Consider the following 121,896-nt stretch of genomic DNA (forward strand, 5'->3'; position numbering starts at 1 on the left):
TTGAGAAAACTTGCACTTCACATCAATCATCTTGTTTCCCACCAGTGTAGTTAAATGAACAATTGTCCTGGCAAGTACTGTAAACACCATAAACTATGCATAGAGGCTACCATGGTCAGTTTGGGAGAATTTGATACTGTTGGAGATCAACCTAAATGCACACAGTGTTTGTTTTGTTCCTTATTAACAACACAAAAAAATGGTGGGGGGTGGGGGGGGGCTCTGAGAAAAACGAAAAGTGTTGCTGTATGTAAAGGTGTTACCGGTGATACACGGTGTCAAATAAAAGACTCTAATTTGTAAAATACTAAGCCTATTATCAATACTTAGTCGGACGACGGACGCTACAATTATAAACTGAAAGTGTCTGCAGCTGTTAGTGAGTAGCTGCTCTCATGGCTCCCTGGGTCTTGGTACTTGTTTTCAGCAGAAACTCTCCTGCTCTCGCCTGCTCAGCCTACTCTCGGATGGTAGGCAGGTTACTACAGTAGCTGCAACCTCACTGCCCAACACACACACACTCTCTCTCTCTCTCTCTCTGGATTATTCTCTGGATTATTGTATTGCCAGCAAAGACAGATGACACACTGGCTACTCACTCAGATGTTTGGAACATGAATGGATGGAGTCTTGCTGACTGAGTTACTCAGTGTGAATACATGGTTATAGACTATACGGTGTGTACATATTTACTTCAGGTCAGGCCTTTTCTAATGCCCCTTAGAAAAGACCTGACCAGAAGTAAATGTATGACTAGAGAAATACATCCCTGTTAGTCATTTAACGCTGAATGCAAAAGAATCTCTGTGTAGAAGCAGTTTCCATTGAACATTTACTTTGGTTGTGAAGCTGTACCTAAATGAGTAGCTGTATATACTCAGTCTGGATGCTGAAGCGTTTGTTGTAATTTCACAGTAAGATTTCACACAGCAGCTTGCCTGCTTGATAATAGTTAGTGCTTGTTCAAACCGGCCAATAAAGCATGCTGTAACAGTAGCTGTGGTACATCACAGAATGAATATCCTCTGGTGTGTATTTATCAGTCATATCTGTATAGAAACATGACTTGTCAGATTCTGTGTTGCTTAACTTCCACATGTACTACTGCAATAACTCCTGTGAATCCTGGTTATGTGAATAAAATAAAATAAACACATGATGATTAAATCTATTGTTTTGTCACATTGTGTGCGCTTAAGTGGTGATGTTTACTTGTCCATCCAGTTTGGTCCAGAGGAAGATGTATCACCAACTAGAAGCCATGTTGACATAATATTTGCTGCTTTCATTTTCCCCATTGACCCCCAATGTTTTTGATTACCTCCTGACCCTTCTTGCCATACCACCATCAGATCTTATGTTCCATTTGAGCACAAGAAATATCAAAAACTAATGCACAGATTTGGCTTGAAATGTACTGATTATGTTCATACTCCTCAGAGAATCCTCTGTCGCTTGCATTGAAAGCGCGTAATGGATTATATCTCCTCATTTCACTATAAAAACCTAAATAAGGTAGCAGCTGGCTGGAGGGAGATCACCAGGGACCTTGATGTTTTGTCATGCGACGTAATAGTCTGACACTCGCTTGCTGTTAGGACATGGTGTAAGACTGGAGCTGTCATTAACTTAGTCTTGAAGTTGAGATGAACTGAGAAATGCCTTTAAACCTTTTTAGATTACATCCCTGTTCATATTGTGCGCCTATTAACAACATATGCCAAAAAAATCCATTTCTTTGTATTTTTGTATTAAAATCCAATCATGTTTTCATCTTGTAAAACAAAATATGACATGAGGACCATGTCATGTCATAGAACCAACCAATTTCAACCAATTATATCATGACATCCACCTATCAATTAATCTTGAACTTTTAGCAGCACAGAGCTAAGATTCATTATGACACGCTCACTTTTCAACGTTTAAATCAAATTACCCCCAACGTTACATCCTGCCTGTCTATCCTGTTTCACTTGGAGATTAGATACTCTTGAAACGCCGTTTCATCTGGAATAAGCTGGTTGAAGGCCTGCTGACAAGACTGTCCATTTAAAGCAACTCCCTTTCTCGGTTAGTTGGTGTAAGGGCCATGCAATTTCAGCGAATCCCTCCACAAAACATCTATAATAGGATACTGGCCCCACAAAACTTTTTACCTCTGTCTGGGTTTTAGGGACTAGCAATTCCTGAATACACTGTTTTTTAGTGGGGTCTACACCAACCCCTTCTGCTGAGATTACATGGCCCAGATATTGAATTTGGCTTGCAAACAGGTTGCACTTAGAGGGTTTAATTTTGAGATTTGCATGGCACACCTTGGAAAGAACCTCATCCAACCAAAGCAAATGCTCTTGAAAAGTGCACTCAAACACAATATCGTCTAAATAAAAAAAAGGCATGTGGTCGACTGTAAATTAGCAACGACAAGGTCCATCAATCTGTACTACTGAGGGAATTATATAATCCAAAACTGAGAACACTGAATAAAAACAGGGCTTGACAGGTGATAAAGGAAGTCTTATGCCAATTTTTTGGGTCACCTTCAACTTGCCAAAACCCACTGGCTTGATAAAGAGTGGAGAACCAACAAGCATTATTCAAACTGTCAAGGGCATCATCTATTCAAGGTAGAGGATATGCATCTTTCTGAGTCAGATCATTAACTTTGTGGTAATCCACACAAAACCAAAGGCTACCATCCTGTTTTCTAACAAGGACTACAGGAGCTGCCAAAGGACTACATGAGGGCTGGGTAATGTCGTTTTCCTGAATTTGCTTGATGTGGTCTGCTACCTTTTTGCAGATGGATAAGAATATGACGGGGAGGCAGTTTAACTGGCCTTGCATCACTAGTATTTATCTGATGCAAGTCAAGTGAGTCCTGCCTAAATCTGTATCACCTGTACTCAACAGGGAGATTTCGCTGCAAAAAATTCTGAGGACCCCATCCCTTTTTCCTTAAGCCCAAACTGTGCCAAAAGGGCATCTACAAACCAAGATGATACTAGTTTCCCCTCACCATCCCCCTCCAATTCAGGCCTGCCCTTTCCACTTCAATATCAGTAAATAGGGTCCCCACCCTCATCCCTTTCTTTAAAGAAACTGGCCTTTGTAACATTGATTACCTGTATGGATACTGCCTCATTTTCCACCTTGCAAACAACGTGGGCCACCAAAACATCACAGTGGCTGGATTAGGATGTAGCTGGCTCCAGAAAACCCTCAGCATGTTCACAAAACCCATTCTGAACCAGCCCTGAAATAATGGCCTCACTATGTGGGAGGAATCACTGTGTCAGACTGCATAGCAACAGTTTGGGGCAATATCAGAATCTTCAAGGGACTACCAACAGCAATACTGTCCTCAATACTCTACAGATTCTGTCCCCAAAGTTAATGACTGTGCCATATTTCAAGAGAAAATCAAAGCATAGCATATCTCAGCAAACCATATCTCTTGGGAGGGTATATCAGTGTCAAGGAACTCTGCCACTAGGGCTAATTGATCAAACTGGCATACTGTTTTCCATTGTCCAAACAAACGCTCAATGCATTCATCACTTTTCTGAGACTCCTCTAACTTTAGTGTCAGGTATAACTTTGTTCCAACATTCTAAGCAACCCTATCCCAGAGGCAAGATTTATAGAGGCCTCTAGCGTGAGGGGTTTTGCACTACGGAGGTTAATGCGAAAATCATTAGTTGTAAAATGAGCACTTATCCCTAGCCAGTAAATCTTGAGTATGACTGTCAGCAGAGGGATAGGTTCTAAAAACATTCCTACACAGGGAGTTGCCGATTTGCCAGCAATTTCTCATTATGCAGCCTTTGTCTTGATACAAAACTAGCCTGAGTCCAGTCTTTAATTAACATTTGTGTTATGATATATAAACCAACCATCCCTCAACACTATATAAGTAAAACTGAATTGAATTGAACACAGTTTAGACCTCATATGAAACATGGAAATGCCCCCCCCCCCCCAATATTTGTAATTGACTGGACATCTGATTCCCCCAGAAGCTGAAAGAAAGTTGATTTGTTCTCCTAAATATTCAGAATTAAACTGACTCCAAAAGGCACTGGATGTCTATCATTCACAGAAAACCTGTTGTGTCTTGTTTGTGTTCATGTTCAGCAACAGTGAAAAGCAGCCGTCCTGTAGGTCCTGTGGGCTGCCACTGCTTCAGCCTGAATGTTTTGAGCATAGCCCAGCATATTTCTGTTCCTCAAAACTGGTATTTTAATGTAACAGAACAGAACGTAATGTGGAGCAGTGGAGGGAGGGGGAAAAATATAACGCTGCCCATAACAACGCATACAGGCCGTGGATGTATTATAAGATCTGTAAAATTATTTTTATAGTGAGTGGAGCAACTATAAATTGAGAATGATGTGCACATTTACGCACAATGCACAACAGTGGCAACTTCATCAACACCAGATCGGTCAGGTTCTGATGGTAATTAATGTTCTGTGTTCTGCTACACATCTATACAGGTCTGTTGTTAGACACAGATTCTAGCTTTATACAGTGGAATTGTTTTTAATGAAGCAGCCTTATGGATAAATTCTGTGTTATTTGAGCTGTAAACTAAATTATATGACTGTACTGTGATGAAACATCATTGCTGGTGTTAATTAACAACAGTTACATTGACACCAAATTTATAAAAATTAGCATTTCATGGGTTTAAAATCAGCCCTGAAAAGGCACGACCAATGCTGATGTAGAGTTCACCGAGTTCTCTACGTCATTAAATTTATATGGTTGAACGATAACACCCACCTCCACCAGCACTGTGCCGTAAATCTAATGCCCTAAATGTCTAAATCCTGACTGAAAATATTCAAATATATGAAGATTTGAATATTTTCAGGCAGGATTTAGAGTGCATCATAGCACAGAGACAGCACTGGTGAAGGTCACAAACAGTGGTCGCATTAGAGTTTCTCATTGTCCGTCATTTTGACGGACAGGGTCGTAAAAATTCCGTCATCATCTATTATTACCCGTCATTTTAATTTTAATTTTTCTATGATAATAACACATAGGCCTATTTAATAGCTTTTGTTTTCACTCATTCATTTTCATTTTTAATCATTAATATATAGAACAAGCTTACACAGTATGCATTTATTTATTTATGGAGAGCAAAGATGAACAGACACTGAAGTGCGGTCACTTCTCATGTTAACACCACATTTTTTTCCCGCAGTGACAGCGGGGCCGCTAAAAACACTGTGGCCATTGAGCCTTAAAAGGCAAATATGAACAATGCAAATTTACAACGTTAGACCCTTGCTATTAAAATATGAACAAACGACTTACAAGAATTTAACTGACTTAAACTAACTCAGACTAGCCTGAGCTCAAACCTTCCACCTGGTCCACATGGACTTAAACTGGGTCCTCGCTCGTGCGTAATCAAACACATCAAGGGACATCGCTGCAGCGGCGATTGTCATTAGATTTTGCGTTTGCTGCGACCCTGGAAACTGGAATTACCAGCACCACTTCAACCAAATTTTTAATTTCTCCCAGGGAAGTGATCAGAAGTTGGCAAGACTCTATGAATATGGGACTTCCCGATCCAGCTAGCACTCGCTTCACCGGGAGGAAATCCTGCAGCATGCGTTCTTTGTGCACCAGTGGTGCAGCTGCACCTCATTGTGACCCGTAGTGGTCACAGACGCGCTCCAAAGCATCCAGTCTTTGGCTCTTCAACGCGCTGTCAGCACCCGGATAACGAGAAGCGTTGAGTATGGTGTCGGGGTCAGCGGTGATGCCAAGATGCTCTGAAGGGAATCTTTTTTTGATCGATTTAGTTACTTCCGCGATGTACTCTGTGCGAAAAATTGAAAGGGTCTGCGCGCCTGCCTGTGTGAGTGTGATGCCAATGAATCTTCCGTCTTGTAAAGCCTCATTGAATTTCGTCTCCACCTCACCTGGCCCATTCATCAAGTCCTCTAGGCTAGCTAGGGTCAAGTTCACAAGAGGTTGGATGGAGGACATATTAACATTAGTTCGTAGCAATGGCTAAAGCCAGCGAGACAACGAGGTCGTGCACGTAAGGCCAAAGACGAGACAAGACTAGATAATAGCTAATTAATATGCACACTCGCCACCAACTGGACAGGGGTGTGAATTACTTAAAGTTATGGTTTATCTCAGTGTAATCTGTCAAAATGACGGACGACATTCAGATTTTTCCGTCATTGTTAAAAAAAATTTCAGTCAATGACGGAAAATATTCGGTAAAGGCGACCTCTGGTCACAAATGACCCCCTGACTGCATCAGACAAAGGACTTGTCTCTGTACTTGTCTTGTTAGATCTTAGTGCCGCATTTGACACAATTGATCATCAAATCCTATTACAGAGACTAGAACATTTAATTAGCATTAAATGAACTGCATTAAGCTGGTTTAAGTCCTATTTATCAGATCGATTTCAGTTTGTACATGTTAATGATGAATCCTCCATGAAAGCAAAAGTTAGACACGGAGTTCCACAAGGTTCTGTTCTTGGACCAATACTATTCACCTTGTATATGCTTCCTTTAGTTAATATTATTTGGAAACACTCCATAAATTTTCATTGCTATGCAGATGATACCCAAATATATTTATCAATGAAGCCTGATGAAACCAATCAGCTAACTAGACTCCAAGCATGCCTTAAGGACATAAAGACCTGGATGACCTGCAATTTTCTGCTACTAAACTCAGACAAAACTGAAGTTATTGTGCTTGGCCCTAAACACCTTAGAAACACATTATCTAATGATTTAGCTAATCTAGATGGCATTACCCTGGCCTCCAGCACCACCGTAAGGAATCTGGGGGTTCTTTTTGATCAGGATATGTCCTTTAACTCCCACATAAAACAAGTTTCAAGGACTGCCTTTTTTCACTTACATAATATTGCAAAAATCAGGCACATCCTGTCTCAACAAGATGCAGAAAAAATAGTCCATGCATTTGTTACTTCTAGGTTGGATTATTGCAATTCCTTATTATCAGGCTGCCCTAACAAGTCTCTAAAGACTCTCCAGCTGATCCAGAATGCAGCTGCACATGTACTGATTAAAACTAGAAAAAGAGATCACATTCCCCCATCTTAGCTTTGCTGCATTGGCTTCCAGTAAAATCAAGAATTGAATTTAAAATCCTTCTCCTCACATACAAAGCCCTTAACGGTCAGGCACTATTATATCTTACAAGAGCTCATAGTACCCTATTTCCCCACTAGAGCACTGTGCTCCCAGAATGCAGGGTTACTGGTGGTTCCTACAGTCGCCAAAAGTAGAATGGGAGGCAGAGCCTTCAGCTATCAGGCTCCTCTCTTGTGGAACCATCTTCCAGATTTGGTCTGGGGGGCAGACACAGTCTCTATGTTTAAGAGTAGGCTTAAAACTTTCCTTTTTGATAAAGCTTATAGTTAGGGCCGACCAAGCTCGCCTTGGACCAGCCCTTAGTTGTGCTGCTATAAGACTAGACTGCCGGGGGACATCCATCGATGCACTGAACTCCTCTCCTCCGTCTGTATGTTTTCTTTTACCATTAATGCATGTCACTAACTTGACTTCTTCCTCTGAGTTCTTTGTGCTTTCTCATCTGCAGGAAACCCAATAGGCCATGCTGACATGTTGACGTCCTTCTTCTGTCCGTCACCAGTTGTTCCTGCTGTGGTTGCTGTTTGTTGCTGCTAGTCTTGTATCTGTTGTTGTTGTTGTTGTTGTTGTTGTTGCTGTTCTGCTTCTCTGTGCCCCCCACCCCCCCCCCCCCAGCAGCGAACAGCAGCTAACAGCAGCACTGGCCTGCTGGAGGAAATCTGTCCATCTGCAACTGTCCGCAGGAGAAAGAGCTGCTGGCAGGCACAAAAACAACAGAAATCCTCCTTGCCAGGGCTGTGCAGACACCTTTAGAGGGGAAGGTGCTCAAAATTAAAAAGGGGCACATGGAGCAAGACTTTTAAAAACCATACACCGACATCACTTACAGCATAACCTGTTGAATTATAGCAACCCTTATTCAAACAGAATATAACATGGAATCTTACAACAAATCGCATCATATTATATCATTGTTCCCCACCTCATGTAATGGGAGTGGGGACAATGACAGTGATTATGACTATGATTCTCTCTCTATTGTGTCCATGTGTGTTCTGTTGGCAGAAATATGTTCTTTAAGTAAACAAGCCAGACTTAATTTTAGAATCAATTTAAAGTCTCAGCAGTCTTATTCAGCAGCGCAAAAATCACACTCAACTGTCTCATCTCAACTATCAAATAGCATCTCAAATGTTCCTGACTGTGTAACTCCAACATGAAAATATTTGAAATTATTACCTGTCATTATAACAGCAATAATTCACATTCACAAAACATTAAAACATTTAAACATTCACTTATCCGTGTACATCTCTCACAAAAAAGTTTACATAATTTCAAGACAAAAACAAGGGCAGAAACATTCATAAACTGAATGTGACGACACATCAAACTGTACAGCAAACAGAGCTGTCAGTGTTATTTACCTCTGTCACTTCTTATAGCCATATGAACTGTAGCTGTTATGCAGATCAGCCATAGTACTAAAAACAATAGTGATACATTTCTACCTCATAATCATCACTTCATAGTATGTTGAGCATCACCAGTGTGACCTAAGGCACACATGTTCTACCTGATGGGGCACATAGTACAGTTGCTGTTGAGGAGGTTGCTGGGGAGGTCATAGGGTGCTTTTCATTACGTCAACATCACCTCGCTTCCCTCACTCCCATCTCTTCACGAGGACGGAGGAACTTAATTCACCAAACGGGACGTCCTCGCCCTACAGTCTATGGTCCTCGCTCACTCCAGCATCATTTTGAGGAGACACAACTATTCATGACGCACTTCACCCTAAATGTCAAATATGTAGAAGTCAGCTCTAAATGTGTAGAACTTATTAAGTAACAGTTTAAACTCTAAAGTTTAAACTTAAAATTCATTCATACAATTAATTAATACTTTACACTGTTACTTAATAATTTGTACATATTGATAGCTGGAAGGAAAACAGCTGATAACTGCTCCAATGTGTATCATTTGATTATAGATCTATAGCAGCGTCTGGCTGTCACAGAATAAGACCCAAATAGACAATTTAAACATGTTAATTACTGAACGAACAGAACCGACATAAAGGAACAATAAAAACAGCTGTAGCCTGCAGAATATGTCTAAATAAAATGTTGCTTATTTAGTTTGTGAAAATCTGACGTGATGATTTTATAGGAGACGCAGCTGTGCAGCGTCATATTTTCCCGAAGGAGCTGAGACGCACTGAAACACAGAAGAAAGGAGAAGCCTTTTGGCTCATGAAGAAAAAAAAACATCTTTTGATTCAAAAGGAAGTCAGCATGATGTGTCTTCTGTCTGCTGTACCATTTCCTTGCATTTCTACAGTATTAATAATGTAGAACACACAACATAAAGAAAATAGCAATAAGAGTCTTCTGAATAGAAGGGTTTTTAAGCCTGTTTTAAAGAAGTCTAGGGTATATTCTGCCCTCTGATGGTTAGAAAGGCTCTTCCAAAAGCATGGTGCAGCAGAAGAGAAGGCTCTATCCCCCATGGTGTGCAGCTTAGTACTGGGGGCCCCATGATGTACAGCTTAGTAGTGGGGGCCCGGAGGACCAAGCTGCTGGCAGATCTGAGGGTGTGGGTGGAGGTCTGGGTATCATCAATTCCTTTAGGTAGGGAGGTGCATGTCCGTTGATGGATTTTTATGTGAGTAGCGGGACTTAGTAGTCAACCCTGAAGCAGACAGGGAACCAGTGCAATGGAAACAGAATTGGTGTTATGTGTTGGTGTTTTTGCACTTTCATCAGGATCCTGGCAGCACTGTACTGAATGTACTGGAACTTCTAGATTCTCCTGCCAGGGATAAGGGCATGGGAAAGTTCCTATGCATCTGAAAGGTTTAGAGAGTTTACAGATGTTTTTGAGATGGTAGAAAGAGGTTTTACACAGATGTCTTATATAATCATCACATTGGGAACCAATGTGTAAAGTGTAAGTGTAAACCAAAGATGTTTTGTAAATAAAGGAGCTCAGAAACGTTGATTTAGAAGTTCATTTATTTCAGTGATGCTCACAGACTGACCATTCACAGTTTGACAAACCTCCACTAACTACAGCTGTGCTCGCCGACAAACATAACACACTTCTACCATCAGCACAGCCTCATCCAGACAGTGACAGAATATTATACTGCAGTTGAACATAGTTAAAGACCACATCACTGAAATATCATGTTTAGACAGATAATGCCCTAAAATACAAATGAACTAATCTTCTTTGATTCATTGTCATATCTAAAGGAATGATGCTAAAAATAAAAATCTGACATGACAAGCAACACTAGTCACCAGACTGACACTGACAAAACCTTATGACACTGTCACATTATTTACTATGTACAATTAGCACATATACAGTAGCTGTATACAGATATATAATGCAACTAAATTTGCAACATATGATATAACTGCTCAATGTCAGAGTATCAGGACCACTGCTGGGAAAAAATCTGATTTTGAGGATGAAGTTATAGTATTTTAAGAAAAAAGTTGTTGCAATAATAAATTCATATTTACGCAAAAAAGTCATGAGAATATAGTCACAGTATTTCAAGAAAAAAGTTGTTATATTGCTGAACACACCAGATGTCATGTGTTGTGATTAAATTGGGTACATTACATTTCATGTGCATGTTTGATCTTTTCCTGACTGTCAATGTATGCTGCTGCTCTCACTTTGATGAAACTAAATATTTTTTCTCATATTATGACTTTTTTGTTGAAGTAGTACATATTTGTTAGAAAATTACTTTGTTATCTTTGCTCTTTACTGTGTGAGAGCTGTGAATGTTATCTTCGCTCTTTATTATTTAGGCCTATTTATTATTTTGCCATTTTTTGGAATCTAACTACTTCTGTACGATTTGTCATACAAACTTTGTTTATACGTCAAAACGTACATCTCCATGAGGAGATGTATGCTATTACTCTTCTTATTGTAACATGTTTAAGTGATTTTATATAATTTTTTAAAGTATTAAAATTTATAATGGAAAGTCTATGGGAGCAATGTTTGAAAGTTCATATCTCAAAAACTAAAAGTGCTGAAGTGTTCGAACTTCATGGACAGGTGTGGAAATGCTTAACATATTAAAAAAAAAAAACGGGAGCAACAGCGCCACTATGTGGTCAATTATTATACGTTTTGGCCAATAACTCACGAACTGTGAGAACTATCCAAACAATATTTGTATTTTGTATTTGTTGCTTTTTTCTCAAAACATTACATTATTTTCAAGATCTCAAATTTTTTTCCTAACAGCGGCCTTAATACTCTATATTATGTCATATTTTAAGCTACAATGCTCAGAGTGCTGCAGACCTACACAAGAGGATTAAAATTGTATCAAAGAAGAATATCTGACTTGGACATTTTTCTCCAGTATTTTGAGTTTTTTCTCAACAGTGTGTGTCGTTATTCTCATAATTCGGACTTTTGGAGAATTTTGACAGTTTTACAATTCTGATTTTACTTCCAAGAGTTCTGACATCATTCTCAGAATTTTGAGATTGATCCAGATCTTATTCTTCCATGTGGCCCCAGTCCTCTTCTGTAATGACCTGCTTGTGTCAGATCATCTCTTATATTCAGTGCGTCACTAACTGATTTCATTAGTTTCTCAGAATGCAGAGGGAATTTGTATGCACGAGGAAGCTCAAGTAGCTCACAATCTTTAAACCATGTGCCATGGAAGGTCGACAGTCTGCAGGTTTTTCCATTTTTACCAAACTACACCAGGTGATGTCAGAGGAGGAATGATTCAGTGAAACCACTGGCTGTACTCCCTCCAGGTCATGTTTGGAATAGGATGTTACCACACTACATGATCCATGGTTCCATGGTTCCATGCTACATGTAGTGTGTGCAGATCCTCTTCTGGATCTTGCTCCTCTGTGACATGCAGTTGTAGAGGATTAGGAGTCTTCTATGGAGAAAGCTCGGTGTGTGTTGGGGAATCGCTGGGAGTTGTAGTCTGGATCGTCTCTCACACGCTCTTTGATGTCACTCTTTACCTGGCAGGAGAGAGAGAGAGAGAACAAACACAAGACCTAAGTAAAATACTTTCCATTATTTCAAACTTAGCACAGGAATAACATCAGTTCAGATTTACACATAACTAAATTAAAACCGGTTGAACCACAGAAAACTAGCTCTAACATAGAGATGAATTGTTACTAAATATTTAAAGCTAATAACTGCAGGTGGAACTGTTGTGTAAGCTAGTTGAATGAACCTAACAAAGCTAACCTTAGTGTGCCAATAACTGAGCCATTTAGAAGAATAAAAGAAGGTAATATGGAATATGGTCAACATATCTGACCTAACACTTTACATTTCACAGAAAAATACACCCTGGTGAAGGCAAGTGTTGCTGGAGTTCTCATCTCTACAGAAAAAATACACTAAACCTCAAATTACTAAACCAATAACATTAGACTAAACGACCAAATAACATTGTTGGCTTATTATAATCAGATATTTCCCTCTCACTGTAAACTGCACCAATACTACTAATTCTAAAACACAGATTTCTTCTGGTATGCAGATAGAAATAAAACAAAGACACAGCTATATTCACAAAGGATTGGCAGTTAAGTTAACTGGAAGTTATGTTGCAGCTCATCATGCTCATGGATGTACTATAGGAACAGGAAACTGGACTTAAAGACAGTGCCTATTCAGTCAAATGAAAATTGCTTGCCTGATGTATAAGCCAAAAAAGTTTTCTCGCTTCTAGGTTTGCTTCCGCGCTGTGCGGCCCACTAAATATGTGCAGTAGTAGAACCAGAAAAACATAACATTTGATCATTACATTTGAGGGTAGTTTGGCATTTAGGCACTAAAATGTATGAAACATAATTACATAAATAAACACTGCATAAACAGATTTATTCAGTCAATTTAAAGGTTCTTTCTGGTGATTTAGTTTTGAACTTTCATAATGTTGAGGGTGACAGATTGAAAAAAGAATGCAAGAAATAAAAGATACGCTTAAGAAAATACGCTTAATCCATAATTTCCCACAATGCAGCTGGATAAAATCTTTATTTAGACCTACCTCCCTGGTAAATGCCCACACCTTTCAAACTCCTCATACCTAGTTTGTAACACAGGTTTCCTGTTCTTAATTTGTAGTCTTCAAGCCCGAGCGACATAATGGTGACATCATCAGGGTTATTTTCCCAGATGACACTTTTCACAAGCTTAGTACCCCCCATGACTAGTAAATTAAATTTAACATGTAAAGCTGCTCCTTTCATTGTGATGAAATGATAAAAACTATATTAATCATTTGAGTGTCATGAAAATTGTTAATAAAATGTCACCTGTCTTCAGTGTCTTTATGTGTAAGTAATGTATAAAGAAGGGGAACATGCTCTACCTGGTTAGTGTATGCTTCCTGCAGCTCCGGCCTCTCCAGCTCCCCCTGCAGGCTGTTTGGAGCAGTGACTGGCAGGACACCTGCAGAGCGAGCAGCTCGACTCACTGCGTCTGACAGGGAAAGGTGTGGTCCTTCACACTGTGTCATCTAAAGATAGAAACATACTGTCACCCTTCTCATGGACAACACTGAATGAATGTCAACATCCCTAAAGGCCCTGAAAACCTCAAATCTTCTTCCTATGAATGATTCCTACATGACCACACTAGTTTCTACCAAAATGACAACAGTTGTGGTTATTTCATCAATTTCAATTTCTTTGGGCTATATTCAACTCATTGTTTGAAGTAGACAGGAAAAATGTAATGTCAGGTACTTCCATGCACCAACTGAGATTTAGCAACATTTAAATCAAAATCTGATGACAGTTGTGGGTTGTTGGTTTATGTTGCCAATCAAATCTGATCAAAATATACCCACATAATCCTGGTGAAGCTGATTAGCTGAGTTTGTGCCTTATAAACTCTTATAAACTTAAAAATGTTTTTGCTCATTTAGTCATGACTATTTCCTGTCATAGAAAAATATGAGTCTTCAAGGGCTTTAAAGGGAACATTTCAGATTGTATGCATATTTGTCTTCTTACAGAACATGCTTCAGATGGGTATTAGTTTCATCTCTGTGTGTCCAGTACAGAGATAAGACCTAGATCTGTTCAGCCTAGTTTTGCACAAAGAGTGGAAGCAGGGAAAAACTACTAGCCTTGCTCCTCCTTCTAACAACTCGGTTCCATTTTTGCTTTTAAGCTATTGTCAACAATCAATCCATTTTTTTAGAACTGCAACAATTAGTCAATTGAAAAAAAGTTAATTGGTTAGTATTTCAATAGTCAATTGTTTATGTCCCTTTTCAAGCAAAAATGCCAAAAAATTGATGGTTTTAGGTTCTTACATGTGAGAATTTGTTGCCTTTTCTTGTCTTACATTGTAGCAAATAGAATATAATTGGGTTTTGGATGGTTGGTCAGGTGATATCACCTTGGGCTCTAGGAAATTATGATACATTTTTCACTATTGTTTGGTGTTTTATAGACCGTACAATGAATCAAATATCAATCAAATAGTCTGCAGATTAACAGATAATGAAAATAATCCTTGCTTGCAGCCCTACTGAATTTTTTTCCGGATTAGGACAGAGCTCAAACCTGAAAAGCCCACTCTGAGGACAGGACTTTAGACAGAGTAAGGCAGTTAGTTTCCCCCTCTCTTGTGTTAATGAAACACTAAAATTACACTGCTCACTTTTCTCCTTTTGGCAGGCATCCCGTGCAGGTAGGCATCAGACAGCGGTGGCTGGGCTTTGATCTTCCTCTGAGACAACATGTCATGCCTGATGATAGGAACCCATTCCTGACAGAAACATTAATTCAGTCATAATCCAGCAAACTGATGGTCATTCTGATTGTTTATGCAACTGGTTAAAAACACATTGGGCCCCATGCAAGAACAACATGAATGAACAGATTTGTTCTCAAGTGGGATGTACAAGTGACTTTAAGATTAATTGTGGCATACAACAATTATCTCGCACTAAGTTATGAGGTATGAAGGAACTTCTTAAGTTTAGAGCTGTTGTACGAGTCATCAACAGTCTGCCTTCCTTCAGAAGAAAAACACCCATTTGACCTGAAATCATCTGAATGAATTTGGAGTTTAAATACCAAACTAAAATAAAATTTAAAAAAAACTTAATATTCTGTTCATATCATCATCATGGCTGCCAGTTCACTGAGAGTTTTGTCTCTGTCCAGTTGTCTGTCATGTTGTGTTGCAGCTGACAGTGTAACATCACCTACTGTAAGCTGTAATATTCTCTGCTTTAATATCTCTGTGTCTGTCATGACCACCTCTCATATTAGTAATGAGCGCTTTGCTTTATAAAGACGTTTTTTGGCATCTAACTTCATGTCAAAACATTCCCTCTTTATTTCTGTAACAGTACAGTGCTGCTCTGATGGATTCATATTTTTTAATTAATGCTTATAAATGTGTTGCGTTTATCTGCTGATTTCTGACAGCAGCACGTGAAGTTCTGTGTGAAATTCTTCTTTTTAGTCTTTGGGAACATTTTTATTAATGAAACTTGTCCACAACTGGAGTGGATCAGTTCATCTTGTATACGTATACTTGTATATGTATACTTCCTCGTGAGGTGAAAGTCATCAGGCTGAAACCAGAGATTTAAAACTTTGTGCAATTGAGACTTAAACTTGGAACACTCGTATGAGCAAACCTCAGAAAAAAATCAAGAGATTTAGGCGAAGAATATGAAAGGGAAATCTAACCCTAAAAAAACAAACAGATTCATTACAGGTGGAACAGCTGCTGCCCACGGCTCCACCTCAAGGGCCACCTCTTCCCGTCCTGACAGGGCCCCAGCAGGACGCTGAGTGTCCCCTGATGAGGGTGTGGTCTCTCCAGGAGACACTCCCCTCTCTCCACTGTCACCTGATGATGCCATGGCCTCCTCTGCTGTGGTGGCTGCAGCAGGAGACAAACCCTCATCCATCTGATAGACAGAGACAATGAGTGATCACATGAGCGTTTCAATACTATCATTCTGATTTACATTTGTACTGCAGAGGATGAACGTTGGCTTTAAGTGAGGCTTGCACATGAACTGACAGGACTATCTCAAGATCAATCAACATATAAATAGGCCATGTCCTTATGAGCAAAGGGAGCTATCACTATGGCGATTTATATATTTTTCTTATTGTCAACAAATCTCATATACAGAGCCAAACCAACAATGAACTGATCTACTTTCAAGTATTGTGTGTGTATCAAAACACATGGACTAACAGATATTATATGGATACTCGATTAACCTGCACTGCAGCAGCACTTCAATCACCATTCATGCTGAGTAGACTGCTGATAACCCACCCAAGTAGTCTTCACAGCATAGGGCCCGCTAACCTTGCTGTTAATCATTGTCAGTGGTTCCATGGGCTTTAGGGCATTGACACCTATAAGCTCAATGTTGGCATTGATGGATGTCAAGTCAACATCCTCAAGATAAGGCCATTTTCTGATGTCCTCCTCTTTAGGAATGTTTTCTTTGGTAACTGTGATGGATCTGTGCATATAAACATCAGGCAGTTGCTCAAAGCAGCAACTTCCAATCCAGAAATTTGTAGCTATACACTGGTTTCTCTTGACCCATGGTTTTCAGCAATATGTTCAGCTTCTTTCCACTAGCATTTAGTTGATGCATCAATGCCTCTGTGCAGAATGTGGCTGTGCTTCCTCCATTAAGGAATGCATATGACTGCACAGTTTTGGTTTCCTTGTCCAATTTCACCTTCACTGGGACCATTGGAAGTGTATACTCTTTTGTGCCAGCCCCAATGTGGCTATCAGCATTCAAGGAGACCAAAGCATTGTGCATGAATGCTTCTGTAAGTTATATTTAGCTATATGTTCTCTTTGATTTTCTTTTGTTTTAGAGACAAAAGAAAATCATGGCTGGATGACTTGTGGGAGATTTGACATGATGTGCTTTTTACAGGCCTTGGTCATGTGCCCCTTTTCCAGGCATCAAAAGCACAATCCATTGGCTTTCATTAATTCCACCTTTTCTTTGTTAGACTCCACACATTTCCATTGTGTGGTCCATGCCACAAAACATACAGGGCTTTTTAAATGCATTGCTTAATCTTTGTGTCTTTTGCTGTGTTTTCAGTTTGGCTTTATTGTCGACTGCCACTGGAATATTAATTTAAACAAAGATGGGATCAAGTACAGCACGAGTTTTCTTCTCAATGAAGTGAAGATCTTTAAACTTTCCTCATCTGCCCTGAGTTTCCTGAATGTCACAGATGATTGTTCTCCAGTTTTCACGCAGCTTAAATGGTAACACAACTATCCTCAAGTTTGCTGCATTTTCCAGTTCATCCACAAAGTCAGTCTCAAACATGGTGTTGTGGCAGCTTTGGAGAAAAAGTGAGTATGATCTCGATGCAGCGCCATCTTCTGCCTTTATAGCTGACCAGTTTAATGCCTTATTCAGGAAAGCTGAAGTGATTTTCATGTTGTTTCCAAAATGCCACTCAAGTTGCTCCATTGCCTCGTTATATCCTTTGCTTGGTTCCATATGAAGACAGCTGTGTACAAGTTGTCTAGGTTGCCCCATTGTGTACTGCTCCAGATAGTAAAGCCTCTGTTGCATACCATCTGTTTTGCTTTCTATGCCTTGCTCAAATGCTCTGATGGAGAAATGAAAGCAGTGCATGTGCATTTGGGTAAATCTATGTCAGTACTACGATTCAACTACTACATGGAGACATAGACCATGTGTTCGCATAGAAGGCTTGTAGATGGCCCAACTTCAATGTGTCCTCCATGCCGTGAAAGTGAATACAGAATCACAGTAATCGACTCAAAATGACCCAGAGACATTGGAGTAGTCATTACTAGTGGTTTTATGCAACCAGACACAGCTTGGTTCTGTTTTTAATGAATGCTGCTTACTCTTGCCAGATGCCTTCTAAGGATATTTGAGACTTCTTTAGTACTGATGTTTTTTGTGTTTGATTATTTATGTTTGATTTCATATCTACTGAGCGTGTTTCAGATTGTCTCAATACTTTTGCTTTGGCTTCTGCTGCAGCAAATTCAGCTGCTAATGCAAGCTTTTTCTGCTTGGCCCTTAAATGGGCCTCCTCCATGTCCAAAGCATGCTTCTGATTCCAATGTTTGAAATTTGCACTCACAACAGCACGCTCATTTTCAGCCTCTAAGCAAGCAGCTGATACTCTGGTCGATCTCAAGCTCTTACTGCTGTGTGATGCCTGCTTGGACACTTGAGATATACTAGGGCCTGGCTCTGCCATTTCTTCATCATCATCCTCACCATTATCATCCTTGACATCTTCCTCATTCTCATCATCTTCACACATCCATTATTCTTCAGTGTTCAGGAATTCTCTGAAGTCAATTAACTTTGGCTCACACCAGTAAGCATGGTCGGCTTCTTTCTCCTCTGAATCTAACAGGGATTGCACAGTCACTTGCAGCTCCACAAAGTTAGACAACGATTCATTAACCAAGTTCTTTATCTTCATTTCTTTTAATCATATGAATTAATTAATTCTTTTTTCTTGTCAATGCACTGAGCTTTCCTCAGTGCATTTTAATCGCTTGCAACAATTTCCCTTCTTCCTCGATAGCTTGATCAGAAAAGATTTCCATCTTCCAATGCAAATATTCTTCTTAACTTTTTTTTTTTTCTTTACAAATGTTCTTATAACAAAAAACCAGTGAGCAGGGCCAGTTTCAAATGAGAGGTTCAGCAAACAAAAGCCAGAGTGCGAGCATGGCAACCTGGTTTTAACCCACATCACTACTTGCAAACATGGTCCATTTCCATAAAACGAAAGTGCATTATCCTTTTGCGTTGTAGTCTTGTCCAGTCCAGTATCAAAACAATTTTGACTTAATGTCCCGGCATCTGAGGGTAGTGAGGCCTTGAACGGGTAGCAGTCTGAGTCCATAGTGCTTTTCAAGATGCACTCCAAACGAAACTTGTTGAAACTTTGAATAATTTATTGCACTAAAAAAGGAGTTGTAGACAAAACTGTTCCATAATACCTATTTAACTCAAAAGATATAAAAAAAAAACAACTAAAAGTTATACTGAGTACCTGTAAAGTGGTCAAAATTGGCATTGAACCACAGCCTCAACCTGTCCTACACTGCTAGACTGACTCCTCCACAGCCATGACTATGTGAATATATGATTGTTATTCAGTCACCTGACCAAACAATTATGTCTCTTGGCCATAGGCAATCGAAGATAATTATATCAAATTATATTCAAAATTCTACATGTAATTAATATAGCAATTCTAACTCATATATATGACAATTCATCAGCTACACAATTATATTTACTTTAAACTAAAAAATGGCTATAACAGGGTGACATGTTCCTTGGTTGCGAGAGTTACAGTTATTTGTTGACAGTAAGAAAAATATACAAAAATATTCAGCCTAATCTTTTAACCCTTCCTTGTAAGTAGTTATGTCAATCCAAGCTACATGTCCTTTAAAGTTTGGTTGTTTCCCCATTCTTTTCATTGGAGAAATAGGCTGTAAAGCGTTATTTAATTGCTCTTGGTGCTTTAGCAAATGATTAACATTCTAGGTGTCCACTCTTGACCTCTTAAGCCAAACAGCTCAGTGGCAGGTTTGACTTGAGTAAAACATGAGTAAAATGTACTCTGAGTAAATGTTAAATCCTGGTATTGCTGTTAGTTTCACCACAAACAAACCAGATTTCAGTCATCAGTTGTGTTACTGTTATTCTTAACAATAATAACCAGACCCATATATGAAGCTAATTAAAGACAAAACACAGTTTTTGGTCTGGTACTGAAATGGTTACAATGATTCAGTATGCTTGCCAAAATTTTGACAATTTCCAACTACACTTGTTTTTTTAAGTGAAATAATTAAATGATTACAGATTCTAAAACCTCAAATCATCAATCACTGATATGCACCATAAATTAAAGATCTCTAATGCTGAAAATGAGGAATGCATCTCATGTTGAGAATATTGAGATACTAAAGCAGTTTTCTGTTCCAACTCTGAGCTTTATCTCTCATAATCTGTATGACAGACAGCTACTAATGTGAGCATAAACACAAAACATAGGAGTATTCATGTAAAGCTAGACACAAGTGCTACATCAGTCAATTTATCAATAACACTCGACTGAACTAATCAACCTGAATAATGAATTGGTTCATTGAAATGATCCATAAATTGATCACATATGAAACTTTACAAATTGTAGCCTTCCTTTAACACATTCATGCTCATTCTAAGATGTACTCGGGTTTTACCATTATGTTGGCATGACATGAAAAAACTCACCTCCACATGCTGACTCTCTGATGGCTGTTCAATGTCAGCCTCCGTCCTCTGGTTCAACTCAGCCTGAAATAGCATCACTGCAACATTAATGTGGAGGTTTTCACTAAAAAACAACCTAAATATTCAAAGCTTGTTGTTAAAAGATACTGTATTTATGGTGCCTATTCACCACTCTTTGTAAGTTTTCATGTTTTTCTTTTATATTTGTGATTAATTTTGATCGCTTTGATCTGTTTTCACTTTGACATACAGTAAAGGGATCTTTTTCTGTTGATCACTGTCAAAAAAATCCACATTAAATCTATGGAAACATGGAAACTTCCAAGGCAGCTGAATACTTTTTTATAAGCAATTGAATTATCTACATCACTTTTGATACATTTTATCATAACTTGGTCATGTTAATCAAAATTAGATCCTCAGTTTCAAACAATATTTATGGTCATACCTCTTTCTGCTTCATATTGCAATAACTTGTGCACTCTTTTATATTTGTGCATAATATATTCTGTTGTAAATTAACAAGCTAACCTTCTTGTTGCCATCTTATAGAGAATCAATGACTAGTTTTGTACCAAGACTGGACTTACTTATTTATAAATAAAGTTTTATTTCCTGTCTCTAGTTCCAGCAGGTGTTGCCAGGCCCGCTTAGTAACAGCAGAGGTTCTTACCTGTGCATAGATGACATAGTGCTGGATTTGGTCCTCAGTGACTGGGTTGTGTTCCAGTATAACACGTAGTCTCATAAACATCATACTGGTCAACCAGTTCACCAGACTAGGATTGACTTCTGCAGACATCCTCCTCTGCACACAGACACACACAAACATACACACACACAAATTATATACTGTCTGGATATTTCTAATGATCAAATGTTTATAATGGTTCAAAAACTTTTGTCCATGACACCACAGTTACCACATGCGTACAACATGACTGTATGGTTATAAAAGATACTAAGTAAAGTATACTAACAATGCGGTGGTTGATGACTGAAGTCAGAGCTCTCTGCTCTCCTCTGAGACAGTACAGGTTGAGAGCCAGACACTCAAAAAGGCCCTGAGTGCACAGCAACAGCAAGCGGGGGCCAAATGTGTGATCTGCAGTAAGAAAAACACAAGACACAAAACTACTGACTTACACCTTGTCTTCTTATCAGTGTGGTCTCAAAAACACAGCAGCAATATGGCTCCAAATGTGTACATGCTTATAGAATTCTCTTCGCCAGAGGTTACTAACCTTTTTGCAGTGCGGACTGTTTTGTATTGACTATTTTGTCTCAGACCAGCCAAGCACGGAAACTAAACACTGAACTAAACAATTTGGTCTGTGTTTAATTACTACATTTAAACTATAGACCTCTGTATTTCTCAGTGTCCTCACACAGTCATCATGTACTGTTGGTTGCTGAAAGGTAATGATGGACTGGGTACCTTCTCCATTCATGACCTACTTTAATTAGAAATCAGTATGTTGTTGGAGGCATGATAAGGAGTGACGAGGAAAAGGTAATTACTGCAAAAATTGCTGATAGTCTAGAATTATTGGGGCAGCTGTGGCTCAGGAGGTAGAGCAGGTTGTCCACTAATTGGAAGATTGGCAGTTCAATCCCTAGCTCCTCCAGTCCACATGTCGAAGTGTCCTTGGCCAAGATACTGAACCCCAAGTTGCTCCCGATGGCTGTGCCATCTGTGTGTGAGTCTGTGTGAAAGATTAGATATCCTGATGAGCAGGTTGGCACCTTGCATGGCAGACTCTGCCATCAGTGTATGAATGTATGTGTGAATAGGTGAATGTTGACATGCAGTGTAAAGTGCTTTGACTGGTTGGAAGACTAGAAAGGCACAATATAAATGCAGTGCATTTACCATTTATTAAGTTGTATTATTGTTATTCAGCTTTTTTAGTAAATGTTCTGAGGCCAGTAGTGGTTGGGTATGAGTAAGACAATACTCTGACCATGAAAAATACAGCCCCTTTCAGAAATGGAATACTTCATCTATTTGTTAAAGTGATGGCTTTCTGTCATTCAGACCCAGGTGACTTTTACATTAATGTTCCTTACACCTTTATTCAGACATTCATGGAAATATGTATGTGATATTTGGCATAGAGAGAGCAGCGATAAGTTAAAAATGTTTTGTTCTTTCACTAACTTTAAAAACTTGATTTTGAAAAACTGCTGTTGAAGTCTTAATTAATGACATTGTGAGTGTGGTCATCAATTAAAAGACTTCAACAACAGTGAGGAACTCTCCCTCACTCCTCACAGTGATTCCACTGATACATTTTCATATCACTTTCATAATTTAAGGTTATTAGAGATTCAATTCTGCTGTCTGTTTTATAAAGTCATTGAATGACAAGATGCTATGTGTGACTCCAGTGTAATTCAGTTTAGCTAACATGCTGTTACAAGCATTTTGCTAGACATTTATTTATTTATACACGCAATTGGCAGGAATGAAAATGTAGGGAGAGAGTGCCACTCAGATTATTATCGTGGTTCTAAGGTTTTGATAGACTGATCTGATACAAGAAGAATGACCTCAACAACTTAGAATTGTTTTTTTCACATTGTTTCATAGTTTATTAAAAAAAAAAGAAAAAAGATAAAGACCAAAATAATCTTTATAACAGTAATGTTAGAAGGCGGAACAAGATGTGCATTTCTCTCTCAGTCCATACCTCAACTTCAAAAAGGTCAGAGCATGACACAAAAGCAGTTTTTTATATTCCTCTTTGTGTATGGATTAAACAAACCAGATACAACTAGGGATGCCAAAGGTGAGGAAATTTTCCCACCAATTAATAAACAACACCGGTGTTACCAGTTACACCGGACATTTTACGCAAAAAGATATTCGTCAATGACACTCATCCATAGAGTGCTTACTTTGATCTTTAACATTAGATATTTAGTTTAGATCCTCCCCTTATTTAAGAGTTAGTGACGGCGGTCTTTAGGCTGCTGCCAGCGGGTACAGCTGGGCTGCACCGCACACAGACAGGGATGAGCCAGACGACCACTGCTTAGAACCAGAACCAGAGCAACTCCCCTGCCATCCAGAGAGAGACACACCGAGGGCAGGCTGAGCAGGCAGAGGGTGGGAGAGTTGCTGCCGAAAGCAAGCACCGAGACCCGGGGAGACATGAGAGCAGTCGCTCGCAAACAGCTAGTGTTACATTTGTTTATAGCAGCAGAACGGAGAACAGACATCTCACTCTGCTACTTTTTGCTGCGACTCTGCTGCTGCTGGAGACACTCCTGGAGCAGACACTGTCAGTTTATAATTGTAGCGTCCATCGTCCAACTAAGTATTAATAACACACTTGATACTTTACAAATTGGAGTTTTTTTATTTGATGAACGTGGGCGTGATACGCGAAAATGAAATAAATAGGTTTGTTTCTAAAGAAAAAAGCAAACTATGGTATGGGTGGTGGGCAAGTAATTTAATTGGTGTATATCCCAACACCGTGTAACACCGGTAACATCGACCGCCACGGCAAGCCTAGATACAACATGTTCATTAGTGAGCTTTAGAGGTGTTGGTAGTCTGACTCAAACTCTGTATTAACACACAGACATGAGGTAAGTGTGTTCCCCTAAATGTTGCACTATTCCTTTAAGTCAAAACTCACCAACTTGTGCAACAGTTCCTCACATCATGAGAGAAACTGTTGCATAAACTGTAACAACACATCCGATTGTTAACAATTTAATTGAAACATAATTCAGCCCTGCATATGAATACTGTTTCCTTCAGGCTCACCATGATTATTGAGCAGTTTATTTTGGCACTGGACATGAACTGTAACTGAACTTACCACTGCAGCGCAGGATATGTGAGGCCATCTGTGTGAACTGCTGTCTGAGGAAAGAAAGGTTGGTCTGAATGATGTCCACTCCCTCTCGCACCGTCACTGTGGCCTAGACACAACACACAACTCAGTTATGTCTATCACTGCCTATCTAAAACACTGTAGTACTCTGGGCAAGGGTTGTATGTGAGAGGGGCTGTTCTTACAAAGCTCTCAGCTATGTACTCCTCCAGACCATTGATGAGGTCCTCAGCTGCTGTCTGCACACACAACAAATCAAATCAAATCAAATCAAATCAACACATACCGTGAACAAGAGCATCAGACCTGAGACACTCATTTGTTAACACTCAACAACCATGTGATAATAGACAAGAAAATGTGCCCAGGACTAAACTGATACTTGTGCTTTGCTTTCTTGTGTCCTTACCATTGACATTGTAATTCTCAAAGATCCCTGAGAGAGCAGTTGTTAATCAGTTATGTGACTTTCTACATAACAATACTTTATTTGAGGATTTTTAGTCAGGATTTAGAGTGCATCATAGCACAATGACAGCACTGGTGAAAGTTACAAATGATCTCCTAACTGCATCAGTCAAAGGACTTGTCTCGTTAGACCTTAGTGCCGCATTTGACACAATTGACCATCACATCTTATTATAGAGGCCGGAACATTTAATTGGCATTAAAGGAACTGCATTAAGTTGGTTTACATCCTATTTATCAGATTGATTTCAGTTTGTACATGTTAATGATGAATCCTCCATGCACGCAAGTTAGACACGGAGTTCCACAAGGTTCTGTGCTTGGACCAATACTATTCACCTTATATATGCTTCCTTTAGGTAATATTATTCACAAACACTCCATAAATTTTCATTGCTATGCAGATGATACTCATTATCAATGAAGCCAGATGAAACAAATCAGTTAAAGAAACTCCAAGCATGCCTTAAGGACATAAAGACCTGGATGACCTGCAATTTTCTGCTACTAAACTCAGACAAAACTGAAGTTATTGTGTTTGGCCCTAAGCACCTTAGAAACACATTATCTAATGATATAGCTACTCTAGATGGCATTACCCTGGCCTCCAGCTCCACTGTAAGGAATCTGGGAGTTATCTTTGATCAAGATATGTCCTTTAACTCCCACATAAAACATGAAAATTATAATATAACATAAAATTTTAAGGACTGCCTTTTTTCACTTACATAATATTGCAAAAATCAGGCACATCCTGTCCCAACAAGATGCAGAAAAAATAGTCCATGCATTTGTTACTTCTAGGCTGGATTATTGCAATTCCTTATTATCAGGCTGCCCTAACAAATTTCTAAAGACTATAGTATTTCTGGGCCCAGAATACTGCTGCACATGTACTGACAAAAACTAGAAAAAGACATCATCTTTCTCCCATTTTAGCTTTGCTGCATTGGCTTCTTATAAAATCCAGAATAGAATTTAAAATCCTTCTCCTCACCTACAGAGCTCATAGTACCCTATTATCCCACTAGAACACTGTGCTCCCAGAATGCAGGCTTACTTGTGGTTCCTACAGTCTCCAAAAGTATTTTTTGAGCTTTGCAACCATTTCAAGGTAGTTGCGCTAAAATAAATTCTATGGATTCCTTGAAATTTTAGCTTCAGATAAACAAACTGATCAGTACAGGTTTTAAAGGGCAGAGTGTCAAGATAGCTTGAGCTGAAGTCATCTTTAAGGGGCATCAAAAGACTTTTGCACCAATTAAAAGAGAAACCTGATAGTTTGCCTTTTTTGATCATATGTAAGTGAGAGGGGAGAGATCCGCCCTAATAGAAATAGCCAAAGGCTCATGCGCTAAGTTGAAGAGCATTGGTGAAAGACAGCATCGCTATCAGCGATCAGCGAGTGGATTTACCATAATTAGTTCAGAGAGCAGATTTTGGACATGCATTAAGAATTTTCAGCAGACCTATGAATTTCTCACCAATTCCAAAGTGTTTAAGAACATCATAAGAGACGACAGCAGAGTTAGGTGTTTTAGCTGAGTACATTATATTTAACAGTCACCTAACATTTGAAAATGAATTGGTTGCCGACTGTGTTTACTGATAGCATTTTTGCTCCTCTTAACTCAGTTAATTAAGCTATATTCCTCATTACCGTGGATAAATATCCACTGTATGTTTAAACTTGCTCTAGTTCTGTTCAAGCACTCTTAGCTCTCTCCTTCTTTTGCGACTTTTGCGCTAATCCCACAGTTGTTAGCCATTTTAGCTACTACTGAGAGCTATAGGAATACATGGATCAATAGAGTTATGACTCTTTGTCAGCCTGGCTAAAGTGCTGAAAAGGAACCTAGGGCTGTTTTTATGCTCCTCTATTAATGATGAGTAATAGGCAGCTCTGGCATTACATTACATTACTAAGAGAGATTCTTCTAGTTTGGTGGAATGCCATATCCTTTCAAATTTTCGTGGTTTGCTTTAATTTGCAGATTTTAGAGTTATACCATGGAGCTAACCTCTTATGATTTACTATCTTCCTTTTTAAAGGGGCAATGAATCAAGTGTTATTCGCAATGATCCTGCGCCACTATCAACAAGATGATCGATTTGGGAGGGACTAACATTAGCATAAGAGTCCTCTGTAGTATTGAAACATGGCACTGAATTCAATACTGATGGAATTGCTTCCTTATATTTAGCTACAGAGCTATCAGATAGACATCTAGTGAAGACATTTTTGTCTAACGGCGTGTAGTCTAGTAATAGGAATTAAAAAATTATGAAGTAATTGTCTGATAAAATAGGATTTTGTGGAAAAACTATTAAATGTTCAATTTCGATGCCATAAGTCAGAACAAGGTGGGGGGTGTGGTTAAGACAGTGAGTGGGTTTATTTACACTCGCACAGAAGCCAATTGAGTCTAATAATGAGATAAACGCAGTGCTAAGGCCACCAATATCAACGTCCACATGAATATTAGAGTCACCTACTATAATTACTTAATCTGTACTAAGAACTAATTTTGATAAAAACTCTGGCTCTTGAGGACGGTACACTATAACAAATAGAATTGGCTGTAAAGTTTTCCAGGTTGGGTCAGAGAGACTAATAACAAGGTTTTCAAATGAGTTATAATTAAATTTAGGTCTAGGGTTGATAATTAGGCTTGAGTTGAAGATGGCTGCAACTCCACCTCCTCGGCCTGTGTCTCAAGGAATGTGAGTATTAATATGACTGGGGGGAGTGGATTCATTATTTAGGCTAACATATTCTTCATGACAAAGCCAGGTTTCAGAAGACAAAATAAATCATAATCTGAGATTAGATCGTTTACTAATATGGCTTTAGATGATAGTGATCTAATGTTTAAGAGTCCACATTTAATTCTCCTACTATGTGGTACTATTGCAGTGTTGAGGTAAATTTTTATTACATTTTTATGAATGAATCCTCTTCTGTTTACTTTAGATTTAATTGATTTAAGTGGTCGGGGGACAGACACAGTCTCTATGTGGTTTTGGGTGGGTAACTGCTCTAATGGAATCGCAGAGAAGTGCGTAGGACTGCAGCTCTGCCTCCTGGTCTCAACTCTGGGTTGTCATGGCTTTGGTCTACTAATAAACTCAACCATATTTCTAGATATGAGAGCAGTTCCATCCAAAGTGGGATGTATGCCGTCTCTCCTAATCAGACCAAGTTTTCCCCAGAAAGTCTGCCAATTGTCTATGAAGCCCACATTGTTTGCTGGACGCCACTTCAACAGCCAGCGGTTGAATGATGACATGCAGCTATACATGTCATCACTGGTCAGATTTGGCAGGGGCCCAGAGAAAACTACAGAGTCCAACACTGTCTTTGCATATGTACACACCGACTCAACATTAATTTTTGTGACCTCTGATTGGCATAATTGGGAGTCATCCCTGCCAACATGAATAACAATTGTACCATATTTATGCTTATCCTTAGCTAGCAGTTTTAAATTTGATTCAATGTCACCTACTCTGGCCCCAGGAATGCATTTGACTATGGCTGACTGGTGTCATTAACTTCACATTTCTCACTATGGAGCTGCCAATAATCAGAGTTGGTTGCTCAGCGGGTGTGTCACTGAGTGGGGAGAACCTGTTAGACACGTGAACTGGTTGGTGGTGAAACGTGGGCTTCTGCTTAGGGCTATGTTTCCTTCGGACAGTCACCTAGCCACCCTGGCTTCCTGGCCACTCAGGAACTACAAGGGGTGTAGGAGCTATGCTACATTGGCCACTGGCTATTAAGGACTGGCTAACTACATTAGCTAATGATTGGGGTGGCTGTGGCTCAGGAGGTAGAGCAGGTCGTCCACTCGATTCCCTGCTCCTCCAGATGTAGAAGTTTCCTTGGTCAAGATACTGAACCCCAAATTGCTCCTGATGGCTGTGCCATCAATGTATGAATGTGTGTGAATGGTCAGTTCCCTCTGATGGGCAGGTTGGGACCTTGTATGGTAGCCCCTGTACCCATTCAGCGTATGAATATGTGTGAATGGATGAATGTGACTCGTAATGCAAAAGCCCTTTGAGTGGTCGGAAGACTAGAAAGGCGCTATACAAATACAGTCCATTTACCAATTACCTTAAATCCATTAAAATGTTGTTATCCTGTTCAATGCCGTATTCTGTAATTTGTGTTCTATTCTGTACACACAACATCTATTGCATGTCTGTCCATCCTGGGAGAGAGATCACTCCTCTGTTGCTTTTCCTGAGGTTTCTTCCATTTTTTCCCATTAAAGGGGCTTTTTAGGGAGTTTTTCCTTATTCGAATCGAGGGTCTAAGGACAGAGGATGTTGTATTGCTGTACAGACTGTAAAGTCCGCTGAGACAAATTTGTGATTTGTGATATTGGGCTGTACAAATAAAATTGACTTGATTTGACTGAATTTAAATGAGTTTTGTTTATTATCAATTAAAATAGAACTTCACCTTCAAAAGCAACTTGACTGCCAACATTTGGGTGGGAGATTTAGGTGTGTTATGCTAGTAGTGACTAATGTAGCCTGGAGCTGCTAGCCTCCAGCAGAGATGAAGAGCGGGTTACAGAGGTCTGGTAACCTCACTTCTTTCTAACTCCATACCCCAGATTTTCTTGTAATCAACTTGTAATCTTCAGCCCCAATAGATGCTGACTTGAGTGACATCCCTTGAGGCAGAGCATCAGATTTCACGCAGCTCCCTCTGGAGACAGAAAAGGCTTTACATGTGTAACTTTTTAAAACTTTTTTTTGTGTTCCCCAACACCTGATGTGGAAAATCTGCTACCTAGTTAGGTGGTTATCTTAATTCAGCAAAACTACTGCATGTTTTTGCTCCACTATCCTCTCTGTGCTCCACACCACTACAACACATTACCCTTCACTTTCCAGGTATTGAGTACACAAGGCTGATGGAACATTAGGAAAGGAAATACCAAAGCAACAGAAAGTGTAAATACAGAATATATAGACACATGTATACTGGTCTCTGTTAACCAATGCATCAAGCAGCTCACAGTGTGAACAAATTCTCCACAGTACTTACAGCTATGTTAGCATCAGTGGGCTGTCTTCCCTGGAGGTAGTGTTCAGTGAAGAAGTCAGTGAGCCGGGGCTGGATGCGATTTAGAGGCTGGGCATTCCCATGAAGCAACAGCACCATGTCCACCATGGAGAAGCTCTGACACACCAGGGACAGCAGGTCACCAAAGAACCCTGCCATGATGAGAGCCAGTTTACTAGTACATCAATAAAAATGATGGTAAACTAGAAAAGAACATCTAGAATGAATTCAAAGAAAGCGTTTGGACAGTGATTTTTCTTTGTTGTTTTGGCTTGGTGGAACATTACAATGAGGCTAATGTAAGCAGCAACTTTGATTCTTCAGTTTTCAGACTTACCCACAGCATCTCCAGAGCCGGGAGTGAACAGGTTGCTAGTCTGAGAAAGCCTCTGGATGAACTGGGCAATGCTCTCTTCATTGCCCTGTTGTGCCCCCAGAGAGCTCATCATTGTGGACAGCACTCCCTGCACGATGCCGGTGAACAGCTCCGGGCTCAGAGAGTCTCCAGCTGCCCCGCTGCTGGCCTGAGGCGGGGCAGGGCCAGTGGGCTGAGGGGGCGCTGGGGTGCCAGGGCCGCTGGGAGGTGGCTGCACAGGAAAAACACACATTTAAAAAAAAAAAAAACACATTTAATCAACAAATTCAAACATGTTCATGGTTCTGTTCAGCTAACACTTTTCACTGAGAAAAAGGATAATGTGCCTACTTCATCTAAATCATTTTGTCAGTTTTTCTCAGTTTGATTAGCTACTGTAAATCTTAAGCCTAGAAATTGCAGTAGTTGTAACCCTGTATTTTTGATCCTCAACTCAAGTCTGTTCTATTAAGGTAGTTCTATTAGATAGTTCTTCATTTTCACATTCATTTCAGTGGCAACACATATTTAATCAATTAATCAATCAATTTTTATTTATATAGCGCCAAATCACAACAAAAGTCATCTCAGGGCACTTTTCACATATTATATATTTCATTCTAATTGGCGTCAGAAATGTGTGGCCCTAAAGACAGGGGAGCCACCAAGAAATTTTCTATGAACCTACTGGTGTGAAGTCAGACACGCCCTGGAAGAGGCCGGGCACCCCTGGCAGAGTCACAGTGATGGAGGGTGCTGGTCCAGAGCCAGGACCTCCTGGCCCAGCTGCTCCTCCCAACAGAGAGCCCAGGAGCTGGGCCAGATTTCTCTCAGGACTGCCCTCTCCTGGCTGGCCCATAGAGGTAGTGCTGGTGGTGTGGGTAGATGTCTGTCCAGAGGTGTTGGCAGAGGGGGGAGGAGGAGATGTGGTGGAGGAATCAGATGAATAAGAGGTAGAGAAGGAGGTCTGAGAACTGGTTGAAGAGGACATGGACATGGAATCACCTGGAAGAAAAACACAACTTTTAAAAGCTGTTTAACACTTGATACCTATCATACCATTCATAAAGATAAACCAGTGTTTTTGTAGGTCCCAAGTAGTATTTGGCTCAGAAAATGTAATAGAGAGTAAACAAAATAATGGAGACAAAATGCAAATGAGCTGTTGATTATGTGCAAATGTCCTTCTAATTAAGTGAAGGAAGTTAAACTAGAGTGTTTGCACTGTTAATGGCATTTTTAAATCCAGTTTTATAATTGATAAGCCAAGTAAACACCGATCAAATCCCAGAAAAATTGGAAATAAAACTAACTGCTAACCCATACAAACTGGTAGTTCCAACAATCCTGTATATATATATACATATATATATATATATATATATATATATATATATACATATATATATCAGCTGATTGGCTGGAAAATGTACAACATCAACAGGACACTAAGAGCCTTCATCAAGAACTCAATGGGGCTGTGGAAAACACCTCTAGGGGCCAACTAAAAGCCAATTGCACAAGTTACCATCAAGTGCGGCATATACCAAGGCGATGCACTATCCCCGCTGCTGTTCTGCATAGGCCTAAACCCCCTCAGCCAGCTCATCTCAAAGAGTGGCTACGGGTACCGGTTCCGAAGTGGAACAACCGTCAGTCACCTCCTCTACATGGATGACATCAGGCTGTATGCCAGGAACGAGCAAGACATCAACTCACTGATCCACCTCACCAGGATCCACAGCAACAACATCGGAATGTCATTCGGACTAGATAAGTGTGGTCGGATGCTATCGAAGAGAGGGAAGATGATCAGAACTGAGGGGGTTGAACTGCCAGAAGGCAGCATTGCAGATGTTCAGGACAGCTACAAATACTTTGGGATCCCGGAGGCAAATGGGAACCTTTGGGAGGCTGCAGGGAAGTCAGCCACAGCCAAATACCTACACAGAGTAAGGCAGGTCCTGAAAAGTCGGCTGCATGGGAAGAACAAGATACGGGCCATCAACACGTATGCCCTGCCAGTCATCAGATACCCCACTGGTATAATAAACTGGCCAAAGGAGGAGATAGAGGCCACTGATATCAAGACAAGAAAGCTCCTCACAATGCATGGAGGGTGAGGGTGAGACTGTACACTAAGGGGAACGAGGGAGGCCGAGGACTGGTGAGCATCAGAGCAATTGTCCAGGACGAAACAACCAACATCCAGGAATACATCAGGAAGATGGCCCCCAAAGATGAACTGCTAAGTGTATACCTCAGGCAGCAGAAACTCGATGATGTAGAGGAGGAGGTGGTACCATCATGGAGTGACAAGTCCCTACATGGTATGTACCACCGACAGATAGAAGAAGTGGCTGATATCAAGAAATCCTACCAGTGGCTGGAAAAGGCTGGACTGAAGGACAGCACAGAAGCACTGATCATGGCAGCACAAGAACAGGCACACAGTACAAGATCAATAGAGGCGGGGATCTACCACACCAGACAGGACCCCGGTGCAGGCTGTGCAAAGATGCTCCTGAGACAGTTCAGCACATAATAGCAGGGTGTAAGATGTAGGCAGGAACAGCGTACATGGAACGCCATAACCAAGTGGCTGGCATAGTGTACAGGAACATCTGCACTGAGCATGGGCTGGAAGTCCCAAGGTCACAATGGAAGACACCTCCTAAGGTGGTGGAGAATGACCAAGCCAAGATCCTGTGGGACTTCCAGATCCAGACTGACAAACTGGTGATGGCTAACCAACCGGACGGGGCTAAGGACCCCATAAGATATGTTTATTTATTGTGCATTTCAATAATATTTTAACACAATAAAGAAACCCAAAACATATAAAAATGAAGCATAACAAAATGATTAAAAAATATATACACAATAAAATATACAAATCAAGTTAAAAATGTTAAATTTGTAATTAAGCTGCAGCTAATGACATGACAGCTCAAGGTTTGGGTGGTTGTTATTGTAGCGCAGCACACTTTGCTGCTTGTGAGTTTTCCAGGTGTAGTCACAAATAGCAAACTACATACCCACAGCAACAACACACTGTTGTCTGTATCTACTCAGTCTTTCAATATGTGCTCCTTTCAAACTGTCAGGAGTAAAAGAAATTAGTGCATGTTGATGGAAGTCATTATGTCTGAGATGTCTTTAAAGTTTTAAAGTGTATCCCCTGCTTTTGTTTCAAATCTCTGCAAGTTGACTATTTCACCAGATGGAAATAAAGAGAAACCATAGGCTACTTGAAAAGTAGAAAAACACATTCAAATATTTTTGAAACTCACTTCACTATTATTAAAGAAGGAGACAAGAAGAAGAGCTGCTTCACAAACATGCACTATAAGTACTTTACATCTGTCTGCAAGTTAGTTCATATTTTATAGCAGTACTGACTAACCTGAACATTTGTTTTGTTAGCTGCTGTGACAGGAATACAGGGTAAATGGGTTCATACTGACCGGTCTGCCCAGGCATCAGGAGCTGACCGACCAGACCACTGATCATCTGGGTGAGGGAGGATGGAGCCAGAGGTGTGCCCTGCTAACGGAGAGGTAAAAGGAGGGTGAGTTAAACAAGCACTTACATATTTATGGCAGAACAGTTCATTAATGTGTGAAGTCTACTTCACCTGTCGTGGCTGCTGGCCTGCTGTTGGTACTGTAGCCCTCAGGTTGATGGTGGTTCCTCTGGTTCCTACAGGCTGAGGGATACGGGGGGAGAAGGATGGTCTGGTGATGACCACTCTGGCCTGAGCAGGGTGGGGGGGTTGTGGGGAAGCAGTTCCCTCAGCAATAGGTATGGAGCTAGGGCCGGACACTGTCTGTGCTGGGTGGCCTGCTGAGGCTGCAGCAGCCATGGCAGCAGCTTGGTGGGAGATCTGGTGCACGATGGCCTGCATGAACTCAGGGGGCAGTCCGGGGAAGTGGACAGGTGTCACTCCTGCATACAGTGAGAGGTTTCTCATGATAAACACATTTTTGACTGTGTCCACTCTAACTTATTCTGCACCCAAGTGGCCAAAAAAATACTTAATGCAGGAAGAAGCATCTATTACCATAGCAACAAACTATCCAATCACAGAGCATCACTCACCAGGCTGACCTTGACCTGGAGCATTTGCCTGTCCTGGAACCTGAGAGCCAGCAGCTGAATCACCTATTCAACGAAAACAAACATGAGATGCATTACATATATTATAATATATCACATATCTCCTTTTATAATGCAGTGACCCACTTTCCCTACAGGGTTCAGATCAAGTTCAGTTGTAGCTCATTAAATCATGTGTGCCTTGTATAAATCATCAATCATGTTGTGTCATCTCAACTTGTCAGATGAAGTGATATGTTGGTGGGTTTGATTAGTGAATCCTGTATCTGACAGCAGTGAGAGTGACAGAGACAGAGAAACAACATGTGACCTGGACCAGATATGTATCTTATGTGGCATTTACATATTTACATGGGACATTTGGCTTTTAGCATCCAATGAATTCACAGACCAGAATACACTAATATCACTTCACTCTTACAATGATTGTAATTGTGTGGATAATCTCCAGAGCTAAGCAGTCCAACTGTAGCTCATATTTTAACCAAATTTAAAGAAAATCAGCAAAGAAAATGTGAATGAATGCTCACTATCACTATTATGTGCCAATTTTCCAGTTGGCGTCATAAAACCATTGCAGAAGAGGACACAACGTGATAATGTCATTAAAAGAGCAGCAGTCGAAGCTAAAACAATGGAAAACCATGTTGAAAACATGACAGAAATATGACATTTGTTTGTTTCATGTGTTAATTTGTGGAATGTCTCATTATTGCTCCACACAGATCTGATGTTTTCAGCTCTTCAGTGGAAGCTTCAACAATGGTTCCCTGCACATCACTTATTTTTCTGTTGCCTGTGCAAATAAACTGAATCTTAATAAATAAGTGCAGAATAAACAAAAAATAAACTGATGAATAAGGATGAAGTGGGCAATAAAAATGGAAAGAATATTATATTTTTCTGTTTTTATTTGTTTCTTTATCTCTGTATTTATTTCCTTAGTTTTTACTTCCCTATTTTCTTATTATTTTTTATTTCCACATGAATCTATTTCTCTATTTATTCACCCCTACATATTAAATACCAATATATTGTTTTCTCTATGTTTTAATTTCTGTATTAACTTCCACATCAATCTATCGCTGCAATTGCAGATGATCTGAGCTCAGTAAGAAGTTCACTTTGTTTTATCTGTCTCACTAACTGACATACAGTGCTTTCACACTGTGCTCCATCAATCCATGTAACCCAGAGTTCCCATTGAAATACATTAGATATTGTGGTTTTTCAGACACATTACACTCATGCGTCCATAGCATTACTAACATGTATAATCAAATTCTATGATGACCTAGCAGCACATATACAGTACCATCAATGTTCATCTGCATCATGACTACAGGCTCCATGGTCTGGTGGGTGATCCGGATAACTCGAGGTCCTCCCTGTCCTTGATGATGAGTGGTCCCATTGGACTGAAGAGGTGGAGCCTGGCCTGGAGCCTGCTGATCTGGTTGTCCAGTGGCCTGAGAGGGCTGGCGATGTCCTTCAGCTGTAGGTCTCCCATTGGATGTCATGGTCACTGTTGTCCCCAGATTTATCTGAGGGAAAAAAATCACATTTACTTCAACTAGATCCCATATTAACACAACACTGTGATATCAAGCTGGAAAATATAACTATCAGTGAAGTAGAAAATTGTTTAAGGCCTTCTGAGAAGCTCCCTCTGCTTTACAAATGAATGTTGACATGTCAGGTATAAGTCCCTCATTTCCAACACCATACCTTTCACCTTGAGGTTGGTTCGCTCTAGAGCCCGACCAATATATCAGTCAGCCGATATTATCGGCCGGTATGGGACTATCACAGATATATCAATATCGTATATGTAGTCCAATGCACCGATATTTAGAGCACGAAAGTGCCAGGGGCCCAATGGTCCCCGGCACTGAAAGTGCGAGGAACCTACTGTTTTTGAAGGGATTATTATTATTATTATATTATTATTATTATTATTATTATTATTATTATTAGGGCTCCAGCACAAAAGTACAAGGAGCCCTACGGTCCCTGGCACTGAAAGTGCGAGGAATCTATTTTCTTGAAAGGATTGTTATTAGGGTCCGAGCACAAAAGTGCCAGGGGCCCAACGTTCCCTGATGCCAGGAACCTATTGTTTTTGTATAAATTATTATTATTATTATTATTATTATTATTATTATTATTATTATCATTATTATTATTATTCCCCAATTCCATTGCATTTTTGAGGGGCTTAGGATGCTGAAAAACTCAGGAAAATTGGCACACATGTCAGAATTGCCAAAAATTGCAAAGTTCTGTAGTGATTGGGCTCAGGCATGGCCGGCAAGCTCTATAGCGCCCCCAAACGCAGGGCCATTTTGGAACAAAGTTTCTTTGATGTTCATGAAATTCGGTTCATTGCTCTCATCTAGCTCAACATGATACATATGTATTCAAATTTATTAGCCCAACAGGAAGTCAGCCATTTTGGATTTCATGTGTCAATTTTCATTTTACAAACATGTTTGATGCCTTTAGGATGCGCGAAAACTCATGAAAGTTTGCACCTATGTTTGAACTAATAAGTCTTGCGATTAGTATCACAATAGGGCTTGGGTGTGGGACATCGGCTCTATAGCGACCCTACTTACTTTTAACATTTTTGAGGTGCTGGGGTGCTCGAAAACTCACAAAACTTTGCACATGCATCAAATACCTTGATATCTGATGTGGGTCTTGGGCATAAAAGTGGTAAAATGGCTCAAAGGTGCCTCCTAGAAAATTAAAAGCCAAAGCCCCCACCTTTAAATTTGAAGAATATTTACCAAATTTGGTAGGCAGATGTACTGTCCCAAGACTTAAAAAAAAGCCTCTTGGAGCCATAGCCTAAGTCCAACAGGAAGTCAGCCATTTTTAATCTACTTTGCAGTTTTTTCACAAAGTGAAGCCATTGACAGGCATTGTATTTTTCCTCCTAGAAATTTCACCCGACTTCAAATTTGGTACAAATTTGATTACATCTAAACGCCTTTGTGATGCTTTGTGATGCATGTTTGGGGCATTAAACAGGAAGTTGTTGTAACTCAGCTTTACATTGTCCAATCTGCCCCAAATTTCTCATGCTTGATAAGAGTCCAAGCCTGAACACATCCACATGTCAATAATGAGTCATAGTCATAATAGCACCTACTGACAATAATATCAACACATCACCTCCACCTGCTTTCTTTCCCTATCTCCATCCCTTCACCAGTTGTGTGAAGGGATGGAGAAGGCCTTGTGTATATTTGTGCACATGTGATTATATTATCTAATTTCATTCCCATGAATGTGTTTATTGCTTTCAACTGTATTAATAATTAGTTACACGGTAGATATAATAATATTATTTATACGTGGATCATTACAATATTATAATATGTAGAGTATATTGACTCTACATATTATAATATAGTAACAGTTTTCTCAGGCAGAGCTGAACAGAAGCCAAAGTAAATGCTTTGTGAGCCAAATCACTTTGCAATTTAAGAGAAGGTTGTTTTCTAAGTAAATCTGGACCTCTGACTTGTTTCGTATTTCCACACAGCTCACAGAAATGAGATAATTGCATGAAAATCACTGCTGTGGACTTAATGAAATGGACATGTGTGGTAGTTCACTTATTGCATGAAACTCACTGCTGAGGACTTACTGGAATGGGCATGTGTGGTAGACCAGCCTGGAGCAGGACCGGATGGGTGTAGTGGGCCATGGGGCGGACCACATAAAGGTGACGTGGAGGAGAGGTGGCCAGGTTGCAGCGCAGGTCACCGAGGACAACCAAGGTGTTGCCAAGGAGACGCAGAGCATCTCCGACCAGGTTGAGAACGCGCTGGTCCTCTTCTCGTTCCTGCGTCTGTGAATGAAGACGCATTCATTTATGAAACAGCTTTAGACAATAGTGACAATAAAATTCATGGCTTTGTTAGTACCTGTCAACATGAAACAGAACAGAGGACATAACAAAGAACATACTTTTAACATACCTTTTCTTTGAGCCTCATCATCACTGGCTCTAAAAATGTAAAGTTTGTCCAGAGGGTGATATTAGAGGAATGGTCATGGAGTCATTTTAGACATTTAGCCTAATAGATTACAGTGTGTCATGCGTACAAGTGGGCTTTGGTATAATAATAATATTAGAGAAAAGATCAAGAGTTCTTCAAAATAATTAGGCCTCATCTTCTAAGGACCATGAATTTCCAAAGTAAATTCCATGGCAATCTGGCCAGTAGCTGCAGAAATATCTGATACCTCCACCCTACTCCCAATCCTAGTGGTACAAAAATTACTTTGTCGAATGGGATATGGCTTACATTAAATGTTAGTAGAAAGAATGATATATACAGCCTGTTCAATAGTTTACTTTTAATTGATAATAAAAAGCGTATCTTGCACTGCATTTATACACTACATGTTTAAAGTAGGGTGGTGTTAAATAGGGTGTGTTTAGATTTTACACTTACCTTACTTACGGATATCAAAAGTTAGTGTAATACAGTCATATGTTTATGACAATGGGTCTCATGCAAGAACATTTTTGTAAACTTCTCCTAAATTTCTCTGACTTTTTTCTGTGAGTATGAAGTCAGATTCACCAAACTCTATTAACTGCACAAACTTGAATTGCTTTTTTCAGCCTCATGAATATCAGGTGTTCATGATGAAGAGTAATCAACTAATCAATGCCCCTAAAATGTCCTAAATCTGGGAAAACCATGATTTAACACCATAGATTGGTCAGGTCTAGAGCTGCAACGATTAAGTGATTAATCGATTACTTGCCAACTATTAAATTAATCACCAACTATTTTGATAATCTATTAATATTTTATTTACAGTGGGGTCCAAAAGTCTGAGACCACATTGAAAATCTCTAATATTCTCACATGAGCCTGGAAATAATCACAAAGTTTTAGGATTCAGAAACATTTAAAAACACAAGAAGTTATGACATGTAAACTGAAGAAGAAATATTTAAGATTCTTCACTATTTCTAGGTCAGCAATCAAATTTAAGCAAATTTGTGGCATTGACCAACGTACTTCCTTTGTACAAAAGGTCAGATTTCCTTGAGTTGTAATCTCTCCTGTGAAGGAATTTTTTATATATATATGTGTCATATATAAAAATGCTCCTATTTTCATATATGTGCCATCTATGAAATGCTCCTTATATAAGCAGACAGTGAGGGACAGACAGCTGTCTTCTTCCCAGTTGAGCCAACCTGGCGTTATGATTGTTGCCATAGAGACAGCGCTTAAAGGGGACATATTATGCTTTCCCTTATTTTCAGACATGTTTATAATGTCACAATGTTGGATATTCATGTTAAAAGTGGCTAACGTGTCAAATAACAAGGTAAACGTATGTAGCAGTAATCCCTGTGAGCAGAGAGCCCTGGCTTCAGACTGTTCTGAACGCTCGGTGTCCAATGGTTTTTCTACTTTCAGCCCGAGCTGGCGTCAGTTTGTGACGGATTTCTTTATATGGACATCTGCACGTGCACAGCGCGCAAGTTCACTGCTCCGCTCCAGGAGTAGTTACACAGCACAGCACACCATTTTCTGACATTTTACAGACAAAATAAATAACCGATTAATTGAGAAAATAATATAAAGATTAATCAATAATGAAAATATTTGTTAGTTGCAGCCCAAGTAACCAAGTATGGTCTTTTTTAGGGCAATGCATTTCAGTATACAGATAAAGTGCGATAAAAGTTATTCCTGTTGAATTGCATAAATGTTTGCAAGCATCAGTAAACAAGGTACAGTTTTGGATGTACTACCTCACTTTTTTGAGAAGTCATATTGTGATATGATTTTTTTGTTATTCATGCAGCGACACTCCTTACGTTGTTGTTGTAGTCTGCTGAGGTTGCTGCCCCGAGGATTGAGTGGGTCCTCTCTATGAAGGGTCGTAACCTCTCCTCCACCCTCCTGACCTCAGAGAGCACCTCCACAAACTCTGCTGGACTTGGGTGGCTGATGACAAACACAGAGGACAGAATGGGTAAGAGTTACAGAGGCTCTGCTGGAGAATGCTGTGTTGTAAACGTTCACACTGTTTATGCTGCCACTGTTTTGAGACATATTCTAGATCTGCTTGGATGTCCTTGCTACTTCTTATGTTTGCTGTAATATTATAAAAACTTCATCGTCTTAAGAATTCTCAAAAGACATCTAAAGTGGTCTTAATGGATCTACTATGGCACTAAATGCAATAGCCTGGAACTTGCCTGGTAATCAGTTAATGTTAACTTTGCTTTTAAAAAGTCAGTTTTCTCATGTCCCTTGAAATGTATGGAAAAGAAAGTAATGAATCAATTTAACAAATAAACAAAGAGCTCCCAGGTAAAACTGAGAGTAAGAATAGTCACCCTTCTGGTGTAAATTGACTGTTTGAAGTGACTGACTTACTTGGGTCCAGTGTTGGGTGGTCTCTCAGTCTGTGTGGAGGTGGAGGATGATGGAGCAGGAGGAGGGGTGGTGTCCATGGGCTGTGATCCTGTAGCCCCTCTTGCAGAGGAGGAAGGCAGGGAAGAAGAGGACTGAGGTATATCTGACTCTGAGTGGGAGCTGCTGTCACTGGACACATCCTACGACACAAGAACACATGACTTGACAAACACATATACCTGCACACCTGTTGGTTCAACATGGACACTGAGCGCATCCATTTGATGGGACTATGAACTTCTGCGGAAACATTCACAGCTATGGGGTCTGAGTAATTTCTTTATGGGGAAAAACTTGGTGTATTCATATAACCCTTAGCATGCAGTTTGCGTCTAAAACCACTCATCTTTTTCTCAAAGTCATAACTTACACATACTGCTAGAATCAGCATGAAATATCGGTTTATCAGTGATATTTCTCCCATATTCATACAGTAGACAATAAACATCCAAAAATCTAATTAGAAATCATGTTAAAAAGGTGCCTTTTAAAATTTCTGATCTTTCCTCAATCATCAAGTTTAGATGTTTTCTTGAGTATCAATAGTAACAGATACATAAATGGGACATACCAAATGAAGAAAAAAAAAAAATACACAGGAGAAACAAAATCCATGAAAATTAATTTGATGCTGATGGCATTTCTGAATAGCCTTACTTCTCCTGAAAATTATTAATGACTTGCCTTGCTGAGATATGTAGTGACAATGCTGAAGGGGGTGAGAAGCAAACAGAAAGTGTACCTCCAGCCTGTGGATCAGAGAGCAAGCATCTCTGAGCAGGTTGTCAGCCAGCTGCAGCCTCATCCTGGGCTCACTCTGCACCGGATGGTCCAAATTAATCTGCACATCCACTGAGCTATTGCTCTATGCATACAAACATCTGTCAGCTTTACAGAAAGACTGATTAACACAGAAGCTATGAAATGATGAGTACTGATGATGATGAGCCTTTACCCCAGAGCTGGTGCTGACCCTGGCATTCCTTCCGGCTTCACCAACTCCAGCCATCATCTGTTGGATGGACATCTACAAAACAAATCCTAGCTGTCACAAAACATAACACAGAAAAACACAGTGAAGTGTAGGTTTGCAAGAGGCAGGTCACCCCCACCTGTATCTGCTGAGGATCCATGATGTTGACAGGGAGGTTGAAGGTTCCCAGCATGACGTAACTGTTGCCATTGCGGTCATGTGGTGCACCCTGGGAGGAGGTGGAGGCATGGCTGGTGCTGCTTCCACCCTCTGCCCCTTCAGTGGACACTCCTGCACCCCCAGAGCAGGACGTGGTGGTTTGAGGGGGGGCACGCTCCACCAGGTGGATCACCTTCCCATCTACATCTAAAATAAAGGGTTGGACTTTATTAAATAACTAGAAATACCACCTTGCCATTGAATGCCTCCACCAACCAGTTTACATCCATGTCCAGACCCATATAATATTTATAGTGAAGACTTTGAAAGAATTTAATACAAGGTATTAATAAAAGGTATTAAGTGTATTTTGTGGTGAAATGGAAGTTATCACTATATTGACATGAATAATTCCAGTGAATAATTCAGCTCTGGCCCATCACCCATTCATTACAAGATTGTTTTCACAGCTACAGTGATAAGCAAACCTTTCCTAGTCAAGTGTATTTGGAAAACTATTCCTTTTGTTGTTGTATAGCTTGTTATTCATCATCTTTTCCCTTGCTTCAGCATTGTTGTTCTTGTTCTGCTATATGTCTATTAGTGTATAAGTTCATTGAGAGAAACAAAAAAAAAAGTCAAATTCCTTGTATGTGTTCACATGTTTGGCCAATAAAGCTGATTCTGATAGAACATTGCCATGACAGTAGACAATGCTTCAGATATGGATCTTGCTGCAAAGAAGCTACAAATTCTAAAACATTGATGCTTCACACACATCTTCAATCAGGCAGCACAGAGGATCTACACAATCACCACAGTTTCAAGGTGGGCACCCATGATTAGTCATCAATTCAGTATCTGACCAAAAGTGAAATATGGTCACAATCTCCCCCTCCAGAGTTATGGCACTTAATAATGGCAAGGAAAGTAGGAGAACATTATGATGTCAAAGGGACTTTGATCTTTGACCCTTTGAATATAAAATGTCATCACTTCATCATTTTATCTTATTAGACATTTGTGGGAAACTTTGTCATAATTAGGGTATGAATTCTTGAGTCATGGCCAAAAACATTTTTGTGAGGTCACAGTGACCTTGACTTTTGACCACAAAATTCTAATCAATTCATCTTTAAAGCCAAGTGGATGTTTGTGCCAGATGTAGTAAAATTCCCTCCAGGCATTCCTGAGATATTGCGTTCACGAGTGACCCTGACCTTTGATCACCAAAATCTAATCGGTTCATCCTTGAGTCCAAGTAGACGTTTGTGCCAAATTTGAAGAAATTCCCTCAAGGTGTTCCTGAGATATCACGTTCACGAGAATGGGACGGAAGGCAGACAGATACCCCGAAAACATAATGCCTCTAGCCACGGCTGTCGCTGGCGTGGAGGCATAAAATCACCATAATTCAACTCAATTAAATTCAAATTTATTTGTATAGCACCATCTCATACAAAAGCAGTTCAAAGTGCTTTGCATAAAAACGACAAACAATAAATAAACAGAAAAAATGTGCAGATAAACAGAAAGATCCATGTGCATGTATATGGGTTTAAAAACACATGTACATAGACACATACAAACAAACATACTGTACAGATATGGTGTGTTCATTTAAGAAAATGCTCAAGTGATGAGGGATTTCTTAAGTCTTTAGTTTAGTTGAGTTTGAAAAAGGCAACCCTGTTGATTCCATTGATATGGTCCTTAAACCTAGGTTTTTAATCTGGTCACTTGTCTTTAGTGATCTGGACTCCAGGTACTTGCAGATCCGCTGTCTCTAAGCTTTAGCACCTACAACCAAAATCTGTTTTCTATCTGTTCAGCTGAAGGAAGTTTGCTGCCACCCAGTGGTTGATTTCTTCCTAGCAGCTGACTATCTGGATAGTGATATGAGAAGCTGCGTGTCATCGGCGTGATTATAGTAGCTGATGTTATGTTTGCTGATAATATGACCAAGGGTTGGACAGAGGAGGACCCAGGATGGAGCCTTGTGGGACCCCCCACACTATTTGTGTCTGTTGGAGTGGAAGTTCCCAAGTGTGACGATGAAATTTCTATTATGCAGGTAGGATTCAAACCACCCGAGAACCTTACCAGACAGACCCACCCAGTTTCTTAGCCTTTCCAGTAGAATCCCGTGATCCACTGTTTCCAGTGCAGAGCTTAGGTCTAGGAGTATTAGGAGTATTAGTATGAGGTTTTTTATGTCAATGTTGATCCTCATGTCATTAACAATTTTTAAAAGAGCAGATTCTGCACTATGAGACGTGCAGAAGCCAGATTGGAATTTATCATAAATATCATTATCTGTAAGACAGCAGTTTAATTGCTTATATACAACCTTCTCAATGATCTTACTCAGGAAGGTGAGGTTGGAGATTGTCCTATAGTTGCTAAGTGCTTTTGGGTCCAGGTTCTTCTTTTTTAGACTGGGTTCAATAGCAGCAGTTTTCATGCAACGGGAAAGACACCAGTCTGGAGGACATATTAAAAATGGCAAGATGTAATGGAAAAAATCCATTGTAATTGAAATTCTGATTAAAATGCTTCAACAGTGACACCTGCAGGGTAGGAGGAGAAAGGGCTGCCTGTGTGAAGTGGTGGTGGGGGGCAGTGGGGGGGAGTGTGGGGCAGAGGAGGACGGCTACCTGCTGTCCTCCTCAGGGCAGGCTCTCTTACATCAATTTAATGTACTTCATTTTTTTTTTTTTTCATGCTAATCTATGATTGGCCAAGACACATAAAATGACGCAACAAGGGAGGATGTCCTCCCTAACCAATCAACAACCTGAATGCAATATTGACATTGCGTTGGTCCAATGACACTTTCCAGATTTCATCGTCAATTCTCTACCACTGTAATGTACGTGAGTGTGACGAACTGGTAAGAGAAGAGGACCAGTAAAATATAGATAAATTACGTTTCACTTCTTTTATCGAGCAGTAGACAGCTGCTTGCGTTAGCCAACGCAACAGTTGGTTTGTTGTAGCAACCCTGAAGGACTGTTAAGGACTGTTGTTAAGCTGACAGGAAAATGGATCTGGACTGGGCAGCGCAGCAACGGCAGGACGCCACTGGAGAGTGGCTGGAGAGAAAAGCAACCGAGAAATAACCAGGAGGGTTAGCTTTTTGTCATTGTTGCTAATGGTATCAGACTGGTTAACCAGCAGCCACAAAGTTCTGTTAACTAACAAACAAGATGACCAACAGCCACAAATGGACGTTATGACATGGATGCTTCATTTCCATGATAGAAAGAAGAGGACATCAGATAATGTGAGTCAGATACAGCTTCTCTCTTTCTGTCTCCTTGGTCGCTAATTTCATCTCTGATGCTTAAATGTCTCTGTGGCTATTGTGTGAATTTATCTCCTTAACAAGAATGCAGCAGAGATCATATTGTGTGTTGTGGGTAGTTTGCTTGTTGAAGTTACGGTGAGCTGTCTTTAATTGAGTGGCTGTTCAGTCACCTGTTGATGTTTGTGATTAGTGAATGAGTGTGCAGAAGGTCTGGCTGCTTGTTGTGGCATTTTCTTCAGTTTGTTTTTAAGCTGAGCCATATACTGAGTAATAAGCTTAAAGTAACTAGAATAACAAGTGTTAACATGTCAGCTTTGGAGACTATATTTTGTATGTCATGCATATAGATTATGTGTCAGTCATGTATTTGATACATGCATTAATACTTTCTGATATGAACCTACACTTTTAGATCTGTGAATGTTTTTAGTGTTCAGTCTTTCTAGTGTTCAGCACTGATCTGACGCTTTGTGGTACTTTATATATTTCTGTATACTAAGAAAATACAGAGGAAACATATGTAAATCATGTGATATGATGTCTGTTGTGGATGAGAACATAAATCTGTTGTCACAATAGAATACTATAAATTTAAATTTCACTTTGTTGGTAAAAGAACACATTCTGAACCACTCCACGGCTAAAATGAGCTCTTCTTTGTTTAGAAACAATATGTATAAATATCTTTAAAGAAGCAGCCTTTTCACCACTCAGGATTTTTTGTTTTTGAAAGCAAATTGTTTTATTGGCATATAAAATCGCCCCCACCCCTCCAATTTCATCGGGTGGGGGACAATGACATAGGATGATGTGGTTTGTTGTAAGATTCCATGTTGGTTTCTGTTCATAAGACTTTACTTCATAGTAATACTTTAGGTTAGCAAGTTTATTTTACTCACTGTACTCAGTCAGTGTTCTGTCATCCTGCAGCACTCTGCCCTGGTAGATGAGCCTCTGCTTGTCCACTGGGATCTCCACTGATGATGCTATGTGCTCCTTAAACTGCTTCACTGTCAGCTGGAGGACAACACACAGAACACAGACCACTACCAATCAAACTACTGGCGTATTAAGAGAGGAGGTAGGGGCAGTATTTAAATCAGGGGTATTACCTCGCCTCTGACTTTGAAGCTCCTGCTCTGAGAGTCCAGAGTCTTCACCGTGACTTCAGTTATGTCACTTGACTCCGCCATGTTCATGAATGTCTAAAATATGAAGTCAGAGCTGTAAATGAAGCGTTACATAGCTAATGTTTACTATTGTTCATTAGGGAGTATTGAAATCGGGAGTGGGGGGAAGAGGAATTAAACAGCAGCTACTTCATAAAGCTAGTAACCTTTATCTGCCATCAAATGAATACATTCAGTAAAATAATTAGGTAGCACCTGGTTGCAGACAGCTCCAGAGCCGTGTTGTTGTTGTTATTAGCTTGTCAGCCAGCTAGCTAACGTTAGCTAATTACAGTTACCGGGAAGCTAACAGTGCCAACCAGCTTATTTCCCCTGGGGAGAGCGTTGTCCACGTTCAACGGAAAACGGTGTAGAGGTCCTGCTTTTTATGTACACTCTGATAAACTGTGTCACCGCCCGCGCACTTTTATTTAGAGGAAACTCTTGTTTAGATTGTCACCGCATTCAGGTTGATCCGCTAGCTAACTAGCTTCATTTTCCCAAATAGAAACCACTGACTGTAAAACACGAATACTGAGTGCAACGTCAAAGGACCCCAATGACGTAAGAGAAGCGTCTGTTAAATGCCTGAGCGCTTTTGTGTTTTGATAGATGTCACTTTGTTCGTTAAAAAAGCTATTCGAAGTGTTGAACATTTTACCACAATATCTGATGATATATCTAAAAACGGTAACAAATAAACGAACTATTCATCATTATCATTATTAGCCTATTATTATTATTATTAGGTGAAGTACTAGGAGTAGCAGTAATAGTAGTAGTCTAATAGCGATACAAGTTGCAGTAATATTGGTTGTTGTGGTACTTTGGTAGCATACAAGGTATTTTCTATTCTTTTCTATTCTTCAGACTTTTGTGTTTACTGTGAGCATTCCCGTGTCCTGATAAATGTAGTCTCCTTTAGTGTGTTGTATGTCCTCCAGGACACACCTCAAATTACGCTAGTGAAGGAGCGCGCGCGCGTGTGTGCATGCATGCGTGTGTGTGTGTGTGTGTGTGTGCACGCGTCTGTGTGGCCGCTCTTCTCAAGAAGTCTCTGACGGACAAGTTCAGACAGAAGTGAAGGTGTGGCGGCAGTCATGAAGGATAGGCACATATGAGTGTCACGGAGGAAACTTTGTGGAACTTTTCCTGGTGTCTTTCTCCATTTCACGAGACTTTTCAATTAACGTCCGTTGGCATATGATAGTGTTTTAGGAGGAGGGAGGTTGACTGAGCCGAAAACAAATCTGTAGACAGCAGCAGCAGGAGCGTCACAGGTTGGATTTCGCTTTCTTTGGCGACAAGAAATCGGCATTGCTGGATCCTAAACCTTGAATTCATGCACATGTTGCTCATGAGATCTGAAGAAACCCGAAGATCTACCATGGGGAAAGCTTAATAACTCCTAGACGAAGAGGTAAACATATATTGGCGTTAATTAAGCATAGCAGAGCATTGGCACTCTAAATATGATCCAGTGTTTTTCTCATTGTAATGGTGAGCAAAGATCTATAAGGGCTTGGTGTCATAAAATAAACTGAAAACTACCATCAAGCATTATAAAAAAAGGTACAGTGGCATTCAGGACCACTTCCCTATAAGCTGACAGTGATAACAATCACCATGTTTATTTTCTCATCTTCAGTCAGTATTTATGGAAGCCCACTTCTGTCAAGAGGAGAAAAAATGAAGTTAAAACTGCTAAATATTGAAACTCTCATTGTACCTCAAAGGCATAAGAGATAAGATACTAAATCAAAAAAAAAAGACATACACAGAGTTCTCATAATTTTTTACTAATTATTTTGATTTGTTTATGGAAGCCTGGTTCCACCACAAAAAAGGAAAAAAAAATTGATGAAAAGTTGAAATGATGAAAATAAAAATACTCATGTTAAGGCAAATTTGGACTTACCGTTTCAAAATTTTGACTTACCATGAGTATTCTGTCACAATTCTTAATTCCTACATTAAAATTAGGAGATACTAAAGCCCAAAATAAGTGATTATGTCTCCAGATCAGTGTTCCTTTATTTTTGGTAGAGAAAGTCTCTCAGTATATTAACTGCCCATTTTTTCCCCTTTTTGTATTAATTTCATCCTTCTCTTCCTCTATCATTTTAAGCTCTTCAGGTGTCATTTCCTTGTTTTTTGGTTTCTTTCTTTTCTTCTCCATCTCTTTTTGCTCTACTGCGTCCCATTCTTCAAAACTTCATAACGAGTAAGCTGCACTCTTTAATGTTGCTATGGTTACATGTTGGGTAGGGAATGAATTTCGAATGGTGATTAAACTCGAGCTGAACTATGTGTGCATTAAACGGTTTTAACGCACACCTGCTGACCAATCAGAAAAGAATATTCACCCAGACCATGGTATAAAGCCCAAAATAAGTGATTGAACTCAAATTTAGCTACTTCACTAAACCAAAATTACAATTATTAGTAAGACAAACTTTTTACTTACTATCTTACAATTTTGACTTATTTGAGACATATATGTGCCATTTCATAATTTTTTGATTTGAAAAGTAAGAAATCTGACCTAGTATCTCATAATTTTGACTTAATTTAATTATTTCATTTCTGTCATTTCTAAAATCTCATCTATTTTTTCTTTATTTGGCGGAAATGGGCTCCACAATTACTGGATACAAACAGGTTGGAAAGTTTATGATTGTAATTTACATCAGATGGCTTAATTATTGAAAATGATTCTCGCGTAAAATATAATTCAATTCTTAGGAATACATTTATTTTGTAGTGTGGTGTCACAAGGAAAAAGTGCAATCTTGTCTCTCATTTGCTGCGGTTTATGTGTATATAGAGAGAACTACTACTAATGGGGATCCATTGGGAGAAAATTAAGAGTTAAGGTGCTACTTGTGCTGAATTGAGAGTAGAAACACTGAAACTGGGTGTTGCATGTATTGATAAATGTTTGAAGAACTCGTAAGCACAGTAACTTTCTGGTGCAAGACAAATACATTTGATCCAAAACAGTTGAGTCTCACATTAATGATACATGAATGGTTAATGAATCATTGCATTAAATAAAATGAAACCTTTTTTAAAATAACTTCCCCCGGTGGGTTGCTGTTCAGTGAATAGAAACAGTAACGTGGAGCAATTTACTGTTTTTGTGACTCATTTTTACAATTGTCCAATTTTGTCACCTCCCCAACCCCATCTTCTCTGCCTTATTCATCAGGCGGTGCTTCACTGCACCTCTGTTCTGTACTCACCTCTTGCCTTTACTCATCTTTTTCACTTCTTTGCAGTACTTCCTTTTCCTACTCTTCTCCATCACTTGTCATACAGCCACCATGCGTAGATTCAGCTCCGAGGGATCCCTCCTGGATCTGGACTTCCTCCCGTGGAGGCGTGTGGCGCTGAAGAACCCACAAAATGAGAAGAATCGAGAGTCTGGTACCTACACACCTTATATGGATCAAGATGAACTGGACGGGAGGTCAGCTGGCCTGCCCCCCACCATCCAGGAGCCCAAAGCCAGTCCCAGTGAAGCGGGGAAGAAAGAGCTGACTAAGGAGCACAGCGTCAGTGTGGAGAACCTGAGAGAGCTGGGGAAACTGGACAAGAGCCACCTTGGAGTGTCTGCCATCAGTGAAGGCTGCAGGGCCTATAGTGACAGCCAGCTGTCCCCGGGCCCCCAGGGCAGCACTGAGAGCATGGAGAGAGACAACCTGCCTTCTCCGTCTCCTTCATCCTCCTCAAACCCCTTCTCCTTTAAATCCCAGCATAGGCACCAGCATAAACCCAAGCTGTCAGCCGCTAAACTGCACCTCAAGAGTCTGTTTGGGCAGGTGGGATACCAATTAAGATTTCAGTCTACACAGTAGAGCAGCATATACGCATGCTCTTGAAATCTAGCTAAAACTAATTTAGATGATCCATATTCAAGACACTGAAAAAGGACAGGAGCAGTCTGCACATTGTAGTCCACTTAGTACAAATCATACTTTACTTTACTGCTGGACATTTCTTTAAATCTTCTGTAGGATTTTACGTTTGTGAAAATTATTTTATTCCACTTCCCAGACAGCTGTTGGTTTCTTACTGTTTCAGTATGCTATAAAAATTGAATAAAAGTAAAGCTAACATGACCTCTGCAGGTTTACCTGAAATGTAAATCACACATCTATGCTTTTTAAATGTGTGATTTAAGCATCAAAGTGCTTGACTTTGGAAACAGTAGTTTGACAAAACAATCCCAACTGAAATGTACTTACTAGCCTTTTCCTGAGCTTTTAACCGTATCAAATGGTCGTCATTACCAAATAAAGTTTGTTCTGTTGTAATGTAGAGGGATTTGTTAATGCAAGCTCAGTAGTAGTTATGATCTCATCCATGGTACCTCAGGACTAGTAGTGTTGGCATAAAGGTTGACATTTTTCAGCTATCTTAACTTAATCAATGTGACATGTTTTAATGTTGATGAAAAGTAAATTCTGTATGCAATACTTTTCCTGGCTGAAAGGTGTGAAGTACAAGGCAATGTCACAGATTTTCACAGATTTCTTTGGTCTCGAGGACAGAATGACAATTTTCTTTAGACAAAGGCAAATAACTGGCATAGCAATGAACACTACATTATAGTAATAGATAGAATCAATTGAGAGTAGAATAAAGTGACTGCGTATACAGTAATTAACTAACTCAAAATAATGTGTTTAGTGTTAAGTTACTCATTAAGAGTTGAAAAGAAAGACAAAAAAACAACAGATGCTAGTAATTTGTTCACAATATGACAAATATAATCGATATAGATTTCTAAATTTTCTTGATCTGCTTATTCTTATCCTGCATGTTAACAGACTCTCATCTGTCATTGTGGAAGTGTAGTGTAGAGGTTTTGTCTCACAGTGAAACCTGGAAAGAATCTCAATAAGAGCTGTTGTACAGAGACTTAAGTTAACTTTGTGGTTTCCATTTCAGAGTCCCCATTCTTCCAACTCGAACCTGTCCAACACTGAACACAAAGACAGGTGAGCATCACATATACTTTCTGTTGTTACTTGTTGCTATAGATGAGTGATATAATCTCAGTCACAAAGAATAGTCTTCCACACCGGCACATTTAGTTACTGTCCTTTGCTGATGATGGTTGGAAAGAAGTATTCTTTTCATCGCACCTTTTAAAAATATTTCTGTGAAGCAACACATTGTCTTGAAGTTTGTTTTGAGATGTGATGATAACAGTATCTTCTTGTACAAGCTCCTCTTGCTGATGTGTCCTTATGTGGTCTTGGTCCACAGTCCTACAGAGAGGAGGTCTCGTCTGCTCTTCATGCATCAGTGGAGTCAGGTGGGCCACAATAAGAGGAGGAAGATCAGTCGAGAAGAGCTGGAAAAATGGGCCGAGTCCCTCAACACCCTGCTGGCCAGCCAAAGTGAGTTTTACTTGATGAAACATTTCTTGAAGGCAGAAATTGTCCTATTAACTAACTTGATTAGCCAACTTGCACAACTCTGAATGAAGCAGAGATGTGAGTGACAACACAGAGGTCTGGAACCAGGATAACCTTAAAGGTTAGCAGGCTAATTTGTGAACATAGATAACTTTATCTCAATTGTATGTTTGCCCTGTTAGACGTGTTGCATGATGTTGCAATTTTGGTTGATGGGTTTGTCTTTCAGTCCATTAAATTTTCTTTGGACATTTATTGTCCCCAGAGGATGACTCCTCCAGACCCCCAGACCTGTCTTCTAGCACCACCATCAGGCCAAATGTTTACACTTGTAGCAAAGAAACATTGCAGTCAAACGAAAAGATTGACATAAAATTTACTGAGCACATTCATGCTCCCCACAAAGGGTGAACCCTTCGCATTTTTGGATATACCATGACCTTTCCAGTAGCTTCACCATAAGGACAACCTTTAAATTTTTCGTTAAGTAAGGCTTAATCTGGGCATTCACTGTGCATTTTTATCCATCTTGTACATTGTGTGAACTTACACTACATGTTTTAGTCTTCGTTTGAGCACGGCCGGAACGTTCGACTTCTATGCTCACACTGTATGGATCAACTTACCAACCACAACATGGAGGTCACATCAAACATCAGCACAGAACCCCCGATTGGTTTTGTCAAGTGACAATTTCAACAAAGTTAATTCAGACAAGACGACTGTGTTCTCAACGATGTTGACAAAAAGATAGAAAGTCAGCATTACTTTGCCCAGTTTTACTGGGAATGGAACATAAGAACAAACAAAGAAAAATCTGGAGCCAAAGATACCTTAAAGTTGAAGACAATCTGATGTGAATTTGTTTTATATCACAGCGTCTCAGTCAGACTACAATTTAACCACAACATGTCAAATATACTCCACAGTTTATAATGCATCATTTTAAACGGCTATGTGGGAAACCTGATCTTAGAACTGCTCAAACTGCAGACAGCTGACCAAAATTCCTGACCTCCTGGAAATCCAACTGATCGTCAGACAACCAGATAGTTGATCGATAAGGTGATTAATTAAACATTGTGACCTCAAACTGTGCGTCAAACTGATCTTGCAGAAATTCATCCCAATTCTAAAATTAGGCAGGGATGATCAATTTGGGGTTAAAATTATGCTTAATTTGTATAGTGTCTGCCTGGCTTTGACAGGTCTAAGTAGTTAGTATAGGAACGTCCTTGTTGCCCGATCAGGCTAGAAAAGTGGCCCAACAAAATTAATTTGTACATCTAGGAAAACTAAAAAGCTTGGTAATGTAATGACTTCTAGCACTCATAGTTGCTAACTTTACATAAATACACATTATACATTCGAGCAATGACTTTCACCATCCAATCCTGTCTCATGACTGACTGCCAAACTGCTGCATCTCCTTTGTGAGGCAGCTTATACTCCAGGCTTCAGAAAAGTATATGGTCCAACTTAGTTAATATGATCATTTCTTCAGTTTTAGACACTCAGTGTCCCTGTGATAAGATTTCAGCACTGTCAGGATGGTTTGCTATTGGTCAACTTGCAATGTATGTATCACAGAAAAATATGGCTGTTCTAAATGGTTGTGTCAATATGTCTTTATAAGGCCTTAAAGATGCACATAATGCATTCTAACAATGAAGACTGCACAGGATACCCCTAACGATTACTTCTTCTACCTCTTGCACTTTTCACTGAGGACCAGTGTGAGCAGACCTACCCAGAAACACTGTAGTTGTGTGCTCCTGCACCCTGAAATTTAAACACACAATATGTAATTTCTGCTGCTATGGGGTCTCTCAATCAAAACAATAACAAAAGGCGGAGTTTGATGACGTTGTGTGGGATCATGGGAGTTGTTGTCTTGATTGTTAAACAACCAGTTTCTCTGGGTTAGGATCACTTACTCTGGTAGAGGAGGTATGACGCCATTGACAGGTGACCAAATGAAATGGACCATTACCTTGATTAAAATTACGGATTTCTATGGGTTTGAAAATTGTTGGAAATATTTGGGAAAATGTAAGTACGCAACTCAACAAAATATATAACGTAGGTTGTTTTTACACATTTTAATGTGGAATAGTTACATATTGTAGCTTTAACTGATGGACCACTTCTGCTTTGGAGAATATTTCGACAGCTAAAATTCAAATCTGTCAAGTTCCCCCGTTTTATCTGAACTCATGTGTTGCTGCAGTGATGTCAACATCTGAACTGACGTCACTGGTTACTGTGTGCTGTGCAATAAAGCTAAAAGAGCAGCACTTCCCCTGACCCAGCTGCTTCTATGAATAGAACACAAAGTAAACACCAGGACTGTTATAAATCCCTGCTATAACAGAGTCTGTGTAAAAGCTTCCTATGACATGTTGTTCATATGGTTTAAAGCTGCCGTTTAAAGCTGTTCTCCACCCTCTCAGTACAAAGTGGACTGTCATGCTTGATACCTCAGACTAAAACCAAGGTATGACTCAAAGCCTAACAGCACGAGAGCTCAAGTAGAGACTATGGGCGTGGGTCGGGGTTTTACAACAAACTGAAACTTTGCTTCTAGCAATACTTTTGTGTTTGTCATGTCCTTATTAGGGCCTGAGGGATTGTTGTGTCAGTGCTCTGTGTATGGGAGTCCTCCTCTTGTAACATGCGTAATGTGACGTTGCATTTTGAGGTAAGCCCTACTTATCTTCCTCCTTCTCCTCCTCTCAGCTGGTGTTTCAGTGTTTGGAGCATTCCTGCGCTCTGAGTTCAGTGAGGAGAATCTGCAGTTCTATCTGGCCTGTGAGCAGTACAGACACTCATCCAACAACTTCAGCCTGCAGAGGAGGGCCAAGGACATCTGCGCCACCTACATCCAACCAGGTGCCCCCCGGGAGGTATGGGCCTGCTTTTGAATTCTTCATTTTTTTCCTCAATGCACTTTCAAGTGCTGTGTCTGGAAGTATGTGTCTCCTCCAAACAATGTGCTGCATGTGTTTTGGATGTCTCCTTGTGTTATCGGAAGCTTGTGTGCATGGACCAAGTTTAATGTCACAGCATTATATCAATAGCTGCATTCATGTGGAGCCTTTTTCCACTATTAGAACCAACCAGAATAAAAATCTCTGGTGTAAACGGCAATTACAAGATTTTTTTTTATTATTTAAAGGGGACATACTCTGCACATTTCCAGGTCTATATTTTTAATCTGGGGCTTTACTGGAATATCTTTGCATGACTTACAGTTTAAAAAACTCCTCATTTATCTTATAGCGACCCCTTATGCAGCCCCTCAGTTCAATCTGTGTCTGAATCAGGCCGTTTTAGCTCCTGTCTCTTTAAGGGCCATAAAATAATACCAATCTGATATAAAACATATTTCATTCTGTTTTAAAAGGCTGACTGACTATAACAGTCAGTCATGAATTCAACTTTTTATTGTTTATTATTTTATTGTAAGAGGAATTGTGTAATTTCTTCTTCCAAAAGTGACATAATCTCACTGTAAATTTGTCATGAAGACACTCCCTCAGCTTTCTGTTCTTGCCTCTCTCTGTCGTTGTGTATACTCTTTCTGTACACAAAGTTGTTTCCCTGGAAGACTCTTTCACTGTTTGTCATTTACATTTCCTCTCTACTGCTTTTCTGACTGTGACATCTTTCTCAGGAGAACCACCTTTTAATAGGTGACATTTACAAGAGATAAACACATCACACATCGGGCCGCTGTGGCTCAGGAGGTAGAGTGGGTCGTCCACTAATCGGAAAATCAGCGGTTCGATTCCCGGCTCCTCCAGTCCGCATGTCGATGTGTCCTTGGGCAAGATACTTAACCCCTAATTGCTCCTGATGGCTGTGCCATCAGTGTGAGAATGTGTGTGAATGACTAGATTTCCTTTGATGGACAGGGACCTTGTATGGTAGCCCCTGTACCCATTCAGCGTGTGAATGGGTGAATGTGATTTGTAGTGTAAACAACGCTTTGAGCGGTCGGAAGACTACAAAGGCGCTATACAAGTACAGTTTGCTCATGGAAGAGTGCTTGATTTACAATATTAGCCAACATCTCTGGATGTGGAAGCAAGAGGAAAGTTGGCTTGAGATTGAACTGAAGGATTGCTCGAATGGTCGAGAAAGAACCAAGGAAAACTTCAATACAGATCCAAGCTGATCTTTAAGTTCAAGGTACAATAGTGTTGGGCCGTGGCTACAAGTTTGGCTATCAGCTATAATTAACGATTAACGATAATCGTTAATTATTAAAATCAATAAAATTATTAATAAGAATTAATAATAACGGGGCACCACCCTGGACTCAGGGAAAAAGATTCAGCCAATTCAGTCTCAAAGTGTACTAATCTATGAATTTGGGACTTTGATTAATAATTAATTTAATAACCATAAACAAAATCACCATATCAATAGCTAGTTAAGGTTGAAGGATTTGGAGTTCTTTACAGAGCAGGGGTTGGCAAAACTCATTCTTGTGCAACATTAAAACAGACAACAGGTATATCCAAAAGCATTTATTTAACAAAAGGGTAAAAGCAACAAACAATACTAATCTAGCTAAGTGTACCTATATACAAGTGTGTGTGTGTGTGTGTGTGTGTGTGTGTGTGTGTGTGTGTGTGTGTGTGGGGAAGACAATAGCAAGATGGCTGCAGTCACCCGGTGACTAAGCACTTGGCATGCTGACAATTTGGCTGATAAAGGGAACTACAGAGATAAAAGACCAGACCATGTGGTGTCTTGAACCACATGTGCTGCCTGAACCAAAGTTCGCCAAACTCGGTTTTAACCTCTTAACTGTGTGGTTCTCTGTTCAAGGCCAATTGGTGTATGCTAAAGGTGCCAGGTTAAAATGAGGTTAGTTGCATGCAAGGTCTAGTTACTGGATGTAACATGCATGCTAACATTAACCTAGCGGTGTGGCTATGCAGTAACCTGACTATAAGCAACAAGGACATCACAACAACAGTTCAATGTATAACCTTAAACAATGTACTGTATGTGTATTGATTTGGTTGAGTTAAACATTCTTGCTGTTGGGACGGGCAGTAGTGCGTTTGGTTATTAGCAATAATTCATAATTATCTACGATAATTATGAATTATGAAAATAAGATATTGTTATATAGAGATTGTTAACCTTAATCAATAATTCGGGCACCAACTGTTGGATCTGTGAGGAACACAGTTGATTATTTGCAATAATTATCATTTATTAAGGATAATAATTATGACAATTAATAGAATCATTAATATGAATTAACAAATACGGGGCACCACCCGGAAACCGGGACCAATAACCAAACAAGGTAGTCTCATAAATGGGACTTCACCTTGAATGTTAATATCTGAGAGATATCAACATTCAAGGGTGAACAAAGAAGGGTGAATTCGAGCTCTGACTCCTTCAATCAGCCACTTTTCACAATATTACACACAATAATGACAGGAGGACTTCTCTTTAAAGATGTAACAGTGCTTATTAAACTTAGCAAAATTAACAAAGTTAACAAATGCTTCATTCAATAAACAACTATTCTAAAATCTAATCCTACCAAACAAAACACAAACAGCTATGTACTGTTACCTTTACTCCCCACATCTTTTCTAGCTCCTCTTTCAGCCCTTGGTATTTTTCAAGCTTCTCATGTTCCTTTTTCCTGATTTTGCTGTCGCTTGGGATTGCTACATCTATCACTACTGCCTTCTTCTGTTGTTTGTTGATCAACACAATGTCCGGTTGATTAGCCATCACCAGTTTGTCAGTCTGGATCTGGATATTCTCAACTACCTCAGGAGGTGTCTTCCACTCTGACCTCGGGACTTCCAGCCCATACTCAGTTCAGTCTTATAACTCTTACATACTGTTCATATCCTGACCCTTCGTAGTCATTTTTGCCCCGGTTAACTACCGGCTCAACTACCAGCTCAACAAGTACGCAATCAACTCTGCATTGAGTATATTAGTCATAAAACAAAACAAACTGATTAGCAAATTTGAAACAAACAAAACTGCAGAAAACATTACTTGTACAATCTTTTTGTTGTTGTTGCATCTCCCTCTCTTTTGTCCCATTGTGACAATAAACTGGGACTGCAGATTGATCAGGGCAAGATGTGGACTACTGTGCTGCAGTGGCTGGCATTGGGGAAGGTGGTGTCACCTTTGCATGACAGAAGTCACAAGGGCCTTTCCTCCATGTTGTCATCCTCTTTTAATACTTTTCTTCAACATACTCCCTCCACTCCACCAACTCGGTGAAAGAGGGGCTCAGGCACTTTTTATAGTCCTATGAAAGCTGCCCTCCACCGGGAGGATATGTTGGGCAACCACTACGTTGGTTGCCTGGTAATTGATGGGTTTTATTTGTTACTTTGTATAGGCTTGTTTGCAGGTGCAGATGCCCATCTGGGTGTGAACCCTGGCAAGTGTGGGAACACGGGTAGTTCTTGTGACAGGATCAAGGTTGAACTCTGTCCCCACTGTCCCAATGACAGAAATACACACACATGCCAATTTATAGTGTCACTGTTTCACGACCTCACATGACCACTCTTTACCTTGATTAGTGACTTTAAAATCCCTTTGAATAAATATGGGTCAAATTTGACCCAGAACATCCTCTATGTACAAATATTTATACCAGCTGCACAAAAATAAATAATTTTGAAATACTTCCATTTTTGTATATTCTGGGCCACATAAGGAAAAAAAAATCATAACATTTCAGGCTTATAGAATGTAATTTAGGGTGTTTTTACTGCTTTCAAATGTCAAAATGGGTCAAATTTGACCTGAACAGTATAGAAGTATGAGTGTAGAGTAATCAATGTGTTGTCTTGGTCTAGGTGAACCTGGACAGTAAGACCAGAGATCTGACCATCCAGCTGCTGCAGGCTCCCTCTCACACCTCTCTGTCCCATGCACAGAAACGCATCTACTCGCTCCTGGACACAGACTGTTATCCCCGCTTCCTCCAGTCCAACATCTACCTCTCCTTATTCCAAGCGGCTGACTAGCAGCCGCATGCTGACCACACACATGGACTCAGGAGAAGGTATAGTGGCTCAATGGTTTCTAGGACTTCCAGGATTTCCTAAACATTGTAGACTATGAAGCTAAAAATGTCTTAAAAAGATACAGCTGCTGTGTAAAAAGTGTGTGTAAAAAAATAAATAAAAAAAAAATCTCAATTGTTGATGCACACGTTGGACACTGTACGCAAGAATTTAGAGAAAAGTCAAGTAAATGAGTTTGGGAAATACAATTATTCTATTTCTCTCTGAGAGTGAGATGTACACATGGATATCAATCTCATGTCTGTGTGTTCAGTATAGAGCTTGAGTCAGGATGTAGTTAGCGTAGCTTAGCATAAAGACTGGAAGCAGATGGAAACAGCTGACTTGGCTCTGTCTAGTTCAAAAATACTCCTAATAACACCTCTAAAGCTGAATCAAGTATACGTTTTAGCTCCTACATATAACCTACCAAAATCTGCTCCTACGTATAACCTACCAAAATCTGCGCTCATCAAATGTGTGTAGCAACCTGCGCTATAAACTAATGCAGGTTGTAGAAGTAAAGAAGCCACCATCACTGCAATGCAATCTCACCTTCACTGCTTTTAACCAGCTATTGGTAGCAGTCAAACACCTAACCCTGTCAACAATTTTTACTATTTTTAATAGTGTGAAGATGGTTAGACACTATTTCTTATCATTATTATTATAATTATCTGCAAATCACCAAAACCACACATACTTACATAGCTTTTATCAGCTGCTCCAACAAGAACCATTTTTGAAAAAAGCAGAAAGCAAAATGCTTCGTGAAATCATTCTCACTTAAATATGAGCAGCTGACCTTCACAGAGCCCAGTTGAAATTTCACTTTAACAATTACATGTGTTGCAGATTTTTGTTAAAAAAAATCATGGATTGCAATTTTGTTTCATATAATTAACTACCTAGTAATGCCAGACAGTACATTCATGTTAGTTTTTTTCAAAGCTTGTCAGAACTAATTTGAAAACTAGTATCTGACACTGAATAACTTCCACATTTACATAAGCTAATATTATCTATTGTTGAGGGCGATTAGCAAAAGTGATGGCATTGTCGCTTGATAGTACACCACTTATCAGCTTGCAGAAGTAGTGGGTGGATGGATTAACTGTTTGTCAAGAAATAGTTCTAACATGTAACTCCCTCTTAAACCACTATTGTCACTTTCACATTTTTATTTGTGTATAAATTAAACAAAGGTGATTCAACATGTGAATTTATGAGCTTGAGAGGTGTTGGTAGGTGTAGTTTGGAATTTTCTGGAAAGCATACACTCTTAATGCTAAGCTAGGCTAACCAACTGAGTCCAGCTCCATACTTGACAAACAGACATGAGATTGCAATCCATCTGAACATCTCACAAGAAAGCGAGTGTATTACCCAACATGTTGAAGTTGTCTCTTGTTGGGGTTTGAGTTGCAGCAGTAGCTACAGTTAGCCATGTGTATTTGAAAAACATAGATGAGGCAGTTTTCTTCCCCTCACTTTACATGACCCGTGCAACTATGTTGTTTTAATCATTAAACATTCTCCCACAAAGCAGTTAGTCCCCATGGTCCAATGAACCTGGGCTGAGATTTCGTCTGCTCACAGAAGGGAAAACAAGTTCAGTAAGAATGAGATCTTTTCTGAAAAGGTCAAAGTACTATGCAAGTTACTTATTTGGCAAAGGTGGGAAACTAGAGCAAATTGACTCTGACTGGTAAAATGGCTTCAGGGAAGTTGTGTTTAGTCTGCCTGTAAATACTCTGCTCCACTGTTCAAACAAAGACAAACTGTGTATGCCTCAGAAAACACTTAGTAATTTAAGTCGGTTATTTGTAATGAGAATGTTGAGTAGCATTTCCTTAAATGTTGGTCCTGTACAAATTTAAATAGCCTCATATAATGGGGAGGAATATTTTAAAAGAAACTAAGAATGTTCCCTAATTGTTTGTCAGGTTTCAGAGTTTTAAAGACAAAGAAATAAAATCCTGTTTTTTGTATCTGACGTGTCTGTTGATTCTCTAGTCGTCATGTAGAGCTGGAGTTCCCAGTGCTCAGCAGTGGATTCAGGGCTGCAGCTGGTGTGTGTGTGTGTGTGTGTGTGTGTGTGTGTGGAGGCAGACTGACCCCTGCTCATGCAGATGTTGCTGGGATACTGAGCCAGATGGAAAAGACATGTTCTGTACCACAAGTCTTTAACCAATCCACTTATTTAAACCACATCGACAGCTCATATGGTTTTTGCTGTTCTCAGTCTCCAGAATGTTTTCTAAACCAGAAATGTATTATTCATGATTCTTAAAACATAAGGGATTATGAAATAATCGTCAGGTGGGCTGCACCATCCTAATTTAAAAGTGATCCCTTTTAGTTTAATTTTTCCCATTCATCAGTCCATTTTCTGCCCATTACTCAGGTCTGACTGACGCTGGCAGCAGGCTAAGCAAATTAGCTCAGGGCCTGTATTTATCTCTGGGAATAATTAACGTGAAATAAACAATGATGTAATGTATTTATAATAAATAAATATATGTAAGGGATGAAATAAGATGAAATTGTCTGAAATTGAATCTAAATTGTGCTGTGAGACATTCTGCTGTTGGTAGACAAAGTATGTCAGAGAAATCATGTAATAAAGGGAATTCAGCACTGACTGTGCAGACAATGAAGATGATCAGAAAGTGATTATAAATGAAATCAATGCAAATTTATTCTTGTTCATTTGCACCCTGCTTAAATTAAAAAAAAAAAAATAGTCATGTAGCATCCTATCAAATGTACAAAGACAAATAATCAGTTAAAACAACTCCATTCTAAATTAAATGGCCCTGAAATTTTAAAGTCAAAAGAAGTTAAATAGTTCTTAAATTTGTGAGTAGGAGTAAGTCTTATTTTTCACTTAAGTACAAACTTTTACTTTTAGGAGGTGGATAAATACAGGCTGGGTGCCCTTTCCTTTCACTACTTCCTCCTTAAGATCCCAAGGCAGGCCAGATCGAAGATGTAATCCTTCCAGCATGCCCTAACCTGTGGTCTCCTGCTGGTTGGACGTGACTGGAACACCTCCACAGTGGGTCATCCAAAGAGGCATCTTGATTGAAGTCCCCAATCACTTCAGCTCACTCTTTTCAATGTGCAATAGAAGCAGTTCTAACTCCTGAATGTCCAGACTCCTCACCTGGCCCAGAAACTCTGAAGGAAAATCATTTTGCTTGCTTGCTTATATCCACAATCTCATTCTTTCACTAATTAGTGAAAATTCATGACTAAATGTGAGAGTTGAATAGTAGATCGACTGGTAAATGGAGAGCTTTGCCTTCAGGCTCAGATCCTTCCTCATCTCTGCAGTCCATAATGAACTTTGGCTTCTTTTGTTTTTATTTCTCAAAGAAAGGTATAAAAAAAAGTCTTTGAAAGTTCATTCAAAATTTTATCTGAAGCTTTTAACTGCTGTTCATCATGGTCTTCATCAGTGGATGAAGTTTGCTCGGTTGTCATCACATATACTAAGAAGAGAACTTTGACTATTTGAGTAAAGTTTGCTGATAAAGACAATGAAATGCAGCTGAAAGCTTCACAAAAAGCAAGTAAGTGGACCTTGAGTTTCTTCTCAGCCCTATCCAAAGACAGCCCATCTAGAGGAAAAAGTCACTGATCAGAATGATTCTGAACCCCAGAGAAGTATTTACATGTGTTCATACAACAGCGTGGTGAAGATGTTTATCTGTTCAGTGACATTTGAGCAGAGAGCAGATAGTTGTTGCCTGCCAACAGTAATTTGGATCACTGCCATTGCTACAGTTGACTGAATAAACGCAGAAATGTTAGTTTGTGTTTAAATCATTCCCAGGACAAGACAGCTTTTGTAGTTTATTACTGATAGAAATGTAATATAAAACATCACAGTATGCACCTCAGGATTTATTACTGATAGAAATGTAATATAAAACATCACAGTATGCACCTCAGGACTTCCGGAACTTGAGTTAATGTTTGTTAATGTTGTTTTTCAGTCTGGTTTCTGAAGGTGGTCTCTCTGAAGTGATCCTCATTTTTCCTCTGAAAACCTCCAAAACAAAGCAGGAATTCCAGGATCAGAGTGAACACTTAGTGTAATCAAAATATCCTGGATAAACTTGTGTCTAAAACAGCACCAGAAGCAGTTTGAGCAGATTACAGACAACCCAAGGAAATGACTCAAAATAGGATTATGGGTATAAGCACAAAGATGTTGACATATGATAAGCAGCAGTTCCTCATGTTTGGGAAGTCAAGTTAAAGGGTCAATTTACCCAGCATACAAAGAAAAATATTTCTCACTCATCCCAAGTGGTGTATTGCCATGGAGATGAGGTTTTGGATATCTGCCTCGGAAACTTGTGTCTCCACCCAAATAGAATGGAAATGCATGGGATTTCTCCTCATATTCAGCAGCTTTCATTAGGACTATTTTTGGGTATAAAGTAGTTTCATGACTATGAACTACTAGCACTAAATGGAAAACCTGTCTTTTTGTCATTTTTGTGAACTACTAAGTGGTCTGAAGCATACTCATTCTCATATGCTCCTAACTGATGCAAAAACCAATAATGACAATAATTGTTAGTTGCAGCCCTATATCAGAAAGTTACAAATATTGTTGGACAGAACCCTTCCTGAAAATCTTCTGTTGGAAATGAGGTTGCAGACGCTGTTAAATGATCCAATAAGCACTTTGTTTGGTGCAGACAGAGTTCTAAATGTATTCAATTTTGGATTCAATTTTGGAGGAATTCTGCAACTATTGTGCAGTATTTTCTTCCCAAATGCCATGATGAAGCTTTCTGAAATCACTACAGCACTGATTCAAACCTCTGACTGGCTTCTTCTCCATAGCAACAGTGGCTTAGGCTCTTAAGGTGTTTCAGAAAGTGACAAAAACTGTCAGACACAGACCTCCAATTCTACCGTTGGAAAGGGGATTTCAGACGCAAGTGCTTACTTGTTTGAAGCTTACTGAGGCCTTTAGCAGCAACCATGAATATGTTCTTCCACTTCAATCCTGCTGTGATACCATGGCAAAGATCTAAAACCATCTAGTCAGTATGTTCCCACAATGGCTTTACACATTGGCTGGTGTCTGAGTTTTTGAGTTCTTTCTAAGTGATTTGCTCAACCAGTTAAGTTGGACTGATCAATACCTCATCTTGGAGACCAACCGAGACAGACATTACATTTCTCCTTTTAAACCAGACAGATCAGCAGTGCCTTCCAACAATGACTGCAGGGACTTATTTTCTACTGAAGAGTTTGGGCCCTGATGTGAGGTTTGAAAGCATTTGTCCAAGAAGGATCAATGGGCTCCATTCACTAATATGTGCGTAGAAATGTTATTACTTTTCGCACAAAATAAGTGCACATGCAAAATTACCATCAGATTCATGACACGTGCGCACTGGCGAATTATGATCTTACCACTGTGCATATGTTAGTGAATAGGAATCATTCTAAATTGACAGGTGTATGCCCACTATCAGTAATTAGCATACTACTATGCCCCCATTTCTCTATATAAGGAATGTCTGTTGGAGCAGTGCAGCAGTGGAGAGAGCTGTCGCAAGGAGGGCCGTGATGGCAAAAATGTAGAAAAATTTTATTGCAAAAGAAATGCAAACAATAGTTGCGGAAGTAGAAGCCAAAAAAGGCAGATTTGGCTGGTAAACATGTCATTGGCACAGCTGTTTGGAGGCCAACTGTGAATCCTGTATACAGCCTGCATACCTGTTGCACCACTACCATGCAGTACATCCGTAACAATATAAAAAGTTGGTAAATGTGTAGATGTGTGGAAATGATCTTAATAAATTTCTACTGCTGCGCCAGGTGCACATCATGTTTCGTCTCTGTCCACAACAGTCACGGCTGAACTGTCAGGCTGTGAGGAAACTGCACAGGCTGCTGGTTAACCAGCTGCATATATCACAACCACATCTGATGGGGGGAATTAAACAGTGTCACATTCCAATATGGAAATTCCAATATATAGGCTAGTGTCATCTAGAAGTGGAAACAGGACAATTTAAATATATTAATAATTCCATTACATTTATGATGATGACTTATGGATTACATCATCTTTTAATTTTATTTATTTATTTTATAATAAGTAAATACATTGTGTATTATTTGCAATTTCACACTTTTAAGTGTTGTATCCAATCATTTTTTAGTTGTGGTTCTAATATACTGTTTGGATTTAATAAATATTGACCATATCATTTTTTAAGACCATGGGATGTTTATGATTTGTGCATATGCATGGTCTAAGGCAGTTCTAAATTTGTTAGAGTAAGAACAAATTCAGGTAAGAATATATTGATGAATCCCGGATTTGTGCTTAAAACGTTTGCATAAACGGTTTAAGCACAGATTTGTGTGTACACACAGTTTGTGAATGAGGCCCAATTATACTGAACACCACTGAGCGAATCACTGCATATCGTTTCAGAAAACATTTGTCAGAAAGCACTGAATGGCTCTAAGTTTCAATACTAAGTTTAAATTTTCTGCACTGACACAGAAATAATGTTTAATTTGGTAATCATAACAGAACTAGAACCCCACCAGCCATCACCAGGGACGGGTGCTCCTGTATTCCTGCTTGTGCTTCACCCACTGGGCAGTGTAGCAGTTCTCTCCCACAGTCCAGGACCAGCCTCTTCTGCTTCTGTCGCTCTCTTTCTCCAACAGATGTCTCCGACTGACCACCAGGCCTCCCGCTGGACGCTGTGGACTGCTCAATGTTCTGATCTCCTCCTCAACATCACAGACTTCAGCATCTGTATCCAGCTGTGTCTCTCTGTTGCCTATGGAGGTCTGGCTGCAGATGGCATTGTTCTTGGATGCAGACAGTGGTGGAAGTGAGACAGGCTGGCATCTGGGTGAGGAGGTTTGTAGGACGGGACAAGGTCAGTGGCAGGAAGAATAAAGATGATGGTAAAGAGCAAACATGTTGCCTAAAAACTGAGATAAAATGTGCAGACATTTGTGGGTGAAACGCACAGCAGAACACAAATTGAACAGCCAAATGCTTCAACCCAACGGGTACTCATGCCTTAAAGGGACAGTTCACTCCAAAATTAAAAATACATATTTTTCATATTACATATTTACATATTACTTTCTACCAAACTACAACTGCCAACTGTGAATAGATGCACATTTCCTTCTGTGCAGTGAGATGGTTGGCGGGTGTAGTTTGGAAGAAAGAAAATAGTTCCTACATGAAACTGTTCACAACAAGGTCTGTGGATTTAGTAACCAGGTCATGATGTCTGGAAAGAGACATTGCTATTGAGTTTTTCAAATGTATTTTTTTGGTGCGTTGACAAGTGCCATCCAGTACCATTGTATTCGAGAGAATGCAGACATCTGAGCTTCTTCTCTATGCAGAAAGATATATGTGCAGTTTGTTTTCACATTCAGCTGAAGGAAGGAAGTTTCTTTGTTCTCACTTTCAATTAAGTTTAAGGCTTGTACCTCAAGGCATGCATGATTTATGGTCCATTATAGCACTTACACAAGTATGATGTGGAAACTTGAAGCCTTCAGTGCACACACTGATAATGGACTACAATGAAGTAGGAGACATCCTGTGTCAAGCAGGAAAACTTTTGAAATTAAAAATATTTAGTTTATATTTTTCACTGACGGAGAAGGACAAGATGTCATTATTAGAATTTCTAACCAGTGACTTTTTTATAGAAAAAATATAGCAAAAAAATTATTATTCAAAGCAGAGTGTTTTTGTGTATCTTAAAACATATCTAGGGGATTTTTAATGAAAAACTGTAGGGTCACATGTTGTTGCTGTGCAAAATGACCATTGCAAAAACAAGTGATATGATTGTTCTCTGATCTGGAATCTCTACGATTAACATTTGGTTAAGTGTACACAACCAAAACTACTTGGTTATGGTGAGAGAAAGATTGCGATCCTGATTAAAAGAAACCAACATTAATTTTGTTAGAAGACAGGATGTGAACAGAGGTCAAAGTAAGACACTTTATATGTCCAACCACCCTTTAACATCCCCCCCTAATGCCAGGAAGGAACTACATGATGTTTGGAGATGGTCATTCTGTCACAGTAGTTGATCTTAGACTCATAGATTCTTGCTGGGACTTGCCGGGAGACATGGCAGAGTACATTTTGGACCACAACCAATCATAGCTTGCAGTTTTATGACTTGCATGATGTACATAGTGGGTAAGGTGTTCGGGATCAACTTTACTCTTCCACCTGACAGCACTGTGCAAAAAATGTTTATATGTTATCAGGCTTTTATAAATAAAAGTGAAGCAGGAAACATTCATGGTCACTGTGCAGTGAATCAGCCGTATTTTTCTTCCCAGTCATTAGAAAGATGCTGAAGGTGTTTGTGATTAAAGAGTGATTGATTTGATTTATGACCCAACAGTCAAAGGTCAAATGGTTACAGCTTCCCTAAAATTAAAAATGTGTGTTTTAGCCACAAATGTCTGCATGATGGGTAAGTCACTCACTCCTTCTGCTTTTATTCTTACATGCTCGTCAACCTTCCTGATAAGGAACAGATCAATGTCCAAACGACTAGTGGAGTAGTTTAAATACCTGCTTTGTGGTATGTGAATACTGGCCAACCTGTGTTTGTCTGTATATCCAAGTGCGTATGACTGATCCCCCACTGGTCTCGGACCTGAGGAGGCACAAGGTACTAACACATGAGGAGAGAGAGCAGAGCTGCCTGAATGTGCTGCACCTGACTCTAGTTATGTGCAGTTCACTAATGGTTTTATATTCTTACTACAGAAGCCACTAAGAGCAACATCCAGCATCCTAAATTTGGACTTTTACATGAAAAAGTGATAATATGATAAATAATAAATGATAAAATTTTGATTACTGAGACCCAGGTTAGTATTAAAGGACCAGTGCGTAAGATTTAGTGGCATCTAGCAGAATTAACTTGGCAGAAATGGAATATAACAGTCATAAGTATGTTTTAATTAGTGTATAATCACCTGAAAATAAGAATCATTGTGTTTTTGTTACCTTATAAGGAGCCTTTTATATCTACATAGGGAGCAGGCCTTCTTCCACGTTGCACTGCCATGTTTCTACAGTAGCCCAGTATGGACAAACCAAACGCTGGCTCTAGGGATGAGCTTCTGTGTTTTTCGCGAGTTTCGCAGCCACCATAAGTTCTCCTACACACTTGGAAAGAAAGGGTGAGGGGAGGTGTATTCATTTGGTTGCAATCTGCAACCTCACAACTAGACACCACTAAATCCTACGCACTGGTCCTTTAAGCTGCATCTGATCAAGATGGCACATAAATAGATAATTCACCCTAAAGTGAATGCGTCCTGTAATTTACACGCAAGTGAAAACATGTCACCATCGAGGAAACTCTTAGAGATAATATGGACATATTGGATTGTGGACCAACAATACAGTTTGGCTATGAACACAAACAGGTCAAATTTATTCAATACTTCAATATTTTAGGATGCCATGAAATTATATTGTAGATATGTAGACTATATATCTACAGATCAGATCTGTGATTATTGGTCAAAACTAGAGGCTCACACTGGATTGAGAATCCTGTGGGTCTGTTGTTGTACATTGTGTCTTAGAGTAAATGGTAAATGGACTGCACTTATATTGCACCTTTCCAGTCTTCCGACCACTCAAAGCGCTTTACACTGCAGAAGTTAAAGTCCATGTAAAGGAAAATCAGAGATTTTTTAAAACAAATTAAACATGTTAGAAAATAATTGCTGAAAACATGTGACAAGACTGTGAACTACAGTATGTAGTACTGAAGTTAGACCTGTGGAGTTAGACCTGTTTTTCACCATGGTGAAAAATGGTGGCTCGATGATGCACTGGGGCCATACTTAGCATGACCCCTCCCCTAACACTACAAAAACTAGCTCTAGTGCATTAGCATCAGTGGTTAACAACACTCATGCCACTTACTATGAAAATACACAATTTAAAATAGGCCTTATTTGTATATATAGGACAAGCAACACTGTTAAATCTGGCACCTATTCTGTGGGTAAATTTGGACTTATTTCAGTAAAAATGTAACTCAAATGACTAGTTAACAAATGATCCATCAACAATCATCATTATGTTAAATGGTTGTTTTTTTCAGTGGAGTTTGGTGTTAACATTTCTCTGCTGAAGAGTCCTTTGCAGCTTCATTGTGGCCATCATCTTTGGAGCAAAAGCCTTTCACGCTGTGCTTTTTAGTGAAGTGCCCAGAGACCTCCCAACCAAACAGCTGGTGCTGAAGCCGGAGGAGGCGGCCAGCACCACTTTCTGACTCTACCTGAAAACGGACGCTTCAGTTGGGTTTGGAATAGCTCCTTGAACACCAATGTTGACCGAAGATGATTATCCGTGAATCCCAGATGTCTCCAATGAAAATTTTTAAAACTACCCTGTGTCTTAACTTACGATTTTTCAGCAGAAAAGTAACATTAACACCAAACTCCATTGAAAAAAACAACAATTTAACAAAATGATGATTGGTGACGGAATGTTTGGTAACTAATCATATAAATTACATTTTTACTGAAGTAAGTCCTCATTTACTGACAAAATATGTAGGCTACCAAATTAAACAGTGGCTCCTAACCTTACTTTATTTTTTTAAATATCACCCATGTTGCTTGTCCTACACTAACAAACAAGGCCTATTTTAAATTGTATATATTTTTTCAGGGAGTTCCGCTTGAGCATTGTTAAATTCAGCAGCTCAGAGGCTGTTCAGTTGGGGCATGCTTTCAGCGTCTTCAGCAGACACACCCCCAGAGTTTCAGAGCAGAGATTACTGCTTATTTTTTTTCACAATTTTGAAACCTAATTTTACATACTACTTTATATACTCCAATTTGACTGGGTGGTTAATAGCACATTTTTCAGAACACATATTTATTACTGCTTTACTCAGACTTTAAATGGGATTTATTTGCTTATTTTATTTGCTGACAGCTATTTTATATGCTGAAGATGATTTATGATTATTTGATCACCATTACTTTAAGATATTAATTTTAAATAGATGTGTGTTTATAAATTAGAGCCATATAAGTACAGGTGAGGGAGGTCCATTCACTCTAAAGGCCTTTACACACCACAGGCTTTTTTTCGTGCAATTAATTTACATGTCAATATATTTTTTCAAACTGTTGTTTTTGTCATAAGTACTTTCACACAGAACGCGAAAATTATGCAGATGCATCATATGCATCATCATCATGTATTTGTAAAAACACACTGTCGATTTCTTCCCATGGAGCTGACATGCAAAGACGATGTCAGACTCTGTAGTTTTCTCTGGGCCCCTGCCAAATCTGACCAGTGATGACATGTATAGCTGCATGTCACAATTCAACTGCTAGCTGTCGAGGTGGTGTCCAGCTAAAGATGTGGGCTTCATAGACAATTGGCAGACTTTCTTGGGAAGACCTGGTCTGATTAGGAGAGACGGCATACATCACACTTTGAATAGAGCTGCTCTCATATCTAGAAATATGGTCGAGTTTATTAGTAGACCAAAGCCATGACAACCCAGAGTTGAGACCAGGAGGCAGAGTTTCAATCTTACATGCTTCTCTGTGCTTCCATTAGAGCAGTTACCCACCCAAAACCACATAGAGACTGTGTCCGTCCCCCGACTTCTTAAATCAATTAAATCTAAAATAAACAAAAGAGGAGTCATTCATAAAAATCTAAAACAAATTAACACCACGTCTGCAATTGTACAACAAAATAGGAGAATTAAAAGTGGACTCTTAAACATTAGATCACTATCATCTAAAGCCATATTAGTAAACAATCTAATCTCAGATCATCATATTGATTTATTTTGTCTTATTGAAACCTGGCTGTGTCATGAAGAATATGTCAGCCTAAATGAATCCACTCTCCCCACTCATATTAATACTCATATTCCTCGAGACACTGGCCGAGGAGGTGGAGTTGCAGCCATCATCAACTCAAGCCTAATTATCAACCCTAGACCTAAATTTAATTATAACGCATTCGAAAGCCTTGCTCTTAATCTAATCTCTCACCCAACCTGGAAAACTTTATAGCTAATTTTATTTGTTATAGTGTACCGTCCTCCTGGCCTATACTCTGAATTCTTATCTGAGATCTCAGAGTTCTTATTAAACTTAGTCCTTAGTACAGATAAAGTAATTATAGTAGATGATTTCAATATTCATGTGGATGTCGATAATGATAGTCTTAGCACTGCATTTATCTCATTATTAGACCCAACTGGCTTCTCTCAAGAGTGTAAATAAACCCACTCACCCACTTAACCACACCCTCAATCTTGTGCTGACTTATGGCATCGAAATTGAACATTAGATAGTTTTTCCACAAAATCCTATCTTATCAGACCATTACTTGATAACTTTTGAATTCCTATTACTGGATTACACGCGATTAGACAAAAATGTCTTCACTAGATGTCTATCTGATAGTGCTGTAGCTAAATTTAAGGAAGCAATTCCATCAGCATTGAATTCAGTGCTATGTGTCAATACTACAGAGGACTATGCTAATTTTAGTCCCTCCCAAATAATCTTGTTGATAGTTCCACAGGCTCACTGCAAATAACACTTGACTCCATTGCCCCCTTCAAAAGGAAAATAATAAAACATTAGAGGTTAGCTCCATGCTTTAACTCTCAAACCCACAAATTAAAGCAAACATCGCGGAAATTGGAAAGGATTTGACATTCCACCAAACTAGAAGAATCTCGCTTAGTCTGGCAGGATAGTCTTAAAATATATAAGACGGCCCTCTGTCATACCAGAGCTGCCAGAGGAGAATAAAAACAGCCCTAGGTTTCTTTTCAGCACTTTGGCCAGGCTGACAAAGAGTCATAACTCTATTGATCCGTGGATTTCAATGGTTCTCGGTAGTAATGACTTCATGAGCTTCTTGAATGATAAAATTCTAACTATTAGAGACAAAATTCAACACCCTCTGCCCTCAACAGGCACCGATTTATCCACAAACACAGGAACCTTAGAAGCAGCTGTGAAACCTGACACATATTTGGACTGTTTTTCTCCACTTAACCTTTCTGAATTAACTTCAACGATTTCTTCATCCAAACCATATACCTGTCTCTTAGACCCCATCCCAACTAGGCTGCTAAAGGAAGTCTTAATTAGCACTTCTTTACTAGATATGATCAATCTGTCTTTAGTAACAGGCTATGTACCACAGTCCTTTAAAATAGCTGTAATTAAACCTCTTCTTAAGAATCCTGCTCTTGATTTAGGCATCTTAGCCAACTATAGACCTATATCTAATCTTCCATTTCTCTCTAAGATCCTTGAGAGAGCAGTTGCTAGTCAGTTACGTGACTTTCTACATAATAGTTTATTTGAGGATTTTCAGTCAGGATTTAGAGCACATCATAGAACAGAGACAGCACTGGTGAAGGTCACAAATGGTCTCCTGACTGCATCGGACAAAGGACTTCTCTTGGTACTTTACTTAGATCTTAGTGTCGCATTTAGCACAATTGATCATCACATCGTATTACAGAGACTGGAACATCTAATTGGCATTAAATGAACCTCATTAAGCTGGTTTGAATCCTATTTATCAGATCGATTTCAGTTTGTACATGTTAATGATGAATCCTCCATGCACGCAAAAATTAGACACAGAGTTCCACAAGGTTCTGTACTTGGACCATTACTATTCACCTTGTATATGCTTCCTTTAGGTAATATTATTAGGAAACACTCCATAAATTTTCATTGCTATACAGATGATACCCAATTATATTTATCAATGAAGCCAAATGACACCAATCAGTTAACTAAACTCCAAGCATGCCTTAAGGACATAAAGGCCTGGATGACCTGCAATTTTTTGCTACTAAACTCAAACAAAACTGAAGTTATTGTGCTTGGCCCTAAGCACCTTAGAAACACATTATCTAATGATATAGCTACTCTGGATGGCATTACCCTGGCCTCCAGCACCACTGTAAGGAATCTGGGAGTTATCTTTGATCAGGATATGTCCTTTAACTCCCACATAAAACAAATTTCAAGGACTGTCTTTTTTCACTTACGTAGTTTTGCAAAAATCAGGCACATCCTTTCTCAAAAAGATACAGAAAAAATAGTCCACACATTTGTTACTTCCAGGCTGGATTATTGCAATTCCTTATTATCAGGCTGTCCAAACAATTCTCTAAAGACTCTCCAGCTGGTCCAGAATGCAGCTGCATGTGTACTGACAAAAACTAGAAGAAGAGGTCATATTTCTTCCATCTTAGCCTCACTGCATTGGCTTCCAGTAAATTCAGAATAGAATTTAAAATCCTTCTCCTCACCTACAAAGCTCTTAATGGTCAGGCACTATCATATCTTAATGAGCTCATAGTACCCTATTACCCCACTAGAACACTGCACTACCAGAATGCAGGCTTACTTGTGGTTCCGACAGTCTCCAAAAGTAGAATAGGAGGCAAAGCCTTCAGCTATCAGGCTCCATCATGCATCATGTGCACGTAGGAAGTAGTGAGAGTGAGTTACTATGGTTACGGGGATGCTCTGTATGTCTTTCGTTCTGAAATGTTCTTCTATCTAATACAGGAGGGGATCTCTGTCTGTATTTCTGTGTGTCCTTCGCATATCTCTTGAACCAATCGACTAACCGTCCAAACAACAGATTAATATTAATAAACAAACTGAATAAACAAGTGATCAGCCACTCCGCTCTGCAGCTGTGGTGCAGGGCTTCTGGGCTCTGTGACAGCATGTCATGATCAGAGCTGTACAACCCTGCCAATGAGAGTCGAGGAGATGACATCACTCTTCATTTGATAATGTTAAAAGTTAGACTTTGTTGTGGGTTTCCCCATTTCAAAAAAGACAAAGAGAGGGCAAGCAAACTGAGCGCACAAGCGAGTGACAGAGAGACAAGCTGGAAAGTCTGCCCAAGAGAGACGAACGAACGCATACAGGAGGGGAAAAAAAAACAGTGACAGAGGTAGTTAAACTAGCCAATAGGAGCGCAGGCATATTTGATTGGCAGTAGAATTAACCAATGGAAATTTAAAACTTGCAACAAGCAAGTTTTAAACTGGCACTAGTGTGATTCCCAATAATAGGTTAGGTTAGTATGCCTATGCAAAATCATGAATGCAAGTACCTCAATGGTGAAATCTAGTAATATAACATAATTTAACATTTTACAGTTTATTTTACAGTTGTCAACACATTCTGATCTCTCTTAAATCACAGTAAATACACAATAAATACACAGTTCAATAGTAGAGCTTAAGTCTCTGAAACGTCTTCAAGTCAATAACACTACAGGTGTAATCACACCTCAGAGCACAATGTGGGTTGCAATGGCAGAGTGGCGCTGTCCATATTTCCGCTTGTCAACTCCACGGACAGAAGAAGCAAATCAATGTTGTTTGTGAGGTATTTTTATATATTTCTCAAGAACTGCACATCCAAACAACCTCACACATCGACATTGCACTTCCTTGATTCCCCAGCAGTCCACTTGCCAAGTATGAAGTAGATCACATGAATGGTTCTTGAGATAAGCGAAGGACAAACATACATACAGACAGAGAGATTCCTTGCCTTATATAGAGAGATAGAAAGCTATGGAGAGAAATAACCAGGCGCCCATGCATAGGCATTTACTTCTGTTTGGATAGACCTGAGAGACTAAAGTGGGGAGTGTCGGAAATCTCACTTCAAGCTGAGGTCAAAAGTTGGCAGCCATGATTATTGCATATTTAAAAGAGTTCACCTACCCAACTGTAAACATGCAGTGAATTATCGTAAGGAAGAATTAGGCTTTTAGCCAACACAGTCTGTAAATAACTATTAATATTTAAAACTGCGCCTATTTCTGACTGATCAGAACTTTAACTGCTTTATTAAGACATGCCACAATGATGGTTAATGTATTGTTTTACTACAAAACTAGAAGCATAATACACTCTTATTCAACGAAAATAAACAAGATTATTTTAAGGGCAGGGTTTTCCCTGTCTATCTAACTCAAAGGCGGGCCTGAAAATTCCCGCATGTGATGGAACAAAAAAGGTGGAGCTTAACTGCATGCAGTGCAGCACCCAGACAGTCTACAGTGCACACATGCTAGAGTTATCTTCATCTTGCTATGAACTTCATCTTGTAGTTCATCTTCACAAAAGGCAGCGGTTGCAAGCACGTTTTGAGTTAATGACTAAATAATTACCTTTGCAAGAACAAAATGAAGTATATTGTGAACTTTCTAAGCTGTCACTCAGAGACTCATGTTAGCGGAGTGGAGTAGTAAACTTCAGCAGTAACAAACAAGACTGGCTGACCAACAAACACTGCAGCATTAAACAACTTTAAACAACTCTGAGGTGAAGAAAATAACTTCACCATCATCCTGAGTGGGAGGCTGAGGCATAGCCTACATTTTCCTCATATGACACAGGCATGTTACTTTGACAACATTGCCTGTTTTACACGTGTTTGGAATGTGTCTTAGAGATGGCTCTGCTGTAAAAAAGCGCAATGTAAATAAAATTCATTCATTTGTTCATTCATTCATTAAGCCCATAAACGTCTGTGTGGCTTATATGGGAAATGCAGTGCTTTCAGTGGACTTTATAATAATTACTGCGCAATCGTCAAGTTGCTGCCACCAGTGTTTTCCCGTCCCCTGTGTATGTAATCAATGCAATTCTTAATGTGTTTTGTCATCAATCATTTCATTAATATTTGTCAAACACTAAAGACGACTCTCCCATCTATATTCGCAGGACACAACCTCTCAGCTGAACGTGCACACACACACACACACACACACACACACACACACACACAAACACATTCAAATAGAGTATGTGGGGGCGGGAGTGATACAGACAGATAGGCATGTTTCTCTGAAATCATGCTCACAGGAGGATAGTGGTCATAAATGTACACGCATAGCAAATCGCAACTTGTTAATCAAAACTATTTTATTAGAATCAAAAAATAAGATATTAAGGTAGCTGGCTGGACTCAAATGAGTAGTCAGCTATTTGGCTGGCAGCTGATGCTTATGGAAAGTTATGGAAGTGCTCCAATTCTGTTGTTTTGTCTTCTAACCTCCTGTCTACAATGGAAGTGGGAATATATTGCGTTGTGTAGGTGGAGGTCAGCTGCTTGTGATCACCTTTAACTGCATTCAGCAAATACAGATGGGTGACAAATAAAAGGAAAAACCAACATAAAGTGTCTTAGTAAGGGCCACCATGTTCCCCTGGAACAGTTTCAATGTGCCTTGGCATTGATTCTACTAGTCTCTGGAACTCTTCTGGAGGGATGAACATCATTCCTCCAAAAGATATTTCCTCATTTGGTGTTTTGATGATGGTGATGGAGAGCGCTGTCTGACAGGTCGGTCCAAAATCTCCCATAGTTGTTCAATTGGGTCGAGATGTGGTGACTGTGAAGGCCATAGCATATGATTGACATCATTTTCATACTCATCAAACCATTCAGTGACCCCTCTTTCCCTATGAATTGGGGCATTGTTATCCAGGAAGAGCCCACTCCCATCAGGATAGAAATGTTTCATCATAGTATAAAGATGATCACTCAGAACAACTTTGTATTGATTTGCAGTGACCCTTCCCTCTAAGGGGACAAGTGAACCCAAACCATGCCAGCAAAATGCTCCCCAAAGCATAACAGAGCCACCAAATCTCCCCACTGTAGGGGTCAAGCATTCAGACCTGTACCAGTTTTTCCTTTAATTTGTCACCTGTTTGTATGTGACCAGTTTCACAACATAACGTACATCATGAAGGACCGCTAGAGCTAGAAGAAAATTAGATACTTTTTTCTACAGCAGTCTGACAAACATCAACCGCTACATGTTACTGTTATGACCGTCAGAGAATGTGTTGGTATTTATATTTTTCTAAAGTCTATGTAATAATATGATATCATAAAAGAAGCCATCTGTTCAAAACATATGCTAATACAATATTTAATCCAAAACATAGAGTCACTGTGGAGACTCATTAGATTAAACAGAGTATTACACTGCAAAGTCCATTTTCCCATGATATGAGCTTACTATTGGGTAACAAGCTAATTATTTGAAATTAGATTATTAATAAAATATACATGATATATAGTTTGGTAAAAGGTAATGTTTGAATTCATGTTGATAAATCAGCTTCTAGGCCAACAGAGTAAAAATCAGCATAAGATCAATACGACTACTTGTTACCATGTGATCAACACTCCACACTTAAGTGACACTATGACATCTGAGCCAGCTCCATTTGCCGATGAAGACTGTAAGATGCAGCTGAATGCTCCTACAAAGCTAATAGGTGAACCTTGAGTTGAGGTTATTTTGTCACACCAATACAGTATATCCCGATAGGTAACAATTACAACATAGTTCTTTCACACCAAAAAATACATATTGACTGAAGAAACCAAAGAATCATGCACACTCTCAATCACTTGTATTCACTTTATTAACAACGTTTGGCTCCTCAGATTTTCATCAGATAAAATTCATGTTAAGTTTTCTTACACAAGTCTGATGACAGTAATGTTGTTAATAGAGTCCAGTTGATTGAGCAGGATTGCGTGATTCTTTGGTTTCTTCACACAAACATATACAATCTTGATTGATTGATTCACATTGACTCAGTGATTCTCCACAATGGAAATGAAGTTTGAAAAAACATTTTAACCATGTGACACTAAAAAAAAAATAGTATCTTAATACATACTTAACATCCTCACTAAACTTTACCTGGCAAGTGTCTGTCCAGCAGTCCTACAGCTTTGCTGTCCATGTGGTGACTGTAGAGGCTGCATCTTGCAACTAGACCCTGTTGGCTACCAGAGAAATGGCAACAGCCAGCGAGGGAGATGAGAAGAAAACCGAAAACATAAAGAGCAGGGTAAAGAAGAGAGAGGACAGGAGTACAAGGGGGAATGAAAGTGCAAGCCGAAAGACAGTTACCAAAGACAACAGAAAGAAAAAAAGGGGAACAAAGAAAACAAAGTTACAAAACTGAGTAAAGAGAAAATATAACATGTCAGAAGTAAGGACAAAAACACAAACATGGTGTATCAACGAAATCAAATGCATAAAAAAATAAAAGGCTACGGGATGAAAACAGGACTTTGAAATAGAAGGTGCAGCCTTAGCTTATTATTATGGTTTGGCTAATGCAAATTCATGTGTGTGATAGTGGTATGACAAAAGGCAATCTCACATGTACAGTTTTGTGGCAGATAGTTTAATGGATTGTAAAAAAGGCAAGCAGATAAGCCAGAGTCATCATGTTCCCCTCTGCTGGGTATAACGACTAAGTTTTAAAAAGGGCTGAGGGAGCCTGTTGTTCTCTCCATATATGAGTCAAATAATCATTCTAACAACAGCACACTCCCATTCTTCTACAGAAACAGGCTATCTATGAAGCAAAGACACCACAGCCATTCCTTTAAAGGAAAAGGCAACAGTGCCAGTCAGAGGGTAGTCAATGGAAGCCCAGCTGAGATCTATTAAGGGAACTATTGATGTATTACCAGATGATGATGACAGTAAAAAGAAGAAACAGAGTACACAGAATTAATCAAAGGGGACCAAAGGAGACAAACAAGGTAGATGAATGGGTGAAAAGATAAATGGAGGGGAGGAAAAGAGAGAGAAAGAGACAGTGTTTAGAAAGCAGTGCTGGAGCAGAACAAATAAGGAGGAGTGGGTGAGGGCTGCCTCTTTGTGCTGGACACAATAAGTGACTAATGAGAGGAATGTAGCATCCCACCGCCAAGCTGAGTAAACCTGGCACTGACACAGGCCTTTCTGCATGCTGTAAGGTTTCGGACAGATATGGAGATGTCTATGCACAATGCTTGCAAGCATGTCTAGGGGTCCAAAGCTTACAGCTCAACTGAGAAACTGAGGCACACTGACTTGGGATGACAAAGAGGCCTATATATCATTCCTTGGTGGTTTAATATGTTTGTTTATACGCTTGGCAGGCTCAGACAGACTCTGATCCAGCCTGGGACCATGGCCAATATATCATTTTGTGCCTTGTTCACAAATGTTAAAGTCCCCCTCAAAGTCTAAAATGTGTTTTTCTTACAGTCACCTGACTGTGATGTTTGAGCTTAACTGTGCAGTGATGTATTAGAAAGCTGTTATAATCTGCCGAAAGTGGAACGTTTCTCTGTGCTCACCTTAAATCTGAGTTTAAGGCTTGTACCTACAGCATGATTTGTGACATCACAACAAGTTTGGAGCCAATTGTGGTCCAGTATGCAACCTACACAAGTGTGATGTGTAAACATGAAGCCAGTGCACATACATGAAGTAGGAGACATCTAGTGTCCAGCAGTTAAACATTTGACATAAACAATATTTGCATATTCATAGATTCTGGATTTTTTAATGAATAGGAAAGTGTTCATGTAATTTTAATAATTTTTGACAAGTTAACTGAACTTCTTTGTGGGAAAACCATATCAGACACAAATTATTATTCAAAGCAGAGTTTTTTTTATATATCTTAAAACATGTCTGGTGGGGACCTTTAAGTATCTCCTGGTTTAGAAACTGGTCTGTGCACTACATCTACACCTATCTACACTTAAAACCTTAAGGCAAAAATAATGATGAATATAGTAGGATTTTTTCCCTGTTTACTGATTTGTTATTCACTATAGACAGTAACACCTGAACCAACTATACATTATTCTTTGGTTTACCTAGTAATATATCTAGTAATATTTATTTGAGTGTATCTATCATCTACAAATTAAAAATACATGTGCACAATGAAATGGGATTTTGGCTAATATAGCCAGAGTGTCAGAATGTAATGTAACGTACTCAAGAAAATTAAGGAACTTTAATGAAACTGAAAGGCATTGATATCAATTTCTAAAAAACATAGAGGCTGTCAGCAGTTGCAGATTATGTGATTTGAATCAATAGATCACATAAAAACTAATAAGAAAATACATTTGAGATATTGTTAGATACAGTATAAACAAACATAGAGAAGAAGACATCGACAAGACTAGCAGCCTCTACCAGCTGTTATACTGAGATCTACTGTCCTCCAAAGAAATAGTCCCCAAAAAAAAATCTCTACAGCAGGCGCAGTTTTCGGGGAGGAGATGCTGCTAATGAATTTTTTAAATGTCATTTTTACATGCAGTGAGCAGCTCAAACAAAATTATTCATCCATAAAATGATGGAAATCACATTGGTTCCACCCTAATGACTAAACACTGGTTACACCCATGGAAAACTATGGTTGACAAATACTAACCTCCCATGTGGCCACCTAGCCAACATTTGGATGGTACTGCCGGTTAGTTGGATCACCATTTTTGGCCAAACTGAAATATCTCAACAACCAAAGGATGGTTTGCCATGAAATTTTGAGTATGAAATCTAATGAATTTGATGAGCCCCTGACTATTCATCTAACAGTAGGTTGAAACTGTTTGGTTCAGAGTGAAGTGTCTCAACAACTACAAATGTCATCATTCATTTTCCCAGCAGGATGAATTGGGTCCAATATGGTTTATGATATACCTACAAAATTACTGACAATCTTATTTGCCTTACCTGTACTTTGTGTTCAGTTCTTATTAGCAAGTGTTAGCATGCTAATACTCGAAGCTAAGATTTAGCTTAAAGCACCACCATGTCTATGTACAGCCTCACAGGGCTGTTAGTTTAGAATAGCCTGGCCCTGCAAGGTTAGTTTAAATGCTTCCCAGACCACCTGACACCAATGGTGATGTAATGCACTCATAACAAGATTTCTCAGTGGCTGACACACTTGATTGAAAGTAAAAAGTTTTGGCTGTTTTGCACGTTCATGGTCCACCTGCACAAGTGATTTCACATATTCTGAGTCATTAGACCTCTTCTCAGGTCTGTGTGGGTGGGTTCAAACTGTGCTTGATTTAAATCTCTCTGGCTAGCTCTGTGCCACCTGTTAGGGTGGGACAAATAACACCTTTATCATTTTTATTAGTCAAACAAACCTGGCGATCTCACATACAGTACATCCAAGCATAGCTCCATCCAACTTCAACCTGAGCAGAGGTCTAATCAGCCAAAATAATGTAAAACACCTGTGGGGATGTGCAGGGTCATTAAAACAATACAATAATTATATGGAAGTAGGAATGCTGTGGGACAATTACACTGATTTAAGCTCACACACTGTCTATTATGGGTGACACTGCCTCAGCCAACTGTGAATGCATATGGTATCCACCCTGTAGTGACATCCTTTGTAACTGGAGAGACAACAGTTGTGTAAAATGTGCATTTACAGTTCCATGAGAATTCTTTTCAAAGATGACTTGTCCAGTCACCAATCACGTTTAAATGAGGTACAACAGCCTACATGCGTGTTGTTTCTTACCTGCTGCGTCTTGCCCTGCAGCGCTCGATGAGAGGGGACTGTGGGCTCTGGTCCCTGTTGCCCCCAGGGGCAGATGCTGGGGCGGCTTGAAGGGGTGCTCTGGTGGGGGAGGATCCCACGCTGAGAGAGTGGGAGTACTGGGAGAATACCGACCGCTGGGGGGAGTGAGGAGGGGCAAACGGCCAGGGAGGAACCATCTGCTCCTGACGTACCACTGTAGTGGAAAAATAGTTCACTAAATTGAGATTTGAACTGAGCAGTGACTACCATCAAATCAATCATACTAGTTCTAGTATGAGTGGATCCAACACTTCCCATAATGCAACACAATCAAGGATAATTATCACATAGCACAAATGACAGATGACTCTCTAAATTTAACTTCTCATCTAGAGCACTGGCATGGATGTCTTCATATTCATCTGATAGGATACAATGTGTTTAAGTTTGTGACGCACTGTCCAGTCACATGAAGTGCACAATGGGTGTTCCACAAGGGTCAGTGTTAGGTCCCCTATTGTTTAGCCCATATATTAATGATCTCCCTTAACAGTGTCATGATGTAGAACTACAAATGTATGCAGATGACACCATTGTGTACACACATGCAAAAACAGCTGAGTTAGTTGCTGCTAAGCAAACAATTGCATTGGAAAGGATCACAAATTGGGTTGATCAATCATGTCTGAGTCTAAATGTAAACAAGACAAAAGGTATGTTTTTCTCTAAAACCATGGTACAACCTCCTAACACTGATATTCTCATCAAGGTGAAAAGATTGATATAGTTACTGATTTTAAATATCTTGATGTGACACTGGATCCAAATTTGAACTTTAAGAAACATGTTGAAACGGTTAAAATTTAGTACAACTTAGCAAATTTTAGACATAATAGAAACTGTCTCTCTTTGGACGCAGCCAAGATATTTATGCATGCTATGATTCTTTCTCATATGTCTTATTGCATCACATGTTGGGGGCAGGCTGGAGGAACAGCCATAAAACCTCTTGAGTCCTTATACAAGCTAACTCTAAAAAATCTGGACAAAAAGCCAATGAATTTCCATCACTGTAGGGTACTTAGGAAATACAATTTACTGAGCTTTGAGAATATTAGATTATTCTCAAATTTGTGTCTAGTTTATACAATTTTAAATGGTTTGGCCCCTCCTCCACTATATGACTTTGTGTACACTCATTCAGTAAGTTCTATTAGATCCTCCAGAATATCCTCTATACAAGATTGTACCATACCATTTTGTTGCACTGCATTTGGGCAGTCAGCTTTCTGTGTGAAAGCCACAACTCAGTGGAATGCCCTACCGGATGATATGAAGAGCTGCAGTTCTATCAATACATTCAAAACCAAATTAAAAAATGTGCTAAAAACCACTCAGCTCTGTAACCAGTGAATCTAAATTTCATCTATGGTCTTCTCATTAGTGCATGTAGTCTTCCTTTTAATTTGACAAGTTTACATTATTAATTTGTAGTTGACATTGTGGGTGTATGTGATGTGCTATTGTGCGTAGCTTTGTATTTTGTGTTTTGTATAATGTGTTCTGTGTGTTTTTTTGCTTTGTACTGTTTGTTGTTGTGCTGTTGTATGTTTTGATTGTGGGGGACTGCAGATGTAAATTAGCCTTGAGCTAACTCTGGTGCAGTGCATCATTTATGTTAAAAACTGTACACTGTCCTGATAAATAAATAAAATACAATGTTGTGGATGTATGATATAATATTGTCAACATTGTGTGAGTGGATACTCCCTTTGCTGTGGCTGCTCAAACGCAAGTCTGTATCATTGCAGCTAATGTTAAGATGACTTGTGGAGGGTAGGTAACGTAGTTCTCTATACTTGTGTTATGAGTGGCTGCTGCTGTTGCTGTGATTGTGGCTGAAGCCATGTGTGGTAAAGCACTGCATCTTTCACTAAGATCTAGGCCTTACTATGGAGAATATGTCATACAAACAGGTGGAGAAAAAAAAAGTTCACTCTGTTTTTTTAAATTATTGCTGTACCCAGTTAATACCTTCACCAGTAATCACTGTATTTAATTTGAACATTTATGGGAGTTTGGGTTTGTAATACGCAAATATGTCTGTCTGTAATTACTGATTTATTTTTTTCCTACATATGCAATTTTGTTTTGAGACAGACCTTTGTTTAGTTAGATCTAGGCTGACCTCTATACCCTGAAAAATCTCATAAGATGCTGCAGAGATGTTTTTGTGATGCAAGGCTCTATGCAGTTATTGTAATGTAACTGACAACCTCTTTCATTTATATTGTCAATAGTAAAAGAGGCAAATGGTAAAGGGTAAATGGACTGTACTTGTATAGCACCTTTCTAGTCTCTATGTAAGCAGAGGACGCCTAAATATAACACAGTGCTGTTGCTATCACCTGGTAGAAGACTTATGAATCACCTAATCAAAACACAAATATGACAGAACATATTATATATTAAAGTTTGGACACACCTTACCATTCCTTGAATGAGAAAGTGTATCCAAATGTTTGACTGGTACTGTATACTTTAGGGCTTTAGATATCTATTTGTTAGGGAGGCCCCATGTTTTTGTTCTCATTTTTCTCATTCTTCTCTCATTATTTTTCTCCATTAAGTGCTTGTGAAATAAAAACCGTAAGACCAAACATTTGCCTCACTCGAACCTAGGGTCAATTTAGAAGTCTGTCTATATTTTTCAGATTTATGTAAAATCAATTAACATCTATATGTACATCTACATATTAACATCTATATAAGTCTTCATTCATATGCTACTAAAATTGACACAGGCATTCTTTGGATGCTAGATATCAAGTGTTTCAAATGATGTTCAGATAGGTGAAACATTTTTCGATCTTTTTTCTATTTCATCTAATTTTTAAACAAATTTCACCAAAATATTTGACAGTACACTCTTGAAAAGCTTTCAGAGCTGTATCCCCAACAGTTAAATTGTTGTGAATTTTTTAAGTTTTGTGAGGTCCCTCTCTTTCTTCTGCTTGTGAGGTTGGTTCAGCTTCCTGGTTCAGGAGCCAGTGGATGAGGTTGGAGAGGGCGTCAGGAAACTACCTGGATCTGGTTAATTTAGGCCTCAGCCTATTTGGGTGGCCTCCTTATTAACCTCTTTCTATTTTCTTCCTCCAAGGCCTCCACCAGCTAGATGGGTTAGGGTTTTGTGTTTTGTTTGCACATATCACACACACTTCATTCATCCACACACTGTACTCATTACTGACCTAGCTGACTAACATGATTATTATATTTTTTTTCTTGAGTTCACAACAAATGTCATTTTAGAAATTTGATAATCATGTGATTAGACTTTCAGCTATTTATCTGTGAATGTGTAATTTTGGTGAATATTTTAACTTCAGCTGCATCAATTCCTATAGAGCACCATTGTATTAAACTTTGAGGTTGTGAAAACAAAAGACAGCACAATCACCAGCAGAACTGATAGTCCAGGGATTAAGGTTCAATGCTTGGGGAGACCCTCTGCTGTACACTGGGCACTTAAAGGCATAAGACGCTATAATAACTCACCATTTTACAAAATCACTATGACATACTGCTCACCAGCAAAATATTTCATTATGGTTAAGTGTTATAGAGTCATTAAGTTATTCACTCTCATTGACTTCAATGTAGTACTTTACTGATTGTATGCAGAAATAAGTTGATGTTTAGTGTCAACTGCTGTCATTGACAGCTGTGTTATCCTGATGGTCTAGTGGTCTAAACACATGCCTGGGACAGTAAGGTCACCTGTTCCAGCCTGGCACCAAGGTGTATGCATACTCCTGTTTCTGTCCATCTATTGTGGACTCTTGTGGTTCAAAAGTTGCCATGCCACATCCTGTGCTACTTTTGCAATTTCCAAACTCAAATTCCCATTCTCCCGTGACAAATATCCAATATGTGTAAAATGCTACAAAAAGTATATATTCAACTCAAGTAAACAGAACTTCATTAAATTCATAATTCATCCCATCAAAAACTCCTAGGCATCTCCCGAGGTATTTTTCATGCTTGTACACACACAATGGTGATCTGATTTGCTCAGTGGTTGAGTGGTAAGATGGTTGTCTTTCGATGAAAAGGTTAAGAGTTCAAATCACACTTTTGCCATCCTGCACATGGTCTGAATCTTTGCATTTTCCAGGATAAGTTTTGACTTTTCTCACATAGTATTTATGTATAAATTACTGGACTTGATCTTGAATGAAATAAAAATTCGATACAAATATAGTACAAACATGTCTTCACTGAAGGTCAAAAGTTAAATCAAATGTTTCAACAGAGCATCAGCATATAGTGATGACGACAAAATCAAGAGTTTTGCTTCTTGTCAATTAAATATTAAAGAAAAATATTAAAAAATTAAAGAAACAATCTGCTTGGACCCTGATCATTGCCACTTGTGGCTATATTTCTTTATTTTAATTGATTCATACTATATGCTTTTACCGATTATATATCATTAACTAATGTGAATCCATCCATTTCTTGCACATTGTCCTTGATAGTTAACATTGTTGAAACACTATTTCAGCAATGTTTCCTCACAATTCCTCGTCACCATTTCCTCATTATTCAAACATTGCATCAAATACTCAAACACTCCAGATAAATGGGTAAAACTGAACAGCTAACTTACTAGAATGACTTCAACGTGTACTTCTTAAGATATTACATATTTTTTATGTGTATGGCAAAGTAAAAGGAATGTTTACCTTCTCTCTCCATTAAAGAGTAGGGTTTGATCTCTCCGTCCGGCTTTCTTAGGGGAACCTTTCTCAATTGGGCCACTGTGAAGGAGAACACACTCAAAGCCAGACCAAAAAGAGAACATGATCTCTTGTAAGGCTAAAAGTCATCCCTCCCTCCCCTACAATGCAGCCCTACATACTCATGCATGTCCTTTATAAGTTAAATTTACTCTGCCAGTAATATATGATCTTGTGGTGAAGGCCAGAATACTGGTAATGAAAGCTAAAAGGGAGGATCCACTGTAAAACAGAATTCACAAATTGGTCCTGAGATCTTCAACAGCTTGTAGATTTGCACTAAGCTGGAGCAAGTATCTCCCCAAACCAAAGTGTCTAAAAGTGTCTTTTAATATTCAACCATGGAAAAAGTTGTTCATGTTCACAATTACTTGAGCAATCTAAGATAACCATAATTAAATCTTCAGATTTAGTTCTGAAGTAGATTTTTAGTTTAAAGTCGCCGTGTTTAAGCATTTTTTTTTTAAAGTTTACTGATATGCCTTTACTTACACGAAACCCTGGTTAAGATTATTGGTAGCCTCAGTGTCCACAATTGCCCTGTCCCTACCATCCATATGTTGAAGATAAACTTGTTAGCTTTTCATGCTCTCCACCACCTCTCATTGCCAGATCTCAAAATGCTTTGGCTCATTTTTTTCTGAATTTTTCTTGTAGAATCACTACAAAACCCATCCATCATAACTAAGGAGCATTGTAGAAGTATAAAAGATGCCCACCAGGTATAAGACATCTTCATTTAGCCTATGGTGACAGAAAAGTGTCAATATAAAGAGTAAATGAGAGTTTTTTGTCATGTCAGATCTAGTTTCTTGAGTCATAAACCATCAAATCCTCCATCAAATAATTAGTAAGTAGTAGTTTAGTAATACTCTATACTATATGTTAGTCCTATGATTGAGTGGCGACCTGTCCAGGGTGTACCCCACCCTCACCCAATGTCAGCTGAGATTGGCTCCAGCTCCCCTGTGACCCTCTAGAGGATAAGCGGTAAAGAAAATGGATGGATGGATGAATGGATGGATAGTTAAGTAATAGTAATAGTTAAGTAAGTATATAAGTACAGTGTGAGTACTAACTAATGAGTAATTAATTACATTTTTCAAGGAACCTGCCCAACACTGGTCCTTTCCACATATAAGATAAAACTAAAAGTACCAGATTACCAGTCTTGCACTGGCTAATGTAGCTAAAACTCAAGCTAGCTGGCTAATGGGCAAACAATCGCTGCAAGAATAAAACTTGTTCTTTCATTCTTTTCCACACAAAGAAGTTTAATGGTGTGGACTGCTGGAGGGGTGTGACTTATACCTGTCGGGCAGGTGCTATACCTCTCTGCTCTTTGCTGGAAGAATGGCATCCCTTTCTTTTTCATTCTGTAAAAATGCAGTGTAGAGGCTGGTATGGATATGAGGCACCAATCTTTTTAACAATGGTCTTATTGTTCACAGTAATACATTAATGTGGTTAATTGAAGGAAGAATGTCACACAAGGCACTTTTAATTGGCTTTATACAACTGACAGACATTGAGAGACATCAGAGGGTCAGGAATCAGGCAGATATTCCTCAGTCAGGTTGTCTGTAGGGGTCTGTGGTGTTCTACAGGTTGTGGCTATCTGTGGATATCATAATATTCTGACTGGGACAAAGTGTCCAATACATGACATGATACAATACATGCCATATATTATACTTTTATAGGTAAATAAATACAAGTGATGGCAAAGAGGAACTGAAACTGGCAAAAAAACTGTGAGAAAGTAAGGTACAAGAAGTGAGACAAAGAGCATTATAAATATAATATGAACCTAATAAAAGGGACAAAGGAAGGGGGATACGATGCTGGGGACATATGAGAAAAGAAAAGAGATTGAAAAGTCCTTACAAAAAGCCGTACATCCCCTGATCCATCAGAGGGGAGGGAGGCGAGCCTGGGAGAGTTTGGTGAAACAAAAGATTTTGGAACTGGAATAAAAGCAGATCAGCACTCTTGGGTCGAGTGCCTGTTTTTCAAACTTACATCTTGCTAATGATGGTGTGTTTTTTCTTCCACATGTACATATTCAACAAAGATGAAGATGAGTTTGTTGTGATGCCAAAAGCAAAAGTTCACTTTAAAGCTGTGGCATGCAAAATATTACGTAACTGAACTTGATAACATATTCACAAAAGTATGTGGTTGTTCTGTTCTGCAGCATTCTTTTACGAAACTAAGATAAGTAAAGACAAAGCAATGGGATCAGAGTGAAAATGTTACCTGATCTGTTGAGGAAGAAGCCCTCAAACACCACAAAGTTATTGACCTGGAAGAATAAAAAGATAACTACAATTACTGATACTTACTGTATGATAAAACTTGACAGATGTGACAAAATGTAAAGCTTGAATAAAGATATTCATAGACATAAAAACCTACTAGATTATTAGATTAGATAATCAGTTTGTGTCTGTGTTCATTCCTATCTCCCCCTGGCTTTTTAGTGAAGTGAGGGTGTTTTGCAGAGTTTACAGTTCACTGGGCTTTTTATACAGGTGTGGGTAGTAGTGAGCTTCCTTGTGCAAGGAACCACAACAGAAAAATTACACTCTATCTTGCAGAGACACTGGGTACATGCCAGTTCCCTTACCTGAGCGTTCCTCATTCTCATGTGACCCACAAGTCAATCTGGTCCACCCGAGGATGGAAGTCCATTGTTGACCTTTGGTAACAGTATATTTAACCTAAATTGTTTAAGCTCAAAAGGTTCACTTACTAGCTGTCAAAGCTTTCAAGCACTTGTTAGCACTCTGGTCAGATGGATACAAGGAGTGCATGATGAAAATTCCTCTCATGATGAAAAAAAACCTTCCTCTTGCTCTACCCTCAGCTCAACTCTGCATTTAGGATATCCTACCCCTGAAACCTCCATTGTTTACTACATGCTGGCTAGCTAGTCATCTTCTTCTTCTGCCTGCTATGTTTAGTCTCACTAGTGAAGTTTCTGTCTGGATTTAACCCATTTAATTTATTAATTTATATGTCTGTCAATAGATAGATATATATGCTGTTCTCAAGAAATAATAAGCAACTTCACAACTTAATAGCATGAAACTTTGGGGAGGAATATGTATCGCATCGCCACATGTTCCTTGTAAAGCACAAGATACAAACAAAATGAGGAGCCCCTCATAAAACATTGGTACTTAGCACCACTACAGTAGTGGTAAAAAACTCCAGTCAACTGCTATTTTCAAGGTCAAGAATGAACTTTGATCCTCATCCACAGGATCGCTAATACCGTTGTGTCTTATGGTCTTATGTTTGTGTTGATGCTCTACTTAACAACTATTCGTGATGCAAAGGGATGACACCATAGCCCACAAAAAACCCACATTTTCACCACTAGGTTGTGATGTAATTTTTCTGTTTTAGTGGTACTGCTTTGTATTCACAATAACGCAACAAGTGCTGGCAGCCAGTGTTGACCATGTAAGGAGAAGGGTGAGACTTTGCCACCTCATGAAAAAACATGTCTATTGTAGCTTTAACCGCCTACAGCAAGCTAGACGAGCAAGTATGAGGAGTTCAGCTTATCTAGAAATGATGTGACCTGTCAACACCTCTATCTTCCCGCCACTTGTTTTACTGGCTTTCTACTTCATGGCCTTCTACTTGAATCGTTAGTCCTGTTATCCTGTCATAGAATGATTAAAGATTAGTAGTGGTAATCATAGGTATAATGCCATAGATAGTATCCCTTCCTAGGTGATTCAGAGATTCTGATAGACAAGTTAGAATTGTTTGCTAAAGGAAACCATTGCCAGTTATATCACAATTCCATCAAGTTCATGTGTTTCTTAGATGCCTCTAAGGCTTTTGATCAAACCAATTATGAAAACGTTTTCATAAAATAAGTTTTAAAGGAGTATCTAAGGATCCTTGTGTACTTGTATGCCTATTACAGCATTCAGGTTAGAGAGGGTAGTTCAATAATTTAATCTTTTCATGTCAGTATTGGTTTAAGCAGGGTGGTATGCTACTTTCATCCTTGTTTAAAAATTGTAAATAAGAGTCAATCCTTGTATTTATTTAGATGATTTGGATATATTTCCTATGTGCAATGCTGTTCATAAGCAGTAGTTCAGAATACGCTCTAAACATGACATCTGATCAAATATGACTTTGACATCAGATTTAATGCCAAGAGAAAATTCTCAACTACATGTGTATAATATGGAAGTAATATAGTAATACATGAGCTCAACTGAAGGTCTTACTACTCAGAATTCAAAGAGAAGGAATGGAGAAATGCAATCATTCTCCAACCCTGCACTAAAAGTGATTCTTCATGCATAATACCGAATAATGAAACCAAAGCCTTAAAAACTTCAAAAACTGACAGTGGAAGGAGGCAGTGTCTAAATATAACCATAAAAAGTGGAGCAATCATACTGAAAATCAAATGAAAGAAAATATTTTCACACTGTCTGATTAAAGCAGATGTCATTTTCTTTGGGTGGAAAGCTAATAATTTAGAGATATCATTTGTTGAACTGGAAGTCCGACCGGTTTGTTTTAGTACAGCGCACAGTAGATAGGAGAGAACTAACACTTCATAATACACTGATACTGTGATAGTAAAGTGCATACTGTACCTGAGGAACACTTTGTGTCAGGCAGTATTGCTTTGCCAGGAAAGACAGGAATTTGGGCGAGGGCCTGTCATAAGCCATCAGCACCGGCTTTAAATTCTTGTGCTACAGTAGAGAAAGAGAAAACAAGTAGTCACTGATAACCATAGCAATGAACTGCCACCATCAACACTGATGGCAGTTTGCTGGTATTACATCATTCCAGTTTTTGATAGTTATTTTGGGTGCCCAGGCTTTCACAAGTATAAGTTCTGACAATTTCAGCTTTTGGTGCATTTTCAAGACTTTGATAGACATGAAACTATCCCTGTTAAATCATCAGAACAAAAAATGAACACCAGTGTTACATATATCGAGTTATTTGATAAAAAAGACAAGAGTATGGACATGAACTGAGGAGAAAGGTCAACTAAGAAGTTTCAAGGCCTCAGCATGCTTCAGATGAAGTAGTTCATACAACATGTCCAATCATCTTTAAAAGAAAAGATGTTTCTACCTTTTCTGAATGGCCACATTTGAAGGCAGGACAGACCCCAGATGCATCCCAATGCCTCCCAACAAATCTGTGTCTGAAAATACTTTCTCATTCACTGTTCACTACTCTCTATATAAGCAGTTTACTCAATATTGAGCAGTAAATTGAGATTTTGGATGCTTATCATTTTGCATCTTCACCGACAGGAGTAGAGTCACACAATTTTCATATACGGGTTACAAATTTAAGGAAAAACTGGTACAGGCCTGAATGCTTGACCTCCACAGTGAGAGGATCTGGTGGCTCTGTTCTGCTTTGGGGGACATTTTGCTGGCATGGTTTGGGTCCACTTGTCCCCTTAATGGTAAGGGTCACTGCAAATCAATACAAAGTTGTTCTGTTCCATCATTAAAACACCAAATGAGGGAATATCTTTTTGAAGAACTGTCTTCATCCCTCCAGAAGAGTTCCAGAGACTAGTAGAATCAATGCCAAGGCTGAGGAACACCATTCTTCAAAAAGATATTCCCTCATTTGGTGTTTTGATGATGGTGGTGGAGAGTGCTGTCTAACACATCAGTCCAAAAACTCCCATAGGTGTTCAATTGGGTGGAGATCTGGTGACAGCGAAAGCAATAGCATATAATTCACATCATCTTCATACTCATCAAACCATTCAGTGACCTCTCGTACCCTATGAATCAGGGCATTGTCATTCTGGAGGAGACCACTCTTATCAGGATAGAAATGTTTCATCAAAGGATAAAGGTGATGACTCAGAACAACTTTGTATTGATTTGCAGGGACCCTTACCATTAAGGGGACAAGTGGACCCAAACCATGCCAGCAAAATGCTCCCCAAAGCATAAAAGATCCACCAGATCCCCTCACTGTAGGGGTCAAGCTTTCAGACCTGTACCAGTTTTTCCTTTATTTTGTCACTCGTCTCTATTTCATATGCACACATTACAATGTGGAACTGTTAGCAGAAAGTAGCATGTGCCATGGACACTACTGCTTTTGTTCCATTGACAAATTCATGAGGACACTATTTGGTGGATAAACTACCCTCTGTCTCTTTTGAGTATCTGTAGTCACAACGCAATGCATTATACAAGTGCACAGTTTCAGGCAGTCTCTCCAAGAAGGCATTCATTAAACTTCTTTTGTATACACAAAAGTGACAGAAGCACTAGTATGAAAAATGAAAAAGAGAGCTTGACCGAGAAGTTCCCACCAACTTTCACACCTCCACCTGGACAATCACTGCATGAAATGGACCGCCACTACACACCCAAACCCCAATGTAAACAACTTTCCATCAGTCCTGCTGTCTTCAGGCAGTGATCAGCCAGATGTGTTGAGGTGTGAAAGTTGGCAGGTTTTTTCTTCTTCACACAACTACTTCTGTCAGTTTTTATATGTACAAACAAGTGCAACACTATGAATATCTTCAGGTAGAAACTGTGTAAAATTTATGGTGTTATCCCCATTTGAGCAATTCAGTATCTCATTCCTCTCTATGATGGCAGGCTTTTCAACCTGCCTTCAAGTATAGCCATTCAGAACATGTACTAACACTTTGGTGTTTTGAGGTGGTCGAACAACACTTTGCAGTGGTAAAGTATACTGAGCCCTTTAGGGAAATTATTATTTAGAGCCAACTGCTATGCCAAATTGATGAAGTTTCTATATAATTAAAATCTGAATTTGTCAGAAAATAAGTAGAAATAATTAAAAATAGCTTCCTACAGATGTATCAGAATTAGTGTATATAGTATGTTGGCTGATAAGCAGTACGGAAATGCCAAAGTTATGTTTTGCAGTAATTTTGAAACATTACATATGCTGTCCACCCAGGGGCACTGAGTTTATTTTTCAACAGTAAAGTGTCCCACTCAGTACTGTACATATCTGGGTCATAATTCTTTAAAAAGTAGATATAAAAGATTTAAGTTTATGGTATGTATTGTATTATGTATGGTATGTTCAAAAAAAGTGAGAATACTGGCTCATATGTTGTAATCACATTTTTTAAACTCAAATATTGATATAAGTATTGGCCTCAAAAAATCCAGTATTAGTCAGGCCATAAATGAAGATATCATTAAAAGAAAACTTTCATGTGGGAATGTACAGTAGGGAAATACCACTCTACAACTCACTGAGGCAAAAGGTCTGTGAAGTCACAGCAATATGCTTCATAACTTTGTTTCATCATAAGATTTGTCTCTGAAAGCATTCAAGCCAACAAACTTCTCACACACAGACTGGAAAGGTGACTGATTACACCCTCCACAACACTGAGTCTGGTTTCTAGTAATTTGGTCCAGAGAGAGGAATGCTTCACCTGCAACATGAAATCAAACAGCTCCAGCCCGTAGCCATGTCGCTGCAAGTTCTCTGCTATGTAAAAATCCAAAACACACAGCGGCTCTGCCTCTATGTGCACACCTTGTCTGTCCTGCAGAAAAAACCCAAAAAGCATGCCTCAACAGCTGATAAAGGAAGTTCAAATACACAGACAGTGAGGTGTCTGGAATAGCCGCTGAGCTCAGAAAACAGACATTAGAAAAAGAAATTAAGAGAATTAAAGAAAATAGGTAACTCACAAGCAGAAATAACTTCTTGTAACCGACCTTGAGAAATCCCACAACTACACCACGTCCTCTGTATGTAGGAGAAAGGAGAGACAGCAGTTTAGTTGGGCAGGGGGTGGGGGGGTGGGGGGTTTGAAATGCAATGAGTAAGACTGTGCTCTGAGTAACTTTTCACATCAAAAGTATTAATCTACTTTTCCATTTGGCTGATTTGAGGTGAGCTGCTGCCGTGACCATAAAAGACAGTGTCTCATATGTCTCAACACCACAGTGCATGCAATGTGACCACAGTATGACTCAGTGATGAGGTGAGCAGGTCCAGCTGAAGAGTACCAGCTCTGTCAGTTCAGAGACAAACAGTGGAAAATGTATGTGTGTATAGTGAGTGAAAGCTGAAGACAGGATATGAGATGTACCCATTTCTCTCTCCGTCCTTCAGCAGGTAGACCTCATGCCTCTGGGACTGCAGCTTGGAAGCACTTGTTATGGATGCTGTCAGCTGCTGGGCCTGTGGAGAGCCAGTATGCACACTGTCACACATGTATAGAAACAGTCCTATGACGTGGTTTGAAATGTTTTCATACTGATGCTAATATAATATCAACACAAAATAATATTTTTTTTCAATAACTTGCATTCATCCTTGATCTTAGAACAGTAGTTTAAAAAAACAATCCCAATTCAAAGTCCACTTACACGTTTTTTTCTCTAAGTCTTTAAACACATAATATAGTCTTCATGAGTGGATGGGGGTTGCTCAGTTGTTGTAGGTACTGTAGAGTTTGTTTTCACATTCATCCACTGAAGGAGGAAAGTTTCTCCCAAGTTCACCTTAAATCTCAGTTAAACATGTTTACATATGAACAGGATTTGTGACATCACACCTAGTTTAAAGCCAATCATGGTCCAGTATGCAGCTTATACAAGTGTGATGTGGAAACCTAAAGCCTCCAGTGCACGTACATTGAGAATAGACTTTACAGTGAAGTTGGAGACAGCTTGTGTCCAGTAGTTAAACTTTTGAAATGAACAATATTTGCATATTCCTAGATTCCGGATTTTTCAATGAGGAAGATGGTATAGGGTCATAGATGTAATTTGTATTTGAAAGATGTAGATGTGGATGTATTTGAAAATATCTACAGAAAGAAATAAGTTTGTGGAAACATAATATCAGGCACAAATAGTTATAAAAAAGCAGAGTATTTTTAAGTCTTAAAACACATCTTTAAGATGTTTTTGTTCAAATATGGGATATGTTTTCCTTTAAAAATGCTTTTTCATTTAATAAAAGCCAAACTTGTCAAATGTTAAATGCTGTCTGAACACAAGCAGGCTAGAGTTGGGCATCGTCCATTGCCAACGACTGACAGTCATTGACCACTGAGGCCTCGACCAACGCAACATCATGATTCACGATGTTTGTTTGTTTGCAAATAGTTTTAATTCTCTTTTATTTTATCTGAGAATATATAGGCCTAACGCTGAAGGAAATTCTTTGTATTTATGTGTTGTTTACGAATGTAGGCTAGCGTAATATTTATTTATTTAATTTTAAAATAGCATTATGCACGTGAGTCTATTGACGCGACTTGTTTTCTTTGGAATATAATGTATCAGCAAAAGTACCCTACTTTTCAGTAAAAGACATTATGAATCTACATGCCATGATGATGCCATTCTTTATACAGCCTGCAAATCAATTGTTTTTAACCTCAATAAATACAGATAATATGTAGGACACATGGACCAGCACCAATAATGGAAACCCTGAGACTACCACACACACCAATTTGGGATGGCCAGGCTGGACAAAATCTGCATGCCACACTGTAAACTACATCGAGCTTTTTCAAGATTGACAATAGCCACAGACATTGGAATTACAAAAAGCCAAAAAAGCCAAATGAGCGAAGTGGCACCTGTGAGAGAGATTTAAACAGTGGTTATAAATTTATGTATTTCTTGTTCATATTATACATGTTACAAATGTTCTTATACTAAGTGCTCAGTGTAAGTTTGTTATTCCACACCTGTTCCAAACACCTTCACGTTGTGTCTATTTTAAACTTAGCTCCTTGCTGTGTAAAATGAGATAGTTGACTGTATGCAAGTTATTTAGCTTTGTTTAACAGTTTATGTTGTTGTACTTTTGTCTTAGCCAGTGGTGGGACAAATTATAGTTATGTAGATTTCTATGTCTCTTTAATTTGTTGATTTGGGAGGAGAGGATAGTGTTGTTTGCTCTTCAGTTCACTGTGATAACAATGTCACTTTGTTATCCAATGCCGCTTTGGTCAACACCTGTGCGTTATCATTCTGGCATATATGGTTGAGGAGAAATACTCGTCCTAGGCTCCCAGTTGAACTCTTGACCCTTGTTTCTATCTGAGGGTTGTCAACTGACTGTTAGGGTTAGCTATAGGTATTTTGATCCTGTACAAGAGCATTTAAGAACTGGCTGAGTGCCAACTCACCAGCAAGAAAAAAGGAAATTGCTAGGTGATATACGCTCTCTTTCTCAGAAATGTGATGCATTGTACTTCTGATTGTATTATTTGATTACCTTATTTCGTAACCTAACAATGCTCTCTTTATTGAGTGATCGAGCCATTCTCCACAACACATCTTTTTTAGCAACCAGGTTTGTGGTCGCCATAATGCATGGTAATTTGCCACCGTCACTGATCAATATCTGCTCACATCCACTGGGCTGACTGCCGATTTTCTTTTTTTTTTTTTAAATTCACTGGTATAATAAGAGCTGGGCAATATGACCAAAATATCATATCCTGATATAGGTCATTTCATATCCTGATAGCTGTACCTATCCTGATATAGCACATTTTAATTCAATGAATAAATAGTTGGTACGTAAATATTGCCGTAAAGAGTGTGATTTGCGTCACAACAATATAAACAATAGAACATAATATGAAAAGACAGACATTTTTTTCTCGTCACACAATACATATCGTCATATCGCACAGCCCTAGGTATAATCTTCAGTTACATCACTTTGACTAGTATATGAAATATTTTTTATAATCAGAAGATCTGCTTAATGAGGTAGCTTAAGCATAGACTCTACGGAGGAAAAGTAAGGAAAGTTCAGGTGAGTAGGGGAGGATGGGCTGTGAATGGGCTCAAATGTGCCTGTGAAACTCTCGCAAGATTTGTATGTGTTGTGTGTCTTCACTGTGTGCATAACCCTTACGTTCATCCCTGCGGCTGATGCAACATAGCATTTACGTTTCTGAAATTGGCAATCTCACAAGGAACAGGACAATCTCACAAGGAACATAGAAAAGTTAAATAAACATTATCCTCTAGTGGCCAACTGCCAACCTATTAAGGTTACCCTGTCTGAGACACTGCAATAGGAGAGGTGGATGCTCATTGAACGTGATTAATTCATGTGAAAAATGTAGTTTGACAAAGTAGTTTGACAATGATTTTGATAACTAAGTAATCATTTAATTTAATACAATGTAAATATTTGCTGTTTCCAGCTTCTCAAATGTAAAGATTTGCTGTTTCCCTATAGTTTATATCAGTATGATTTGAATATACTGAAGTCACCTGAAGCTATGGTAAAATGAAATGAACATTTCTCACTGTTTTGTGAAAATTAATCCATTAATCATAAAAAATCAACAGGATAATCAATAATGAAAATGTTGAGTAAGTTGCAGCTCTAATTTGAACTTTTACATTTGTCTTATGAAATCATCACTGTCTCAGTGGTCGTCAGTTGATCTACATTATCACCATTATCAATGTGTAATTCAAATTGAAGTCTGTTGATAGTGCTTGGTGTTTTATATTTGACCAGACTTTTAATGAATTGTAGAATTTGTTACCACAATCCCAGTACAATTTTGCTAAAGAACAGCAGTGTCAGGAGACACAATGTGATGCCTGAGAATTTTTGACTGTATGTTATAACAGCAGATACCCATGCAGACCAATCCCCAGTTCCAATGGCATCACCAGCATGGCTGACTGAGTGTACTGTACAGACAGGTTACAAATTGAAGGAAAAACCAACATAAAGTGCCTTCTTAAGGTGTTGGGCCATCAGATGCCACCAGAACAGCTTTGGGGCACCTTGGCATTGATTCTACTAGTCTCTGGAACTCTACTGGAGGGATGAACACCATTCTTCCAAAAGATATTTCCTCATTTGGTGTTATGATGATGGTGGTGGAGAGCACTGTCTAACACGTCGGTCCAAAATCTCTCATAGGTGTTCAATTAGGTTGAGATCTGGTGACTGCCAACGCCATAGCATATGATTGACATCATTTTCATACTCATCAAACCATTCAGTGACCCCTTGTGCCCTATGGATGGGGACACTGTCATCCATGAAGAGACCGCTCCCATCAGGATAGAAATGTTTCATCATAGAATAAAAGTGATAACTCAGAACAATGTTGTATTGATTTGCAGTGACCCTTCCCTTTAAGAGAACAAGTGGACCCAAACCATGCCAGCAAAATGCCGCCCACAACATAACAGAGCCACCAGATCCCCCCACTGAAGGGGTCGAGCATTCAGACCTGTACCTTTTTTTCCTTTAATTTGTCACCCATCTGTATGTCCACAATAGTCCCCACATAACTTAAACATAAATGTACATGTTCACACAAAGTTTGAAAAAAAAAAAAAAAAAAAAAAAACAAACATACTCCAACACCTGCAGAAACTCACCTTTGCAGAGGCTCTCCCAAGTTCATCGATAACTGTGGCTATGTGGGCTTGAAGATCTGGCCTATGAAGACAAACACAGTACACATGTAGGATGGACCATGGGCATGAAGGTGATTATCTGTGTAAGTTAATAGTTAATTAGTGTGTTAGTATGACACAGACCATATTTTTATTCAATTATGTCATGGTACTTTTTAACAATCAAGTAGGGCTGCAAATAACAAGTATTTTCATTATTGATAAATCTGTTGATTATTCTCTCAATTGATCAATTGTTTGGTCTATAAAATGTCAGAAAATGGTGAAAAATGTTGCTCACTGTTTCCCAAAGCCCAATATGACATCTTGAAATGTCAAGTTTTGTCAACAACCCAAAAATATTCAGTTTACTGTCATAAAGGACTAAAGAAAACCAGAAAATATTCACATTTGAGAGGCTAGAACCAGAGATTTTGACATTTGCTTTCTTAAAAAATGACCCAAAATGATTAATTGATTATCGAAATAGCTGGCGATTAATTTAAAACGAATCAATGAATCGTTGAAGCTCTACAACACAGACAATAGCGAAAGACAAAGACACAAAACAAATGTTTCATCAAAACATTTGGACAACATTCTAACGTTTTGTATGCAAACATGGCATAGATTGTCATTTTCCAGTTTTGTGCAGCATTTTCTTTATAGAGGAGAGAAGGTAACGTTATTGTATGTTTGTAGTTCCACTGTAACATGCTAGTTTACAACAAAGAGAAAAGCAAAATCAGAGTAGTTGCGTTCTAACTTACCTTCCTGCAGATTTACGACCAGCAACAAGGGCCTGGTCCAAGACGGAGACCCTCTCTGGGAATAACTGATTAATATCAAATGGAAACTCCATAATACCTCTTAGCCACAGTAGCTGCGTAGCTATAATACCTAGCAATGCAAATACAGCCAATCCCAATTGCAGAGCTCCAGCAGGTGCCTTGCTTGCTAATGTGGCTACTGGCTATTTCAAGCTGATTCGTTCGGACAAAAATAACCGTTAGCTGCTAGGAACCGGAAGAAGACAACACTTTGACATTGCACTGGCAAAATTTGAGTGACATTAAATAATACTCTGTGTGAGCTGCAAGAACAGGCATCTGCTATTTACAACGTCATTGTCGCTCCATTGTGTCTCTTTGTGAGTCACTCCCTAGCAACATCAACCGCCACGCTTATACAGACACTGACGGTAACATGCGAGAGGGATTTGTCTGCGGACTGCAAGCGGGCGTGACTTGTAGTGGGCGTAAGTTGTAGCAGGGGGCGTGACTTGTAGTTGTCCAAATCACACAGAAGCACACGAGATGTCAAAGCGAGATATCGTTGGCTAGATGGCAGAAGTAAAAACCTTTCTCTTTCCATGATACATCCATGGTAGAAACAACGGTAAGAATATTTACCAGAGATATCGACATCCTAGACGGATGTTTATAATGATGCAGACGCGGGGGACAGTGAGAGCAGCAGGGGAGGACTTCAGCTGGACCTGAGGGCAGCTCACTTACTGCTCTGCGCCGTCAACTCGGACCTGGTGATGTGTTTACTGTCACTCCTGGAGGAGCTGTCCGGCATGTGGTTGGTGCTGTTCACTGCAATTTTTCAAGTCTGTTTTAAAGAATTGTCAGGTGCCCAAATTAGCATTGAAACAAGTTTTCTTGCCACAGTTATTCCTCCTGTTCATACTGGCCATTAGAAGATCCCGTCATAATGCACTTACAGTGTAAATCTGTAAAATCTGAACCTACGTTTTACACATGAACTCTTCTGTTCTTTCGTCATCAGGCATGGTGAACTGGAATGCATTTTCAGAGGAATATAGAAGGACCTACAGAACTCCGTATCTAATCTCCTGTTGCATTCAGTGCAGTTCTCTTTACAAGGGCTGTGCAGGCTACAGGGGATGTGGACAGAGAGAAAAGGATTCTACTCTGTAAATGATCTTGCAGGAAACGGCAGCACTGACTGTTTTTACGCAGCTTGAGGCACTTTCTGAGTAACCTCTTCAACTTTACCATCAGTGGGTTCATCATTACTGTGCAAGTTCCCAAATATGTCATGACTATATGATTTACAGGAAAATGTGTATAAAATGATGCACAAGAAATCTGATTTTCTATTTGCTATAATTCTGCAGCCATAAAACAATGGCATCTTGGCTTTGAATATTTCATTATACTTTAAACATTAACATGTTCAGATCAGTTCAAATCTAATATTGTAGGAGCATCAGTTGGTAGATTTTTCCTTAAAGAAGCCTAATATAGCCTAAATGATATTATCAATGTGATGCGGCTTCAATGAAGTGCTGCAACCAGCAAGACACAGAATGTGACCTTTTTATACAACACAATATGTGGCATTTTCATACAGTGTGGAAAAGTTTTGTTTGTTGTTATAGCCCGCAGGTAGGTACACACTGCAAAAGCCAGTAACCTCAATGTGTGATTGTGCTAGTTGTTAAAGAATTTCTTATCAATGACCTTTAAATAATGGAGACTGGATCCAAAGTATCAAAGTTTAAGTCGAATTTATTTTCTTGTACAAGAAGGAGCGTTTCACAGTGCAACACACAAACAGGGTTACAGAGAAAAAGGCTCATCACAGGACATTCACAATTGGTTTATATACCTTACAGATGGGCATCTCATACTTCTTCTGATGTTTACAGATATGCTCCATAAATAACATCATGACACTTTCTCAGGTCTCTAATTGGTTGGCCAGCTGTAGGTCCCTAAATCGAGAATTCACCCTTCTGACTTGTCTCTGACCTTTATTTCCTCCTGACTTCCTCTAATGCATGTACTGGCCTCCCGTCATTAATCTTAGCTGCTATGTTTGCTGTTTCTGCAACTCTTGCAGAGCAAAACAGGAACATTCATCATGAAATGAAAAAACAAGAGCACGCACATGGTGAGGTTTTAAGACATCTAATCACAGTATAATTCTAATTTTTATAACATTTCCCCCCTGTTTGTACTTTCAAAAGATACAAAAATGTAATCATGAATATAAAAATTTGTTAGTGGTAGTTAGCTGATTCAAATGATCAAAAATATAATTGGTTAGTAAATGGTGTGGAGCGAAAATCCGTCTGGCAGTTCTTTATCATTCTTGTCAATTCATTCTGTTTCTTTCTGGACAGGAAAAATTCTGCACACGGCCCCGCTGCCCCGGCGGCCATTGAACAATGTTAATAATTGTTATAATCACATTTGTATGCTTAATCACACATTACAATGTAAAAGTCATCAATTCTGATAACAGCAACTGTATAAGTACATTTATGAATCTAAAAATAAAAAGAAACTTGTTCCCAGACAGGCTGATCATCTCATCGGACCTGATCATGAGAACCTCTCCCTGCCTTAAGGCATTTTCCCTAATTCGTAAAAGGAATAAAAATCTTATAAATGTATATACAATGTACTGTCAGTCTTTTTCTATTAAGCATACATTACATCAGAACACTATAACTTCCTCTCAGATTTTCTATAGGTTCATCATTGTGCTGTGGAATAAAGAGTAAGCAGGTGTCTCATCTCCAGCAAGTATCCTGCCTCCGAGGTGTCCGTAGATCGACTCTTCTATCACCTTGAGCTGGATATACTCTCCATAGGCTTCCCTTTCTCTGCGTCCAACCTCGACATGTCCCCCGACTACAACATGTCTCTCGTAATTGTTCTCTGTGGGGACAGACTGATAACATCAACTGTTGTCTCGTTAGTGTAGTAGTAATCAATCTTTGCATCAGTTCCCTCATACATGGAATGCAACAGCAACCACAAGTGACTAGAATAGCAAACATGATTCCTACAGACAAAATCATAGTCTTAAGGGTGTCTCCCCATTTCCCAAACATGTCTTCCAACCACTTTGTGAGTGAATCTGTGATACCCGAGTTCTCCGCTAGCTCTTCTGATAGTGACGTCAGGCCTTCCGATGCCTTCGTGATGCTTCCCATCAGGGGCAGTGTTATTAGATATAAAGGTGCAACAGAGATTTCCAAAAATTTTACATACGCCCCCTTCTTTAGCCAATAGCATGTCTAAAGCCATTCTATTCTGCCAGGCCATCAGACTAGTTTTAACCAATTGCTCGTGAATGTCTCTAAATCCATCACGAGTGTAATTAATGAAGTGCTGTTGGTTGTAATAGATGTAATTTATCCAATCCACATTTTTATTTATTGTCACCCACCATGTAAAGAGTGATTCAAATCCTGCTGCCACCTGGTTTCTAGTTTTAAACTCACCTGGAACACCTCGGGGAACACCAATTAAGTCTATATAGACTAGGATCAAATGAAGTGGGTATTACCTTATTGCGCTTGATTCTGTGCATTTCTTCTGATGTCAGTTTGGGAAATTGTGGATTCATAAGAAGCAAATAGGTAGGCATCATTAGGTGAATTAGAGCACAGGTACCATACCAGAGTTTAGGCAACTTAGGTCTTAACTTATCTCCTCCACGGTACCACCATATATCTGATCATGCATATTCATGATAAGTTACCTCATCAGTTATCCCATAGGGATTTTTACTCACTGCAATCATAGTGCCACAACCTGTCAGGTCTCCCATGTCTTGTCCTCTGTTTAATCCGCATGTCCTGAACAGGCAGGTGTAATTCCCCTTGTATGGCATCAACCAAGGTGGAATAACCGTAGTGGCAACAGCTGGAAAAAGATACTTAAGAGTGGTACAGTTATCTCTAGGAGAATTAGTTTTATACAAATTGAGCATTAGGCATTTTGCCTGGTCTTAGTCTCAATCTACCTTGAACATTCTGTTTTCCACACACTAGACATGATGCACAAACATTTTTTGAGTAATTTTGGAATCCATATGTTGTATAAAAAATGTCATGGTCTATGTGTGTGATATGCTGAGCTGTGTATATGTCTTGGTATTCTTGTCTAACAGCAGCTGATTTCGCTTCCTCATCCGCCTTCCGATTTCCCTGTGAGATTAAGTCATCTCCTGAAGTGTGTGCAGCACACTTACATACTGCTATCTGGCAGTGGCAGTTGTACAGCTCCTAATAAGGCTAAAATCAGATTTGTATGCAGAATTGACTTTCCAGTGGACGTTATCATTCCTCTATTTTTCCACTGTTGTGTGAAAACATGTAAGGTATTAAAAGCATATGCACTATCAGTATAGATAGTTATTCTCTTCCCTGCTTCTAACTTGCATGCTTCAGTTAGTGCAATCAGCTCTGCCGCTTGAGCTGAGAAGTGGGGTGCGAGTGCTTTAGATTGTAATACTTTGTCTATAGTTACCACTGCATAACCACTACTGTTTGTTCCATCAGGATTCTTTTTACATGATCCATCTAGAAACATCACTATGTCTGGGTCTGGTAACATCAGTCAGGTCCTCTCTAGGCAGTACCTTTTTCAGCCACACAATCATGTTTAATGCCTCCTGTTTCATTTGGTAGTAGCGTTGCCGGGTTTAAAGTTGTACACCTTTCAATAGTTAAATGAGGCTGAGAGAGTAGGGTGGTCATACAATTAAGGTGTTGAGCTGGGGACATGAAGGCTATTTTTGTCTGTGTTAGTAAAGCATCTTCAGCATGTGACACTTTCAATGTTAATGGATGAAAAAGGACAATTGTGGCTGAACTCTGTATTGCTAGGGCTGCGGCCTGTACAGCTTGCAAATACTGTGGCATTGCTCTGGTTATTGGATCTAGTTTAGATGAGTAATACGCTACGGGTCTAAGTTTTCCTCCAAAGGGCTGAGTTAACACATTGGACATAAATCTACCTCTAGCATCGAATGTTTGTACAAATGGTTTTTTAGATTCTGGGAGTGCTAAGACTGCTGAACTCACTAGCAGTTGTTTTACTTGTACAAATGCATGTTCTCCCTCTGGAGTCCATGTGATAACATCATTAACTGCCATGGGTTAATCATAAATAAGCATTTGAAGGGGTTGTGTTATTTCAGCATAGTTTACAATCCACGCTCTATAGAAGTTAATCATTCCTAGAAAGGACATCATTTGTTTCTTAGTTTTTGGTTTGGGTGCATGTAGTATTGCAGTTTTTCTATTTTCATCTAGGTGTCTGCCTTCAAGAGAGATATTAAAACCTAGATATTTCACTACCTTTTTTCATAATTGCAATTTGTTCTTACTTACTTTGTGACCCTGTTCTGCTAAATATTCTAACAGCACAACAGTATCAATTTTGCAATCCTGTTCTTTTTCTGACGCGATCATTGTCATCAATGTACAATAATAGCTGGCTCCCTCTTGTGGGAGTAAATTGTTGCATGCTTCATCTGGGCATTCCCTGATAACTCCTGCATTTAGTAAGTTCTGTATTATTGGTGCAATCCCCTTTTCAGCCTCTGGTTTAAGTGGAAACTGTCTCTGGTACGGCCTGTAAGAGCCTTTTGGAGTTATTTTAACTAGTTGTATTCCTTTAATAAGTCCCACATCAGCTGGCCCTTTAGACCATAGTTTTTGAGGTAGATTGTTTAGCTCTAACTCTTCTTCAGCAATTAGACTAAATCAAGCAACAGTGTAGTTTAAGTTGGTTTCTCCATTGAGGTGAACGGCCTTGACTGCCTGTGTCGCCCAGTTTAAGTGGGTACAATACATGTTTAGTTCAGGTGCAAATAGCACTCTTTCCCGCACCTCTTGCCACTCACAGTTTGATCTTTCTATTTTTAAGACAAAATCACCTAAATCTCTCCACTTTATATTTAGTGTTTTTGAACAGGAAATGTGTGGTGTGAGGCCCCCTCTGAACAGTTTCACTTCCGATTCTCGGAGGCTCACTGTGCAAGCACAATTTCCCTTTTTGTCCCAGTATAGTTCAGTGAGAGTCATTTTGCAACTGGGCTCTTTAAGAAACTTTTCATGATACTCTCTGTCTTGTCCATGCTGGTATCGGAAGTACATTGTGCAATGTAACTCTTCAGGTGTGTACATCTCAACATTTTTCATGTCAGCTGGAGGAATGTGATCCTTTACCAATTTCATTAGTTCTTGAGTTACACTTCCTGGCCCAGTTTGAACTAAATCCAAGCTGTACCAGTAATTTAATGTTAGTCCTTCTACTTCGTCCTCTTCATCACTAACAGCTGTTTTCAAATTTACACGGCATGCTTTCATACCAGAACCAGTTTGGTCCAGTACTACTGCTATTCCTAATTTTGTCATCAAATCTCTTCCCAGGAAATTAACGGGGCACAACTGTGATACTACCACTGAGGCAAATATGTTTTTATTTGTTTTAGGATCTCTTTTTTTTTAAAAGGTTCGGTCAATGGTTCAACAGTCACGTGTCCTGTGGCTGACCTAACTCTCAACCCGCTATTTGGTTTTAAGGGAAAATCTGTTCCTGTTTTGTTATGTCACAAAACTGTTCTGCAAGCTCCAGAATCACATAAGACAGTTATTGATTTCCCTTGCACCTTTAATACTATCCATGGTTTAGTCCCCTCCTGTGACAATAAAATTTCAGCTGTTTGTAGCGATAGTATTTCATCTACCTCTGCCTCTTTATCTGTTGGTGTATATGTGTGTGTCTGTGTGGGTGCATGACCTGCTTCCAAAGTTTTCCCTCTCTTCCTGCCTGGGCTTCTCTCCTCTGCTCCTTCCTCGCACTCATCCTCCTCCCCTCCATCTCTCCATCCTCTTTGGGGCTCTGCAGTCTCTCGCATAGTGACCAGGTCTGCCACAATTGTAGCATATATCTCTTCTATCGTCCGCTCCTCTGTTCTCACCGTCTCCCCATCCTCTCCTCCCTCTGTAATTACCTCGGAAGAAAATTTCATCAGTGTCACGATCATCACACAAGAGTGTATTTGCAACTTTCCTCTTTTGTTTCTTTGATTCATTTGTTTCTTCTGCATGAATTGCATAATCAATGGTTCTCTGCAATCCTTCATTTTTCCAAGCAATCAGATGTTTGATTACAAATTGACTGATTTCTGGTCTGAATCCAATCATGATTGTGAGTGGTTGTATCACACCACCCACATCTAAGCCTGCTCTAGGGTTTGGTAACTCAATCATAGGTGCGATAAAAGGCATGTCATATTTACTATCATCCAAATCTACATTCTTGTGACTCTTTTGCATGTGCAGTGTGTGAAAGACCATATACTGTACTGCTTTGTGTTCTCAGAGGAGATTGAAGGTCTTGTGGAAGCGTCTCTCCTCTCCGTGGGGTGATGTTAACTTCCACAAAGAGGTTGCAGGGTGAGAAGGCGGGAGTCGGTGGAGCAGTAGGTAGTGCAGGAGGAGGAGGAGGTTGAGGTTCGGGGTAAGGCGGAGGATCCGGATGGAGCCCACATGGCACATAGTTGTCATCACTCTGTTGGTCTCGAGCAGAATATAGGACAGGGTATATGTTAGTTTGTTTCTCTCTATCCTGTTGAGCTCCCTGTCGTATCTGCATCCTGTCTTTTAGCAACCCTTTCTTCTTCTTCCCTTTTCCTTCTCTGAATGCCAGCTTGTCTGGCCCTCGCTTCTATCAGCCACAACTTGGCCTGCAGCAGACATTTCTTTGACTTACTCTTCTTCCTCTTTACTTCCTCACAAATGGCCTTCACTAATTCCTCACAAGCCTCTACATCTAACTTCCCTACAAAATCATACTTCTCCTGCCATCTCTTAAGGTATTTAACATTATCAGGATATAGTGTTTTCTTACGCCTAGCATCTCCACCATGTTTCTCTGCTTGTGATTTTTTACAGCTACAACAGTTACCCATTGTAGAGGTCTCTTCTCTTCTTTTTCTTTTTTTTGTGGTACCTTTTTTATTTTTAATTTAAAACTATTTAATTTCCTTGTTTTCCCCTTAACAGCCAACCAGTTTGTATGGAGTTCACCCGAGCAACTGGTCCAATCAGTGAAATGTAGACTTTTGTTGACACCACTAGGTTTCCAGTCCCCAGATCATTTTTTTAAGTTTTCTTTTTTTCACCTGTGAAATCAGGTGATTTTTTTTTTTTTTTTTTTTTGCCATGATCATTTTTCTAAGTTGTTGTTTTTTTGTTTTTTTTCCCCATCATCCCTGAAAGTAGCAGGTGAATTTTTTTTTTTCGCCTGGATCATTTTTCTAAGTTTTTGTTTTTGTTTTTGTTTTTGTAATACTAAGTACAGTGTATACAGTTTCATATAGGGACTGTTTTCTCTCCAAATTCACCCCCTATAATAATGAATAGAGGTGTACTTCGGTAAAAAATAGTCCCTATCAAACAAGACATTGCCTTTGAGTTTTCAAATGAATTTCTTTGGTGCTTTGAGTGCCACAAACTGAGCGCCATTCAAGTCCATTGTATTAGAGTAACAGGAGATATCGCCAAAACTAGGCGAATCACATCAAAACAATCTAGATGGATAGATAGTGCTCTGGGTATGGTGGACAAAACATTGTTTTTAATTTTGGGTGAACTGCCCCTTAAAACAAGATGGCCTATGATTTTGAAAAGACTATAGGTGGTTGATGCTTCACAATCCTAAAACCCCATGACTTAACACAGGGATGTCTGCAGTATAAAAGAGTTAATTTTTATCTGTCTGTTGCTCGACCTACTGCTCATGATCAAATCATTTGTCATATGAAGATTTTTATGAAATATAACATGTGAAAACTGTTTCTGCATTTCATTTGTAGAAGTTTTTTTTCTGCTGTTTCCCATGTTGCCGTGTTGCCCATTACCCTTAGATATCCCAGATAGTTTAATTTCTGAGCTTTTTTGATTAATTGTATATTGCATTTTGGTTTAGTAAATAAAATATTGTTGAATTTAAATTTGTATCATTTCTTCTGAATGTTATACTGAAAAGCTTGTGTAATATGATCAACTAATAAACATGTATAATAGCACATATTTTGCTTGTTGTTTTTATCAGACCAATAGTATCAGTTGTTGTACCTAATTGGCATGTTGCAGTCACAACACTGAATTAATTACCAATTTTCAGATTAACTCACCTAAAGGTGCATTGGTAGCATAAGATAACCTTCTGGGTGAATCAGTTGTTAGAAAGCTTCATTTACAAGAGTAAACAGTTGTGGCAAGCTTTTGGTGTTGCAGCAAACAGCAAACTCCTCTATTTTCACATGAAGACTAGTTTAATAGCAAAGTGCTAGTCATTCTGTCAAACAGTTGTAACAACGTGTGGTAACAACGTGTGGTAACAACGTGTGGTAAAAAAGTGTGGCACCTGTGGTTTCTATTGTTTGCAACAGTTTCTGGCAATTTCTTTTACATTTCTCTGGCAAACATTTGTTGCAACATTCACGTTAACAAAAACCATACATCCAATGCTACTTATAGGCACGTGAACTTCAACATCTAAAGTTTAGATTCTAAATATATAAGTATAGTATACAGTCTAATAAAAACAACAGCCTTAATCTGTTTTTATTATTCATGTTTATTTACTGATCATACAGTGGTTATGTCCTCCAAAATTATAGGTACAACTCTGACAACACTGAAAAGCTGGAAACTTGTCATGTCCTCATCTGATCAGGTTCAGGTACAGTGGAGCCTTCAGGTGTGCTTAGACCCTTAAGTTGTGCTCACTGTATTTCTCCTAGATTTTATCAAGAGAAAGAATGATTCATTCAAATTAAATGACTCTACTCCAATCTGCAATAATTATATATCATATATAATGGCAAACAAAGGGAAAGGGAAAATTCACAACTGACAGTGAGAAGTATGATTATAATGTATTGAGAGAGTGAGCTGAAATTTGTTCTTTTTTTTTAATGCACTGCACATTGTACAATCCTAACTGTGTTTCACATAAAAGTATTCATGAGGTAAGACTAACAACACATTCTTATTTTCTCTCTGAGCACTTTCATCTGCCAACAGAATCAAGCTTAGCTCATTGATCCAAAATGTTTGGGTCATACTTTATAACACCTTACCTACGCACAGCTGATCAGGTTTGAATTTCTCCCCAACAGTGTGTAGGTCTCATTCTGCCCTCTGTGAAACAAGACAGCATTATTCAGTCATAGTGGCTGTTAAGTATTTTATTCATTAAATAAATAAACAAAGCTTATAAACCTTACATGGCCTCCTCCTTATATGAATAACAACCATATTAAACTAAAGTGCCAAAATCAAAATGTATTCAGAGTGCTTATTCTGTTGTTTATAGCTATGATTAAATGTACAAAGTTATCCTATTCCCTTTGCAAGTGTCCAAATGTTCCACTCATAAGTTTTTTATTTTTTAATCTTTATTTGTAAAACAGCCCACTCATAAGGGGTGAAGTGTCTCCGTTAAGATGACTAACGTTACAGTAAACAGACGTTAGCTATGCAGTTGTTAGCCTGCTAGCTAGCGCGCTAACAGCCGATATCCCACTACTGGGCTAATTGCTAACGTCAGTATAGCTAACGCTAACGGCAGATTAACGACAGTCATGTTACATAACATGCTAATACACAATATGTACCTTTTGAAACCTTTTGTACCTATGAAAACTCACCTGGAAGAAAACATGAATGATTTCAGTCCTATTTAGAACATGGAGTAGTGGTGCACTTGTGGCCCCTTGTGGCTGAAATGAGTATTACAACAACAAACACTAAGCAAAATCCAGAGAAAAAAAAAAATCACCTGCTACTTTCACACATGAAAAAAAAAAACTTAGAAAAATGATCCTGACAATAAAAAAAAAAAAAAAAATCCCCCTATTTTCACAGGTGGACTTGTTCTTTACTCATAAACACAAGAAAGAAAAGAATTTAGATCAGACTTAGAAATTGGATCTCCAGAATTTTTTTTTTCCTCGCCTGCCTTTCAGGGCTTCCGTACAAAACACAACAACATTTCACAAAACAACATTTCACAATGCAGTTGTTTAGTGTAGGGAACTGAAATAGTTATTTAAAATACAAATTGTCGAGTGCCAGATAGGAGAATAATAAACCCTGTTGTTTTTTAAGGAAAAAAAATGTATATATACACATGAGTAACTTAATCCAAGATAATCCAAGTTAGCCTATTACCCTAGCTACAAAGATATACCACATGGGGGGAAAAAACACCATTTACCCAAAGTATCTTCATTAACTAAATGTTATCGAAACCAAATCATTGTCAAGACAAACAGAGCACTCAAGTACAATAAGGAAGCTAACTCAAAGTCTGTCGTTCACACAAATTAAATCTGTTTCAGTCAAGTTTACTCAGTTGAATAGGTTAAACCAAACTATATATATACCCCATATCCATTGTTAAGGCTGCCCAAAGAGGCAGTTGAATAGGTTCAATTTGGTTTACTGATTTCCTCCCGTTCATTCTCACCTGTCTGCTCTCCTCCATGCTGCCTATTGTCAGTTTTTCCCTTCTCCCGGCTCACAGGTGTGTCTCATTTATCTCCTCTCCTTCCTTCTCTTTCCTTATAGGATGTAAAGGGCCATATTGCTTTATTTTCCTCATCCCCTTTCTGTCACAGTTGTTTCCATTTTCTGCTTTCTCCACATGGTGGCACTGCAAGCAAATGTATTCTAAGGGCTGACAGCACAGGAGTTTAACGCCTCTGTCCATTGAGTACCACAGGATTTTAATTAAATCTTCATGTGTTCCAACAGTTATAAGCTACTATTGTTTATTTTTAATATGTTTTAGTCACTTTAGTTGTGATTAGAAATAAACCCATATATGATAACGTTCAGACATAATGGACAGATACTATTACTGGTTTGATGAGTGTTAAAATGATGTGAATCATATGCTATGGCCTTCACAGTCACCAGATCTCAAACTGAACTCCTATGGGAGATTTTTGAGTACTGTGTTGGACAGCACTCTCCACTACCACCATTAAAAAAACCAATGGAAGAAGATCTTTTGGAAGAATGCTGTTCATTCCTCCAATTGTGTTCCACACACACACACACACTGAAACAGCTCTGGAGGCTAGTGGTGGAACAACATTTTACCAAGACGTTTATGATGGTTTTTCCTTTCTCTTGTCACCCATATTTGGTTTTAATAGTGGTAGCAATAGCAGGAGCAGTAGTAGTTGATGCAGTTAATACTAGTGGTACTGAAAGCAACTTAATATTTATGGCACTTCCCATATACAGACATACAGGGTAGTTGACAGTGCTGTGCTTAAGACATTGAGATTAAGACAAGAAAATGAGAGAATAACATAGCTGACAAAGGGAAAAAAATAAACAATAGAGAATATAAAGTAATAAAATGGTAAATAGTCCATAGTCTCCATACTATGGCTACTGTACCAAGGGTTCTGGTTTGGGTTTTAAGTTTTTAGGGGGAGAAAGTAAGTAATAAATCTGTAAGCAAGATAAATAAATATTTCAGCATAAATATGACTTAAAACGTGACCAGATATTTACACAAGTCCTAAAAATAGATAAAGTGAACCCAATTAAACAAACGAGACAAAAAAAACCCATTTTTTTCATCTTTTTCAGTTATTTATTGAAGAAAATTATCCAATGTTACATATTTGTGTGTGGCAAAAGCATGTGAACCTCTAAGATTACCATTTCATTTGAGGGGGAAATTAGAGTTGGGTGTTTCAATCAATGGGATGACAATCAAGTGTGAGTCTGGGAGGCCCTGCCTTATTTAAAGAAAAAGAAATCTGGGTCTTCACTGTCAAAGTCTACGCTTCACAACACAGGTTTGTGGAAGTGTGTCATGGCTCAATCAGATTGAGAGATTGAGATTTCTGAGGACCTTATAAGAAGAGTTGTTGATACTCTCCAGGCTGGAAAGGGTTACAAAACCATTTCTAAAGAGTTTGAGTTTGGAGCGTGTACAAATTGAAGATATCCAACACCATTGTTACCTTCCCCAGGAGTGGTTGAACAACAAAAATCACACCAAGAGCAGGCATGTAATAGTCCGGGAGGCCACAACGGACCCCAAGGTAATGTCTAGGAAACTAAAGGTGTCTCTTGCAGTGGCTACAGTCAATTTTCATGAGTCCACCATCAGGAGAACATTGAACATCAATGGTGTGCATGACAGAGTTGCAAGGAAAAAAGCCACTTCCCTCCAAAAAGAACATTGCTGCCGTCTACGGTTCGCTCAAGATCATGTGGATAAGCCAGAAGATGATTAGAAAAATACTCTGTGAATAGACAAGATCAAAATTGAACTTTTTGGCTTGAATGAGAAGCGTTATGTTTGGTGATGAACAAACACTGCATTCCAGCATAAGAACCTTAACCCATCTGTGAAACATGGTGGTAGTAGTATCATGGTTTGGGCTGCTTTGCTGCCTCTGGACCAGGACAGTTTGCAGTCATTGAAGGAGCTATGAGTTCTGAGTTGTACCAGCACATTCTACAAGAAAATGTCAAGGTATTTGTCTGTGAACTGAAGCTCAACAGAAAGTAGGTAATGCAGTAAGACAACAACACTAAACACACAAGTCGTTCTACCAAAGAATGGTTAGAACAAAAGAAAGATCATGTTTTGGAATGACCGAGTCAAAGTCCTGACCTTAATCCTATAAAAATGCTGTGGAAGGACCTGAAGCAGGCAGTACATGCAAAGAAGCCCACCAACATCCCTGAGTTGAGACTGTTCTGTAAGGAGGAATGGGCTAAAATTCCTCAAGCTGATGTGCAGAGCTGATAAACAGTTACTGGAAATGTTTGGTTGAAGTTATTGTTGCAAAAGGGGGTCACACCAGTTACTGAAAGCAAGGGTTCACATACTTTTGCCTCTCACAAATATGTAAGATTGGATAATTTTCCTCAATAAATAAATGAAAAAAATGGAAAAATGATTTTTTTGTCTCATTTGTTTTATTGGGTTCTCTTTATCTAGTTTTAGGACTTCTGTAAATATCTGATCACGTTTTAGGTCATATTTATGCAGAAATACAGAAAATTCTAAAGAATTCACAAACTTTCAAGCAGCACTGTATATCTGTTATATTATTTATCTGACATTATTTATTTTTATATTTATAAAGTTGATATCCTCCTGAGTCCCAGAAAAAATAATGTTATCATCAGATTAAATCTTCTCTCTCTCTCTTTTTTTCAAAATCATTGCTTATTTCTTTTTCATAGTATGTCCTTTGTAGTGGATGTCAGGGCATTTTTCATCTTTCGTCTCTGCCATTTTACATGGCAATGTTGGAACAACAACAAAAAATAGAATAAAAAAAAAAACAGTTGAAATTTGTTGGCTAAGCATTTAGCTTTCAGTAGATATACTCAATGCCACATTTTTAATTTATAGTCAATATGATCATAAACAGTATTCCAAAAAACAGGTTTATCCTTGAACACAGAGATACCAATTACATTTGACACAAGTACCCACTGCATCTCACATTTTACATCATGATTATAGCCTGACAGATACCAGATTTTTTTTGCTGATGCCAATATTAATATTGATATTTGAGATTTTTTAAAAGTTACGTAATGATGTATTGGCCAACACAATCTTTTGTACATAAAATCATAATGCAAAAAAACATTTAGCCATTTAGCCCACCATATTATGGAGACACTGTTTCTAATTAACCTCAAACATGTCTTTGGTATTTCTGTACTGACATTTCATAACCCAGACTCATGGCAGTTCATGAAATGGTCATATGATTTATTGTTTCATGTGCATGGACTCAATTTTTCCTTTTTTTCATGACAGTCAGCACAACTTGACGTGGCTCTGTTAGGCAGAAACGCAGGAGTTGCTCAGTGACATATAATAATAATAATGAGACGAGGACAAACAGTGCAATGACATTTAAATAAGCCAGAAGTCAGAGCTGGCAGCCACAAAAACAACAGAAATCCTCTTTGCATCTCGCCCTGCAGCTCTTCGAATCTCCAGCTGTCTGTTCCTGCAGTTATCAGCTGATAAAATCTTGTTTTAAAATGTTAAATTACAGTCTAACCGGAGCCATTACTGAACCTGTCCGACTACAGCTCTGCTCTGCAGTCGGACAGGTTCGGTTTTGGCGGAGCTCCGGTAAATGAATGGCATTACTTTTTTTGTTTTACTGTTTTTGTATGACAATTGTTATTACACCCCTTTGGTGTAACAAAAAAAAAGTTTCTTTTGAAAAAAGAAGGTAATTACTTCTAGAACTCAAGCTGTCCAAAGTAACCCCTCCCACTTTGCATATTGGCTTTATTTGTAGGCCTGCTTTTCAAGTTTCAAGTTTCAAGCAACACCTTTCACATTACACATAGTCATTTGAGTCATTGTTACTATAATAAATATTGATTAGTGCAGCTTTAAGATGCGCACAATGACATTCAGTCTTTATTTGACACCAAAAATTGTTATTTCAGTTTTTATCCTTGTTTACTTTAAAGTAGCTGTCATTAAACCTCTTCTTAAGAAGCCTACTCTCGATTCAGGCATCTTAGCCAACTATAGACCCATATCTAATCTTCCATTTCTCTCTAAGATCCTTGAGAATGCAGCTGCATGTGTACTGACAAAAACTAGAGGAAGAGGTCATATTTCTTCCATCTTAGCCTCGCTGCATTGGCTTCCAGTAAAATCCAGAATTGAATTTAAAATCCATCTTCTCACCTCTCAAACTGAACTCCTATGGGAGATTTTTGAGTACTGTGTTGGACAGCACTCTCCACTACCACCATTAAAAAAACCAATGGAGGAAGATCTTTTGGAAGAATGCTGTTCATTCCTCCAATTGTGTTCCACACACACACGCACACACACACTGAAACAGCTCTGGAGGCTAGTGGTGGAACAACATTTTACCAAGACGTTTATGATGGTTTTTCCTTTCTCTTGTCACCCATATTTGGTTTTAATAGTGGTAGCAATAGCAGGAGCAGTAGTAGTTGATGCAGTTAATACTAGTGGTACTGAAAGCAACTTAATATTTATGGCATATTGATTAGTGCAGCTTTAAGATGCGCACAATGACATTCAGTCTTTATTTGACACCAAAAATTGTTATTTCAGTTTTTATCCTTGTTTACTTTAAAGTAGCTGTCATTAAACCTCTTCTTAAGAAGCCTACTCTCGATTCAGGCATCTTAGCCAACTATAGACCCATATCTAATCTTCCATTTCTCTCTAAGATCCTTGAGAATGCAGCTGCATGTGTACTGACAAAAACTAGAGGAAGAGGTCAAATTTCTTCCATCTTGGCCTCGCTGCATTGGCTTCCAGTAAAATCCAGAATTGAATTTAAAATCCATCTTCTCACCTACAAAGCTCTTAATGGTCAGGCACCATCATATCTTCAAGAGCTCATAGTACCCTATTACCCCACTAGAACATGCGCTCCCAGAATGCAGGCTTACTGGTGGTTCCTAGAGTCTCCAGAAGTAGAATGGGAGGCAGAGCCTTCAGCTATCAGGCCCCTCTCCCATGGAACCATCTTCCAGATTTGGTCCAGGTGGCAGACACCCTCTCTATGTTAAAGAGCAGGCTTAACACTTTCCTTTTTAATAAAGCTTATAGCTAGGGCCGACCAAGCTCGCCTTGGACCAGCCCTTAGTTATGCTGCTACAGGCCTAGACTGCCGGGGGACTTCCACTGATGCACAGAGCTCCTCTCTCTTCTTCTCCATCTGTATGTATTAATTTACCGTTAATGCATGTTACTAACTTGGTTTCTTCCCTGGAGTTCTTTGTGCTTTCTCATGCGCAGGACACCCCATGAACCACGCTGACGTGGGGGTGTCCTTCTCTTGTCCTTCTCCTGCTGTTCCTGCTGTTGCTGCTGTTTGTTGTTGCTAGTCATGTATCTGTTGTTGTTGTTGCTGCTGCTGTTGTTGCTCTGCTTCTCTGTGTCCCCACCCCCTTCTCTCTCTGTCAACCCAACCAGTCAACAGATGGCCACTCACCTAGAGCTGGGTTCTGCTTGAGGTTTCTTCTCGTTACAGGGGAGTTTTTCCTTACTGCTGTCGCCAAGTGCTTGCTGACAGGGGAATTGTTGGGTCTCTTTCTCTGTAAATTAAAGAGTATGGTCTAGACCTGGGGTCCGTTTCACAAAGCAGGTTCAACAAACTCTGAGTCTAATCTTGAACTCTGAGTTGATCTACTCTGAGATAGGAAAGTCTGAGTTTCCAGTTCCAGAACAGCTGATTTGAGTCAGTAGTTTCACCTGGAGTTAAGCGCGTGCACCACAACTATAAAAAGCCAGCATAAATGGAGCCCCGATTCAACGAGTCACCATGGCAACGGGTAAGAGGAGGGCTGCGTTTTTCACCCCACTAGAACTAGAAATCTTAATTCGCTCATACGAGGAGTTTGAGCATGTTTTCAGAAAGAAGTGCAACACCGCTGCAGCTGCAAAAGAGAGGGAGACGGCGTGGGAGAACATTGCTGCTCGGGTCAATGTGTAAGTTTAAATGTAGTCCTTTGTAATCACAATAATATTACAGAGGAAAACTGCTTGAATGGTCGCCTATTAATTTATTTCATTTAGGTGCAATGCCGCAGGGGTGAAGTGCACTTGGCAGCAGTTTAGGATGAAATATAAAAACATTGTTCAAACAAGTAAAACCTTGACATAATCTCATGGGGGTACCTCATTTTGATCATGTTTTACATTGTAAAGTAAATATTAAGTGGCTGTTTGACTGTGCAGTTGTCTTATCCCCAACATAATGCTGGTTTCTCATACATAAATGTCTTCTCATCTACATCATGTTCTGTTAAATAATTAAGCCTATCTAAACTAACACAGACTTCTACTCAGCCAACAGAAAGAAGGCAGATGCCCGTAAAACGGGTGGTGGCCCAGCACCGCCACCTCTAACGGAGGCAGAGGAGCTGGCCCTAAGCCAGAATTTAGGAAGGCCAGTGGCTGGCTCCGACATTGTACAAAAAACCTCCGTTTGCAAAGAAACGCAGCGCACACAATATCTGCTGGGATGTGAGAGCATGACTACGATTGGTAATGTTGCAAATGTAAGGACGGATTAGGTTGTGTATGTAGATGATGGACTGTGACGTGAAACAATACCGCTCAAAAAGATAATTGTCTGGAAATGCTAGAACATCTATGCGCGGTCTGACGAATATTTAATTCTCTGCGCAGTAATGCTGCACCTTCATCCACGAGATCGTTATCAAAAGGACATGCCATGTTAGTAAAAAAATCACCACTTACTGTGCCTAATGGACTTCTAATATACTGACTCTGATTTTAATTTTTTTAAATGACAGACGGCAGAACTAGGCTACGCCAAAACTCGCCTGCTGACTGAATGAATGAGGAAATCAAATGGAGTGTTTGGCTCTGAAAGAGGGCGGAGACTGAGAGAAACTCGAGGTTCATTGAGAAAAACCTGGTGCTGACCAGGTTAGGTTCATAGAGTCTGTTACTACGGTAACTGACCAAGAGCTTAAGTTACCTCCCTTTTTGAAACGGAAAACTCAGAGTTTCCCTCATTTCAGGGTTAACAGACTCTGAGTTTTCACTAAACCTGCTTTGTGAAACGGACCCCAGCTCTATGTGAAAAGTGCCCTGAGATGACTTTTGTGATTTGGCGCCATATAAATAAAATTGAATTGAATTGAATAGTAGTAGTGGAATTTTCCAGAGATTGTCTACTTTAACTCAGAAATTTTGTCAAAAGTTTTCTGATTGGAAATAGGCAAATTCTAATACAACCAACTGAATATTCATGCAAAATTCTTACAGCTTCTGCCCAAAAATGTTAGCAGACCTAAATACTGCTGTTATAACCCTCCTCCGTGACTGTGGAAAATGGTTTTCTGTTGCAATAACCCCGACAACAGGAACAAACATTATGCATACACAACAGCTCAGTGGTTTACTTCAGGGGAGTCAGGAAACCACAGGTTTCACATAGTTTCTTTCTATCTGGTTTCATATATCTCTTCAAAACTCCAAACTTCTCCCCCTCCCTCCTGATCAACCCAGCTCCAACCGCTGTTGCATAACTTTGGTATTTCCCTTTTTTTTTTTTTTTTTTTTTTTTTTTTAAATGAATCATCACATCACATTATCTCAAAATTCATGTGGTAACTGGTCTCCCATATGACAGAATTAATTTCTAATTCTCTGGAATAGTTTGAATTTTCATTTCCTCATTGGAAAGAGGTCAGCAGGTTAATGGCTTCTGTTTGCTTTAGATGACTTCCTCTATGGCAGTATGCTGCATATGGACACAAACTTTTTGTACTTTTGGTCTTAGACTGCTTTTCCTGGTGTGAGCCTGACCCATTAATTCCAATCAATCTTAGTGCTCCCACATACAATGATATTTTGTGCTTTTAGCTTTGTATGAAGAGTTTGTGGTTGACTCTTTCCTGCTTCAACACGACAACAACCTTGATCATAAAACTAGCTGGTTTGGTGTGGAAGAACTTGATAGGCCTGCACAAAGCCTTGACCTCAGCCCCATCCATCACCAGTCACCTTTTCATTAACATCAGTGTTGGATCTCACTGATGCTCTTGTGCCTGGAGGGGAGCAAAACCCTGCTGCCAGGTTCCAACATCTGCTTGAAAGCCTGAAACCAGAAAAGTGGAGGCTGTTAAAAGCAGATTAATACCCATGGTTTTAGAATGACATGTACAACTACAGGGTGTAATATTTTGGTGTCCACATACTTTTGCCATGTATAGATAGGTACATAGATGCTGTATTTGTATAGGCTACCTGTTAATGCTTGGATTAAATAAAGAAAAATGCACCCAAAACTACCTCCTTCAATCCAGTAGGAATGCTTCTGCCACATTTTTTTCTTCTATCTATTCAATTTTCAGTTCCCTTCAATTCAATTCAATTTAATTTATGTAGTGCAAAATCACAACAAAAGTCATCTCAGGGCACTTTTCACATAAAGCAGGTCCAGACCATACTCTTTAATTTACAGAGACCCAACAATTACTCCATGAGCAGCAATTGGCAACAGTACCAGGGAAAACCTCCCCTTTAATGGGAAGAAACCTCAAGCAGAACCCGGCTCTAAGTGGGTGGCCATCTGTCTTGGCCAGTTTGGTTGAGAGACAACCATCCCCACACCACCCCTGTGGCAAAGGCCTACAGCCTGGATCCCTAGACCTCTAACATCAACTACAGGCTAGTAGTTGATGTTAGAGGTCTAGGGAAGGCTCTGCCTCCCATACTACTTTTGGAGACTGTAGGAACCACAAGTAAGTCTGCATTTTGGAAGTGCACTGTTTTAGTAGGATAATAGGGTACTATGAGCTCTTTGAGATATGATGGTGCCTGACCATTAAGAGCTTTGTAGGTGAGAAGATGGATTTTAAATTAAATTCAATGCAGTGAAGCAAAAATGGAAGAAATATGATCTCTTTTTCTAGTTTTTGTCATTACACATGCAGCTTCATTCTGGACCAGCTGGAGAGTCTTTAGAGAATTGTTTGGACAGCCTGATAATAAGGAATTGCAATAATCCAACCTAGAAGTAACAAATGCAAGGGCTATTTTTTTCTGCGTCTTTTTGAGAAAGGATGTGCTTGATTTTTGCAATATTACGTAGATGAAAAAAGGCAGTCCTTGAAATTTGTTTTATGTGGGAGTTGAAGGACATATCCTGATCAAAGATAACTCCCATATTCCTTACGGTGGTGCTGGAGGCCAGGATAATGCCATCTAGAGTAGCTGTATCATTAGATAATGTGTTTGTAAGGTATTTAGGGCCAAGCACAATAACTCCAGTTTTTTCTGAGTTTAGTAGCAGAAAATTACAGGTCATCCAGGTCTTTATGTCCTTAAGGCATGTTCGGAGTTTCTTTAACTGATTAGTTTCATCTGGCTTCATTGATAAATATAATTGAGTATCATCTGCATAGCAATGAAAATTTATGGAGTGTTTGCGAATAATATTAATTAGAGGAAGCATATGTAAGGTGAATTGTATTGGTCCTAACAAAGAACCTTGTGGAAGGTTGGTGGTTTGGATGAAGAAATCATTGAAGTTAATTCAGAAAGGTCAATTGGAGAAAAACAGTCTAGATATGTATCAGGTTTTACAGCTGTTTCTAAAGTTCCTGTGTTTGTGGTGCCTGTTGAGGACAGGAGGTGATGAATTTTTTCTCTAATAGTTAGAATTTTATCTTTAAAGAAGCTCATGAAGTCATTACTACTGAGAGCCATAGGAATACATGGATCAATAGAGTTATGACTCTTTGTCAGCCTGGCCAAAGTGCTGAAAAGGAACCTAGGGCTGTTTTTATTCTCCTCTATTAATGATGAGCGATAGGAGGCTCTGGCATGACTGAGGGCCTTCCTATATGTTTTAAGACTATCTTGCCAGACTAAGCAAGATTCTTTTAGTTTGGTTGAGCGCCAAATCCTTTCAAATTTGTGATGTTTGTGGGAGCTATACCACAGGGCTGAGGTCTTATGTTTTATTATTTTCCTTTTTAAAAGGTCGACGGAGTCTATCAATCAATTTGGGAGGGACTAAAATTAGTCCTCTGTAGTATTGAGACATGGCAATGAATTCAATACTGATGGAATTGCATCCTTAAATTTAGCTACAGCACTATCAGATAGACATCTAGTGAAGACATTTTTGTCTAATGGTGTGTAATCCAGTAATAGGAATTCAAAAGTTATTAAGTAATAGTCTGATAAAATATGATTTTGTGGAAAAACTATTTAATGTTCAATTTTGATGCCAGAACAAGATCAAGGGTGTGGTTAAGACAGTGAGTAGGTTTGTTTACACTCTAAGAGTAGCCAGTTGAGTCTAATAATGAGATAAATGCAGTGCCAAGACTATCATTATCAACGTCCACATGAATATTTAAATCACCAACTATAATTACTTTATCTGTATTAAGGACTAAGTGTGATAAAAAGTACAGGCACTGTTTTTTGGTGAAGGGACTCTCACTCTCCAGTTGTTATCTCGTAACTTGATCAACTGACTTGGGTTTTTCCCCATGCTGTCCTCCAACAACCTCCCTTATCTTCACTGAATCATCAACCTGAAACCTACATTTCACCTTCATGTGACTGACATTGCTGCATGAATGATGCACTGCTCCATTCCACTAAAACAGAGGGAAAGTTAGATGAAGCTGTTATGGTAACCTGGAATAAATTCTGTGTGTGTGACAATAGGCCACCAGGATTAATAACCAATAAGTGTGACATAATTGTCCATATTTTTACATGGTAAAATGTACAGATTTATTTCCTGTGTATGAGGAGGATGAGCAAAATTGGAGGCTTGTTGATAGAATGTGGGTAAAAAACAGAAAGG

The 121,896-nt window shown here is 39.1% G+C and overlaps 3 protein-coding genes and 2 long non-coding RNA genes across 20 annotated transcripts; 2 read left to right on the forward strand and 3 right to left on the reverse strand.

Moving 5' to 3' along the window:
• The first annotated feature begins 7,448 nt into the window (after window positions 1–7,448).
• LOC122970242 lies at window positions 7,449–8,230 on the forward strand. Its single transcript, XR_006399177.1, has 2 exons — window positions 7,449–7,549; window positions 7,628–8,230. It is a non-coding gene; the product is annotated as an uncharacterized LOC122970242 (long non-coding RNA).
• A 1,888-nt stretch (window positions 8,231–10,118) lies between these two features.
• bag6l (BCL2 associated athanogene 6, like) lies at window positions 10,119–46,936 on the reverse strand. Of its 2 annotated transcripts, none has more exons than XM_044335487.1 (25): window positions 46,638–46,934; window positions 46,365–46,457; window positions 46,152–46,269; window positions 41,923–42,149; window positions 41,766–41,837; window positions 41,553–41,675; window positions 40,772–40,950; window positions 40,207–40,336; window positions 38,002–38,205; window positions 35,659–35,887; window positions 34,326–34,388; window positions 33,862–34,172; window positions 33,692–33,770; window positions 30,913–31,229; window positions 30,207–30,456; window positions 29,852–30,021; window positions 24,504–24,557; window positions 24,304–24,406; window positions 21,448–21,572; window positions 21,141–21,275; window positions 20,468–20,530; window positions 15,893–16,090; window positions 14,824–14,931; window positions 13,523–13,669; window positions 10,119–12,152 (listed from the first exon to the last, which is right to left on the reverse strand). In XM_044335487.1, the coding sequence occupies exons 2-25, from the start codon at window positions 46,449–46,451 to the stop codon at window positions 12,054–12,056; spliced, it is 3,591 nt and encodes a 1,196-aa protein (XP_044191422.1). In that variant the 5' UTR covers window positions 46,452–46,457; window positions 46,638–46,934; the 3' UTR covers window positions 10,119–12,053. The 2 variants fall into 2 exon arrangements, with proteins under 2 accessions (XP_044191422.1, XP_044191423.1); XM_044335488.1 differs by lacking the exon at window positions 10,119–12,152 and adding an exon at window positions 12,195–12,902 and having other exon boundaries at window positions 46,638–46,936.
• Window positions 46,937–47,448: 512 nt separating this feature from the next.
• si:ch211-152p11.4 (regulator of G-protein signaling 8) lies at window positions 47,449–64,534 on the forward strand. Of its 2 annotated transcripts, none has more exons than XM_044335503.1 (6): window positions 47,449–47,841; window positions 49,633–50,245; window positions 51,378–51,427; window positions 51,699–51,832; window positions 54,590–54,756; window positions 58,720–64,534. In XM_044335503.1, exons 2-6 carry the CDS (start codon window positions 49,748–49,750, stop codon window positions 58,888–58,890), a joined length of 1,020 nt encoding a protein of 339 aa, XP_044191438.1. In that variant the 5' UTR covers window positions 47,449–47,841; window positions 49,633–49,747; the 3' UTR covers window positions 58,891–64,534. The 2 variants fall into 2 exon arrangements, with proteins under 2 accessions (XP_044191438.1, XP_044191439.1); XM_044335504.1 differs by having other exon boundaries at window positions 47,481–47,841; window positions 49,703–50,245.
• Window positions 64,535–65,471: 937 nt separating this feature from the next.
• Window positions 65,472–99,904, reverse strand: atat1 (alpha tubulin acetyltransferase 1). 14 transcript variants are annotated; one of them, XM_044335495.1, is made up of 13 exons: window positions 99,447–99,904; window positions 98,659–98,719; window positions 94,359–94,450; window positions 93,955–94,012; window positions 93,693–93,806; window positions 90,871–90,972; window positions 88,493–88,538; window positions 88,121–88,166; window positions 86,180–86,254; window positions 81,432–81,645; window positions 77,783–77,868; window positions 67,583–67,637; window positions 65,635–65,836 (listed from the first exon to the last, which is right to left on the reverse strand). In XM_044335495.1, the coding sequence occupies exons 1-13, from the start codon at window positions 99,536–99,538 to the stop codon at window positions 65,732–65,734; spliced, it is 1,146 nt and encodes a 381-aa protein (XP_044191430.1). In that variant the 5' UTR covers window positions 99,539–99,904; the 3' UTR covers window positions 65,635–65,731. The 14 variants fall into 14 exon arrangements, 13 of the variants coding, with proteins under 13 accessions (XP_044191425.1, XP_044191424.1, XP_044191426.1 ...); XM_044335493.1 differs by having other exon boundaries at window positions 67,553–67,637; XM_044335490.1 differs by lacking the exon at window positions 88,121–88,166 and having other exon boundaries at window positions 65,472–65,836.
• A 9,176-nt stretch (window positions 99,905–109,080) lies between these two features.
• LOC122970164 lies at window positions 109,081–110,309 on the reverse strand. The gene is made up of 3 exons (XR_006399168.1): window positions 110,176–110,309; window positions 109,606–109,666; window positions 109,081–109,262 (listed from the first exon to the last, which is right to left on the reverse strand). It is a non-coding gene; the product is annotated as an uncharacterized LOC122970164 (long non-coding RNA).
• Window positions 110,310–121,896: the final 11,587 nt, after the last annotated feature.

The sequence above is a fragment of the Thunnus albacares genome, chromosome 19 (genome assembly GCF_914725855.1).
Source record: "Thunnus albacares chromosome 19, fThuAlb1.1, whole genome shotgun sequence".
Taxonomy (NCBI): Eukaryota; Metazoa; Chordata; class Actinopteri; order Scombriformes; family Scombridae; genus Thunnus; species Thunnus albacares.

What these genes read in the sequence shown, in the direction of transcription:
- bag6l (XM_044335487.1), bottom strand. Translation starts at nt 46,451, where the DNA reads ATGAACATGGCGGAGTCAAGTGACATAACTGAAGTCACGGTGAAGACT. An exon ending in CAGAACACTGACTGAGTACA is followed by an intron (nt 42,150 to 46,151) that starts GTGAGTAAAATA and finishes CCTTTATTTTAG; the next exon opens with ATGTAGATGGGAAGGTGATC. An exon ending in GGGTCAGCACCAGCTCTGGG is followed by an intron (nt 41,676 to 41,765) that starts GTAAAGGCTCAT and finishes TTGTATGCATAG; the next exon opens with AGCAATAGCTCAGTGGATGT.
- si:ch211-152p11.4 (XM_044335503.1), top strand. Translation starts at nt 49,748, where the DNA reads ATGCGTAGATTCAGCTCCGAGGGATCCCTCCTGGATCTGGACTTCCTC. An exon ending in CACCCTGCTGGCCAGCCAAA is followed by an intron (nt 51,833 to 54,589) that starts GTGAGTTTTACT and finishes TCCTCCTCTCAG; the next exon opens with CTGGTGTTTCAGTGTTTGGA. An exon ending in AACCAGGTGCCCCCCGGGAG is followed by an intron (nt 54,757 to 58,719) that starts GTATGGGCCTGC and finishes GTCTTGGTCTAG; the next exon opens with GTGAACCTGGACAGTAAGAC.
- atat1 (XM_044335489.1), bottom strand. Translation starts at nt 99,538, where the DNA reads ATGGAGTTTCCATTTGATATTAATCAGTTATTCCCAGAGAGGGTCTCC. An exon ending in TGACACAAAGTGTTCCTCAG is followed by an intron (nt 88,539 to 90,870) that starts GTACAGTATGCA and finishes TTATTCTTCCAG; the next exon opens with GTCAATAACTTTGTGGTGTT. An exon ending in CTCTTTAATGGAGAGAGAAG is followed by an intron (nt 81,646 to 86,179) that starts GTAAACATTCCT and finishes TTTCCACTACAG; the next exon opens with TGGTACGTCAGGAGCAGATG.